Source organism: Syngnathoides biaculeatus, chromosome 13 (assembly GCF_019802595.1).
Source record: "Syngnathoides biaculeatus isolate LvHL_M chromosome 13, ASM1980259v1, whole genome shotgun sequence".
Lineage (NCBI taxonomy): Eukaryota > Metazoa > Chordata > Actinopteri > Syngnathiformes > Syngnathidae > Syngnathoides > Syngnathoides biaculeatus.
Window position 1 is genome coordinate 4572764 of NC_084652.1, and position 137899 is coordinate 4710662.

General features: G+C 44.2%; 10 protein-coding genes and 1 long non-coding RNA gene across 24 annotated transcripts in view; 2 read left to right on the forward strand and 9 right to left on the reverse strand.

Annotated features, from left to right (window-relative positions):
• pter (phosphotriesterase related) overlaps window positions 1-1929 on the forward strand; it is a 6013-nt gene extending 4084 nt beyond the window's left edge. The window contains exon 5 of the mRNA XM_061839874.1: window positions 909-1929. Coding sequence (XP_061695858.1) covers window positions 909-1119 — 211 coding nt within the window. The 3' untranslated portion in view covers window positions 1120-1929. The remainder of the gene's footprint in view (window positions 1-908) is intronic.
• A 3327-nt stretch (window positions 1930-5256) lies between these two features.
• Window positions 5257-7073, reverse strand: c1ql3b (complement component 1, q subcomponent-like 3b). Its single transcript, XM_061839398.1, has 2 exons — window positions 6456-7073; window positions 5257-5436 (listed from the first exon to the last, which is right to left on the reverse strand). Exons 1-2 carry the CDS (start codon window positions 7071-7073, stop codon window positions 5257-5259), a joined length of 798 nt encoding a protein of 265 aa, XP_061695382.1.
• Window positions 7074-23856: 16783 nt separating this feature from the next.
• On the reverse strand, window positions 23857-49138 carry LOC133511084 (alanine aminotransferase 2-like). Of its 4 annotated transcripts, none has more exons than XM_061839686.1 (12): window positions 49004-49138; window positions 44194-44380; window positions 34356-34445; window positions 34139-34247; window positions 33507-33640; window positions 32348-32591; window positions 31837-31916; window positions 31629-31765; window positions 30326-30500; window positions 30061-30216; window positions 28045-28157; window positions 23857-24852 (listed from the first exon to the last, which is right to left on the reverse strand). In XM_061839686.1, the coding sequence occupies exons 1-12, from the start codon at window positions 49069-49071 to the stop codon at window positions 24762-24764; spliced, it is 1584 nt and encodes a 527-aa protein (XP_061695670.1). In that variant the 5' UTR covers window positions 49072-49138; the 3' UTR covers window positions 23857-24761. The 4 variants fall into 4 exon arrangements, with proteins under 4 accessions (XP_061695670.1, XP_061695669.1, XP_061695671.1 ...); XM_061839685.1 differs by lacking the exon at window positions 49004-49138 and adding an exon at window positions 45412-45428; XM_061839687.1 differs by lacking the exon at window positions 49004-49138 and adding an exon at window positions 44867-44984.
• On the reverse strand, window positions 45452-49121 carry fuz (fuzzy planar cell polarity protein). Its single transcript, XM_061839688.1, has 3 exons — window positions 49004-49121; window positions 48565-48608; window positions 45452-48481 (listed from the first exon to the last, which is right to left on the reverse strand). Exons 1-3 carry the CDS (start codon window positions 49029-49031, stop codon window positions 47177-47179), a joined length of 1377 nt encoding a protein of 458 aa, XP_061695672.1. The 5' UTR covers window positions 49032-49121; the 3' UTR covers window positions 45452-47176.
• A 739-nt stretch (window positions 49139-49877) lies between the features above and the next one.
• Window positions 49878-52451, reverse strand: LOC133511433 (guanine nucleotide-binding protein G(I)/G(S)/G(O) subunit gamma-5-like). Its single transcript, XM_061840350.1, has 3 exons — window positions 52295-52451; window positions 50266-50409; window positions 49878-50189 (listed from the first exon to the last, which is right to left on the reverse strand). The coding sequence occupies exons 1-2, from the start codon at window positions 52373-52375 to the stop codon at window positions 50284-50286; spliced, it is 207 nt and encodes a 68-aa protein (XP_061696334.1). The 5' UTR covers window positions 52376-52451; the 3' UTR covers window positions 49878-50189; window positions 50266-50283.
• A 1377-nt stretch (window positions 52452-53828) lies between these two features.
• On the reverse strand, window positions 53829-61484 carry ssx2ipa (synovial sarcoma, X breakpoint 2 interacting protein a). 3 transcript variants are annotated; one of them, XM_061840357.1, is made up of 14 exons: window positions 61265-61484; window positions 59863-60004; window positions 59558-59715; window positions 58441-58647; window positions 58217-58327; window positions 58019-58154; window positions 57848-57923; window positions 57586-57766; window positions 56574-56721; window positions 55570-55697; window positions 55286-55459; window positions 55086-55203; window positions 54394-54547; window positions 53829-54294 (listed from the first exon to the last, which is right to left on the reverse strand). In XM_061840357.1, exons 2-14 carry the CDS (start codon window positions 59903-59905, stop codon window positions 54159-54161), a joined length of 1770 nt encoding a protein of 589 aa, XP_061696341.1. In that variant the 5' UTR covers window positions 59906-60004; window positions 61265-61484; the 3' UTR covers window positions 53829-54158. The 3 variants fall into 3 exon arrangements, with proteins under 3 accessions (XP_061696341.1, XP_061696340.1, XP_061696342.1); XM_061840356.1 differs by having other exon boundaries at window positions 61270-61483; XM_061840358.1 differs by having other exon boundaries at window positions 57589-57766; window positions 61270-61482.
• Window positions 61485-62307: 823 nt separating this feature from the next.
• LOC133510772 (mucolipin-3-like) lies at window positions 62308-69264 on the reverse strand. Of its 6 annotated transcripts, none has more exons than XM_061839098.1 (12): window positions 69064-69264; window positions 68429-68657; window positions 68188-68355; window positions 67958-68111; window positions 66900-66981; window positions 66730-66826; window positions 66543-66642; window positions 66352-66464; window positions 65290-65442; window positions 64156-64467; window positions 62884-63090; window positions 62308-62739 (listed from the first exon to the last, which is right to left on the reverse strand). In XM_061839098.1, exons 2-12 carry the CDS (start codon window positions 68639-68641, stop codon window positions 62584-62586), a joined length of 1755 nt encoding a protein of 584 aa, XP_061695082.1. In that variant the 5' UTR covers window positions 68642-68657; window positions 69064-69264; the 3' UTR covers window positions 62308-62583. The 6 variants fall into 6 exon arrangements, with proteins under 6 accessions (XP_061695082.1, XP_061695085.1, XP_061695086.1 ...); XM_061839101.1 differs by having other exon boundaries at window positions 64156-64278; window positions 64366-64467; window positions 65290-65439; window positions 68429-69264; XM_061839102.1 differs by having other exon boundaries at window positions 64156-64278; window positions 64408-64467; window positions 68429-69264.
• A 100-nt stretch (window positions 69265-69364) lies between these two features.
• bcl10 (BCL10 immune signaling adaptor) lies at window positions 69365-75216 on the reverse strand. 2 transcript variants are annotated; one of them, XM_061839104.1, is made up of 3 exons: window positions 74946-75216; window positions 72642-72952; window positions 69365-70275 (listed from the first exon to the last, which is right to left on the reverse strand). In XM_061839104.1, the coding sequence occupies exons 1-3, from the start codon at window positions 74990-74992 to the stop codon at window positions 69875-69877; spliced, it is 759 nt and encodes a 252-aa protein (XP_061695088.1). In that variant the 5' UTR covers window positions 74993-75216; the 3' UTR covers window positions 69365-69874. The 2 variants fall into 2 exon arrangements, with proteins under 2 accessions (XP_061695088.1, XP_061695089.1); XM_061839105.1 differs by having other exon boundaries at window positions 69368-70275; window positions 72642-72930; window positions 74946-75214.
• Window positions 75217-76499: 1283 nt separating this feature from the next.
• LOC133510771 (golgin subfamily A member 6-like protein 26) lies at window positions 76500-87918 on the reverse strand. Of its 2 annotated transcripts, XM_061839096.1 has the most exons (17): window positions 87784-87918; window positions 87326-87494; window positions 87106-87235; window positions 86904-87035; window positions 86740-86814; window positions 86192-86263; window positions 84890-85006; window positions 84630-84815; window positions 84448-84557; window positions 83199-83748; window positions 82747-82857; window positions 82380-82484; window positions 81245-81403; window positions 79959-80059; window positions 79666-79879; window positions 77750-77842; window positions 76500-77678 (listed from the first exon to the last, which is right to left on the reverse strand). In XM_061839096.1, the coding sequence occupies exons 2-17, from the start codon at window positions 87487-87489 to the stop codon at window positions 77511-77513; spliced, it is 2487 nt and encodes an 828-aa protein (XP_061695080.1). In that variant the 5' UTR covers window positions 87490-87494; window positions 87784-87918; the 3' UTR covers window positions 76500-77510. The 2 variants fall into 2 exon arrangements, with proteins under 2 accessions (XP_061695080.1, XP_061695081.1); XM_061839097.1 differs by lacking the exon at window positions 81245-81403 and having other exon boundaries at window positions 76507-77678.
• Window positions 87919-88067: 149 nt separating this feature from the next.
• ift22 (intraflagellar transport 22 homolog (Chlamydomonas)) lies at window positions 88068-113863 on the forward strand. Of its 2 annotated transcripts, XM_061839011.1 has the most exons (6): window positions 88068-88359; window positions 88545-88627; window positions 88769-88855; window positions 88943-89145; window positions 89223-89397; window positions 113474-113863. In XM_061839011.1, exons 1-5 carry the CDS (start codon window positions 88321-88323, stop codon window positions 89369-89371), a joined length of 561 nt encoding a protein of 186 aa, XP_061694995.1. In that variant the 5' UTR covers window positions 88068-88320; the 3' UTR covers window positions 89372-89397; window positions 113474-113863. The 2 variants fall into 2 exon arrangements, with proteins under 2 accessions (XP_061694995.1, XP_061694994.1); XM_061839010.1 differs by lacking the exon at window positions 113474-113863 and having other exon boundaries at window positions 89223-89425.
• LOC133510727 (uncharacterized) lies at window positions 97005-111261 on the reverse strand. Its single transcript, XR_009797696.1, has 2 exons — window positions 110990-111261; window positions 97005-99831 (listed from the first exon to the last, which is right to left on the reverse strand). It is a non-coding gene; the product is annotated as an uncharacterized LOC133510727 (long non-coding RNA).
• Window positions 113864-137899: the final 24036 nt, after the last annotated feature.

The following is a 137899-nucleotide window of genomic DNA, read 5'->3' on the forward strand; positions in this document are numbered from 1 at the left end:
TTGGCTGGCGACCAGTTCAGGGCGTACCCCGCCTCATGCCCGTTGACAGCTGGGATAGACTCCAGCACTCCCTGCCACCCTCGTGAGGATAAGCGGCGAAGAAAATGGATGGATGGATTATTAGTGGTCGTTTGAAAACTCCTTTATGATTATTGAGATATATATATGTGTGACTTTCGCCTGAAGATATACAACTCGATTCTTGAGACGTTTTTGTGGAAATATTTTAAATTCTTTTTAAATTTTTAATCTTGGAATTATGCAACATTTGAATCTGTTTTTTTTTCCCATTCTATACAGTTTATTTTATTGTAACTTTTTACTAACTTAACTTTAATAATTTACTTTTTTTCCCCACTTCTCTAATAAATGACTTAAAAACAAAACTATATCCTGGCAAGAGTGGGATTTTTTTTCCACAAAAACGTCTCACTTTATTCCCCCCAAAACTTAAATATTGGTTTTAATGTATACAGGCTGGAAGATCACAGTGTTGACAAACAAAAAAAATATACGATAACTCCTGTGATACAAATTAATGTCTGTAAGATTGTGATTTCGCAAACTTGTACATCTTTTTTTCCTGGGAAGAACATTCCGTTCTATTTTAGAGAAATGTATGATTTCTTTCCCTTTTGAAGTACAAAGCTGTATTCCCTAAGATGGCCTATTTTTTATTTTTATTTTTTGCAAATATATGACAAAGACTGTGCATTATAATCCCTTTGAGAGCTCCTTCCGTGGAAATAATGGCCAAGCGCTATCGATTTTGGATGATATCCGATCCGAGACGCTCGCGAAGGACTAAAGCGCTCCGTCGTTTTGTTTTGTTTTGTTTTTGTGTTGCCGCGTCCTTCCTCCTTCCTCCTTCCTCCTTCCTCCTCCTCCTCCTCCTCTTCTACGTTCAGGTTGGCCTTGCTGGTCCGCGAAGGCTACGAGGACAAGATCGTGATCGCCCACGACATCCACACCAAGGACCGCCTGAGCAAGTACGGCGGCCACGGCTACTCGCACATCCTTCGCAACATCGTGCCCAAGATGCTCAGGCGGGGCATCTCGCGGGCGCAGGTGGACAAAATCCTGGTGGAAAACCCCAAACGCTGGCTCACCTTCAAATGAAGTTTTATTTTTTTCCTTTAATAAAGCCGTAATGCTGTTTTTTTTTTTTTGTTTTTGCATTAAGAAAGCCGTAATTATGTTTTCTTTTCTTTTTTTTTAAACATCTCAGGATTGATGAGTCGACGGCTTAATGAATTCATTCCGGCCTTCAATCAATCACGCGGTGCAATTTTGTCTCGTAATCATGATGAAATGTGTCATCATAATATTAATACACAATTAAGTAGTCCACGGTGATTTATAAGATGGAAACATTAGGATTCAAAGGGCTATTTTTTGTATTGATTGGCTGGAAATAACAAGAGAGGGAGGTGATGCCCCCCCCCCTGGAACCCCACCCCCCCAAAAAAAACCCACTTTTGGGATATTGATACAAAAACACCAGTTAATGCAGCAGCATGGCAAAAAAAAAAAAAAATAGAAATTCAGCTTCATAGTAGTTTCATTGATTCTAAATCATATTGGCAATAAAGGATATGAAATATAATTATGTATTCAGTCTTGATTAAACCTAAAAATGGCACTGCAGTTAAGCTGTTGAACAAAGTAGTCATTTGTCATCTGTTATTCTACATATAAATTTGTACCAACACTTGGGTCATTCGCACATCTATGGCATTTTACATTTTGCTAACACGCCTTTGTTTGCTTTATCTGTGAGTTTTCCAGTCAACTTCAACTCTGATTTTTGCCTCTTATTTTTGGCCATCTGTAGTCACATTTGACGATGAAGTGTGATTGTACTTCTCCGGTACTCGCAAACCTCTTCTTTGCAGCTCAATTCCCATTAAATAAAAAAATGCATTTGATCTCCATAAATGTTCCGTTTCCGAATCATTTCATCGCACAGCTGTGGTCCACAGAGACGTGACTTTATTTCATATCGCGGTTACATACATTTAGCGGAATCGAGCCGTGCGCGAGCGCCGCGCCAACACCTTCCGACCCGTGTCGCGAAAGCACCCGGGCCGCTCATCAGTATGCCGCGCCCGCCCGCCAGCCGGCCGGCCAGCCGCCGCCGCGGTTTCGGACGAGTCGGCCCCTCGGCGGCGCGTCTGACGCGAGTGCCCGGTATGAAGGACGCGCTCTCCTCTCTCTCGTCTGGGAACGAGAGGTGGCAGGTGGCTTCGCAGGGTGACTTCACGCCGTGATCAATGGCCGCCGCGGTCGGGGCCAAACTTTTGATGAATCTTGCAGGAGGATTAAAACGGTAAATTATATATGATATCCCTATCAGGGAGGAAGGGGGTGGGGGGTGTTGACAGCGGGTGGATCGATGGTGTGTCACCGCTGGGTCAAGGACATGTTGCTGCCGTGTGCCCACCAAGCGCTTGACCAACTGTCATTTTGGACGAGGAAAATCACATTTTGATTTCAAGATGGCAGCTTCATGGGGTCGTGCGTCACTTCAGATTGCTTAAAAAATCCAATCTTGGTTCCCGACAAAACCAGATTGAGACTGACGATGCACGTTTGCTTTGATTTGCTTTGTCTTCAAGCTCTAATTGTTTTTTTTTTTTCGTTAAGTCATCCAAAAGATTTCACACATGACATCACTCTCTTCTCTTATTGGTCGCAAGAATGTAAACGCAAAGCTTTGGCATGTGCATGAAAAAGCGGGAAAATCCCTTCAAGGCGATCTTTGTTTTTCAGTTTTTGTGATTTTTTGTTTAGTTTTCAAACGATCCTTCGCTCACTAAAAACTCACCTATTAGCTGTTTTGGCGGCCATTGTTGTGGCATTTTGGTGGCAAGAACTGTGTTGAAGTTGGCGGAGGAGCTTTAATACATAGGCCTGAACGTTGTCTAACAGAAAAGTAGTGCTTTGGCACCATCTTGAGGCATCTGTCGAGATATGTCAAGCTTTTTGAGGGTGGGTGTCAGTTACTATCCATCCATCCCTTTTCTTTTGCCGCTTATCCTCACGGGGGTCGCGGGGAGTGCTGGAGCCTATCCCAGCTGTCAACGGGCAGGAGGCGGGGTACACCCTGAACTGGTTGCCAGCCAATCGCAGGGCACATCGAGACAAAAAGCCGCACTCACAATGTTTTTGGGATGTGGGAGGAAACCGGAGTGCCCGGAGAAAACGCAAGCAGGCACCGGGAGAACATGCAAACTCCACACAGGCGGGGACAGGATCAAACCTGGGTCGTCAGAACTGTGAGGCCAACGCTTTCCCAGCTGACTCACGATGCCGCCTCAAATCAAATATCTGTTGCTTAAAGGATTATACCACCAAAATCCTACCGATTTTTACCAGCTCAACTGATGCGTAAAGTGCGAGAGCGCGCACAGGACAAGGAAAGAAACGGCAAGACTTTGCGCTTCTACTCTTGGAGTTTTTTTGTGTACTTGGGGTGACGGTTCCAAAAACCCTCAACACAACCACTTGTTCATCTGTTTGTGTTGAGCAACAGCAAATACTGATTGACTTTGGTTCTGTTTCACGTCGCAGTCGCGCTCGGCCGAACTCTGTGGTGCCCGCACACGTACTAGTGTTTGGATTTCAAAATAGCGTTTGCGCTAACACAACCGAACACTGGAGACTTCTCTTTACGCTCGCAAGGGACAAAAAAAGCTTAATGTAGCTTAACGTCACAAAGCGACAATCGATCATCGCCTGAAATTTTGCGGACATCTCTACTTACGAGAGTCACTGATGGGGTCGTGGTACACACGCCACCCTTTGGTGCGGACAGCGTGGGATCGATTCCCGCTCAGTGATGGTGGTCGATATCTGCCCTGTGACTGACTGGCGACCAGTTCAGCGTGTAGTCCGCCTTTCGGCCGAAGCTAGCTGGGACGGGCTCCAGCTTTCCCGCGGCTCCTGTGAGGATAAGCGGCTTGGATAATGAAATGACACCTCTCCTTATGCCCACATCAACTACCGACGATATTAGAACGGTCGCTGCAATTTTATGGATTTTAGGGACGATAACGCGTTTTTGTCACTTTCGACGATTGTCTCATTGTCCGCGCTCGACGCTGATGAAATTTATATTCTGCGGTCACTAATAAATTTTTAGTTATGCATTTTTTTTTGTTTGTTCTTTTCGCTGCGCTACTCTCGAACGGGGAGCAGGAAGCTAACTTCACATGCCGCACGTTATTCCTTTGTCTTCACTCATAATGATTTTGTCATTGCGAGAGGCCAAAATTGAACTCGGGATTCAAATTCAGTTAGCTGCGTCGCCCGTACATGAAAGATGTAAACGACTTCATCGGAATTGCACGCTGCTATTAAGCCTGTGCCTGCGTTACTTAATTACGCGTGGAAACCGATATCTCATCTCTTTAGCCATTCAAACAAGATACCACAAGATGGCGCCTCAGCAATCTTTTCATAGTAGACATCTTGGCTTGAGAACAGAACAGCAAATAGTTGAGTTTTTTTTTCTTTTGATTCACAAATAATGGAAATGATTTGAAAATAAACTTTTCAAGTAATTTTACTGACGCGTATGCCGTTTTTAACAACTTCATAGTTTAGCGTTCAACCAAACAGGCCCAATTGAACAGATTAAGTATATCAGTGAGTAAAATGAAAGATCATATTATAATTTCTTTCAATTTTGGTTTGTTTGTTTTCGCGTGAGCTTTCCCGATCGTAAATGTAATGCTTTGTCGCGAGAAAACTTTCTCAACAGGACGGAACTGCGCCCTTTGATTTATTCGGGCCGCCTTGTTCACACAGGCCCAAATAAACTCAAGTGGGATTAAGACGGATCCACGGGTGGTGCGGGTGCGGTGCACCTGCAAATACGTTCCCGAGAGTGCGAAAATTGTGACGAATGAGGTTTAACGCACATGTACTGTGTATGGCGTGTCATATTATACGGCAGCAGCTATATTACAACGTGGCGTCGCTCGGCAGTCCATCCAGTTAGACACCATTCGGACCACACGTCAACAAATACGTTACATCCTCGTCTTCTCGCTTTACGCGCGCCTGCGAAGACGCTTTCACGACGACCTCGGCGGGCTCGTTTGGCGAACGCGAAACACCGTCTCTACTAATCCAACGGGTGATGGGAGCGTGCGAGGGAGGAAGCGAGCAAGGAGGGAACACGAGATGCCCGGTGTGGTTTTGTTTGGGAGTTGCGGGCGGGGGGGAGGGGGGGGGGGCGTTGTTTGTTTTTCAGTCGGCGTACAGCATGAAGCCCGAGAAGGTGCTGTACTTGTTGTTGTTGCCGCCGTGCGCCTTGCCGCCGTCCAGCTTGATGTAGATCTCGTCGCCGGGCTCCAGGTGCAACACCACGCTGTTGCTTGCGTAGTCGTAATTCTGGTCGGCGTCCTGCGCGATGGCGCTGGCTCGAACCTGGTTGGGGGGGGGGGGGCAAGGGCAGTTTGTTAGGTACACCTGCGCTGTCCGGTGACAGGGCAAAAGGAAAAAAAAGAGAACTAAAATAAATGGTCACATAACTAAAGTTAATCTTAAATACTTAAAATTTGATCAAATAATTAATATTGATTATTGCACTGGTGTAGAAGTGCATTGGATCAACTTTTTCAAATATTTTGGAGGAGGAGAATATTAGGTACAACTCCTATCTTGAGCTCCAAGCTTCACTTATGGTAGCTACTTATAATACACATATTTAATATTGTGGCCGTCCAACTGAATGTCTTTTTTTTTGGCATTTATAACATTTTACATGAAAAAAAAATGCTTACAGAATTCTTAAGTATAATAGTGATTATATTTCAAGATCTTTCATTTATTTTAGAGATACTGTTCATTTTTGGGACAATGTGCATGTTTATTTTGTGTATGACAGGTGTAAATTTAACCACGACCGGTCGTCCGGTGACCGGCTCCGGCTGTCGACGTGCCCTTGGGCAAGACACTGAACCCCCGTATTGCTCCTGGCAGTGCCGAGCATGGCATCAACTGCCCACAGGAAAGCACTGAATAAATATACAGTATTCACTGAAGATATTGTACGTATTTAGACATCAAGTTCTATATTGCACCCAAGTTATTGTGACTTATGACAATTACAACAATATTCTCTGATATTGGAGCTCGTGAGATTGCGCAAGTGTACTTAATAAAGCCTTTGAGTGGAGTGTCAAGTTTGCCAATAGTGTCATGGAAACGCTCTAATTGGTCGCAGTACACGTCCCAAATATTGAAACACGAGAGCGTGAACGGTTCGGTGGAGTTTGCGGGCTTGTAGTAAGCGCGTCTCTGGTGTATTTCATCTCTTTAATTATGCAAATGGTTTTAGGCGAACGCCTGCGTCAAAGTGTCCAAACGGAGCCCCCCCACCCCCACCCCCACCCCCACCCCAACCCGCAAAAGCACGGCGGTGTCATTTGAAAGATCGGGCCCACCTGGTTGTTCTTGCACAGGTCGGCCCACATGCTGGTGCCGTCGCCGCCTCGCATCAGCACGTGGTACGTGAAGTAGTAGATCCCCGGTATGGAGCAGGTGAACTTCCCGGTGGCGGGGTCGTAGTGGTTGCCCAGGTTGGTGACCACGTCGTCGAACTTGAGCACCTCGTATCCCTCGTGCTGCTTCTTGAGTCCTGCATAGAAGGCGATCTTTGGCACCGTGTTGTAGGTGGCCGCGCTGATGGCTCCCGTGGGTCCGCTGGCCCCCGGCGGACCCGGAGGACCGGGCGCCCCCCGCTCCCCGGGCGGGCCGACGGGTCCGGGCGGGCCGGGCTCGCCCGCGGGGCCCCTGGGACCCGTCCTCCCCGAGCGTCCGGGCTCCCCTTGCGGACCCTGGATGAAGGTGGGCAGCGACTGCACCAGCCGGTTGTCTTTGACCGGCTCACCGGCCGCCTTCGCCGGCGCCGTGGCGGCGGCGGTCCCGTGGGGGTCGCACACCATTTGGCAGGCACCGAGCATCTCGTAGCGGGCGGGGGTTCCGGCGGAGTTGACCATGGCCGGGATGAGCACCACCAGAACCAGGACCAGCGCCACGCCGCACACGCCGGTCGCGATCATGTGCGCCCTGCGAAGCGGCTGAGTCCGGCTGCGAGCCTGGTGGTCTTCCAGCCTGCTTGCGAGCGGTGCCTGAGTCGCTGGGGCGGGGGGAGAAGAAGCGCGGGCGAGGCGTGCTTCGGGAAACTTTTACGATTGCCCCTTGGGCGCGCGCGTGCAGGGGGAGCGTCCGCAGCTTTTTACGCGCTGCTGCTGCATCGGTCCGAATGGCGCATCTCCTCCCCCACCTCAATAATAATAATAATAATAACGGGGGTGAGGGGTTGGGGGGTAGCGGGGGGGGGGTGGGGGGGGGGCAAAAGTGGTGTATGAGAGGATTCGATCTACTCAACATAGGTTACTTCGCTTGTTTCTGCCCACTGACGTGCACACGGAGAGAATTCAAATGTTTAGTTGTTGTCTTTTCTTGGTGATGGATGGGAGCTGAGAATATACGCTTTTCTTCAATCACACCGCAGGAAGTCGACCAAAACAACAAAAACATCGGCGAGGCGTGATTAGAATGATCCACAAGAGAGTACTCGCGTGGACGGTTTCCACAATTCAGATGAATAAAAGAAGGGAAGGCGTCGCGAGATGACAGCGGAACTCCTCGGACGTGCCTCGAAATTCAAATATGTCTCAAAAGTCAAACCAAACTTTGACGTTTTGTCATTCGCCGGCCCGATGTCTACGCAGACGTGCATCCGAGCATCCTTCCTTTAATCCTCACGTCGCCGCGTTATGAAAAGCGTCACTCCTCGACTGACACCGACAGCGGTGCTACAGCTGCCGGGAAGTACGTGTGACTCTCGGTTTTTGTCGTTTACGCGTGTTCGGTGCAAACCCTCTGGAGTTTTGATCAAAACTGCTTTCCTGTCAACTTGTCTACTTCTCCGCCCCCACGAAAGGATACTTTTCAGTTTGGCAGAAAATGCCGACCAAAATTGCAACATTTCTTTCGGACCTCAGGTTTACGCACGTAAATACATGCACTTTTTGAAACAAGCAAATATATTTCATTCCATTCTTTCTGGCAATGACTTTCCTCCACCGTGTGAATCACAACACCAGTTGATCAGTCCGACTCCAGGATCGTATCGGCCAATCCCGTCTGTTCCTCAGCCTCTCTTAACCAGGAAGTAGACTGCTAACACCCCCCCCCCCCAAAAAAAAAAAAATCATGCATTGCGCTTTACTTTGCAAATTCAATTTATTAAAATGAGAATTATGCAGCAATGTGCAACAGCACATGCAGACAGACAATGTAATAGTACTCGCAAGCGTGTTTTCTTTATCCACTGTGAAGACTACTACTGCGGCTAACTGAGGAACTGAGATGTAATGTGTGTTTGTATATACTGTACAGATTAATGGCATTTATCTTTGATACTAGTGTCAGGTGCTACTGTATGTACTTGTTACATTTCTATTCAATTATTGTCTTTTTTGAATGGCCTTATTTGTAGTTGTTATATACAGAACTTGTGACAGCATTTAAACTAGTGGGTCAGGGTCCAAATCCCATTTAGAGTGGGTTTTGGGACACTAGTGGAGGAAAAAAAAAAAAAAAAAAGTATTCCGATTTTTTTCCAGTTTAGTACAGAGGTGTACCAAGTTCCATCCAGCCATGAATTTTCTTTTGCCGCTTATCCTCACGGGGGTCGCGGGGAGTGCTGGAGCCTATCCCAGCTGTCAACGGGCAGGAGGCGGGGTACACCCTGAACTGGTTGCCAGCCAATCGCAGGGCACATGGAGACAACCAACCAATCGCACTCGCGATCACACCTAGGGGCAATTTAGAGTGCCCAGAGAAAATCTACACAGCTACCGAGAGAACATGCAAACTCCACATAAGCGGGTCCGGCATTGAACCCGGGTCCTCAGAACTGTGAGGCCCATGCTTTACCATCTGAATCAACCATGCCGCCTCCAACTTACCAATCATTTTAATATTCTTCACATACCTTGTAGTGCCAGCATGGTGGATCAACTGGTAAAGCATTGGCCTCACAGTTCTGAGGACCCGGGTTCAATGCCGGACCCGCTTATGTGGAGTTTGCATGTTCTCTCGGTGCCTGTGTGGATTTTCTCTGGGCACTCTGGTTTCCTCCCACATCCCAAAAACATGCAACATTAATTGAACACTCTAAATTGCCCCTAGGTGTGATTGCGAGTGCGATTGGTTGGTTGTCTCTATGTGCCCTGCGATTGCCTGGCAACCAGTTCAAGGGTGTACCCCGCCTCTTGCCCGTTAACAGCTGGGATAGGCTCCAGCACTCCCCGTGACCCTCGTGAGGATAAGCGGCGAAGAAAATGGACGGGTGGATGGACATGAAATATTACTCACTTGCACTCTAGTCACCAAAGTGCACCGCGCAAACAAACACAGCGCAGCTCAGCTTCTGGCTCGCGGACACCGTGGCTCTGAAATGGCCTTCATCTGTTTTTAGAGTTTATTTTTAAACTTGAAAAATGCTTTTAAGTGGATCTAAACTATTGCGACAATGGGAAAATGTGGCTCAAGAGTTGAAAAAGCACTGATTCATTTATTGATTCACATCATTTACAAGATTGCTCACTCACGGTCTGCAATGGCCTAATTAGCGATATTAGAGAGCGACGACAGCAAAAAAAAAAAAAAAAAAAAAAAGTTGTACTGGTGGTCTGGAACCGGGTCACACCTCAGTGGCTCCCTGAGTCCAATTTATCATGTGAGGAAAATCTATGGGGTAAGTGAAAAGAAGGAGGGAGCGACCGGGAGGAGGCAGTGAAGGATGACTGGGCACAGACGTGCACATGAAATGAAAGTCAAATCAAAACGGCGCCGTCGCCTGATCAACTGTCTGACTCAAATTATCCTTTCGCCGCGCGTAACCGCCATGCTAATCCCCGTCCACTCGATGAAACGACGCCGGCCGCCCGCATCGATTGGCGGGATTAAAAAAGCGACGTCTCGATAAAAAAAGGCGTGTTGTTCTTTTGTTTGTTTCGCCAACGTTTGAGCGATGAAGGGACGATTTTTGTTGAGGAGGGCAAATGACGAAGCGCCGGCGGATGCGCGGCCCGTCACTCAGCTCGCCGCCACGTGAGGAGATGGATGGCCCCGAAACTTTAAGCGCGCTCGTCGCCAAATCGTCTACAAAACTCTAAAAAATACCCCGAGGGCCTTTAAAGTCACGCAAATCCTCAGCAAATGACACATTTTTTTCCCTTGCCTCAATATGAGCAGTTTATTTTTTTTTCCTTTTTTATCATAGCAAAAATTGTATTGAAAAAAAATCTACAATTAGTAAATATTTTATGATGGCCACACTTTGACACTGCAACAGATAATTAGTATTTTACATATTTTTTATACTTTTTAACATTTAAATTCCCATTTTTTAAATTACACTATTAAATATTTTTTTTAATTTAGTTGTATTTTAAAATCTTTTTTTATTTAAACATGTATCGATTACATTTTTATACCAATACTTCATTTATTGTATTTTTTGGGGTGCAATATTTTGAAGTATTTTAAATTTATTTGGCACTCTTTTGTTATATATATATTTTTTTTTAAAAAAAACAAGTAAAACATTTGAAATTTAAAATAAATTGAACTCTTGTTTATTTAAATATATTTACTATTTAACTGTGGTTTCATGTGAATTATGTTATTTTTATTTTCCATTTTTTTTTAATTAACATCTTTTTATATATTCGTTTTTCAGGCTAAAAATGAAAAACTCACTCTGGAGACAAATGCTTTACAATATTTAAATAAAACAAAAAGGTTCATCAATGGCGCATGCTCAGTACAAATCTGGGAAGGTGTACCTAAAGAAGTGACTGGCGAGTCATCACGTGATATTTTTTTTATTTCTTTTTTCAAACCTAATAAACTGTTGTCATCAGGGATGGTCAATCGAAGGCGATGTGGATGATTGATGAATAATGTAACGTCGCTTTCAAGCAGTGCTAATCAACGCCGCATATGATAATGGCAAATAATTGATTTTATATTTCTTTCAAGCTCTCAGTGGCTTCCTTCCATCTCAGATACATTTTTTGCCTAATATGAACCGGAACTGGAGCCCGGTTGGGCCTGTGTATGAAAAAATTGGATGGGCCAATACGCGGCTGTTTTGCAGTACTTCTGTAAAGCAGAGCAGCGGAAATATTTTGCGCAAAAGCCAAGTGGGGAAGTGCCCGACTAGATCCAACAGATGGCGCTGTGGTTGGAAAGTACTCTTGTTTACAGGGCAGTAAGAATGGCTAAAACCCCCCCAAAAATGTTTTTATTATTATTATAAATCGTGATGGTGGTGGTATTGTATATTTGTTTATTATATTGTTTATTATATTTATTTTTCATTATTATTATGTGGCGACCCCTAATGGAACAAGCTGAAAGGAAAGATGATTATATTATATTATATTATATTATATTATATTATATTATATTATATTATATATATTATATTATATTATTTCTTTTTTTCTGTTTTTTTTTTTCAAAGCCACTTGTTGCTAAGCAGAATTTGCGGGGCTCAGTCTAAACTGCCCCAGTAAGAAACATATATCGTTATTATTACTACTACACAACAGATGACGCTGTGGTTAGAAAGTACTCTTTTACAGGGCAGAATGGCTAAAACAAACAAAAAAAATGTTTTTATTATTATTATAAGTCGCGGTGGTAGTGGTATTGTATATTTGTTTATTACATTTATTTTTTATTATTATGTGGCAACCCCTAACGGGACAAGCTGAAAGGAAAGATGATTATATTTTATATAATAGTATTTATATATTATATTATATTATAGTATGTATTTCTTTTTCTTTTGCTGTTTTTCTTTTTTTTCAATTCATTTGATTTGTTGCTAAGCAGAATTTGCGGGGCTCAGTCTAAAGTGCCCCACGGTACACAGTAAGAAACATATATCATTACTATTACTACTAAAAATGTTAGTACTGTAATATTAGTATTACTCATTAAAAAATATCCAGTTGAAAGCCACTTGCTAATGGTTGGGGCAAACTCACAAATGCCCCGTAAAGTCCATAAAAAAAATTTGCCGTATGAGAGCCGGGAGGGGGCTTGACTGGCAAACTTGACGTATTATTAGACGAAATTATGTTTACTACTATGTAATAAACATCACATCTTCTGTTTGCGCCGCGCCTCACGCCCAACTGCTATCATAGCGACGACTTGTTGACATTTTAGTGTTTTTTTTGTCGTTGTTAGCCTATAAAAATGGCAGCATTAATCACCCCGTAGAAAAGAACATCTTTTCAGTGGGTGAGGGTGGCGAGCGCGAGGGAGAATTTAGTACATAAAGGCGCAGTGTGACATACCGCCACGGCTCTGAGTCAGTCAGCGGGCAACTTGTTAGCCTCTTTGCTATTTTTTTTTTCCTTCTTCTCCCTTCTCCTCCCCACAGCTCCAGTGAGTCAGGCGAGCCTCAGAGACCACGTCGGTGTCAAAAGCCCACCAGCCGCCACCGCCACAATCACACACACAAAACTCATTTTAAACAACGGTCGAATTGAGGGCCTGTCCATTGTTGGACTTTCATGTGCGGCAAAGTGTACTCACCTCGGGCCCAAAAGTCGTGAAAGATTCCTCCGGGCGGGCCTGACAGCCGCTTTTGGCGTTCATTTACAGCCAGTCAAGGCAGGAGTCCCTGGAGCCAGGGGGGGGGGGGGGTGAGGGGGGGGCGCATCTGATGATTCCTGACATCTGGACAAGCAGATGTTCAGAGGACATGAATAAAACATGCGGCACGGATCGTCTAATAGAATGTGTGAGAGTGCGAGAAGTCCACAAGACGGAGATGAGAGAGAGACGCTGCATGAAATATGGATGGCGTTGAGGGGGGGGGGGGGGGGTCAGAGTTCGCTGGGTCCTTGATTGCTCCTTTTTTAGCCCAGAGGAGCGGACATTTCATTAGGTGCACCTGCACCATTAAAAGCGCTGCCGTTACCAAATGCGTAGAAGGGAGTGGGGGGGGGGGGGCACAAAATTTCTTTGCCTCTTATCCTCACGAGGGTCGCGGGGGAGTGCTGGAGCCTATCCCAGCTTTCAACGGGCAGGAGGTGGGGTACACTGTGAACTGGTCGCCAGCCAATCGCAGGGCACATCAGGACAAGCAGCCGCACTCACAATGACACCTATGGTCAATTTAGTGTCCAATTAATGTTGCATGTTTTTGGGATGTGGGAGGAAACCGGAGTGCAAGGAGAAAAACCACGCACGCATGGGGAGAACATGGAAACGCCACACAGGCGGGGCCGGGATTGAACCCGGGTCCTCAGAACTGTGAGGCCACCGCTTTACTAGCTGACTCACCGTTCCACCGTGGTAAAATCATCAAAAAAAATAAAATAAAATAAAATAAACATTTTTGTAAGTCATTGGTGAAAAACTGGGGATGGCTTAAAGGGAACTTTTTAGTTGGCGGTTCTGTTCAAAATTGTGACAAAATTATCCAGCCTATCGCAGGGCGCAAATGGACAAACGAGCATTCACACAAACATTCCCACCTACGGACAATTTAGAGCAGGGGTGTCAAACTCATTTTTATTGCAGGCCACATTGTAGTTCTGGTTCCCCTTCTGTGGGCCGTTACACTGAAAATATAAAAATCCTTCTCCGCGTCATCATATTTACACACGAGATTTATGAACTAGTTTTGAAGTCAGAAATCCAGGGAAATGGTGTTTTCAACTATTACTGATGTTTGGTAAGACAAAAAAATATGATCATTTATGATATGACAGTTTGAAATTTGTGTACAGATTTGAACAAGAACCACGAAAGTTGACACACGATTTATCTTCGCAGGCCACATAGACTCATGTGGCGGGCCGGATCTGGCCCCCGGGCCTTGATTTTGAAACCTGTGATTTAGAGTCTGGAATGAGTGACATGCAAACGCCACACGTTCGTGGTAGAAACTGGGATTCAGAGCCAGAACTTCAAAAGTGTGAGCCAGCCTTGCTAACCGCCGCACACCACGCCGCCATTGAGAAAAATCAAGATGGCGACAGCGCACAGAAATAGAAATATGAACGATGGCAAAGTACTTAAAGACAACATGAGGCAATGTGGGCCACAGGCAAGATGAAAGTGGTGAGTTTTTAAAAAAAAAATATGTCTAAAAATGTTCTCAATGTAACCGATGTTGCAGGTATACTTAATGAAGTGGTGGGGGGGAGGGGGGGGGTGTCAAGGTGGGCCGTGTTTAATTATGAGGACGTGATGACAGAAGCTGTTGGGGGAGGTGGGAGACGCCAGAAGGTGACACTGCTGTTCGCTGAAAGCTCCCGAAGATACCCGCAAAAATACCGCACGGACAAGTTAAAACTGAGAAAAGCGGGTACGGTGAGTTTTTTTTTTTTACCCCCAAAAAGGTGTCGAGTGCGTCAAGTCTCTTGAAAACCTGGAAAAGCGTCGCAATGGAGGTCAAAAGGAAGGACCACTGCCCCGTTTGAGATGCGAGATGCAAGGCATGGGGGCATTTTTACGGAATCCGTCCATCCATTTTCTTAGCCGCTTATCCTCACTAGGGTCGCGGGGGAGTGCTGGAGCCTATCTCAGCTGTCAACGGGCAGGAGGTGGGGTACACCCTGAACTGGTTGCCACCCAATCGCAGGGCACATGGAGACAAACAGCTGCACTCACAATCACACCTATGAGCAATTTAGAGTGTCCAATTAAGGCTGCATGTTTTTTTTTGGAATGTGGGAGGAAACCGGAGTGCCCGGAGGAAACCCACGCAAGCACGTGGAGAACATGCAAACTCTGCACAGGCGGGGCCAGGATCGAACCCGGGTCCTCAGAACTGTGAGGCAAACGCTTAACCAGCTTCTCCACTGTTCCATGTTATGGAATATTTGTCAAATTTTTAATGATGGATAAATACAATGACAAAATAAGATGTGCACTTCTTATGCATTAGCTTTGTTTGTTGTATTCATTAAAAAAATATATATAATATAGATGAAAAATGTTAACATTTTATAGGTTAGGTTAGTCTCTTTTACTCGTTTATTCAATGATATACTCGGAAATCATAATTTTGTCATTATTGCACGAATGTAGTGATTTCATAACAGAAAGATGTTTGAAAAAGAAATATTATAATTTTAGTGCTAAAAAACTAAATAAAATGAGAGCGAGCAGACTGTTGTCAACCGACACATCCCGAGCTCGATGTTGCTCGGTGTTGTTTTGTCACACGCCATTCTTTCCTCGTGGTTCATTCCTCCACTCCCCTCCTCCCTCCATCCCTCCTTCCCTTCTTCCTTCTCTTGTTCTGCCGTGCGCCAAAAGGCCAAAGCGAAAGGCTGGACTCGACAGCGCCGCTCCGCAGGGGGGGGAGAACAGATTGCGATATTGCGCCGCCCACTCAAAGCTGCTCCGGTGTCCTCGGCGGAGGAGCAATCACGGCGCCGGAGGGGCTTTAATTATTAGCATTTAAAAAAAAAAAAAAAAAAAATCATTCAAGAGGCAAATCAAGGCTATTGATTTTCATTCCACTCATTGGTTTGCATCCAGCTGGTCATTATTATGAGGGCTTCAAATCAACACGCGCTCGGTCTTGATATCACAATGAGCGGCGTCATAAAAATAAGACGCATGTGCACCGTGTGACGAGGTCGCCCCAAAAAAGTTGGGTTCAAGAACCACTTTTGATGGCCACAAGAAAAAAGAAACGGTTCTGGGTTCTTCGCAATCATCCACGCTATCGAATATAATGTCAATCAAAACTCAGTAACATTATCTCTCTGTAAAGTTTAAAACATTTCTATCAATGTTTTCTTTTTTTTCATTTTTATTATATTTATATACTATACTATAGATTATATATACATATATTATTATATTACATTATATATTTATTTATTTGTATATTATTATATTTTTATTTTATATTTTTCAATCTCATTTTCCTATTTAAAATAATATTTCAATTAGTAAGCTTTATCTAGCCATCATTTGTAAACTCCAAAAGGCCTTTTAAAAATATATATTTCAGGTAGACTGCTATGGATTTTTTTCAAGTCAAGTTTTGCACTAATAAACACATTTATTAAATTATGCAATAAATATGTATTACAAACAATGTAAAAATCTCAAATATCCTCCTTGTTACAGACCCAGGCTGTATAATATTTTTCATTTCATATTATGTTACATTATATTTTATGTATTATTGTAACCCTTTAATAGTAAAAGTATAACATTTAAAAATAAACAATTTTCCATTATTAACACCTTGTAATGACTTTGATGAGCAGAGTTGAGGTGGAAAAAAGAAGGAAAAAAGGACGAGTGAGTGAAAAAAGTACCGTAAAAAAAAAAGTATTTCCGAAGGGAAGCACTTTGAGATAGTCATAAATTGGCAATATTCCAACTTGCTTCATTAAAACTTGTCCAACTTCCCAATTTAACCAGTGGGGCCGTCGGCAGTATGCGCGCCCGCTAACCCGGACCGCTCAGACTGCCGGCAGCTCAATTCCGGTGAGCCTCGAGTGCCTGTGAGCAAAAACTCTTTTGCACACTGCTGATCTCAGCCGGTCAGCAAATCTCAAAATAGAAAACTAGATGAAACATTGTATGTCTTCGCAGAGTCTTGAAAAGGTTCTCCCCTCGCTGCGACATACACTCACAGACATTGGCGCTGACTGTCAGCTACTAGACGTGCGTTCTTTTTTTAGCACGGCACTGCGCGGTTGCTTCAAGTTACTAACCGAATTAAAAGATCGTTTTCTTTTTTTTTTTTGGTGTTTGTTTTCTCTGAGCCGTCCTGCGGAGTCGGTGAATCGCGTTGACGGGCTCAACTCGGCCGCACGAACCTGGCGGAACCGCTGCAGTCACTGAGGTCTTCGAGTCATTCTTACATGGACGATGATTCACTTTAACTAAGGAAAATCTTTGTCAAATAAGTCTTAAAATAAGTATAGAACAGTCTGGCTTAATTGAGCCACGAATGGGGGCAAACTCAATTGTTGTCGTTTTTACGTTAAGGTAACAAATTAATAGAAATATGCTCCTTTTGACAGATGAATGTGGGTCCAAATCAAGGTTTAGTTACAGTTTTAGCTACAAGCACTTTTCCCAATTTATCATCTTAAGAGCAGGGGTCAAGAACCTTTTCGACTGCACGAGCCCATCAATGCCAAATATTTTAAAATGTCATTTCAAAAGAGCCACAAAGTATTTTAAAAACTAAGTACACTTTTAGAGTACAATAAGTCTCTGAATTCATTTAAACACGCTGTTGCTCAACAGTGATGACAAAAGTATTTCTTACCATGAATGCGATTTATGGTGCTGTACAGTTTTGCTGATGGCTTTGTAGTTAATTTCATACATCGTCAGATTCATCTTCATGCAGACGTTGAGATTTCCATCTGTTCATCGTGAGCGTAATTCAATTTGATCTGCTGTCATGCTGGTAAGAATTTAAGGTGGAGGTGGGACTGCATCAGGGATCAGCTCTGAGCCCCTTCCTGTTGGCTGTGGTGATGGATAGGCTGACAGATGAGGTCAGACTGGAATCCCGTTGGAACATGATGTTCGCAGATGATATCGTGATATGCAGTGAAAGCGAGTAGCAGGTGGAGGAACAATTAGAAAGATGGAGGCATGCACCGGAAAGGAGAGGATCGAAGATTAGCCGAAGTAAAACGAGTATATGTGTGTGAATGAGAGGGGAGGAGGGAGAAGAGATAGCGAGGGTGGACGACTTCAAATACTTGAGGTCAACAATAATACAGAGCAATGGAGAGTGTGGTAAGGAAGTGAAGCAACAGGTCCAAAAGGGGGGGAACTTTTGGCGGAGGGTGTCTGGTGTTCTATGTGACAGAAGAGTCTCTGCTAGGATGAAGGGCAAAGTTTATAAAACAGTGGTGAGGTCGGCCGTGATGTACGAATTCGAGACGGCGGCACTGAAGAAACAACAGGAAGCAGATCTGGAAGTAGCAGAAAAGAAGATGTTGAGGTTCTCGCTCGGAGTGAGCAGCTTGGATAGAATCAAAAATGAGCTCATTAGAGGGACGGCCAAAGTCGGGTGTTTTGGAGACAAGGTTAGAGAGAGCAGACTTTGATGGTTTGGACACGTCCAGAGGCGAGAGAGTATACTCATATCGGTCGAAGGGTGCCGAGGATGGAGCTGCCAGGCAAAAGAGCGAGACGAAGACCAAAGAAAACCTTCGTTTGATTATCTGGTCTTTATCCGAAGTTGGCAACATTCAAGTACGAATGCTTCGGCATACTCCCCATCTGAGAATTTAGACACACAGCAGAACTGTCTCTCTGTCCATTTTTGTTGAAAACTTCAGTACTCCTCGTTATTTTTTTTCTTGGCGCGACCTTGGTGACAAGCGTTTCCGTAATTAGCCGTTCCGACCCGATCGGTTTTCGACCCCTTCTGCTCCCGCGCGCATCGACTGCCACACCGACTACGGCAACCCCGCACGACAGGAATCACACGTACGGTATGTCGTTATGAGGGCTCTGCGAGAGCCAGGTATGGCTCGCGAGCCCTCGGTTCCCGACCCCTGTCTTAAGAGTTAGCCAACGGTCATTGTCAAGATGGCCACGCCCGTGAAACCAAGCTTCACCTTCCAGAAAAGGCAAAGTCCAGACACGAACAAAAGACTCTTAAACTGTACCAGCAGCGCAAAAACGGCAAATCAAAAGCACGTGAGCGGGTCTGATCTCATCCTTATGACAGGCAATCTAAAAGATTTGTTGCAGAGGAGAAAAACAGTGCCGCAAAAGACAGAAAATAAGAGTTGGACGTTTAAGGATCAATAAAAAGAGCTCTGTAGTCGTGTGACTTCATATTTTGCCACCCCCCCACCTCAAAAAAAAAAATCAAGTTTCATTCCTGTTCAAACGCGAAAAACCTCCTGAAATCGAAAGGGTCCGCATTAAAGCACTTTGCGGCGATGTTGACACAGCAAATGACCTCGAGATTAAGGTCGACGTGGTCTCCCGGGGGATCGCTCGGCGGCCAGAACCCAAAAACGTTCGTGTCGCAACCCGCTCCCCGCGTCATGACCGCAAAGGATTTTGATCAAAGCGAGAAGAAGAAGAAGAAGACAGAATGAGTCGATTGATTTTTCACGGAGACGTCAATCGATGCGTTGTTTGGTTTTGACGGGGTCCGAGGCCGCCGTGTCACAATCCGCCGCCGGTGAGATTGAGCAGCGTCGCGGGGCTTAGTGGCAAACACAATCGAGGAGTGTAAACATACTGAGAGGGCTCGCGGCTGATGTAGGGGGCGATCAATGGCCGCAGTCTGGGATTGATTAATTACCCCTGGAAAGAGAGTGAGGGGTGAGGGCACCAGAGAAACCTGATCAGAACAAGATTTATCACCCAATCTGCGGAGCGTCCCTCCCTCTCTCTCTCCGCGATTTGACTTGTATTTCATCCCCGGCCTTCTCGGCTTAATATGTACGCAGGACCCTACTCCGGTCCCTAACCCGCCCTTTCAAAATAAAAGTCACACACACACACACACGAGCATCTCATTGGACCGCCTCTCAATCGCCCTTAAAAAAATCCATCCCAAATCAGACGCCAAAGATTCTCTTTTGTTGAATCCCCTCGTTTTGTTTCATCCTTCTCATCGGGATGTTTTGTTTTGTTGTTTCATACTTTATGTAAACTTTAAACATTTTTTTACTGTTTAGTAATTTTTTAAAAATCATGTTTATTTTTTGATCCAGTTTTTGTTGTTTTAAATCTGTGTTCAAAGTATTTATCATTTGATCTGCTCTTTTTTTTTTAATGTTGCTGGTTTTAGATTTATTTGAATCATTTTGACCATTTTTATTGATTTACCTTTATGACTATTTTTTAAATCACATTTTATTTTATTCTAAAATATTTTCAACATTTTCCTCTTAAATATATTTTTGGAATAATTTCTGCTAATTTTATTGTTTTATCCGGTATTGTTATTGTGCATGTGTGTGGTTTGATATTTAGAAAAAACATACAAGGGATGATAAGCGAACCCGAATATAGGATCATTTTTTCCGCACTATAAGGTGCACCACATTATAAGGCGCACCTTCAATGAATGACCTATTTTAAAACTTTTTTCATATATAAGGCGCACTGCATTATAAGGCGCATAGAATAGACGCTACAGTAGAGGCTGGGGTTACGTTATGCATCCACTAGATAGAGGCTCATTAAAGGCTAAATATTGATCCATATATAATGCGCACCTGATTATATTGCTTTTGAGAAAATTAAAGACTTTTGGGTGCGCCTTATAGTGCGGAAAATACGGTAATCAAATAACTAAAGTGATAGCTAGCAAGAATCCCGTGACATTCACCAATTATTAACATCATGTAAAACACTTAAGATCACATTCCGATGGGACCATTCACGGCTAATATCTAGCAAAGTACTTCCTGTGTACAATACTTGTGATGTCGTTGCTCACTTTGTGCTTGACACAGACGAAAACAAAGCTGCCTGATTCCGGGTGTCCGACCACAAGACACGTGAACTGGAATGCTTGAATAACAAATATAGAAATTAATACAAAAGTCATAAATACTTAAGGGGGACCCCCCACCCCCACCCCCACCCCAATCAATAAATCACTCTGGGGGCTTTTCCTACAGGCTGATTGCGAATCGTCAGCATGGCGGAATGTTCAAAAGTGACCAGACAAAACCAAACCACAGAGCAATGCGAAAGGGGGACAAACAGGAAGTTGGTGGGCCAGATTTGGGCCACGGGCCGCCTTTTGAGGGTTTAGGACATCTTGAATTCACTCGCACAATCAGGCAGAAAAGGAGCGCAGAGAGAATGGAAGACTGGTCGTTGTCATGACGGAGACAGCCGCATGACAGCGCTGTCTCTCCCCAAGTGTCCCCCTTCCGTCGGCGAGCCCCGCTAACGATGACCTTTGGTGTCGGCGGGCGAGCCACCCCGCTTAATTGGGCAGCGGGGGAGGGGCAACGCTTTGAGGGCCTCCGGGTCGAGAAAGACGGAAGGCTGGCCGCGATTACGATTCCGCCGGCCCGTTGTCAACTTTAATTGAAGCTGACAGCGATGGGCGAGGAAGAAGAACAAGACAGTCCGCGGAAGCCCTTCAAACGAAGCGATTCACTCCCCCGCTCTCGGCCCGTCCAGTCCGTCAATACGCGCACGCCGCACACTTGCGGGCGGGCGGCGGCGGTGTCATCCGTCTTGGGGGAAAGCCATAATATATATGCGCGATAATACAGAGGACGGATTCATGAACAATACACTGCACTCAGTGTGCTGTCAAGATGGGGGGCAAAGTCTTTAAACACCTGACGGCCACACTATTATGATTTGTTCAATCGAGAATTTTTATAAATATTACACATTTTCAAAAAAGAACTGCGAGGTGATAAAGTTGGAAATAATATATATATATATATATATGTTTGACAATAATATGTAAAAATAATGTGATTAACTGGCATCAAAAAATTGATCACTTTTTGTGCAGGTAAGATTATAAAATTGTTAAAAAAGGTAAAACAGTCCATTTTCATTTCCTTCCGTTAAAAAAACCCATCCATGATCTGAGCCGCTTATCCTCACAAGGGTCACGGGGGAGCCGGAGCCTATCCCGGCTAGCTTCAGGCAGGAGGCGGAGTCCACCCTCAACTGGTTGCCAGCCAATCACAGGGCACAGAGAAACAAACAAACCAGTTGCACTCAAAATCACACCTAGGGGCAATTTAGAGTCTCTGATAAATCCCAAGCATGTTTTTGGGATATGGGACAAAACCCACGCAGGCATGGGGAGAACTTGGGCCGGGATTTGAATCCGGGTCATCCCAACTGTGAGGCAGACGCTCTAACCAGTTGCACACCGTGCCGCTCGAATTAAAACATCCAATTTTCTTGCCGCTTATCCTCACGAGGGTCACGGGGAGTGCTGGAGCCTATCCCAACTGTCAACCGGCAGGAGGGTCGCCAGCCAATCGGAGGGCACATGGAGACAAGCAAAAGCTGCACTCACAACCACACCTTGGGGCAATTTAGAGTGTCCAATTAATGTTGCATGTTTTTTGGGATGTGGGAGGAAACCGGAATTCTTGGAGAAAACCCGCACAGGCACGGGGAGAACACGCAAACTCCACGCAGGCGGGGCCGGGATCGAACCCGGGGCCTCAGAACTTTGAGGCCAACGCTTCACATGCGGAACCACTGTGCCACCCCAATTAAAACGCCTAAATACATTTAAAAAAAATATGGAAAAATGATGAACATTTTTTCCACAATCATAAGACTAAAAAGGTCATTTTTACTCTGACAAATAATGTGTACTTTTTATAATGAATAATGAAAGATATTCACTTAAAACAAAATTTTTGGAGTAGTATATTTTTTACTACGTGTCATCAAAAATTACGCACACTCAAACTTTAGTTTCTGCTTTGACATAGGTGTGTAAAATTTTATATATATATAAAGTTTTCATTGAATCACATTTGAATTGGGACTAGGAAAAGTCTGGACGATGATGTGGCCGTGTTGTTTTCTCGCCTTCCGCCGCTTTGACCGGCACTCCGGCGAACGTCGGCTCTTCAACAAAGTGACTTTCGAGTTGACCAAAAAAAAAAAAAAAAAAAAAAGAATTTGAGGCACCGGCCGGCAGCTTCTTGAAGCGTTGGGCCGCTAAAGCGCTCGACAATTCCTTCCCGCGGTGCCGACGGGCGTCCGCGTTAATGACGACTTGTTTGGCTCAATTCGTTTCCGGGAGTTCCGTTTCACTTCGCAATCAACCGGAACAATGGATGAAATGAAGCCAGAGGGGGGGGGGTGGGGAGGACGGGGGGGGGGGCGGGGGGAAGTCAACTAACTACCGTTCGAACCCCCCCCCCCCCCGCGACAGCCACCCGCTATTGGCACTTTGGTTTTGTTCAGCAGTAAGTTCTGCAGTACTGGACCACAAACACTTAACAACTCAAAAGTCATATTACATTGATTATGCTTTTTAAAAAAAAGTTGTTTTGATAACAATTACCATAAATCATTTGTTGTATAATTGTAAGTAGATGGAAAAGTTTATTTTCCTTCCTATGGGGATTCTCAAAGTGTGGTACGCATGTCACAAGTACTTTTTTTTTTTTTACTTTTATATACCTATTACTTGAATGCAGTGTTAATGTTCAAACTTTCCATAATGTTACAGTTGATTGCAATAATATTTAAGGTAATTTTTTAGAAATAAAATCTCTGATTTAATACACTAACTATTGTGCTAGTGTCATCAAAAATTACGCACAGTACCTAGAACTTGTTTTAAAACACTTTATAATACCATATATTACCATACATATTAGAATTATTCTTTAATTGAACTTGAAAATTAATACAGGTACATTAATTTTTTTTTATTTTTAGAATTGAGGTTGTCTTATTTTTTTATTAAATGCAATTTAATTATATTGACTTTTTTTACCAGTTGTTTAATAAAAAAAGAAACGCATATTACTTTCATTTACAATAAATTAACCAATTATTGATATAAAAAGCAAAATGTGAATTTAAAGAAATGCCATTTAACAAGAGTAAAACTGAAAAGACAAAAATGAAGTTAGAATTGTTCAAGGAAAAAAATTTTATAGGAATAAATTCATGTTAAATAAAACAGTTGAAATGCAGAAAATAAAGTAATATTGAAAGAATTTAGGAGACACTTTGTAATATAAGACATCTATTTTTGTTAATCATTTTGCAATATTATAAGATTTTTTTATGGCAGTTGTAAGACTGAAAATGTTCATGTCAGGAGAAAAAATATTTTACAGGACAAAAGGATCCAAAAATGAATTTTATGAGAATAAACTTAATGTTAAGATTTTTTTTTTGTGGGAAGAGTTATAATTTTGTGACAAGTCTTATTCCAAGATTAAAGACATTATACAGGAAAACACAACTTCACATGCAAAATAATGTAGTTTTTTTCCCCTAATTTTATGAGAATAAAGTTGAAATATTACAGTGCTCTTTCTTCTTAGTTTCCTCTTTCAAAGCAACTTTATTACCGTTGCATTTGCTTCTTAGAGTCTCCCTTGTTAGCATATTGGAATAAAATTATGAAAGTACCACTGAAACTAACTCCCCTCACCTTTATACGTATTATGGAAAAAGGAAAACTTTGACCATAATTGACTTTTGCGTATAATACAGGCCTGATTAATGTTTGAATCGCTCATTCCATTTTTTTTTTGTCAGTGCTCAGCGTGTTCTCTTTATTGTTCACAGCGAGAAGAAAATGGCTCCTTAGTCATATTACAATTTCTCCTTTAGTATATTATTACAAAAGGAAGCAAGCACGACATTTATTTTGGGCATGCAAATCAGTCACGTACGGCCTGCGGCAATGAATACTTTGTGGTTTGTTTCATTAAGCAGCATTAATTGTTTTTTTTTTTCTTTAATTAAAAAAAAAAACCAAAAAACTTTGGCACGTATTCTTCTGTACTCGCCATCCACGCTGTGCAACAATTTTGAGGCAAGTTTAGTTTTGATAACGTCCGTGTGGAGGAAGGAAGTGCGATAGAAAGAAGAGTCCACGTTGAAGGCACTTAAAAAAAAAAAAAAAAAAAAAAAAAGGAGGAGGAGGAGCATCGGAATTTTGCCAAAAGTTCTTGATTGAATGTGTGTGTTTGAGAAATGGAGGGGACTTAGGAGTACTGCTTGGTGAACCTCTGGTGGAACTCCTTGACTTTGCTCAGGAGGATCTTCAGCTTGTCGGTGGGAGGCAGAATGGTCATCCTATAAAACAACAATAATAACAGGTTTCAAAACATTTGTGATATTTTTCATATTTTAGAAGGATACCAGCACGACAATAATACCGATACTTTTGTTGGCGCTGTCTGATCTTTTTTTCTTATGTTTTCGGCAACAAATTCAAAATGAAAATGTTTGGGAAATAATTCATAATAATAACGGTCGTCAATTTTGAACATGCACTTGTTTGTAGCGTAGTCAGTTGAATATAGATTGAAAAGTATTTGCAAATCCGTGCATTGTTTTTATTTACGTTTTACCCGAAGTCCCAACGTCATCGAAATGGAGTTTGTAAGTGCGGCCGCCGGCCGGTGTGACAAACTGCTGCTTACAAATGAGCCGATGAGTCTACTAATTGCAAAAAAAATAATCGGTGACTCATCAATTATCAGAGTAATCATTTATAGAAGCCCTGACTTTGATTGAGGGGGAAAAAAGTCTCAGAATAAAATTCATAATTAATTCCCTCCCAGCCTTCCCAGTTAACAAATAAAAGACTTCTAAAGCTGTTAATGGCAGTCAATGTCTTAAAACATGACAACCAATCGAAGCTAAAGAGAAACTTTTTTTTTTTTTTTTTTTTAAATTCTGTAAAATACATTTTTCATAATGTTCATTCATTTTGTCATTCATGTTGAGTATGTTAGGCGCCCCGCTGCTGGAAAGCGTTGGCCTCACAGTTCTGAGGTCCCGGGTTCGATCCCGGACCCACCTGTGTGGAGTTTGCATGTTCTCCCCGTGCTTGCGTGGGGGTCTCCTCCGGGCACTCCGGTTTCCTCCCAAATCCCAAAAACAAGCGACATTAATTGGACACTCGAAATTGCTCATAGGTGTGATTGTGAGTCCAGCTGTTTGTCGAGATGTGCCTTGCGATTGGCCGGCGACCAGTTCAGGGTGTACCCCGCCTCCTGCCCGTTGACAGCTGGGAAAGGCTCCGGGACTCCCCGCGGCCCTCGTGAGGATAAGCGACTCAGAAAATGGATGGATGGATGGATGGATGTTGAATATATTGCATTTCTCTACAAACTACAGTACAGTGAATTGCATTTATTTTTTTAACCTTTTTAAAATTCTGTTGAAGTACACCTTTTAAACTGATGTGCAACACATTTAGAATTGGATCATTTGAGTATTTTTTTTATTTTACTATATTTAGTCATATTTGTGCTTAATATTAGTGACTCACATTTGAAAAATGTACAGGTGTGGTCAGTCATGCCTGCAGATATAAAGTTGCGGACGTGTGTTCTATTTGTAATTATGAGTGTACCCCTTTAAGAGTGGAGGGGGGCGGTGTCAGGTAAAAAAGGAAGCAGATGTAGGCTGAGCAGCAACTCGTTGTTAGAGACTGCGTGTTTCTGTATTGAAAAAAATGTTTTATTTATATATATATATATACATATATATATAACACATATATATATATAAAACAAAATAATTTCAATATCTATGTATTTCTACTCGTAACAAATTTTACGCGCGTGATTTTTCGTGCTCGACTGTGCAGATTTGCGAGTGCGACGGCGAGCGGGCGCGTACGCACCCGTCAAATCACAGCGACAGGTTAGTGTCTTAAAATTACAACTTAGCTTTTAAGAGCCAAAACTCGTTTTCTGTGAACACTTAGGCCTACTAAGCTAATGTATTCGAATGTTGGTCATAATGAAAGTACTTTGAGATCCAAGTATTTTTAGGAGGTGTAAAAAAATGCTACAAAGACGGTTGCACAAGTTTTCATTTCTCCATGAGCCTATTAAAATAAATACAATTTGAACTTTGAAAAGTATGTATTCAACTCATATTCGAAGTGCTTTACGAGTAAAATTGCAGTGCCGTATTAAGAGTCTTTTTCCCAACACCGGCGCGAACGCTGTCAGAGAGCAAGAGGACCGCGTTGTGGAACCGAGCCATGCGTCTTCGGCGGCGGGAGCGTTTAAAGATTTCCGCCTACTTTGAAGGATCACCGGGAAGAGAAACGGTTCAATAGCGGCGATAAAGCAGAAAGCTTCGCTTCCTAATTTTGCAGGAGCGGATACAAAAACAATCGATCCATCTGCCGCAGAGTCAATAAGCAACTCTGGCCTCAAATACATACGGAGAGGAATTCATTAAGATGCCTTTCGAAAAAGTTCTTTTAAGAGGACAACATCGGAAAGAACAGACTTTTTTTTTTTTTTTTTTTTTTTAATGTGAGACAAAGTCCAGTTTCAAGTCACAAGCCCAACTTGGTGTTGACCAAAACAAATAAGGATTTACAGTAAAGCCTCGGTTCTCGAACGTCCCCATTTTCGAACAAATCGGTTTTCGAATGAATTTTTTTTGCTTCTGTTTTAGAATGAAAATCAGTACTCGAACACCCCCGACAAAACCCGGAAATAACATATTGCGCGCGGCCAGACCAGCTGACCCACGACGCGCTTTGCTGTGAATTCCCACGGCGCCGAAAAAACCCGGAAATAACATAATGCGCGCGGCGCAACCAGCGGACTTTTGTGATTCTGTATAACGCGGCCTCTGTACACAGACATGTCCCCCGGTAGTGACTGTTGTTTTTCTTTTTATTGATTATTAACCCCAAATGGTGGCTCCAAAGAAAGCAAGGAGCTTGTTTAAAGTTATTCTGCACTTTTGTCAATAAAAAAAAAAGTTTACAAGGCTGGGGGCCGAGTCGTTACAGATGCGGCAAAGCACTCCCAGCTTAGCGTACTCTATTACTAAAACATACATTTTAAGCAAAAAAATACTCTTAAATTATTTTCTTATATAAAGTATTTAAAATATACATGTATTTTATCAGTTTATGATCAGGGAAAGCTAAAAAAATACTTTAAAAAGCATATTTTTTCAGGATTGGAACGCATTATTGCTTTTTCCATTCATTGTAGTGGGAAACATTGCTTTGGTTTTCGAACAAATCCCTTGTTGAACCGTTTTCTGGAACAAATTGCGGTTGAGAACCGAGGAATCACTGGACAATCATAAATATTGAAACGCTTTACCATTTACGACAGCTCACCGTGACTGTTTACCACCCACACCACAGAATAATTGCTTGTGTTGATCTTTCAGAGATATTAAAAAATGAGGCAATTTCATACTTTAATCGGAAGCGAAGGAAAACGTTCCAACTTGCCCCTATTATTGGTACGTGTGTACTCTGCCGCGTTTGTGTACCTGAAGTGGTAGGTTCCGTCCTTCTGTCCGAAGCCGCTCCCGGGAACGAGGCAGATCCCCGTCTCCTCCAGCAACCTCATGCAGTAGAACATGTCGGGCTGTTGTCCTTTTCCCTGAAATAAAAATAAAAATAAAAATACATAAAAACAATGCAGGACCTTTGTCACAACACCCCTCCATTGTGGGCTGCTCGTACAACATTTAAAGGTAAACATTTTGTGTTACGATAACCTCATTTCAGCAACAATTAAAAGTCAGAGAAAGCACTACATGAAGCTCCTCAACTCATTTCAACATGGTTCCTTGGCACGAACATACCACAACATTTAGAGTCTGCAATGAACGTAACAAGCGCGTATTTGAAATGTGGAAACGCGCTGAAGTAAATGGAGAACACGCTAACCGGTACGTCTCAATAGGAAAGCCGAGACTGCGACTCAGAACTTTGCCGATCCAAACGCTGCTGCTGCATAAAGCCGAACAAAATTCGGTTATTTTTAATGACCATTCAGCATTGAGTTGGTTTGGCCTTCGAGTTTTTCGCTCCACCGAGGGCCGTCAGAGTTGCGATTGTGTCTGTGAGAACGCGGCGACACTGAATTACCTTTTAAAATCCTAAAGGTACTGAATTCACCTTTATTTTCAAACAAAAAAAAATAAAAATACAAGCGTTTAGGGTTTACCATTCGATAGTGAAGTGGGCTCGGATAAAAGAACATGGATTTGTTTTTGAAGGGGTTATGTATTGCGAACGTATTATTTAGAGTGCAAAGCTCTTGAGCCTTATTCACGATTGCCGTTCCGCCTCCGCGTTGGGCCGCGGCGCACGTTCCTCTTCCAGAAGCGGCCTTCGAAAGACTTCAGACGGCCGCATCACGTGCTCGATTTACACGGAACCAATAGATTCCGCTGCGAGGCGACGGGCAACGCACGAGGACGGCTGACTGATTACGGGGCCCGCTCGCCTTAACCGTGTCCCCGCGGCGTCGCGGCTAAACGAGCCGTCGCCGGTTCGGAGCGCCGGCGGATCCCCGATGTCGCTAGCGGGGATCAATGGCCGGGTCGGCTGACCTTTTCGTCGGTGGAACTAATCAAATTCTCGCTCTTGGCGGACAACCGTGTTGCCTTAAAGGGCTTTTTTTTTTTTTTTTTTTACACAGCTTTGTGTTGTAAAACAGTTCAAATGTATTCACTGAAGGCGTGTGAAAATTCTCAAAGGACAGCACACAAATGGGGGCCAAGTTATGGAAAGTTTACTTTTTATAATTGTTGCATTTCCACCAACTCTTATGCAACAAGTGGAGATAATTTAAGTAATAAATCCCCTCCACCACCGCACTTTTACAACCTATGAAGTGACTGCCAAACTACGCTATAATTCAGAAACCATCCATCCATCCATTCATTTTCTTTGCCGCTTATCCTCATGAGGGTTGCGGGGAGTGTTTTGGGGTGTGGGAGGAAACCGGAGCGCTCGGAGAAAACCCACGCAGGCGCGGGGAGAACATCCAAACTCCACGCAGGCGGGGCCGGGATCGAACCCGGGTCCTCAAAGTGTGAGGCCAACGCTTTCCCAGCTAATGCAGAAAACCCACGTCCAATGCGACAGCCCTGCACTTATCTTGAAGGTAAGCAGAGCTGCACTAAGTTTCGACACAAGACCGCTTGGTGAAGTTGGGGGTGCGATAGTGGGACAGTTTTGCTTTTGGTGATGTGTCCAAAATAACGCAAATAAGCGGTGGATCGGCGGATCAGCTGGAAAGTGTTAGCCTCACAGTTCTGAGGTCCCGGGTTCGATCCCGGACCCGCCTGTGTGGAGTTTGCATGCCGGGACCCTTGTGAGGATAACCGGCTAAGAAAATGAATGGATGGATAGATGGATGGATGGATGGACCAGGGTAAAAAAAAACAACAAAAAAAAAAACAACAACAAACAGATGATTGATCCATCCATGATTTATTTTTCGTGTGGCGCACAAAAAAAAAAAAAAAAAGTTTTTACGGGGAAAGACGTACCGCAGCTTCTTTGACAGCCTTCTCTGGAATGCTAATACGAGGGAAGGAGTACATGGCGCCCTGCACAGGATTGCAGCTGATGCCAGGCACGGTATTCAGAACCTCCTCCGTCAGTTTGGCCTTGTCTGCTAAGGCACTTAGGGTGGCTGTACGCTCCTGAACGGAAAGGCAAAGGCAAAAGGTCAAAAAAGGGTAAAAAAAAAAAAAAAAAAAAACTCACGTTATAGTCTCTTTCATTACATTATTATTATTATTCATTTTTTACCTTCATGAATTTGTCGTACGACGGCTCTCCGGGCTGCGGCGGGTTGACCACGAGGTCCATCAGCGCCTGTCCGGGAACGGGCGGGCATAGGCGCACCGAAACCAGCTTGGTCAGCTGAGCTTTCACCTCGTCGTCCATGTTGATGATCTCCATGTAGCCGCCGCGGAAGCCGCACCTAGAAGGAGAAAAAACAACAACAAAAAAAGTACGTGAAATGATGCGTTAAGACTGGAATATTGATAAAAGGTCATTTGTAAATGTTTTTCATTTGACATTTAAAAAAATAATTGAGTATCTACAGGTGCAAAGAGGATGTTAAGACACCTGGAAAATTTTTGAAATTGTCAGAAAAAAATATAATTCCCCAAATCTAAGACTTAAAAAATAATCTTAAATAATATGATTTATTTAAAAAAAACGATCTAACAAGTAACAATAATTAAATAAAAGATTTCTGGTCTCGAAATGGAAGCGTGAGTCTGTTTTTAATTGTACTGGCTAGATGAATAAAAAACTTAAGGCCACTTCCGTCAAATTTACAAACTCTCATTAGTAGTGTGCAGTATATATATTTTTTTTAATTTATTGCGGTAATATTTTTTTTGACATACTGACACTTCTCCGCTGATGAATCAACGACGCGATGCGTTTACCTCGGCGCTACAAAAGCAACGTGGACTTGATTACGTTACCGAAAAGAGCCGAAAGAGCGCCAACAGCGGTCAAACGTTTTGGGATCCGAACGGGAAAAATACCGTCATTTTTCCTGCCTATAAGCTGCGACTTTTTTTCCCCCTCACACGCTTTCAACCCTGTGGTTTATGCGGCTAATTTGTGAATTCTTTTCAACGGCCACAAGGGGGCACTCGAGCGGAAAAGGTAAGAATGAGACCGGAGGGAATATATGTGCCGAGGAAGTGACTTTTACTGATTTGGCCCTGTTAGCACTGCGCTAGCGTGTTACTGCCGTGTCTAAGTGTTTTTTTACCGGTATGTTTTTTTTTTTTTTTTTTTTTTTAACCGGCCCTGTTAGCGCAGCACTAGCTTTAGCGTGACGCTCTCATTAGCGCGGCAGTGCTAGCGTTAAACTCTCTGTGTGCCGTCATTCTTTGTAAATATCTCGTGTTTTCAGCGTGGGCACTTACGGCCTTTACACAGGTGCAGCCAAATGGTATTTCCTTTCCAAATGTACTGGGTGAGGCTTATAACCAGGTGCGCACAGTAGGACGGGGAATTACGGTAATAACAACACATGCAGAAATGAACAGAAAGAGAAGTGCTTGGGGGAAGAGTTCTCACTTACTCTCCCATGTAACATTTGGAGGTGGAGTGGAAGGAGGCCAGTTCCACCGTGTTGGAGTACTCGGGCCCCATTTCGAACAGCACTTTCTTGAAAGAGTGGAATTGGCACCCATCGGCATAGACGTTATCCTGGTAAACCTGGCGAGAAAAAGGGCGTCACGACCAGGGGCGTTTTGTCTGCGAGCGAAGCGGGTTGTCGATAGAGTTACCTCGTCGGCCATGAGGAACAGACGCTCCTTGGCGGCGAATCGGATGACGTCTTCGATGCACTTCCTGTTCTGAACCTGGCCTGGGGGGGGGGCAGAGACGAGCAATCGTGTGTTGCTTTGCAGCCATCTAGTGGCTATACTCAAAGGCAGAGTTATCCATTCATTTTCTTATTCCGCTTATCCTCACGAGGGTCGCGGGAGTGCTGGAGCCTCGCCCAGCTGTCAGTGGGGTAGACCCTGAAATGGTCGCCAGCCAATCGCGGGGGACATGGAGACAAACAATCACACTCAATCACACCTGTGGGCAATTTAGAGTGTCCAATTAATGTTGCATGTTTTGGGGATGTGGGAGGAAAACGGAGCGCCCGTACAAAAACCCACGCGGGCACGGGGAGAACATGCAAACTCTACACAGGCGGGGTCGGGATCGAACCCGGGACCTCAGAACTGCGAGCCCAACGCTTTCCAGCTGCCCCACCGTTCCACAGTAAAGCCCGCCTCGTGCCTGTACCTGTGGGGTTCCCGGGATTGATGACGCACAAGGCTCGAGGGTTGCAGCGGCCCCGGGCCTCGTCCAGGGCCCGCTGCAGCTCGCTGATGTCCATGCTCCAGCAGGCCTCCTCGTTGAGGTAGTAGTTGATCTGCACGGCGCCCAGCTCGGCCAAGGCCGCCGAGTACAAAGGGTACTGCGGGATGGAGATCATGACCCCGGTTCGGGCCGCGCCCTCGCCGCACACCAGCAGCTTGAGCATGGTCTGAACAGGACGGAAAGAAAAAAAACAAGTCGTAGTAATTTAACATTCTCACATTTCTGTCAACTACCATGAAAGCAGACTAATTATTTTGTGTTTCATTTTTAAAAATAGACATTTTACAAAACAACTGCTTTTGGTTTGAAAATCAATAATAGAATTTTTTTGCCCATTTTTTTTTTTTAATACTACAAACCAAACCAGTGACAATCATAATCGATTTATGTTTGTGTATTTTCTTCATTGTCGATTTCAAAATAGCAGTTTTTGAATAAAGGATTGTAAAACTTCCTTTTATCGGATTTATCAAAAAAAAAAAAAATTGGACAGATTACTAAATTACTAAAATGGTTGTTAGTTCCAGCCCTAGTCTAATACTTATACAACATATTGAGTAATACATCTATGTATTTTTACATCATTGGTGCTCTCTGGTGGTCATCATGTGCTACTACAACTCAGCACCCACTACAACTGAGTGCTTGTGCACAAATTGTAGTTTTACATCCATCCCTCCATTTTCTTAGCCGCTTATCCTCACAAGGGTCGCGGGAGTGCTGGAGCCTATCCCAGCTGTCATCAGGCAAGAGCCAGGGTACACCCCGAACTGGTCGCCAGCCAATCGCAGTGCACATCGAGACAAACACCCACACACAATCACACCGAGGGTCAATTTAGAGCGTCAGATTTAATGTTGCGTGTTTTTGGAATGTGGGATGAAACCAGAGTGCCCGGAGAAAATCCACACAGGCACGGAGAGAACATGCAAACTCCACACAGGCGGGGATCAGAACTGTGAGGCCAACGCTTTACCAGCTGAGCCACCGTAGTTTAAGTTACTGTATGAAGTTTTAGTCAGCAAACGCACCCTTTAACTGTTTTTCTACATGTGATGAAATAATATTAAGAATTCTTTACCACGATGCCATCGCTGGCCCCCGTGGTGAGGTAAATGTTGTCTGGGTCGCAGTGCACGCCGCCGTCCCGTTGCTGGACGTAGCGGGCCACGTCTTGCCGCACAGAGTCGATGCCTTGACTGGCACTGTACGAACCTAAATAATAATAATAATAATACATTAAAAAATGTCAGCAAAAGTACTTCGAGTTAAGCTTTAAATAGCCCCCAAAATGACAAAAATATAACTGTATGATGTAAAATGATGTCAAAGTATGATGCAGTTTTTTGCCAAATTCTTAAGCGCTGATCGGAATTTTCCTTAGATATTTGTTGACTTAATCTGCATTTTATAATATTATCCTTTTCTGCTCAATGCATATGCATAATTCTGTGATCCATGACGAAATCACCCCCCCCCCCACCGCCCTCATTTACTAGTTAGTGGGCTGGATCAAAAGCACTTCCTGGTCATACATCTAAATCCCAGCGCTGGAGGTTGCCCATTCCAGAAGTACCCCTTTAAGTCGCCATGACAACAGAGACACAGAGCGACCCCCCACCCCGAGAAGGAGGCGTACAAGGGGCGTCAACGTCAGTCATGTGATATAAAAGCTTTTTGTTTGGACGGGGAAGACATATTATTGCAACACACCCATGCTGTTGCCACCGCAGGACTCCAGGATGCGGCGTGCGCGACTTTTGGCGTCCTCTGGAAACGTGCGGTCGTTGAGCAGCTCGGGGTAGGAGCAAAGCGCCAACACCTGGAAAACGACGCACGGAGAGAGGAGGAGGCGCGGAAGTCAAAGGACGTAGCCACGTTCACCACGTCGCCTTGTTAAGTGGTCACGGTTGAGAGGGGAGGGGCTTACCTGGCGGAAGAAGGTGATTGGCTGCTGGCCCATGGCATGCGCGTCCCCGATGTTGGCTTTGATGACCTCCTGGAAGGGCTTCTTCCTCCCCTGGGGGACACAACCACCGACAAACGACTTTCAAGTTGTGCAATGAGAGCTTCTTTTTTTTGTGGGGTGGGGGACATTTTTGGGGGTTTGGCTCACAATTTGTCCAATTGCAGCATTTGGACAGAAGTCAAACTTAAACGCTAGCAGATTGTGCCCTACAAAATGATGACAGATGAAGGCCTACGACTGAAAAACACGCTTTGATTCATTAGCGGCCGTTTGTTAAGTTTGTCACTTTGGCTCACATATTAACCGTTTAAATGCTCTCCAACCTAGCGCACGTCCTCAAAAACGATGGGACTTGAAACCGCAGGAAATTTTACGCCGGAATTAGGAAACTCCCAGGGGACCATCGTGTTTGCGAAAACGTGGCCGGGTTTTTCGAGTGCAACAAATCTCTTTGTTCGCACAAGTGGTACGATTACAAGTGTAGGAGCAGAATACTCGCAATGCCCGAGACTTGTTGCGCTGTTGGTTGTTACATCAGACGATGCAGATATTCAAAGACATCGTTCTATAGAATACCAGAAAATATCGATTGATTTCAGCAATTAAACACGATGGATGGTGCCCAACCAAAATACGCACACGCGTGTGTAACGATCACTTCATTTCAGGTAGGAATTATTCTTCTCAATCTCAAATTACCAAGAAGTATTTAAAAAAAAAAAAAAAGATAGGGAGTCATCTCCAATGTACCCGGAAGCGTGTTGTGGCCACATGTTAAACTTTGCTAAACCCCGAGAGACATTTTTTTTTTTTTTTTTAAGATATGCATTGTTCTCAAATGAGTTCAATGCGTATTTAAAAAAAAAGAAAATAAACCGTCGGTCACTGTGATGTTTACGTAGGTTAACGTGTGACCTCAACACGCTTCCGTGTATGGACACTGTACCCTATCCCAGCGGTTTATTTTCATTTTTTAAATACGCATTGGACTGATTTATGCACAATGCATATTTAAAAAAAAAAAAAAAAACATCTGTCACGGATAGGTTTATGAGAAAGAATCAGCTAGCCTACAGATCAGAATCGGGCCTTTTCCAAATATGGAAAATCTGATGCAGTACATATTGAATATTTGTCAACCTAGCAAAATTGGTTTACATACAAATTTTTCAGACACATACTGTTTGCATTCATAATTGGTGCCTGACCACAACACGGAATGTGCACGTGTTCGTCATATATTTCAGGAAAATTTGTGTAAATTAGGCTTCAATAAGGCTCCCAAGAAAGTGATGATTGTGCAAATAAGAAGCTGAAGTTTTGCCAACATAACTTCCCATTAAAAAAAAAAAAAAAAAAAATAGTCCAGGAACTTTTGGAGTGGAGTCACTATGTTGGATTTCGACCTGTAGTTGAGGAAATAAAATATGATGAAATGGAGTATGTTTTATTTTATTTTATATATTAGGGTGCTTACACATTGGCACAGCACTGGATGACTACAAAGTTTTTTTTTTTTTTTTTTTTTAAAGCTAAATGCCTCGTGGTCTCTGAAGTGTAACTAAAAACCCGTGGATTTGTTTTGTATGGTTGGTCGACGATTGTAGCACAGCGCAATATGAATGCAAACTTCATTTAAAAAAAAAAAAAAAACATGGGAACATAACACGGATGTCTGTATCTTCGCACAATGACACACATTACACAGTTGCCTTCAAACCTCCTAAGTGACGGCTTGGGAGGCTGGATTTATGGCATCCATAAACGTAAAGAGGTTATCTTTTGAGGGGCCCTAATGTAAAGTTCGAGTCGGCTCGCGTGCCTGTGAGCGAGTTAAAAGCAACACGAACTCGCACGTCTGCAAACAAACACGGCCGCACGCACGCTGCGCACACCAGCGGGAGAACTTTCGCGTTCAACATGAACCAGAAATCAAAACAGGCTGTTTGTCCCGTTAAACATAAGAAATGGGAGTATCGTGTCGCCTCATTGGTCAGAAAGAGGAGGGAAAAAAAAAAATTAGCCAATCAAGTCAGCCGGAGTGCCTCACACCCCAAAGTCACCCCACAGTGGGTTGCTTGCTGTCTGTTATCAGTCACTTGTAAAAAGTACATCATTTACTAGACAGTGGGAAAGTGGTACACCATATTAATTTGAGTTATCAATCTCAACGAGGAAATTAATTGTTTTAAAATGTGCGTGGCAGAGAGAATGAGTGGAGTTGCATGACAGCAACGCACATTGTGCTGGCATCAACGCGGCCGCTAAAATCCAGCCGGGTCCTTGGATTATTATTTTTTAACGCAATGATAATAAGTGGACAGCACGGTGGAGCAACTTGTTAGAGCGCGGGGCCTCATAGTTCTGAGGAGCGGGGTTCAATTCCCACCCCTGCTTGTGTGGAGTTTGCATGTTCTCCCCCCGGGCCTGCGTGGGTTTTCTCCAGGCACTCCGGTTTCCTCCCACATCCCAAAAACATGGAACATTAATTGGCCACTCCAAATTGCCCATAGGTGTGATTGTGAGTGCGGATAGCTGTTTGTTTCTATGTGCCCTGCGATAGGCTCCGGCACTCCAGTGACCCCCGTGAGGATAAGCAGCTAAGAAAATACATGGATAGATGGATATAACAAATGGCGGTACAGTGGAACAAATGGTTAGAGCAGGGGTGTCAAACTCATTTTTATCACGGGCCACATTGCAGTTACGGTTTATGTCATTATGACTTCTTCTTCTTCTTTTCCTTTCGGGTTGTCCCGTTAGAGGTCGCCACAGCGTGTCACCTCAGATGAACGTACATTTGTTTGGCAGAGTTTTACACCGGATGTCCTTCCTGACACAACCCCTCAGGGGGCCATTATAAATGAAACCACCAAAATCTTTAATTGAGCCGTCCTACTTACACATTAAATTTATCAACAACAAAAAAAAAAAAAAAAAATAAAAAAATGAAAAAAATCAAGGGTGATGGATTTTTCAACTATTGTCGATGTTTGGTAACACAAAAATGCTTGCAATATCTCAACGTCATCCTGTATGATATGACAGTTTGAAATTTTGGTTCAAATTTTAACAAAAATCATGAAAGGTGATACACATGATTCACCTTCGCGGACCACATAAAGTCAAGTGGTGGGCCGTATCTGGCCGCCGGGCCTTGAGTTTGACACCTGTGGGTTAGAGCGTTGACCTCAGAGTTCTGAGGAGCGGGGTTCGAATTCCGGCCTCACCTGTGTGGAATTGGCATGTTTTCCCCATGCTTGCGTAGGTTTTCTCGGGGCACTCCGGTTTCCTCCCACATCCCCAAAACATGCAACATTAAATCGGACACTCTAAATTGCCCGTAGGTGTGATCGTGAGTGCGACTATTGTCTGTCTGTATGTGCCCTGCGATTGGCCGGCAACCAGTTCGAGGTGTACCCCGCTTCCTACCCAATGATAGCTGCCATTGGCACTCCCGCGACCCTTGTGAGGATAAGCAGCTCAGAAAATGGATGAATATAATTTGCCTTTCACAATCAAACTGTCATTTGCTAATGTAGCGGCTCTTGAGGCTATTTTAGACGCACAGCGCAACTCTGACAAAGTACTTTCGAGCGCCAGTTTGCTGTTGGTAAATATGAACAATTCAATAAAACATCCACGGGGTAATAAAATTGCAGTGGTTACAACGCATTCAATTTCGTTCCCTGCGGATCATTTCCGCCACTGATCTAAGTAGCATAACGGACTGAAAACGAGCAATGAGTGAAAACGTCGACATATGAACCTACATTGTGTTTACTTCCTGTTTGTAAGGCAACCCTTTAGCCAGCAAAACCGTCAGCCTGACACTACGCGCGTGGCCCCGGCTACTTCCTGCCACTCAACAAAAATCAGCCCAGAGGCAAGCGACTCGCCTAAAAACACAAATTACAAAAGCCGCAGAGGTGCTGACGTGCTTATTTTGTGAGGAAACCCGTTTAGGCGACCGTCTAGCTCGGCGGATTCTACACTGAAGATGCAGATAAAAGTTTTTTTTTTCTTGTTTTTTTTTTTTTTTTTAAGGGTCTGCGTGCCGTGATTGTGGCAGCTCGTGGGAAGGCCGACAAGAAAAGCCTTGTGTGTTTCTTCTGCGTGTGCCAGTTTAATTATCAGCTTGCATGCCCATGAGGACAACAAAACAAAGGCAGCAATGTACAAAGTGCATCTGCGCCGAGCATTTATTGTTAATGTTTTTTTTGCTAGTTGAAAAAGAAAAAGGACTTGCAAAGATACAAAGAATGTAAAGTGCACAAAACTCAATTGTTTTGGTTTTGATGGAGCTTTTGGACGGTTGTCCTTTTAACAAAGTAAACAATCGACAATTAATTATCAAATTAATTACCAATAATTGTATTTTGAGGATCAATTAGAACACAGGTGTCAAACTCAAGGCCCGGGGGCCAGATCTGGCCTGCCACATGATTTTATGTGGCCCGCAAAGCCAAATCTAGAGTGTCAATTTCCATGATTCTTGGAAAAATCTGTACCAAAACTTCACATTGTCATATATCATCAATCATAAAGTTGAGATACTACAAGCATTTTTGTGTTACCAAATGTGAATACCGTAATTTTCGGCCTACAAGCCGCGACTTCCCCCCCCCCCCACATGCTTTTAACCCTGTGGTTTATGTGGAGAATTTGTGCATTTTCTTTCTAACGGCCGCAACGGGGCACTCGAGCGAAAAAGGTAAGAGTGAGACCGGTGGAATATATGTGCTGAGGGAGTGCCTTTTACCGGCCATGTTAGTGTTGCACTAGCGTGAGCACTGTGCTAGTGTATTCCTGCTGTGTTACTGGCGTGTCTCAGTGAGTTTTACGGTAAGTTTTTTTTTTTTTTTAAACCGGCCCTGTCAGCGCTGCACTAGCCTTAGCGCTACGCTACAGTTAGCACCACGCTTGTGTTAGCGCTGTACTGGCATTAAACACTTTATGCGTACCATCTTTTTTTGTAAATATCTCGTGTTTCAATGTGGGCACTTGCGGCTTTTACACAGCGGCGGCCTTTGTATGTACCAAATGGTATTTCCTTTACAAATGTACTGGGTGCGCTCTGTAGGCCGGGAATTACGGTAGCTGAAAAACACATTACCCTTGATTTCTGATTCCAAAACTAGTTCATAAATTGATGATGTAAATTTGATAAGGTGACTAAATATTTTTGTTTCACAGTCATAATGGCCCTCTGAGGGACTCCGGAACCACAATGTGGCCGGCGACAAAAATGAGTTTGACACCCCTGGATTAAAGGCTTTAAAATTGTCTTAATACTCGGAATGTCCGCCTCAGTGAATATTTTCATTTTCTGTTGTACAGATGTCATGCAAACATCTGCTTTTACTTTGGAAAACATTTTTTCGACTATTACCCAATGTGTAACTGACCAAATTACAAACTGAATCTTACTCCATTTATTTTGTAAGCATTTTTTGCAATACTTATTTAAAATAATGTCCCGTTTTTGAATAAAGTGATGAAAAAGATTGTTTTTTTTGTAATGATTCATCGATTTATGGGGAAAAAAATAACGGGTGAATCAATAATCAAAATAATTTGCTGCAGCCTTAATGGCTCGACTTGGACCAGCGACTCGATCCATTTTTCACGTGTGCTCTGTAAAGAAATACGGCGCAGCTTAGTTCCCGGTCACGGTTAGCGACACGCTTTGGCAGCGCGTCATATTTGCCAACTCCTGCCGACGTGAATATCAGCGCGGCGCTAAATATAAACAGGTGAGGTGCGAATGAAATTTCCAGCTGCGTTTTGGGGCCCAATGTAACCGCTAAAAGCCATGAGGCCATTTTATAGTACTAAATATTACAATTCATTCACTGCCATCTGAAAAAGAAGAAAAACTATTGATTTTGCACTTCCAAAGAATACAAACTTGATAATTATCCAACCATCAATTTTTTTTAGCCGCTTATCCTCACGAGGGTCGCGGGGGTGCTGGAGCCTATCCCAGCGGTCAACGGACAGGAGGTGGGGTACACCCTTGAACTGGTTGCCAGCCAATCACAGGGCACATCGAGACAAACAGCCGCACTCACAATCACACCTATGCGCAATTTAGAGTGCCCAATTAATGTTGCATGTTTTTTGGGGATGTGGGAGGAAACCGGCGTGCCCGGAGAAAACCCACGCAGGCACGGCGAGGAGATGCAAACTCCACACAGGTGGGGCCGGTCTCGAACCCGAGATTTCCAGCTTTCCAGCTGATCTGCCGTGCCTCCACTTGATAATTAATTTTCTATAAAATACAAAAGATTGACATTCGACTTTCCTTAAAAAAAAAAAAAAAAAGATGTTTGATTTTCCTGGATATACAAACTACCGGAGCGGCACGGTGGGCTCACAGTTCCGAGGTCCATGGTTCGATCCTGGACCCGCATGTGTGAAGTTTGCATGTTCTCCCCGTGCCTGCGTGGGTTTCCTCCGGGCTCTCTGGTTTCCTCCCACATCGCAAAAAAACATGCAGCATTAATTGGACCCTCTAAATTGCCCCTAGGTGTGATTGTGAGTGCGGCTGTTTGTCTCCATGTGCCCTGCTGGTGTCTGACAACCAGTTCAGGGTGTCCCACGCCTCCTGCCTTGTTGACAGCTTTGTGAGGATAAGCGGCTAAGAAAATGGATGGATGGATGGATGGATACAAACTACCGACGTTGCACCTCAGTAAAATAACACCAAACTAGAAATATTGTCAAAATATTGTCGTTTGACTTTCCAAAAAGTAAACAACTCGAAAATTATTTGTCAAGGCTCCAACGCATACTCGTTCCAAGTTCGCACCTGTATTTGTTCCTAAACTTGTTCTAAACTGTTTAACGACAGAGCTCGAAAATCAAACAAAAGGCGACGCTTCTTTTGGTGCTCTCTAGTTTCTAAGTGCAACACAACGCTGTGATAAATCCTCTTCCGTCCTATTTTTTTAAAGACTAAAAATCCAAATAAAATACCTCTTGGTAAACCAGAGAAGGTTTCCTAGTGGTCCAAGGTCACGGCTGTCCACCCTACTAGGGGGGCCGGACACTGGTTTGTGCAATCAGAGGCTCGCCACATGCAGCCCAAGATGACATCCATCCATCCATCCATCATTTTTTTTTTTTTTTTAATAGCGGTTGTCCTCGTCGTGGGTGAGCTGGAGCCTATCGCATTTGACTTTTGGCGAGATCCTGTGTACACCCTGAACTAGCCACCGTTCACCAGTGCCCCGCGGGGGCTGTTTCACTCAAGAAGTTGACAGTTTGACAGTTTTTCTACTTAACAAAGGATAAAAGAGGCAACGTGTGCATCGCGAGTCAAGCCTTTCACTCCAACAGACTGAAAACTGATAGATATTAAACGTCCAAAACAGTACTGTAATTTCCGGCCTATAAACTGCGACTTTTTTCACACGCTTTCAACACTGCGTTTTATGCAGTGATGCTGCTAATTCGTGCATTTTTCTAACGAACTCGAGTGGAAAAGGAAGGAAGTGACTTTCACCGGTATGTCTTTTTTATACCGGCCCTGTTAGCACTGCGCTAGCATTAGCGGTGCGCTAGTGTTAGCGCTGTGCTAGCATGTTGCTGCGCTGTTTCTGACACATCTCAGTGATTTTTACCGGTATGTTTTTTTGTTTTTAACCGTCCCTGTTAGCGCCGTGTTAGTGTTAGCGCCGCGCTAGCGTGTTTCTGCTCCGTTACTGCCGCATCCTAGTGATTTAGGTATGTTTTTTTTTTTTTTTTTTTTTTACCGGCTCTGTTAGTGCTGTGCTACCATGTTGATACTGTGTAGCTGCCACAGATTTTTTTTTTTTTTTTTTTTAAACCAGCCCTGTTGATGCTACCGTGTTGTTGCTATGTTAAGCTAAGCTATTAAAACTTTGAAAACTCTTTCTGTGTACCATTTTCTTTGTAAATATCTCGTGTTTCAATGTGGTTTTCAATGTGGGCACTTTTTTTCCTCTGCACAGGCGCGGCTTATGTATGTACCAAATGGTATTTCCTTTACAAATGTACTGGGTGAGGTTTAAAATCCGGTGCACTCTGCAGGCCGGAAATTACGGTAGTCGACCAGGTAAAGAAATGTCGCTGGAGGCCTCGGCTGGGATAAAACCTCAATGATTAACCAACAGATGGACTTTGCCAAGAGGATACGGGCGCAAGCGGCGAAGCGATAACCCGCAGAGTCGTCATCGGAGGTATTTTTGAAGTGGCGATGACATACGCGAGCAGCTTTTAGCAGGAGAAAGTAAATATACCTCATCCATTTTCACCCCAGTGGTAACACAAAGCTGTCGTTTGGATAAAAGTTCACGTGGCGCGTGAGCCAATGTGTGCCATTCTTCACGAGGTTGTTACATTTTTGTAAAAGTTATATAACCATCGTTATCCCCTGGAAACACTTCATTAGGAACGGCAGAATTTTTTTTAAGAAGATCCAATGCAAAACGATACATAATATGCACCGGAGATATTTTATTTTGGACTAATTATCTTTTGTGGGTGCTGGATGTGCCCCAAAAATTCATGGAAAATATTTCAGAAATGCTCAGATTAGTAGCGTAAACCATAGCATCGCACATCATAAATATTCATTGATTATATCTTTACTTTTCAAATTTCTTCGACTACATTTTGCACAATTTTATTGCCTGACTCTCTTTTATCACACAGAGAAAATGCAAGCATATATTCAAATATCAAGAAGAAAGTGGCTTTGGCAGGGGTCGCCACAGTGAGTGACTCGCGTGATTTGTGGGGCGCTGTTTTTACAATCAATGCCCAATTAATATCACGACAAATGCTGATTGGCAACCTCCCCGGGTAGTGGGGAGAATTTATTAATGTGACCCCAGAGAAGTTTGTGAACTCGCCAAAACAACCTAAACTGTTTGGAGCATTTTGCCAAACATTTTTGCCATTAGTTGTAGCGCTGCTGTCGGTGTCATCCGAGAAAGATGGCACGCGTGATACTTTTCATCATCTATGAGTCGGAAATGATAAACTACTGAAATGTTGATTATTGCTCTTATCAATTAGAGCACAGATGTCAAACTCAAGGGCCGGGGGCCAGATCTGGCCCGCCGCATGATTGTATGTGAAGGCAAATCATGTGTACCAACTTGATTTGAACATGATTTTTTTTTTTTTTTTTTTGCTCAAATCTGGACCAAAATTTCAAATTCTCATATCATAGTAAGCATTTTTGTGCTACCAAACAACAATGGTTGGAAAAATATATTACCCTTGATTTCTGATTCCAAAACTAGTTCATCAATTTCATGTGGAACTATGATGAGGCGGTTTAAGGATTTTTATGGTTTCACAGCCAAGTACAATGTGGCCCGTGACAAAGATGAGTTTGACACGCCTAAATTAGAGTAACGAAAAGTGGAGGGCATTCACTTAGACAAAACATTCTTAGGAAGAATTTAATGACTTTAGGTCAGGAAATTAGAGAATTTTCTCAAAGTCACAATTTCTAGTTGATGATATTCATGAGCGGGTTTGCCTTGGGACCCTAAAATGTCTAAATGCATCCCTGCAAAGTTCAGTAATGTCACTTAAGGTTCCATTTTTACATATACTCCCGTGACAAGGTTAAAGAAAACTAAGTTTGAGTATTTTTTTTTTTTTTTACCTTGGAGCCGATGTACCTAATAATGCGACTAATAAGTGTTAATTCGTAAACCAGTGAAAGTTGCAATAAATCACGCTTAAAGAGTTTTGGAGGGGGACACACCAAAACACGGTAAAAGTCAAAGTGAAGGATTAAAAAAAAGGGACCCACCTCAGAGAGTTCTTTCTCCAGCTCCACCGCCCGCTGCACGATGGGCCCCCGCACGGCGTACTCCACCATCTTCACCGTGGGGTTCATGGTGTCGATGGTCAGCACTTTGCCCCGCGGCGAGCCTCCGTTCTCGGCCACGCTCTCCTTGGGCAGCCCGCAGCGAGTGGCGCTCAAGCCGGCCATGGCTCTAGCGGGCAGAAGGGGAGAGGTCAGTGAACGCACCCCGGCCACGCCACCGCCACCGGAGCCGCCGCGAACGGCGAACGCTTCGCCCCGGCCTCTCGTCAGACCGAGCCGGGCGACTCTGCCGTGCGACAGCCTCCCGATCCTGGCCGCTGCCATGTTCTCCGGAAAAGTTTTTCGCCGAGTTCACTCGAGAGAAGTTTCGCGACGAGCCGAACAAGTGCAAGCCGCCACCTTGACCGAGAGTCCCTTTTGGACTTTAATCGGGGTAAAAGTCCAAATATTAAATGATGGCAAACGCCCAGGGGGAATAAAATCTAGGAGATTTTCCAAAGCTTCCACTATATGTGTATTTTTTTTTTCTTTTGGGGAGGGGGGGGGGAATTTGGAACAGACTGTGCACACATGGCAACGCTTTCAAGTTGAGGGTATCCCTCCCACTTTCTTTATCCTATCATCCCTCCCCTTCTAACGTCGCTACCCAACCCACCGGGTTCGGTTCTGCACAAGGTTTGGACCCTTGACGGTGACGGCGAGGCTGGATGCAACAGTAAACGCACCACGGAGGAGACCATAAAAGAGGGTTTTGTTTTTTTTTTTTTTTTTTTTTTGGTCCTCTCTAATGCCAAATAAACAGGCAGGGATGAACGCTCCTCCTATTTTGGACTCATCCCCTTTTATTCAGATCTGCTCGGGGGGCCCCAAAAAGTGTCCGGAGTTATGTTTATAAATGGGTCACTGTCTAAAAATCGCACATTTGTGGCAATAAATTCACATTTTCTACAGTGTTATGACAATAAATTATGGCGTTTGCTCGATTTGGGTTACCAAAATTCTAATTTGGGTCTTGTGGTGAACATGTTTGGGGAAAATGATAGCTTACAGACAGTTTAAAAAAATAAAAATAAATTAGAACATAACACATAGTGTCCACTAAATACAGGGTGCCCCCTACCCCAAAAATATATACACACTTTAAATAATATTTGTAAATTCTTTTACACGTTTAAAAAATAGGCAGCACGGTGGCCTCACAGTTCTGAGGTCCCAGGTTCAATCCCAAACCCGCCTGTGTGGAGTTTTCGCCTTCTCCCAGTGCCTACGTGGGTTTCCTCCCACATTCCAAAAATATGTAACATTAATTGGACACTCTAAATTGCCACTAGGTGTGATTGCGAGTGCGATTGGTTGGTTCTCTCTATGTGCCCTGCGATTGGCTGGCAACCAGTTCAGGGTGTACCCCGCCTCCTGCCTATTGACAGCTGGGATAGGCTCCAGCACTGCCCTCGACCATTGTGAGGATAAGCAGCGAAGAAAATGGGTGGGTGTTAAAAATTATTCAAATTACAATTAACATCAGGTTTATAATTATTTAAAGTGTATACATTTTTTGGGACACACTGCACATTTTATAAAGTTCCTTTCAACAACACGGATATTAATAATGTTTTAGATTATAGTTTATCATAAATATTCATACATATTTAAATGAGAAATACAATAATCAATTTATTGGGGAAATATAGAAATAAATTGCAGTAAGATGGTTGAACAATTAATACTGCACTATTTTAATAAAAAATAACATATGAAATTCAGTCTTAACGAGGGCATCGCTTGTCCGCAGCCATCTTCCAGTCACCTGCATGGTGAATTTCAATCAGGATTCGGTCTGGACTCTGGTTTTGTGCTGGAGCAACAAGAACAATGAAGAACTAGCACACGTGACATGATTACATTTTGTTCGTGGGATATTCAGAACGCAGCAAATCGCAAAATGGGCATGTGAGGGGGGAGGGGGACACAGACAAACCAAAGGACATACTGTCATCATATAGCTGCATTTTTATCATAATACATTTCACATAGACAGCATTCAATGATCATATCAATCTAGCCACCATGCTAAACGGTTCAATGAATACCTCCTTGACAGTCTCAATCAAAGTCAAAACTGATCATTATCATCTGTGGATTGGATCTCAACGGTACGGTGTGTTGGCCTCACAGTTCTGAGGACCCGGGTTCGATCCCAGCCCCGGCTCTGTGGAGTTTGGATGTTTTCCCCGTGCCTGCGTGGGTTTTCTCCGGGCACTCCGGTTTCCTCCCACATCCCAAAAACATGCAATATTAATTGTCATGTCATTATCCAAGCCAGTTATCCTCACAAGGGTTGCGGGGTAAGCTGGAGCCTATCCCAGCTAGTTTCAGGTGAAAGGCAGACTACACCCTGAACTGGTCGCCAGTCAGTTCCAGGGCAGATATCGACACCATCACAGAGCAAGAATCGATCCCACGCTGCCCCCACCAAAGGCAGGCGTGTGTACCATTACACCATCAGTGACTCCCAACATTAATTGGAGATGCTAAATTGCCCCAAGGTGTGATTGTGAATGCGGCTGTTCGTCTCTCTGTGCCCTGCGATTTGCTGGCAACCGGTTGAGGGTGTACCCCGCCTCCTGCCCGTTGACAGCTGGGATAGGCTTTAGCACTCCCTGCGACCATCGTGAGGATAAGCGGTGAAGAAAATGGTTGGATGCATTGGAAACTAGTAATCAACGTGTGACTTCAAATAGGAAGTGCTTCGTATGGTCAACACACGGCTGAGCATGATGAAGATGATGTCTAAAAAGTATTGTTGAGACTAGCGGGAAATTTGGGAGTTGACTTTATGCCCCCATAACGTGTTTGTGTCGTCTATTCAGAACAGCGAGATAAGAAAAAAGCAAAAAGTTGGCTAAAATAGATGCAGAATCAGCTTCGGACTTTTAAGTCTTGGTGGAGGTTAGAAATGGGGTCATTAGAAACCAGTAGGGGTAGTAATACTTGAGAGAGTTTGTGCAGCGATGTTGCTCAGGGCGAACGTCGGCGCCGTCGGCAGTGCCAGCAGGAACAGTTGATGCTGTGGCGTCTGGAGTGCAAAACTTTTACACTCGTCTGTGACCAAATAGCACTGCTGCGGCTGGTGGGAGAATCCACAAACAAAGTCCTCTGTGTTCCCCGGGCGGGCGCCGCCCTCCTTCGTCGCGGCGGCCTCCGCCTCCTCCTGCTTGAAGTAGCGGGTCATGCAGAAAATATAGAAGAGCTTGAGGAGCTCCCAGCAACGGGCCACAGAGGGCAAGGGCGGGTCGCTTCGGGGCCGGGCGCACGAGGGGGCGGGCACGCAGGAGACGGCGCGGTGGCTCTCGCGGTTGATGAGGAGGAGGGCCAGTACGTCGGGGCGTACGGTGACGGACGGGGGGAGGCAGCGTTCTCCCAAAGCGAGGCAGTCTCTCAGGGCGTCTGTCAGGGGCGACCAGAAGCGGCCCACCAGGGCGCTCTCCGCCCCGCACAGGGAGGGCGTGGGGCCGCATAGCACGCACACGTCGGCCCCCGGGAGCAGCTGGAAGCGGAGAAGGCGGTGGGCCACGGTGGGGCTGCCCTGAGGGAGGAACACCGGGTAATCGCAGGAGGCGGCGCCGGAGTCCGAGAGGATGCGCATTAAAGCCGAGAGCAGGACGATTTCCCGCGGGGCCAGACGCCACCACATCTCCGTGGCGGCGGCGACCCGCCCGTGGACCACGAGGCAGCCAAACTCGCTGTCAGCGGCTTTGGCGAAGCTCTGCACGGCCTCCTGGAGGAGGTCGGGCAGCGGGGGCAGAAAGCAGTCGGCGCAGAGCGTCAGGTGGCCCAGGACGCCCGGTCGCCGGTCCTCCAACAGCTCATCGATGAGGCCGAAGCATGAGCGCAGGTCTCTCTTCAGTCGCTCCACGTTCCTCGCGTTGACCAGCTCGTCCTGGCCCAGGACCATCACCATGCAGCTCCACACGTTCTCCAGGAGGCGCTGGAGATGCAGGCGCTCCCCTTTGCTGCTGTCCGCAGCCTGGCCCGCCTGCTGGGCCGCGCTCACAGCGATGAGCATCAAGCTGTCCTCGAAGACTCGCCACAGCACCCTCCCGCCGCCCTCCGTCTCACAGCTGGACAACAGCACCCCTTGGCCTCTCCCGAACATGTGAACGCCATTCAGGGAGCCGATGATTGAGAAGGGGAGCTGTCTGGAGGCGCCCCTCGTAAATAAGGGAACCCCGCTGTTAGCTGTCAGGCACACAAGCTGTATGGACCCCTCCTGGAACATAATTCTCGGGCTTGGCGGTTGTTTGATTCGATCGATTATTTTTGGTTCACTTTTCGACTTGCTGACAAACTCACGTTTTCTGTGCTCTTTTTGGAATGTCGTAAAATGACCCAAAAATCTGTCGAAGAGTGTGGTACATTCGTATCATGGAACTGTGTTGAAGTGACACATCCCAAATGACAGACAACCTTTGTATATCAGAATCTAAATGTATTAAAAATATGATTTGCACATGGGGGTAAAAAAATATATATATATATTTTAAGGCCATGTCGCCCAGCCCTACATCATGCTTATGAAAGTGATGATGGGTCAAATGTGAACAGTCATGTAGCTAGCTAGCATGCTAGCTCGCTACTCACTGGCGGATGAGCCGCTAGCGCCAGATGCTATTACCACTACACTAGTTGGACATCAAACTACAACTATCATGCAGCAAAGGTGGACTTTTCTCTTTTTATTCCACTAGCAGGTTTTCAGTCACGAACATGCCGGGTGAGGGAAACGGGTTACCGTCGTTTCCACAGCAACGCGGTCCCATGATTCATTTCTTCGACCGGCGTCGGCGGGGAGCGTTTCATTTTGGGCCGGTCCGAAAGCAGCCTTAAACGGTGCACTCGTCACGCGGCCGCCTTTAGACGAACGTCGAGTCTTCGCGTAAAGGCTCCAGTCTCTCGAAGTCAGTCAGATTTTTTTTTTTTCAAAGTGTTCCTCTTTTCATGTTCTTTTTTTAATGATGTGACATCCGTCTTCTTCTACTACTAATACTGCTTCTCTTAGCTTTGGTTGGTGTGTGTCTGCCATCATCTGGCGAGAGTGTGAATATCCATTATCGAAATGAAGTCAGTAAGCATAATAGAAAATAAATTCTAGACTATTTTGTATTGGTTTTTATTTCACAAACATTTAGCACACGTTTTTTTTTATCGATAAAGTAATGTTTTTCGTAAAAAATGTGTGACGTTTTTAAGCGCTATTCTCGCGAGATCTGCTTAACCTGTCAGAGGTATTCCCTGCAATACATTTTATTCAATAAATTTGGGCTAAAAGTATACATATATATAGAGAGAGATGAGAGAGAGTTTTATCTTGATGGAAATGTGTATCAACATAATTACACAAATTAAACATGCTACGTATGGATTAGCATAACTGACCACATTATAACATTTTCTTAATTTTTTTATGTACTTCACTTTCCTGTCCTTTACATAAAGAAAAACACTTTCGACAAGTTCTCTATCAACATTGACAGCTATTTTGATTGACAGTATCAAGCAGAAATGTAATTACCGTGTATTATTGTTACATTTAGCTTCATTAGATATTGAAAATATAAAAACTTATTGCTCCAAAAAAAAAAAAGAAGCTGAAAAGTAAACACACATTTGGATTAACAAAGAATGTTTTTATTTATTAAATACAAAAGAGTCCAGAAGAGTGATGACTAAAATAGATTAGAAAAGGCACAATAATAAAAAAAACAAAACAAAAAAAAAAACACGCTGTGCCATGAAAAATAAAACCGCTTCCTTTCTTCTTCTTCTGTGGTTGAAAATAGATGGTTATCTTCTCTGACATGGTTCCGATGTGTAATACTCAAGAGGCCCTCTCGTTCCCCCGTGGCAGTTTTAATGGCTTGGCATGAGGAGCAGTGTTGAGGTCGATGTTTCCCTGTAGCATCAAAATGAAGGCTTGCCTGGGAATTACAAAAAGATTAGATCCGGGATCCGAAAGGAGGGGGGGGGGGGGTGGGGGGGGGGTCGGACCATTACCGAAAGAGTGCGGCTGGTTCACAAGAAGGAGCAGACCTTCTGCGGCCTGAACGGGTTGGTGCTGGACGACACGCCCGTGAGCAGGGGGTCTTGCAAGGCGTTCTGCATGCAGAACTGCTGAAGGTCCGCAGCCGCTTGGGACACCTCGGGAAGTAAAATTGATAAAATTGAAAAAAATAAATAAAAAAAGTCCTTCTTTTGAGCGTCAAAATTGGTTGTTTCGACTAGATTTAAAAAAATAAATAAATAAAAATTATATAATACACCCAAAATCAAAATAATATTGGTACCTTGACTAAAGTTTTCAGATATGAGCCATCACCTCATTTTTGGGCAGATATTCTACATGCAAGCACTGTATAATGGCAGCAAACAAGACAAATTTATTTCAAATCCTAGTTGATATTTCTCAGACTAAAAAAACTAAGAGAATTGCAAGTTGCGTGCTCGAAAATCACTCAACTTTGCGTTTGGAAATTCCAATACCCTAATGAAAAAATGCATTGTAAATCTATTGCAATATCCATCCATCTCCTTTGCCGCTTATCCTCACGACGGTCGCGGGGAGTGCTGGAGCCTATCCCAGCTGTCAACGGGCAGGAGGCGGGGTTACACCTTCAACTGGTTGCCAGCCAATCGCAGGGCACATTGAGACAAATGACCAATCACACCTAGGGGCAATTTAGAGTGTCCAATTCATGTTGTACGTTTTGGGATGTGGGAGGAAACCGGAGTGACCGGAGGAAACCCACCCAGGCATGGGGAGAACATGCAAACTCCACACAGGCAGGGCCAGGATTGAACCCGGGACCTCAGAACTGTGAGGCCATCGCTTTACCAGCTGATCCACCGTGCCGCCCTATTGCAATATAAAGAACTATATCTTCACAAGTTACTTTTCAAAGGGTTAAAAAATAATAATAATTTAAAAAAAAAAAAGCTTCACCAGCAATCCTATAAAGCGAGTAACAAACTAAACAATGAGAGGAAACAAAGATCACTTCTTTACAACTTTTACAAAAAATCTTTTATAAGATGCAGTTCTTTAAAGCAGGGGTGTCAAACTCATTTTTTGCAGTCCAGGTTTCCCTCAGAGGGCCGTTTTGACTGTGAAACAATAAAACATTTAATCGTGTTTACATAATTTATGAACCAGAATCAAGGGTAATGTGTTTGCAACTATTCATGTTTGGTAATACATCAACTTGATCGTTGATGATATATGACAATTTGAAATTTTGGTGCAGATTTTTAAAGACAAACGTGGAAATGGAAAGTCTCTAGATTTGGCTTCGCGGGCCACATAATATCATGTGGCTGGTGAGATCTGGCCCCCGGGCCTTGAGTTTGAAACCTGTGCTTTAAAGTTTTGTTTTTTTTTTGTTCTTTTTTTTTTTTTAAACAGAAGCCCCGAATGGATCTGTTTCTCATGACATCACCACAGTCCTTAGACCAATCAGATAAATTAACGATAGGAGGAAAAAAAAACTTCACCTATCACCTGTGTTCACTGACCTCGATGACACACAAGATGGCGTAGTTGGAAACCTATCCATACATAACTCACAAATGCTCATAACAGGTTGTTGAAATCCTTTTTTTTTTCTCCCCCCCTGCAGTACGACTCTTGGAGAACTTCCAAATGTGTGAAAAACGGTCCCCCGATAGGGGCATTTTTTTTTAGGGGGATCAATTTAATAAAATTGAGTCGTAGTTGAAAAAAGTGGTACTTTTACGAATTAGCCGGAGAGTCCTTTCTTTTCCAGCTAGTTCGCCCAAGTTGCATTAAAACATCATAGTATAAAACTACAAAACCTCAAGTTGTAATAGTTCTACATTTGACTATATCCACATACATATTTTTTTTCCAAGTGAGCATTATAAGCGTGAATGCCTTTATAGTTCCCCTTTTGTTCAAAACAACGCCCCGGTTGACTAACGGCTAACTTCTGCGTGGCTAACGCTAATGCTAGCGCAAGGAAAGTAACGGTCGAGACACTCGAGGCCGGCGAACTCATCGGCTCGTTACCTTCACTCTGTGTATGCTCGCCTCGAAGCGCAGCTGCTGCACGACCTTTTTCATGGCTACGAGGTTGTTGGAACTCGACATTGTCGCACCGCTTTTGGGGGTTAGACGGGAGGGGGGGTGGGGCGGGGAACAGCGAGCTTTGCTTTCCGTCTGGGTTTCGGGTGGAGGAGAACCAAGCTAACAACGGCGATGACGACTTCCCGTTTGGTCGGCGGGATGCAGTGCAGGTTAGGGACACTCGGGGGTGCCATAAACAAACAAAAGAGCCTACAGTACGTTTGAAACACTGATCTTTATTAAATACTACTACTAATAATAATAATAATTACTAAATAAATAAAGAGACTGGATAGCGCATGCACATCGAGCGGTATGTCGATTGGTTGAAGCCATTGGCCTCCATCTTGGTCCTCCCAAAACGTGTCAACGACATGGTTTACACAGGTTGGATTATTTACGGTGGGGGTTTTCCTCAAAGTTTGGCGTGTAGAATTAAAACTGGTCGTGTGAGCTTGACATTTTTTTAACGTCCTGGTAACATGAAGGATTTTTAATTCAAAAAAAAAAAAGGCTAAGTGCAAATGAAAAACATATAACACCGTGACTAGCAAGAAAGCTTGCATATTACTTCGGGCCTGAGTTCCATGACATGTTAACTTTTCCCAAAATACGCTGTCAAGCACTATCATCAAAACATAGCCAAAAGCCAAGCCATTTTGAGTCATAAAAACATTAAATTTTAAGTCAATTGGTTAGCTATATTTTTGGAAATAAGGACTCGCAATGGGAAAATACATGCTAAACACATTGTTCATTTGTTGTCTCTGCGACATCCTATTTCAGACAGAAAATTACAACTTGTTTCCTCGCATTTGAAAATCATATTCAATTTGCAGAGTTCTGTGTGATGAAATTAATCAAAAACTTCACAGAAAATGTGTTTTCTTGCTTATCCACTGATGAAGTTTGGGAAAATATTGACATCGCTTTTTGGCGAAAAAAAAACCATCTGCCTATAAAATGTGAAGCAAAGTGAACAACCATAAAACAAAAAAAAAAAACTTTATCAAGCTCATCATAAAACTTTGCAAATAAACTTTAACAGTGTCAAAGTAAATCTTTCTAACTTCCCTGTGGAATGTTTTCTCACAGCCACGAAGCTGGCGATTAATCGCCATCACTGCACAGGTCGGCATGGCTGTTTTAGGATTATCAAGATGGCGGATGCCGACTTCAGTTTTGGTGGTCAATGACTCATCCAGTCTTTTTCTTTAGATCAGTGAGTGTACCTGCCAGACGAGAAAGCCAAAGGGTAAGCAGAGCTGCAATGTTGCTGCAGATTACCGTCGACTAACATTGTTACAAACATTGGCTTTTCGTGATAGGCGCGTTTGGCGACGTTGTGGAGGTCCACTTTTTTGTTGTTCTATTTAAAAAGGAGACTTACTTGATTGTTCGGGTAAGATTTGACACAAGGTGGTGCAGGATACTTGTGGAGGGTTAAAAAAAAAAAAAAGCACATCTCCTTTATCTGAAATGTCCATTTCTTTATTTACACACAAACCAGCAGATATGATACAAATACACGTGTATTCAGAATTAAACGAACTCTGATTGTATCTTAACTTTGTAAACACACAAGCAAAACAGGCTTTTAATTCAATTTTTTAAAAAAGGAAGAAAAAAAAAAAGCTATGTGCAAATCAGTACTTGGTCAAATTCTCCGACTTGACTTTTCAGACCTGATTTTTTTAAAGTGCTTTCTTGTTCATTTGGAGGGTGGTCAGTATATTATTTAAAAAAAAAAAAAAAAAAAACTTCAGTCACATTGAAAGGAAGGAGGCATGTGGACGGAGTGGATGTTTTAAATGAAGCTGTTCTGATTCTTCCCGGGAGAAAAGATACTCAAGTCTCCGCCGTGGACTCGATTATCTCTTTCTTCGTCGGCGGTGCTGCTGCTGGCCTCTTTCCGGCGCCCTCGATTTGAACACCCAGAGGAACTGAAACGGTGTTAAAAGAATCGTTAGATCGCACGGAAATAGTTTTGCATCCCGGCGGGCATCTTCTGGATCCCCTTCTGCTGATCTTTGTCGGCGTACCCGGAGTCTGGAATGAGCCGGAGTGTCCGGTACAGTTCAGTAGTGGACGGCTCCGTGCCGCGTTGTGCGGGCTCGGGAGTGGAGAACGACATGTAGTTCGAGGATTTGGACGGCTGGCTTTTTGCAGAAGATGCCCTCGTCTCTGGCTCACTTCCTACAATGAAATTATGAGCAGTAATCAATTTTGATGAATTCATTTTTAATGAACGTTACAGAGGGCAGACTTCAGCAAAAGATCAAACCAAAACAAAAAAAAAAACTGTAAATAATATAGAATTGAAACATATCAAACAAAAGACATTTGGAATCCCCACCAGGAACTCAACATCTTCATAACATCCATCCATTTTCTTTGCCGCTTATCCTCAGAAGGGTCATGAGAGTGCTGGAGCCTATCCCAGGTGTCAACAGGCAGGAGGCAGGGCGCACCCTGAACTGGTTGCCAGCCAATCGCAGGGCACATGGAGACAAACAGCTGCACCCAAAATCACACCTATGGTCAATTTAGAGTGTCCAATTAATGTTGCATGTTTTTGGGATGTGGGAGGAAACCGGAGTGCCCGGAGAAAACCCACGGCGTCGAACCCGGGACCTCAGAACTGTGAGGCCAACGCTTGCCATCTGATCCACCGTGCTGCCCATTCTTCATAAACTAATAAAAAGAAAAATATGAACAGAAAGGAAACACTTACTGATGGACAAGGCACTGCAACCGTCAGTGGAGGAGCGTCTGCTACGGTTGGCGAAGGGCGTCATGTTCAAAAACTGACTTTTCAGCCAGGAGGCTCGGTCCTCCTCAAAAGCCTTTTTCTGCAACGTGGATTCAGGCAAAATTTTTTAAATATTGCTCATATATTAGAAACGAGCCTTACTTGAAAAGAGCGAAACACACCTCTCGGCCGAGGCGGATGGCGGCCTCGGTGAAGTACTTCCTCTCCCTCTCAAAGTTCCTCTTCTGCTCCTCAAAGAGCGTCCACTCCTCCTTGAGGCGCTCCTTCTCCTCCAGGGTGTAGCAGCCGTTGAGCAGCTCGGCCGTCTCGTCGTCGAACGACGAGTTCAGCCGTTGCTGCAGAACGCAAAATAGGACATTAGACGTTTATTTGATTACAATTGACACACACGTGGTTTTAGCACTGCTCATGATTTTTTTTTTTTTTTTTTTTAAACGAGAGTGACCTGGAGAAGTTGCTGCTGCGTGTGAATGAACTCTTTGCATTGCTGCACTTCGCGCCGCATGCTCTCCATCTCATTCTCGTGGGTTTCCCTCGGGATCACCTCCTTGTTGGACTCAGTGTGATTTTGCACTTGGAGGGCGTGAAAACATCCAAAACTGATATCAATTACAGTGCGCCCACCAAAGTTGAACATTGCAAAAGTGGGAGGGATTAACAATTGTTTAAAAGTGACTTCACAACTCGTTTTTACCTTATATCTCAGGGTGTCAAACTCAAGGCCCGGGGGCCAGATCCGGCCCGCGAAGCCAAATCGACAGCGTCAATTTCCATGAGTCACGAAAAAATTTGTACCAAAATTTCAAATTGGCATCCATCATAAAGCGGGACATTGGATCAGCTGGTAAAGCGTTGGCCTGACGGTTCTGAGGTCCCGGGTTCGATCCCGGCCCAGCCTGTGTGGAGTTTGCATGTTCTCCCCGTGCCTCTGTGGGTTTTCTCCGCGCACTCCGGTTTCCTCCCGCATCCCAAAAACACGCAACATTAATTGGACACTCTAAATTGCCCCTAGGTGTGATTGTGAGTGCGGCTGTTTGTCTTGATGTGCCCTGTGATCGGCTAGCAACCAGTTCAGGGTGTACACCGCCTCCTCCAGCACGCCCCACAACCCTCGTGAGGATAAGCGACAAAGAAAACGGACAGATGATAAAGTTGAGATATTACAAGCATTTTGGTGTTTCTGAGCATGAATAGATGGAAAAGCCAATTATCATTGATTTCTGATTGCAAAACTCAATCATAAAAATGATTAAATATTTTTGTTTCACAGTCATAACACCCCCTCTGAGTGAAACCAGAACCACAATGTGGCCCGCGAGAAAAACGAGTTTGACACCCCAGTCCTAGGGAAAAATCATATTTAGAATTTCGACCTTCTCGGAGGTCAACTAGCATCGCGAAACGTAGTTTTTTTTTTTTTTTTTTTTTTTTTTTTTAAAATCAACATACCTTGGTGGTCCAACTTCTCCATGTGGTTCCTGAGTTTCCTCCACTGCTGCCGGATGCTGTTGGTCAGCTGCTCCCTCGCTTGGTCGCATGACTGGTCCAATAGTTCCCTGCCGGAGTCGCCAGTTTTCTCTTCCCCATCCGAATCCAACTGGGTAGGGGGGGGAAAAAAAAAAAAAAAAAAGAAAACTTTTATGGCTTGGGCAGGGTAACGTACATACTGATATTTCATTGAATTGAATACAGACAAACAGATTATGTTGCGTCTCAAATAAAAACAGAAAGACTAATAAAAATAGATAAGGGAAAGCGTTTGGCGTTACCAGATAAGCTAACAGTTAGCCGAGCTTCTTAAACTGTATTTCCATCCATCCATTTCCTTTCCAACCGCTTGTCCTCACAATCCCACCTTGGGGCAATTTAGAGTGTCTAATTAACACCTTCATGGCAGCGTCCCATTTTTGGGACATCATGATTTTCACGCATTATATCCTTCAGTATATCAAAATATTTACGTGTTTTAATCTGAAGCCGTAATTTGGTATCAGGAAAGGATAACTCATTGGTCAAAGTTAGCACGGAGTTATTTTTCTTTCCTTCCTGACCCAACATGGCTGCCTCAAGTTATCATATCACTTAACCAGAAACGAAAAAGAAGTGTTATTTCCTTGATTGTGGCCTCTTTTTATCTCGATAAAGCAAAAAATTGCCACCCTGCCCATGAATGGGTTAATGTTGCATGTTTTTGGGATGTGGGACGAAACCGGAGTGCCCGGAGAAAACCCACGCAGGCAAGGGGGAGAACTTCCAAACTCCACACAGCCGGCCGGGGCCGGTATCGAACCCAGGACATCAGAACTGTGAGGCCAACAGTTTCCAGCAGAACCACCGTGCCGCCCTCTATTTTTTTTTTTTGTTTTTTTTTGGAAGCCTTGTGAGACTCCCCCACCCCCCTTTCTGTGTGTGGGGTCTCCCACGCGACCCGTTTGAGTTGGTGTTTTCGGGCCTCGCCTACCACCTCCTGGCTGTCGTCGGCGCCGGCTCCCCTGCACGGCGGCTGTCTCGGACTCAGCATGTGGATCATCTCCTTCTTCATCTGCTGCAGGACCTTCTTCAGCTCCGCGTTCTCCAGCATCAGCGACCGCCGGCTGGCTTCGTAATCCCGCAACACGGACTTGTACATCTGCCCTTCGTGGCTGCGCAAAAGTATAAGAAATACACGTTGAACGTGACTGACAACAAAACCCAAAATGTCACCGGATGGTTCCGTGTCCTACCTGGCCGTGACTTTGGCCGTCTTCCATTGGCTCCTTTTCCCGTCTGCTCTTCCGAGGCAATTTAGCAAGTCAATCGCTAATTGGGACCCAGACAAAATTCCACTTGAGACTCCGCTTCTGTCTTTACCCGACCACAAATAATCTGGATGTGGTTCAAGCCTTCGGACTCACCCAGTTTTTTATCTTTTCTGTCCACAAGCAGCTGGCTGAGGCGTTCCTTGAGCTTCGCCGCCTCTCTCTCCTTCCTCTTGGCGTCGTGGCTGTACTGCGACGCGCGGCTGGCGATGACGCTCTGGAGTTTCTGAACCTGCGGTTGCAGAATCTTTCAGTACGACTGCGTGGGCAATGAGAGCGCAGCGGGTGGTCTACCTCTTCTTTCTCGGTCTTCAGGCAGCTTTGCAGAGTCTTGATTTTGAGTTGGAGCTGCCTCTCGGTCTCATGCAGACCCGATTTCTCCCGGATGGATAGCTCAAGCTGATCCTGGAGGGAAGCGCGACAGATAAAATTAGAGCTCGATTGGTTCGTGGAAAAGAGGTGGAATGTGCTTCAAATTGACACCGAGGACCGGAGGGACCCGTTGCTGACACGCTTACCCTGAGTCTGGAATTGCTCATCTGGACGTGATCCAAGGTACTGGACTTCTTGAGCTGCTCTCTTTCGAGCTCCTCTAAAGCGGCCGCGATGCGCCTGCGGATCTGCAGCAGCTCGAAGAAGGCGTTTAGAGCGGGCGCCGCCCTCAGGTCGGCGCCCGCCGCTGAGCTCGCCTCCACGCATGAGGAGAGGCCCAGAGAAGTGAGTTCCTGAATTGGTCAAATCAAAACAAAAACGCACTCACTTGGCATATTAGGTTTTTAACGACAAAAAAAATAAATAAATAAATAATAATAATAGACACTTCCAGAAGGGATTTGTTCGAAAACCAAATCGATATTTCCCATTAAAATGAATGGGAAAAATAAATAATGCGTTCCAAGCCTAAAAAAAAAAAAAGTTTGGCTTTTTAAAGCATTTTTTTTTAGCTTTTTCTGATAATAAACTGCATAGTAGAAATACATGTATAGTTTAAATACTTTATATAATAAAATAACTTAAGAAATATCTATTTTTTACTTAAAATGTATGCTATAGTAGCAGTATCTGTTGCCACTTGGCCCGCAGCCTAGAAAACTCTTTTATTAACAAAAGTGCAGAATAACTTTAATCAAGCAATAATGAGGGCGAAAAAAAAGGCATTTTTTTATTTTTTCAAAAAGTAACAAAACACTCGTAACTCGAGTTAATGAAATCTTTGAAACAAAACAAAAATGCATATATGCTAATGGTGCAGGGCATTATTAAAGTTCATAAGAAAAAAAGCATTGCAAAACTACTGTAACAAATGTCTTCGGTGGGGGGGGGGTGACGACTCGCCCCGTTTTCACAAAGAACGAATCTAGTGTCACTTGTTTCTACCGTCTTTTAAGCACTTTTCTGATGTGTATTATTGGATTTGTTTTGGGGTTCTGTACAACTGGATTGGAAAAGAGTGAATGAAGCGTCATCTAAAAAGAAAACAATATGGAAAATGTACGTTTTAAATACTTCCAATTGGGTGTCTGAAGCGCCTGCACAGCCACCACGCAAATTAACAACCAGGTAAATCTATATGGAGCAGTTCAGTTCCACAGCGCACCAAAACCGCAACAATTAATCGAGCTCTTGTCGTCGTACCTGGTTGATGTACGAGACGCACTGCGGGACGTTGTCATCTGTGCAAAATACCGTGGCCAGATTGAAGGAGTTTCTGGACGAAGGTTGAAGCGACACAAGATTGTTGGGCCTCGACGGGGAAATTGTTCCGTGCGATATACTGGAGATCTCGTAGTTTCCTGATGGAAGAAATCCAAGTAATGCATTAAATCTAAAGCGCTCTGAACTGTAGTAGTGCTGCTGCTCTAAATCCAGAGCAGAAATCTGGGTCACCCGGCAAAAAAAAAAAAAAAAAAAAAAGGCAGCATTCAGAAGAGGAAAATTACCAAAAGACGCATCTCCTGGCGTAGTCGCCCACCACTCTCCCATATCACCGGCGCACGGGGACGCAAGGATGCCAGGTCATGAGTTGTCAGCCACAGAGGATTAGCGATCAGCCGGCGGATCACAAGATCCCGCCCGGACGCTCTGCAACGGAGGATGAAACTGTGAGATGCCGCAGCAACGGATAATCTGGACGGAAAGCAAAGCCCGCGCCGGCTTAAAACGGCAGATGCGCGCTAGAGAGGCTGGGATTGGGGTTTAAAGTGACAACTAAAAATAATAATTCTTTTAAAAAAGGTCACAATAACACACAGATAAATGGAAAATAGAGGGGCGGGCAGTAAGAGAATCAATATATCCATTTTTTATCATTCTTATCCTCATTTGGGTCATGGGTGACCTGGGATCAGCCTCAGATGATTTTTGGTGAGAAGGACAAGGAGAGCACATATTCACACTTTTGTCTTCAACGACCATAACATGCCTCTTTTGGAAAGTTTTAGAAAATGGGAGGAAAGCAGAGTACCTAGAGTAAATCCACACAAACACGGACACTCCACAGGGGAGTGATTGAGCAGAGATTCGAACCCAGAAACTCGAAACTGCGTGGCAGATATGCTTATTACCACTAAAGTGTACTTCCAGAGGGAGAAAATATCCATCCTCCCCTAGTAAAAATAAAATATGTTAAGTACAGTACGTACAACAAGCTACATATCTCCTAATTTTATGCCATAACGTGTGCTCACATGCTAACCAGCACGACGCCTCGAGGTACATTGGGTGAAAAAAAAAAAACAACTTTTAAGTGGTTTCTTTCCAAGACCTTGTAAAAATTAAAATGAATTAAAATGGAAAAAAAAACAAACAAAAAAAAAAAAAAACCAAGCAGAGGTGTTTTCGACGAGTTGTATTTATTGTGCCATTGAATTGTAAAACATAAAAGATGAAGGTTTTTTTAAAGAGCGAAGGCGAAAATATGCTCCACGTTTATCTCCAACTCGCAGCCGGCCAAGGGTACACCCAAACGCAACGCAAGACAGCCTCACCTGGCGATAAAGCAGACCTCGGCCATTTCTTCCACTTTGGTTTGCCAAGTCACACGACACAAAATTGCGTGCGCGCAGTAAAAATAATAATAATAAAAAAAATACTAATAATAACAACAACAACAAGTATTTGAATTATGTAACACAAATTCCCGGGATAATTCACAACGTCGTGTGTTCGGCGTGACAAGCCCAAGGTTAAGGCGGAATCACTCGCAGGAAACTAGTGAGAAAAGCGGTCGTCAATCTAAAATTAACCAGAGAAATACATATTTACAAACGGACACAAACTAATGAATCGTTTGCGCGGACATATTTTACGAAAATACAGTAACAACATCACAAATATATTTACCTTACCTCTGGTGGGGCGTAAAATGGGTCAACAAGTTGCAGAAAAGTAAGTCAGTTTTAATTTTAAACTAAATTAACAACGGATTAAGCCGTATTTGATCCTTAAATAACAAACACAGGAGCAAATATTAGTCCGCAAGGGGGGGGGGGGGAACTGATCGAATAAACCGCAGTAAATGTTTTTCAAGTCTCGAGACAGATCGCTCCGAGCCAAACGCGAACGCTATTGGACGAGGTGTTGCCAGGCGACCAGTGCGCCAGTCACTCATTGGATAGAATGATTACGGAAGTGAGAAACGTCGTCAGGTGCAACGCAATTAAAGATACCTCACACCCAAAAAAGAAAAAAACATAAAAACCATAATTTTAAAGTAAAATATAGTACAAATAATTGTGTTAAGTATTAATAAGACTATTTGAACAAAAAAAGTTGCATTGTAAATGCGCATTCACGATATGACTCTTATCACGATCGCGGAAGTAACCTGGACCGTGAACACGCCACGCTGCGGTGTATTTGCCCAGTTTTTGCCATATTTTACATTTTATTCAGTACCAAGAATGGGCTTAGGACTCCGGGCAGGTAATACGTGGGAAAAAAAATGTACAGGACAGCCTCGGTTCTCAACCACAATCCGTTCCAGAAGACATTTCAATTTGTTCAAAAACTGAATCGATATTTCCCGTTACAATGAATGGAAAAAGAAATAATGCATTCCAAGCCTAAAAGCAAATTATCTTATTAAAACATTTTGGGGGCATGTAAACGTCCAGTGACAAGTTCCTTTCGATGAGGAAAAACAGCACCCCACCCCACTTTATCAAGAGTTTTTTTTTTTAATACCTGGATATTCTTACTTTCTGTGCCATTTTTCTGTGGTTTCGATGCCCGCTTGCTAACGATCTGGGTGTGTACCCCACCCTCACTTGGAGCCCGCGACAGTATTGGAATCATGGCAAGGGGAAGTTTTAGTTCCAAAAAAGAAACAAAAGACACACATTGATGACAACCTCAAGGGCAAAGCACCACAAGTAGCTTGGTGGCCTGTTGTTGTTTTCATTTTATTTTTTTATTTAAAAAAAAAAGAAGCTCCACAGTGATGTGATAGTGTGATTTTCAAGGAGCGTTGCAGAACTGATGACTTGAGAAATTTTATCCCATGCAGACATTAAGACAACTAAACATGGAAGCCAAGAAGCGCTTATAGTATAGCGTGACAACAACAACAACAAAAAGACATTCTTCCTATAAGTAGTGCATTTCTCTTAGGACAGCATTTAATTCCAAAATATATTGACCATGACAACGAGGAATAACAGTCAGATCTTCTTCCTGCATCCGCAGCAACAGCAGGCCAAGAGGCAGCAGGAAAGGGGCTCCTGGTCAATTTGGTAGCGTCCGGACTCGGGTTCGTCCCTGCACTCCGCTATGAAAGCCTGCAGTTGGGACGCTGGCACTTTTTCTTGCTGGTGATGCTGCAGTGGAACCAGTTTGAAACCGGGTTAAAGGAAAACCTCACCTGTGCAGTTACTGAAGGCGTTACGATGAGCGCAGTTTGCGTCTGGAACGGATTCGTTCACTTTGGTGGTATTTTGAAAACAGAACCAACGCAGTCTGACCTTGATGGTCTCGTAGGTGTCCGTGATGAGCGCGATGAAGAGGCTGAGCACCATGTAGATGAAGAGAGAGATGAAGGAGTAGAGGTAGAGGCGGCTGAAGAGCCACACCATGTAGCCGTTGTCGCGCATCTTCATGAAAGTGGCGAACATGTCGTCGCCGTTGACCAGCGAGAAGAGGCACTCGGTCACCTTGTCCAGCGTTCGGAACTGGGAGAAGAAGGCGTTAGATGGATTGGCGATTTCTCTCCCTTATGTTGTTTTGTGTTATTGTTACTTTTTTTGTGTGGTAGAAATGTCTTTCTATCCATCCATCCATTTTCTTAGCCGCTTATCCTCACGAGGGTCGCGGGGAGCACTGGAGCCTATCCCAGCTGTCAACGAGCAGGAGGAGGGGTACACCCTGAACTGGTTGCCAGCCAATCGCAGGGCACATAGAGACAAATGACCAATCACACTATCACTTTGTCAATCACACCTAGTGGCAATTTCGTCTCCAATTAATGTTGCGTGTTTTTGGGATGTGGGAGGAAAACGGAGCGCCCGGAGGAAACCCACGCAGGCACGGGGACAACATGCAAACTCCACACAGGCGGGTCCGGGATTGAACACATGAGCTCAGTACTGCGAGGCCAACGCTTTCCCAGCTTCTCCACCTTTGCATTGTAGTGATTGACTCATTTAGTGTTGTTTTCAATGATTTTATGCTTGATGTATTATCTATGATACTGGATTAGAAAAAAATGGTCATTGTGATAAAATTCTCTTTTAATTTTTTTCATATATGTTTTTAGTCATTTTGTTACACTATTACATTAGCTTTTCCATAAGTTTTATCTTGTTAGCATTTCTTATTACACATTTTGTAAGCATTTCATTTTTTAAACATTTTTTATTATCACTTGGAGAATTTTTAAAATAATTGTAATATTTTTTATGATTATTCTACTGCCATTTTCTCTTTTTTTTCGATTTTTAATGGTTTCTGTTTTTTGTTCCCACTTTGTATTTTGCCATCGTGTGGATGGCATGTGGTACAATGCTGCCTCCTACAGGTCAATGTTGGTACTACGACAGACATCTTGTTTAGGGAAGTACAGTAGACTTCACGTGTTGTCATACATATTTCTATTTGTGGGGTGCGCTGTGTTAGTCATCTTGAGCACGCCAACAACTATAAACACAACAATAATTTTCATGTGTGGGGTTGCGTGTTGGTTAAAAATCAGCGCGGGCGTACCCTTCCTGCATAAGTGAAGCGATGCGACGACATACTTTGTCGTGGTACGGCCCGAGTACGATCCAGCCGCAGAAACAGTAGCCGAGGTAAATCATGGCCGCACAACAGCAGAATCGGATCACGTTTGGGAAGGCTGCTCTCAAAGTCAAGATCAGGATCTGTTCCCACCCCAAAAAAACAACAACAACAACAATTTTCACTCTTGACGCGTGCTTGCATTGTTTGCCGAACCGGAACACTCTTACGTTGTATTTTTTGAAGAAACCGAGGTACCGAATCACACCCACCCACACCAGCATGGTCGCCGTGCCCAGCAAGATGCTGCACTCGTCGTAGCTGGTCATGAACTGCAAAAAAAAAAAAAAAAAAAAAGGACACCCGCATCAACAGAGCATTTCGGCATCTACGCCCTTATTTTTTTTTTCTTAGTCCATGCACTATACATCCACAAAGGGATTATAAAATATTTCACATTTGTCTTTTTTTTTTTTTTTTTTAGCAGTCCAGCAAACTAACAAAGAGCGGTGATATACGGAGCTCCTAAAGGGACATTGAAAAAAAACAAAACAAAACTGTTTTTTCATTGTAATGAGTAACTTTCTCATTATAATGAGTAACTTACTCATAGTAATCAATAACTTACTCATTGTAATGAGTAATGAGAAAGTTTCTCATTGTAATGTGTAAGTTTCCCATTGTAATGAGTAACTTACTCATTGTAATGTGTAAGTTTCCCATTGTAATGAGTAACTTACTCATTGTAATGAGTAAGTTTCTCATAGTAATCAATAACTTACTCATTACAATGAGAAACTTACTCATTACAATGAGAAACTCTCATTACTCATTACAATGAGTAAGTTACTTATTACAATCAGAAACCTTCTCATTACTCATTAGAATGAGTAAATTACTCATTACTGATTACAATGAGTAATGACTAAGTTACTCATTCCTGATTACAATGAGTAATGACTAAGTTACTCATTCCTGATTACAATGAGTAATGACTAAGTTACTCATTCCTGATTACAATGAGTAATGAGTAAGTTACTCATTACAATGAGAAAGTTACTCGTTACAAAGAGAAACTTTCTCATTACAATGAGAAACCAGTTAGTTTATTTTTTTTCCAATGTCCCTTTAGGGGCTCCGTAGCGATAACACACCTTGGTCTGTATTCCGATCTTGAAAGCCGAACCGGCCATGGTCAGAGTGTCGCTGATGATGATGAGGATGTACCAGCCGTTCACAAACTCCATGCGGTCAGACATGCTCACGATTTTGTTGTAGTAGGCATGAAAGAACGTGTTGAACTCCTGCTGGTAATACAACAATAAACAACAGGTGTTGTATCGAGCATAATTTCCGGCCTCTAAGCCGCGACTTTTTTCCACACGCTTTCAACCCTGCAGCTTACGCGGTGATGCGGCTAATTTGTGCATTTCTTTCTAACGGCCGCAAGCTGTCATCCAAGCGGTCAAGGTAAGAGTGAGACCAGAGGAATATATGTGTCGAGGAAGTGACTTTTACCGGTATGTTTTTTTTTTTTTTTTTTAAACCGGCCCTGTTACCTGCTAGCGTGTTGATACTGCGTTACTGCTGTGTCTCAGTGATTTTCACCGGTATATTTTTTTTAACCGACTCGATTAGCGCCACGCTAGCGTGTTGCTACTGTGTTTTTTTTTTCTTTTACCGTTATGTTGGTTTTTTTTCCACAGCCCTGTTCGTGCTCCCGTGTTGTTGCTATGTTACTAAGCTAAGGTATTAAAACTTTCAAAACTCTTTTTGTGTCCAGTTTTTCTTTGTAAATATCTCATGTTTCAATGTGGGTTTCATTGTGGGCACTAGTGGCGCTAGTGTTAGCGTCAGCGCACATGGCGGCGCTAGCGTTAAACTCTCTGTGTACCGTCTTTGCAAATATCTCGTGGTTCAATGTGGGCACTTGCAGCTTTTACACGGCTGCAGCGTACGTATGTACCAAATGGTATTTCCTTTACAAATGTACTGGGTGAGGCTTATAACCTGGTGCGCTCTGTAGGCCGGAAATGACGGTATATACAGTATCTCGTCAGGATGAGCACAAATACATTAACGTAAACAACAACAGAATTGCGCACCATTGAAACGTATGTAAATCAAGTCCAGTTTGGTGTTTTATGTACTCAGCTGCAGATAGGAATTACGTTTCCTCCATATTTTTCTTATCGTGCGGCGTCACCGTTACTCACAAACTGCAGCTGGATGCCGTTGATGACAGAACGCAAGCAGAGGACCAGGGAAGTGAAGCAGGCGAGGAGGACCACGGAATCGAAGAAGAGCAGGAGGTAGTCGTTTTTCCCGGCTAGAAACGCAAAACTCGGGGTCACCGGGAGCTGTCGGCTTCGTCGAAATCCACGGCGAAATTCATTTTTGATCTCACAAGCGCCCTCCACATTCCAGTCCCTGCACTCGTTGATGGTGACGTCGTTTTCCACCGCCACCTTGATATTTCCGCTGTGGGCGTGGTTATCGAACGTGATCTGTTGTAAAAAAATAACAAATAAGCAAAGCGGACGAGTCAGCGGCATTTTAGTCGATATTCGGCAACGGCGCCGGTGGGAACTGACCGCCACGTGGAAGACGTAGCAGTCGGGAAGCTCGTGGTGCCTGACCGTCTGCAGATTGATGGTTTTCAGTGTAAAGTTCACCTTGACCGACAGCAGCCTGGACCCAAAGAACACGTCAGGAGGCCAACTAATTCTTACGCCTAAAGACACAACAGAATCAACTCAGTCACCTCCGAAAGTCCAAAGAAAAGTTCTGGAGCGTCCCCGGACTGCCGTTGTCCAGTGGCACCAGGGGGTAGACGGAAAAGCAATCTGAGGATGACATCGTGACATTAGCGGCATTTCTTCCTCTGATGAACGACAACATCTTCCTCTTTTTGCGGACGCCGCGCTTTGATCCACTTGGTGATTATTTTCCGCTGGTGCAATGTGTCAGATTCTATAAATAATAAAAAAAAAAAAACATGACTGGTTCCTGGGCGCGGTGGAGCAGCATCCATTTTCTTTGCCGCTTATCCTCACGAGGGTCGACAGGGAGGAGGCGGGGTACACCCTGAGCCGATTGCCAGCCAATCGCAGGGCACATGGAGACAAAACAGCCACACTCACAATCACACCTACGGGCAATTTAGAGTGTCCCGATTAATGCTGCATGTTTTTGTGATGTGGGAGGAAACCGGAGTCCCCGTACAAAAACCCACGCGGGCACGGGGAGAACACGAAAACTCCACACAGGCGGGGCCGGGATCGAAAGCGGGTCCTCAGAACTGTGAGGCCAACGCTTTACCAGCTGATCCACCGTACCGGCCAAAAACCAATCAGGAAAACTGAAAAACAGTTTAACACTATAGTCCTCTATCGAGTACTACATCATTTTTAGCCTTTGCTTGCTTTCAGCTAATATCATTTATGATGTATTTCGAAGCAATTCCCAGAGTTCACTTTACAAAAGACACAGGTGTCAAAGTGGTGGCCCGTGGGCCAGATCCGGCCCGCCGCATAATTTTATACGGTCCTCGAGAGCGGATCAAAATTCGGGTGTGTTACCATTGAGATAGCGATTGCCCCTTTTAAAAGAAACGTAATAGTTGAAAAACTTATTTTTATAGGCTTGTGCTTCCAAAACTGGTTGTACATCAATTTGTATGTGTTGTGTGTACGCTACGGAGTTATGGTATAGGAGGCAGGTAATCGTTGATTTAAATCGTTACAAAGTCGCAGCGGCCCCCTCCCCCGAGGACAAAAAATGAGTTTGACACCCCCGGTGTAAGAGGACTAACTCGGTTACCTGTGTCGACGCGCGGATCGATGTAAAAGGTCTCGTTTCCAGGGTCGACGTTGCTGTTTCTGTAAAACTCGTGGCAGACCATCAGGGGCGTGTACTCACCGCCGGTCTTCTCGTAAGCCAGATTTCCTACTGTCAGGTTTTGGAGGTCGATGTACTGCGAGGAGAGCGGAAAGACAAAAACTGGAAATGTCGCCGGCGCGCATGTTGGAGTTGGGTTTCGTCCGGTTTACCCTTTCAACGACGTAGCGGATGTGGTGGTACACGTCGGCTTTTGTGTGCAAAAGGTGCCCCCCTGGATGGTGGTCCTTGTATCCTTTGAGGAAGAGGTATCGGAAGGTCATCAGGTTTTCCTCCTTGAAGGTGACCATCATCTCATTGCTCAGTCCAAATGAGACCAGCTGGAGGAAAAAAATAAGTCCACGATTATTGTGATGAAATGTGTGCTGCACGTGAGCGTCACGGATGCTGTACCTGCGCGGTGATAAGGACGATTTTTAATATCTGAAGCATCAACTTCCACGGCTTGCGGCCGCGGGCTTTGTACTTCTGGCAAGGGTTCATGAAGAAGTACTTGAGCCTGCGCCGCAGGTCCTCCACCACCGCGGGGTCCATGTTGGGCGCGCGGAGGTTCCACCCGGGGCGCTCGTCGGGCCTTCGGGCCAAAAGGGGCTCCGACTCGTCCATGGCGCCGGGCGGTCAACTGAGGAAGCGTCAACGCTCGTCAAGTCGGCGAAGACTTCCACCATTCCACTCATTCTGATCTTTATCAAACTGGTTTTCCCGCGTGAACTTTTACCGGCTTTAAAATGAAATCACATTTTAGTTAAACGTCATAGTTTTGTGGCGCACAGAATGACAGTGAATTTTTAAAAGTGGATCCAAAAATATTAAATCTGACTATACTGTCATGTCATCTGGATTATTTAAACATGTTAATATACTACGAGAAGTGAGATTAAATAAATGTAACGTACAACACAATAACATTGTAACAGGCATAATACTTCAAATATTCAAAATCACTCCTTGGCCGATATTTAATAATTCACCTAACAGAAGTGGGGTGAATTCCCAAAATATACAATTAATAATAAAATAAGACTTACCAATCAAAGGTGGCTGTGCATTGGTGGGCCTGCTTTCAGTACACAACTAGTGGAAAATGGTAGAACCACTCGGGCGAGTCTCCTACTTCTGCGTCATGTTCATATTTTCCAGTTATGGAATTTCCAAACAACATTTAAAAAAAAAAAAATAATGTTTGGGCAACTCTTGTGGTCAAGTGCCGCATTTGATGTTCAAAACGGACTGATAGCATCAGGTCATTTGTGGTTTAAAAAAAAAAAAAATCCCCAAAATTAAATGTTATATAATAATACACATCTCATTCAGAATGCAAGTATTTTATTACAAATAACCCCGTTAATCAAATTAAAAAAAGTCAAAAATATATGCCACGTTCTTTATAAAACGATTTGTGTTTGATTTGATAAATGAATATTAAAAATGTTTTCATGACCCAATTTTCAGCAAGAAAAAATGAACGAAAACAAGTGCTACAGGAAGTGGATGAATGCCAAAAAACATTAATCAATCCATAAATTTTGGATACAGCTCTTGTGTTATACATTTCACTCCAATCTGTCTTTTGTGTACAAAAATAAATCCGAGAGCGAGTGCAGAGGACATATTTGACATTTTAAAATCAGATAATGCTAACTTAAATGTGATGATAGTTTGTACCATAATTTGGGTATTTTGGGGGGAATTTCACAGGTGTCAATTATATACACAAGAGATGTGTATGTTTGGGCGTACAGTGTAGTGACTGTATTATACTGTAATAACAAGCAGCAAAACGTGGTTAGTGGGTGTGTCATGTATACCTGGTTATCCCTTTAATGCAAACATTCTATTCTAGTAAAAGTTGCTCCGATGCGACGAGGGTGTGAGGCATCGAGAGCGCAGGGGTTGGAATTTGGGATCCGTTCCGCCGCCGGCGGAGCCCGTCGACACCGCTTCGATGCCGGAGAGCGGCGCCGTCGACTGCTCCTGCTCATCCTCGGGCAGAGCGGGCGCTCCCGGGTCTCCTGGCTTGGGGAGGGTCGAGGAAGAGGAAGAGGCCACCGATAACAGAGCGCCGGCGTGCGGCAGCGACGGCCCACTGGGGCGGGCGCCGACTTCCCAAGCGGAGGAGGGACTTTGTTGTCCGTCCGGGCAGAAAACCACGGTGGACTCGTCTGAAAATGTACCGGAGAGCTCGTGGACCGGACACGGAGGGCTGAGGTCGTTCTTGGGTGAGGAACTGGAAGCTGCGGCTGCAGGAGAACAAGAGAAAAAATACACACATATATATATTTTACACAGTAGTTTGATGATTACAAATAACAGAATTTAAAATAGTAAATGTAAGATTAGAATATTACGTCAAACAATCAAAATGACTTTTTAAATAGAGAAACTAAGCAGGGGGAACTTTGGATCAGCTGGTAAAAGCCTTGGCTTCACAGTTCTGAGGACCCGGTGTTCGATCCCGTTCGTCCTCGTGCCTGCGTGGGTTTTCTCCGGGCACTCCAACAATAACTGGACACTCTAAAATTGCCCCTCGGTGTGATTGTGAGTGCGATTGGTTGGTTGTCTCTATGTGCCCCGGGATTGGCTGGCGACCAGTTCAGGGTGTACCCCGGCACTCCCTGCAAACATCGTGAGGATAAGCGGCCAAGAAAATGGATGGATGGATGATTTTCTCTCGGGATCATAACATGTAAAATATTGGCATTTGTATGCAGCATTTGCGCCCCCTTGTGGAGAAATCTAACATACAAATGCACAAGGAGATGGTTCGTGGGAGGTCATTCTTGGGCACTGATGGGAAATTGTAAATAAAGAGACCGGAGGTGGGGGGGTCACCAACAGAGGGCACGATTCAAGATAGGAACGCCACTGATTAGCCTTCTGAAACATATCCATCCATTTTCCTATGCCGCTTATCCTCACAAGGGTCGCGGGGAGCGCTGGAGCCTATCCCAGCTGTGAACGGGCAGGAGGCGGGGTACACCCTGAACTGGTCGCCAGCTAATCGCAGGGCACACAGAGACAAACAGTCACCCTCACAATCATACCTAGAGGAAATTTAGCATGTCCAATTAATGTTGCCTGCTTTTTGGGATGTGGGAGGAAACGGGAGCGCCCGTAGAAAACCCACGCAGGCACGGGGACGAACACGGAAACCTCGACACAGGCAGGGCCGGGATCGAACCCGGGTCCTCAGAACTGTGAGGCTCAACGCTTTTACCAGCTGATCCACCGTGCCGCCTTCCGAAACATAATTTGTGCTTAATTAACCTCAATAATTCAACAAATTAGTTAATACTTTTCCAAGCCCAAACATTGATTCAATCAAATTATTTGACTTTTTCAGCAAAAAAAGAACTGTTATTTCCAACAGTAATTACATTTTCTAGTTATTATCATGCCGTTTTACTCATTAGATGGATTGGAACTCAATTGACAATAAAATGTGTATCCACTTATAATTATTGTTTGTCTGTGAAGATTAACAGTCACAGCTTCATCGCAAAATAAAATTCGAACTCAATCAGGAACAAATTGGGCATCTTGTTATGGTTCAATTGACTGCAACTGGACTGTTCCGTTTGTCTCAGACGAAGACTTTCTGTAGTGTGTGTCGCTCCGGTTCCGAGCCCAGAAATTGAACGGATCCAAGCTGTCAAATTGTACCTCATCTGTGCGTTTGCGTACCACTCACATGATCAGGTATTTGGTACGTAACAGATGTTAGAAGAGACGTGATTCTGATAAGGAGCGATTCCATTCTGTGCACACTACCACGACGCACAACTTAATTTTACACGTTCAGAGTTCACCAAAAAAGATAATCTCGTAATTTCCGGCCTATAAACTGCAACCTTTATCACACGCTTTCAACCCTGCGGTTTTGGCGGCAATGGTGCTAATTTGTGCATTTTTTCTAACGGCCACAAGGGGGCGCTCGGCCGGAAAAGGTAAGAGTGAGACCGGTGGAATATATGTGCAGAGGAAGTGGCTTTTACCGGCCCTGTCAGCGCTAGGTTAGCGTTAGCTAGCGTGTTACTGCTGTCAAACTGTCGTGTCTCTGATATTTACCGGTAAGATTTATTTCAACCGACCCTGTTAGCATGAGGAAGTGGCTTTTACCGGCCCTGTTAGCGCTACGTCAGCATTAGCTAGCATGTTACTGCTGTCAAACTGGCGTGTTTCTGATATTTACCGGTAAGTTTTATTTTAACCGACCCTGTTAGCATGAGGAAGTGGCTTTTACCAACCCTGTTAGCGCTAGGTTAGCATTAGCTATCGTGTTACTGCTGGCAAACTGGCATGTCTTTGATATTTACCCGTAAGTTTTATTTTAACCGACCCTGTTAGCGCGAGCGTGGCGCTGGCATTAGCACAAGCGTTAGCGCAGCACTAGCATCTCGTGTTTCAATGTGGGCACTTGCGGCTTTTACACAGCTGCGGCGTAGGTATGTACCAAATGGTATTTACTTTACAAATGTACGAGGTGAGGCTTGTATCCAGGTGCGCTCTGTAGGCCAGGAATTACGGCACATGAAAATCGTGTCACTTAAGCCACATTATGTCAATTCAGTTTTCAGTTTTGGGACTTTAAATGTGGCCTCCAAACCTCTGAGAGACTCCAGCTTCTCATTCTTGGCCTTCTGCACTTCGTCCGTGATCTTGTGGATGACAAAGTTTTGCGAGCGCAGCTCCCGGATGGAGTCGATCAGGACGTCGAGGCCGCGGGGGTTCTCGGTGAGGATGTCCAGCAGCCAGCCCGTCCTGCCGGTCTGTGTGCTTTTGCTGTTGATCTCCTCGGCGTCGTCCCGGGTCAGCACCCGGCGGGAGCGCAGGTAGTCCAGGTGGCACCGTGCCCGGATCTTCTCACAGAGGTAGTGCCGCATGCGTGTCAGGACCTGCCCGACCATGTTGGGAGAGCTCATTTAAAAAAAAAAAAAAAAAAAAAAAAAAAAACATCTGATTGCACATTAAAAAAAAAAAAAAAAAACATCTGATTGCACATTAAAAAAAAAAAAATGTCCAGTTTTGGATCACTGTATTCCACAGGTGTCAAACTCAAGGCTCGGGGGCCAGATTTGGCACGCAACATGATTTTATGTGGCCCGCAAAGCCAAATCTAGAGTGTCTATTTCCACGATTCTTGTAAAAATCTGCATCAAAATTTCAAATAGTCATTTATCATAAATGATAAAGTTGATATATTACAAGTATTTTTGTGTTACCAAACATGAAAAGTTGAAAAACACACTGTGGGATTTTTCAATTGTAAAACAAAAATTGGAATATCTACGCGTCGTCTTATCACCGGCCCCTTGTCTCTCTCATGGCGCTGACATTATTTTTTAAGTAACTTTATTGACCGTTATATATTTACAGTCAACAGACATGACATTTAAAAAAATAACTAAATACGAGTATATACAAAAATATAAACTACCTTTCGGATTTAGATGAACTCCACTGCGACGACCCAAAGTCAATGTGTTTTGCGGAGCTGATCAATAACGCCAGTATTAAGTTTATAAATTATATTTTCACAAATGGCAAGGTAGTTTTGAATACCCCCTCCCTCCGCTCAGTTGATTAAAGTGCCACTGTCATGAAATGAATGATTTTTAGTATCTTTTTAATGAAAAAAAAAAAAAAGGCAGCCGTAATGGACCCATCTGTTTTTTTTCCCCCACCACACAACATGATTTTGACGTATATGGCTTTTTGTCACTCCCGCCATGAAAATCCTCTCGAGGGATTTGTTTTCCAGAAGAAGCAGGAAGTGACGTTAGTGGCAGACGCCCACTCAGGCGGTCTTGTATGTTTCTAGTAGTTTTACCTGCCGGACGGTAGCTCCTTGTTCCTCCGTGTTAGCCAAAATGGCAGCTCGTTGCATTGCTGGATATTGTTCAAACACTCTGACTCCTCAACTGTTTCCAAAAGACCCGGCCGGGCTGGCTCATGCATACTGTCTGGGATTCTGTTGTTAGTTCGAAGTGATCCGCATATCATCTAAATATGGTTTGAAATGATAGGGTAATATTTCCCCGGTCACTTCACTCGATTGTGATATGTTCTCTTCTTCGAGAAGAGCTTCCCTGTCCCATAGTAGGTGGCACAGCGTGTTTTCAGTGGCGAATGTCCCGGTGTGACATCATGAACAGACGATGCAGGCAATATGGCGCATGGATGACGCGCTCTCCGTTCATATTTATCTTTTTGTATGGACATTGAAGTGAATAATGTTATATGTATTTTTCATTGCAATATCTATTTTAGAACGTTTGTAGGCATGACACTTGACCTTTTAATCAGCATTTAAAAAGTACATTGTATGTCAACTTGGGTTATTTCTGTCTGCTATTCCATTTGTGTGATGATTGTACACATTAAAGTGGAGAATTCATGCAACCTAAAAAAAAATGATAAACAGAATTTGGTAAGGGGGGGGGGGAATGCGGTTTTTCAGGGCACTGCAAAATATTTTTACTCCCTGAACCCTGTTTAAGAACCTCTTACTACGGCATTTGACAATACAATACTGTATTTTTATTTTTTTATTATTGTGGTGGGATATTGGAACACACTGAAAGCTGTTTCCATTGTTTGGTGAGATTAATTAGCTTTGACGAATAAACACTAAACGGCCATAAACACACAATACCTCTATCACAACGTTAGCCACAAGCTACTAACTTTTACTAAACTTTAATGCAGATATTAGTATGTATAGCCCTCGTATTAATTCTACAGGTGTACCTAATGTTGTGGCGTTTACATAATGTGGCCTTGGAAAGATTGTGGCGGTTTTGTGCGTTTTAAATTCACTTTTCCCTCACATAAATACACACACGGCGGCTATTTTTCAATGTATTTTTCGGTCAATGGCCAGGTTGACGTTGTCGTTTGGCGTACTCACATCTTTTTTAATGTCCGCCATCTCATCTTCGGTGAGTTGAGGAACATCCATCCTCGGGAAAAAAAAAAAAAAAAATTCCAGGTGTCCCGGTAAAAGCGAATGGTCGCGAAACTTAGTTCGACGTGAATTTACAACCCCAAAAGATTACTTTGGCGTTGTTGGCCCGTATATCGTTGCAAATCTTGAGTGTTCATTGTTACTTTTGTGTTTCAGTAAACGACGAGGGGGGGAAAACGGCCCGTATTTCCTGATTAGTAACGCTGACGTCAGTACGAGGCCGAAGTTTACCGTGACGTCACTCGAAAGTTAGACGTCGTTGTATAGCATCGGTCGGCCACAGGATGTCGCTATGAAACACTTACTTGTCGTTATTGCCCTTTATTGTCTCACTTTAATTCAAAAGTCTACAGGAATCCAGCCATCCATTTTCTTATCCGCCTATCCTCACGAGGGTCGCGGGAGTGCTGGAGCCTATCCCAGCTGTCAACGGGCAGGAGGCGGCGTACACCCTGAACTGGTTGCCAGCCAATCGCAGCGCACATAAAGACAAACAGTCGCACCCACAATCACACCTCGGGGCAATTTATCCATCCATTACCTTTGCCGCTTATCCTCATGACGGTCGTGGGGATTGCTGGAGCCTATCCCAGCTGTCAACGGGCAGGAGGCGGGGTACACCCTGAACTGGTCGCCAGCCAATCGGAGAACACATGGAGACGAATGGCCACACTCACAATCACACCGAGGGGCAATTTAGAGTGTCCAATTAATGTTGCATGTTTTTGTGCCCGGAGGAACCACACGCAGGCACGGGGAGAAGATGCAAACTCCACACAAGCAGGTCCGGGATCGAACGCAGGTCCTCAGAACTGTGAAGCCGACACTTTACCAGCTGACCCACCATGCCGCCTATGGGCAATTTAGAGTGTCCAATTAATGTTACATGTTTTTGGGATGTGGGAGGAAACCGGACTGCCCACCCGGAGGCCGGAGATGGATCGGGCGAGGAGCTGGTTTGGCACCGCCCCCCGGTGTCTGGGCACCCCTGAAGTAGTCACTTCGCCCGGCATGGGTGCTCCTGAGTACGCTAGATACTGTCATACATACTGTCGGGGAGTCTGTTGTTATTTATGATCCGCATATCATCTCAACATGGCTCGAAACGATAAGGTGATATTGCCCGGGTCACTTCACTCGATTGTGAGGCGTTATTTTCTTCAAAAAGAGAAAAGAGGCGTCGGATAAATACGAAAAATTTGTTGTTCGTCTCCCGTAGCAGGTGACGGCGTCTTCTCAATGACGACTGTCCCAGTGTGACATCTGTACATGACATCACAGGCAGTATGGCTGCCACTGGGATGCCGAGTGAGACTTCTGCAACTTTGCCCCAGAACGACACGCTCTCCGCTCATTTTTATCTTTCCGTACAGACATTGAAGTTATTATTATATGTAGTATTTCTTAATATCTATTTTAAAATGTATTTAGGGGTAGACCTTAAAAGTTTTTCTGTGTTTGAGGTTTATTGGTCTGGATCTGAGACGTCTTCTTTTGTTTGTGGTGGGCAGCTGCTCGACTCCACCAGCAAAAGCGAAACCCGAAATGTTGAAAACAAGAGCAACAAGGAGTGAGCGTTGTGCTTGTAACTTTTATTTACACAGACGGAAACGTGGAATTTTAATTTGTTGCTATGATTCAAGAGACTCAAACATGAATAAAGATGGAAATAAATGTACAAAGGAGACGTAATCAAGTACACAACTAATGAGCAAATGCGCAACATTGTACATAATAGGTAGGGCAGACGGATAAGGGTCTAACACTTTTATTAAATAAAAGTGGGAAATACATAAACACACGTTTTAATATACAGTTGAATGTAGGCCTAACATTGAAACGAGTATGGAGCGCCATTATTTATGCGTACGCGGTGCCCCATTAAACTGCATTTTATAAGTGCACCGAAAGGTTTTCCTCTCTTAAAGGCAAACTTTCACTTCCATCTTTTCGCGGTAAACCGCAACCCCTTTTTCGCACGAGTCCTCCCAACTGCGTTGTTACTTGTGTGTTTTTCCATCCGCCAGTAACACGAGAACTAAAATCACAACCATTTCACAATACGCGTTCAGTACAAATGCACACCAACGAATAGATTTTGTGGTAACACGGCAAAAAAAAAAACCCACCAATAAACTTACAGTAAACATCAATTGTGCCGATGGAGAAAATTAATTATCAGTCCATCACCCGGTCAAGTTTTTTTTTTAATTTATGAACGGTCTGAACTCCATTTTTTGTTAATTCCAGGGATGTACTGAGGTGAATAATATTCCTCCACATTCCGTACTTAACATGGATGTTTTCTTCAGTGAGTTGAGAATGAACCAATAGCGCCTCCTGCTGGCTGATGTGGTTCACACCATTTTGCCTCAATTCATGCATTTATCCTTAACGATCACTTTATCAACTATAACTCCTGCCCTTCAAAAGCGTAGCTTTGATGCATATCTTTCCCAGGAAGATATGAATTATTGACACTTTCCTCCTGATGCGATGACAAGAAAGTCATTTCATAAAAGTGGAAGACCAAAACGTGGATATTTGATCTTCGAATATCATGAGGTAGGAGTTTTTGAGGAAGTCCACGTAGTTCTGGATGCTCTTCTTATGGCTCTCGCACTTGTCCAGGCTCAACTGGAGCTCTTTCACGCGCGCCTCGAGATGCTTCTCCGCCTGAACGGGGGCACAGAAAACGTGAAAAGCATATTTGCGGGGCGGAGGCGAGCGGGAAGCTCGGTACTCACCGACAACTTGCCCTGACGGAGAAGCCGCAGCTCGTTCACGGTGGTCTGAAGGGCTTCTTCTTTGGACAAAACTTGCTCCTTGACGTTTTTAACCTGAAAACGTAATAATAATAATGATAATCAGCAACGGAAGTGGAATGGCACTCTACTCGTACAGTATTGTTTGGTGTCCCCCCCCCCCTGCAGCCATGTTAGTTAGCATTTATCAGTCTTTTCCAAGAATAAGCAGATGATTTAACATGACAGGACTGTACCATTTTTAGTTCTGGGGCAGGGGTGGAAAAGTCTAACAAAAGGTTTTTTTTTTTGCCCTCGAGTTGTTTGTTGGTTAGCAGGCTACGGTCACATTGGAATTATTGGGATATCAATGTACATCTCATCTTTTTAGCGTTATACGACCGCCACAATGGATGTGAAATGAAATAAACGAGATGTCCTATCAATTGTGGAGTTTTCTGCTTTAATTTGAGGGCATTTACACCCAGATCGTTTGAACGGTGTTGACTTTACAACAGTTTGTATATACTTTATGCCGTCTACTTTTTAAAGCGGCCAGAAGCAATGACGCACGTTAGCCACCACACACGAGCTATCATTTCATATTTGGTTGGTTTGGTGGAGACGCCCGTAATTTCCAGCCTATAAACGCTTTCAACCCAGCGGCTTATGCGGTGACGCGGCTAATTTGCGCCTTTTTTTTCTAACGGCCGCAAGGGGGCACTCGAGCGGAAATATGTGTTGAGGAAGGGATTTTTACCGGTATGTTTTTTTTTTTTTTTTTTAAACTGGCCCTGTTAGCACTAGCGTTAAGGCCGCGCTAGCATATTTCTGCTGCGTTACTGCCGCGTCTCAGTGATTTAGGTATGTTTTTCTTTTTTAACCAGCCCTGTTTGTGCTGTGCTACCGTGTGGATACGGTGTAGCTGCCGCGGCTGTTTTTTTTTTTTATTTTTTACCAGGCCTGTTCGTGCTACCGTGTTGTTGCTATGTTAAGCTAAGATAAGTTAGTAAAACTATGAAAACTCATTCTGTTACCGTCTTTGTAAATATTTCATGTTTCAATGTGGGCACTTGTGGCTTTTACACAGCTGTTAGTGTTAGCACGGCGCTAGCGCTAGCACTAGAATTAAACTCTTTCTGTGTACCGTCTTTCTTTGTAAAGATCTCGTGTTTCAATGTGGGTTTCAATGTGGGCACTCATTCAATGTGCGAATTATGTCTGTACCAAATAGTATTTCCTTTACAAACGTACTGGGTGAGGCATGTAATCAGGTGCGCTCTGTAGGCCAGAAATTACGGTACTTTATTGCAGCTACTAGGACCCAAAAGTAATGACACACATTAGCGACCACATACGAGCTATCACTTCATATTTGGTTGGTTCCCTAGTTAGGAGACTACCGGTGATGCGGCGAATTTGTGCATTTTTTCCCAACAGAAAAGACTGACTGGTGGAATATATGTGCCGAGGAAGTGACTTTTACCCGTATGTTGTTTTTTTTAAATCAACCGTTAGGGCTGTGCTAGCGTGTTGCTGCTGTGCTACTGCTGCGTTTCAGTGATGTTGGTATGGGTTAGGTTTGGGTTATTTATTTATTTTTTTTTAGGTGCGGATTATGTATGTACCAAGTGGTATTTCCTTTCCAAATGTACTGGGTGAGTCTTATAATCAGGTGCGCTCTGTAGGCCGGAAATTACGGTATTTCCTCATTCACAGAGAACGATAAGATGACTGGACTGTACCATTATGAATCATGGGGTCAGATGGAACAGTTCAATTGTGACTCAAATGGCAAAAAGACAACAACAACAAAAAGGGAGTGTCATATAAGCGTTTGCTGTTTAGTCGACTACTTCCTGGTTCTGAGGATTCTGGGGTTGTGGTGGTGTACACGTAATCCTGAAAAATCCAAGTACCTGTTGTTTGAAATCCAATAACTCGACCGAGCATTGAGCCAGCTGCTTGTTGAGCGTTTGGGATTCGCACGTGCTTTGGTCCAGCTGGCGTTCGAGCGCCGCGCAGCGCGTGGACCGTTGTTCGAGTTGCTGGCTGCTGTGACGCAAAGCCGTCTCCTGGACCTCCAGCTTCCTTTCCAGCTCCAGCTTCTCTTGCCGCAGCTTCTCCAGCATCCTAAACAGAACAATGCGGGCGTCAGGGTCCGAACACGTCCCTTCGCCGAGGTCCAGTTTGGTCTTTGGCGTTTTCTTACTTTTGCTGGGCGTCCACTTGCTCTTGGAATTTTGAACCGGACTCTTCAGCGGCCTCTCTCAGCTCCACGGCCGATCTCACCAATTTCACTTGAGTCTGCAGCTGTTATTTCAAAATGCAGGCACAACGTTAAAAATGAATTAGAAATGATGATTTCGATGTTTTGGGGGGGTTTAAAAGTGCAGTTCCTCTGAGGTTTGATTTATTTTCTTGAATTAAAGTACCGGGTCGGGCCGGGTCTGATGCGCTCACATTTGGTCAGATTTAGAATGACTTTTTCAGTTTTTAAAGCTTTAATGTAAAGATGCGACCGTAACAACATTATCATGCATAACAAGTCTATCAATATTTTCTAATCGTATTTATACTGTGATTTGAATTGTAAAAAGGTTAGGTTTTCTTTTATATTAAAATAGCACAGAATTATTTTTTAAAATTGTGATGTTTTAATCATAATAATAATAATACTGACAAATATTATTGTGGCTTATTCTCTCTTTAGCGGGAAAAATAATAAACAAAAAAAATGGCAGATTTGGGGGGATTCTCTTTTATATTACAAAAATATTAGACAACTCTTCTAATAATCTAACAATATGATCTAATTGTTCTAAGTCGTTGTAAATAAGTTGTATTTGTTATTTGTATAATAAGTTAAGCTGTACAATAATTTATAATAAGATGTATTTATTATTTGTATGTACGTAAGGAAATAAAAACACTCAAATAATATATTCTAGCAATATTATTTTTCTAATGCTTAAAATAAAAACCAGCATTTATAAGCATAAGAACTTAAAAATAGTTTACATTTACAATAGTCTTAATGTATTGCAGATGTTGAGTTAGTTTCACCAAAAATATAAATTTATATTATACAGTACAAAATATCATACATTTTATTATATTTTTTATTTTCATTTAAAAAAGTTAAAAGATAAAATGAAAGTTATATTTTAGATTATATTTATTATTTCACAGAAACCTATAAACATTTGTCAAAATGTTTCATTTCATTTTATTGTAATTGTAAACTTAAAATATTATTGTATTATTGTAATTGTGAACTTGAAAAAAATAAAAATAAAAGTGAAACCTATTTTTCTACTAGAATGATGATGTATTACCTCTTTAATACAAGTAAATACTTTTTCAAAATCCTAAACCTGGTTGACAATTTTTTTTTCCATTGAGAAATCCCCTCAAGCGCTAACTGCCTCACGGTGACGTTTCCAGGGCGCCGATCTCGCCCGTCACGGCGCCGGCTGACCCTCCCTGCTCGCACACCTCATACTGCAGCTTCTTAATGGCCTCTGACTGTTCTGAGCACTTCCACTCGGAGGTTCGCAGGTTCTCCTGGCACGCGAGCAGCTTCAGCTCGGTCTCTCTCAGCGTTTTGGGCAAATGCTTCAGCTCATCGACACGGCCCTGCAGCTCCTTCCTCACCTGACGGAAGGTCGAGACTCGAGTGTGATCAAACCTGACTGACGGGCGGCGCTTGGCACGCCGCTACGCTAAGTCCAGCTGTGCGGTGTGCCGGAATGAGGAAGAATAGTTATCTGAAGCACCCTGTACAAACATCGCCAAAGCAGAACAAACTTTTGCTTTGGATTTAGTGCAGATTGGGAATAATATTAAACTATCCTGTCTGTATTATAACTGATAGCGAAGTTCAAAATTCCAATTTTCACACATATAATTCATCAGAGACGCTGTTTGCTACTGTTTTGGTTAGCAACAAAGTTCAAAGGGCCTCAGCAGTAAACTTGATGTCCGGATGTAAATGACAATGAGATACCTAATTCATTGATCCATTTTCCTTGCCGGTTATCCTCACAAGGATCGCAGGAATGCTGGAGCCTATCCCAGCTCTCAACGGGCAGGAGGCGGGGTAGAGCTTGAACTGGTTGCCGGCCAATCGCAGGGCACATAGAAACAAACGACCATTTGCACTCACAATCACACCTAGGGGCAATTTAGAGTGTCCAATTAATGTTGCATATTTTTGTGCCTGGAGGAAACAGACACAGGCACGGAAAGAACATGCAAACTCCACGGGGGGGAATCAAACCCGGGTCCTCAGAACTGTGAGGCCAACGCTTTACCAGCTGAGCCACCGTGCCCCCAAATGTGCCACCTAATTCAAATGTTCCTAAATACAAAAAAAAGTGTTTATTTGAGGGAGGCGTCCATTTTTGTTTCTTTAAGTGGATGACACATCCAGTGATCAATTGTGGGACACCGTCCGTCCATTAGAAGGACGACTATTTGAGGAAATATGGAAAATATCTCTCCATTCATCCACAGTAGTGATTTTTGGGCGTGAGCTTCCCCCGCCCCCCCACCGTCCCGATGGCCCCCCTACGGCCAGGCTAAACTACGGAATGGTCGGCAGCCAATCACAGGGCACATCAGAAATTACCTCATTAGCTTTCGACTCTTCTCCGTCTTGCATTTTGACGAGCTCCTGCGATACATTTTGGCATTGCAGCCTCACTTTCCTCAATTCGGCTTCAAGCGCTGCGACCTGATAGGACCACAAAGAGATCCGTATCATCCTTTTTATTAATTTGTTATAACACTTGTCCTCCGAGGTTGCGGAGGACAACCAATCAACTGGCAAATCGTGTACTGACACACCACCTCCGTCCACTTTCAAACGTTTTGACAATTTAGACGTCAATAAATTCCCGACATATGTTTTTGGATCGTGCGGGGGTACCGAAGACCAGGGAGCGATCCAAAGCCGCATTTCAGAGACGCGCTACCCGCTCGGTCCCGTCCCTCACCTGGTTTTCAAACTGCACAACTTTGCCGTCCTTCGCGCTGGACGCGCTCTTCTCTTGGACCAGCGCCGCCTCGCATTCGGCGAGCTTCTTCTCCAACTGGGCGAAGGACAACTACGACACGCACACAAAAAAACGTAGATTGCGTGCACGCCATAAAAAAATACCGCTTGTGCCAGTTTTAAAACTTATTGTGCAAAACTCGGACTGATTCCTACTCATTGTGTCAAGACGGACACAAGATTGTCCGGGTTAGAACCCGCAGGCCGACGTGCAAACAACTAGTGTGCCAACCGAAGGACGAACCATTATTTAAAAGCATTTCATATTTTATACTTGCATTTCTTTCTTATATCACATCCCTGGAGCATCTGTCCATTTCCAAAAAAAAAAAAACAAAAAACAAAAAACACAAAAGCAAAACTTTTCCCCAATTGCGAAGGCGCGCGCCGTACCTTGAGCGCGGCGTGACTGGCGCCGTCGTGCTCCTTTTCCGCTCGGAGTCTTTCGAGTTCCTGCGTCAAGCTGTCAAGCGCGGCCGAGGTCTCGTCCGCCTCCTCCGCGCTCCTCTCTTGCCTCTCCTCCCTTTCCGAGCTGTCCTCCCTCGCTTTCTCCGGTCCTCTGCCTTCCCTCTCCCTGGCCCCCCGCTCCCTCGCCCGCTTCTTCTCCCTCTCCTCAAATTCCCTCTCCCAATCCCTCCTCTCCTTCTCCCTCTCTGCCTTTCCCTTCAATCGCTCCTTCTCCATGTCTTCCCACTCCCTCCTCTCCTTCTCCCTCTCCTCCCTTCCCCTCACCTGCTCCTTGTCCTCCTGCACCTTTCTTTCCTTCCCCCTCGCCTCCAATTCCTTCTCCCTTTCCTTCACCTTCTCCTCCCAATCCTTCTTCCTCGCCTCCCAGTCCATCCGTTCTCTCTCCCTCACCCTGTCCTCCTTTTCCTTCATCCTCTCCCTCTCCTTTTCTCTCTCCATGTCCTTCTGCAGCTTCATTGGGATGCCGATGACTTGCCTTCAAACACAGAAATCAAAGGAAACATATTATTCCCGGCACGGTGGCTCAGCCGGAAAGTGTTCTGAGGTGCCGGGTTCAATTCCAGGGTCCCGGCTGTGTGGAGTTTGCATCTTCTCCCCGTGCCTGCGTGGGTTTCCGCCCACCTCCACAAAACATGCAACAATCCCGTAATTTCCTGCCTATAGGCCATGACTTTTTTCACACACTTAAAACCCTGCGGTTTATGCGGTGATGTGGCTTATTTTTGCATTTTTTTTTTTTTTTAGCATTTGAGGGGAAAAGGTAAGAGTGAGACCGCTGTAGTATATGTGCCGAGGAGGTGACTTTTACCGGCTCGACCCTGTTAGCACCGCGCTAGCGTGTTACTGCTTTGTCTCAGTGATTTTTACCAGTATGTTTTTTTTAACTGGCCCTGTTAGCACAGCGCTAGCATTAGCACGTGCGGTGGCGCTAGCATTAAACTTCTTTGTAAATATCTCGTGTTTCAATGTGGGCACCTGCGGCTTTTACACGGCTGTGGCCTATGCATGCACCAAATGGTATTTCCTTTACAAATGTAATGGGTGAGGCTTATAACCAGGTGCGCCTCTGTAGGCCGGGAATTACGGTAATCGGACACTCTAAATTGCCCCACAACACAAACTGCGCCTCCTGAACATTATTGCGCAAAGGGTGCACGTTTTGCAAACAACCTACTTTTGCAGCAGCTCCACATGGGCGGTAAGTTTGTGGTTCTCCTCGGTCAGCTGCTCCCTCTCCCGCTTCCATGAGTCTTTCTTTTCTTGGAGATTTGACAGCTGGGCATCCTGAGCAGGGACAAAAAAGTATTTTGCGAAAAATAGAGCCAAGTGAGACGCCCGCACGGACGCCGGTCGCACCTTATCCCTCAGCTGACTGAAGCATTTGTCGAGGGCGGCCTCCAGTCGCTCGGCTTTCTGCTTGTGCACCCGCGAGGCCTTCTTGAAGGCCTCCTTCTCCTGGGACGTCTGCTCCGTCAACGCCGCCAGGGACGCTTTCAGGTCCTCCAGCTCCGCCTTGTGCTGAGCCAGGGAGCGCTCGAGAGTCTCGAATGTGACGCAAAATCACGTCTTTAGCGGTGACTCATCTTGAGAGGGGGAACACATTTGAGGTTTCTTACTCGCAGTTGCACCGTCAGGCGATTGTTTTCTGCCTCCTTGTTGCGTAGCTGCCCTTGAATCCGGGCGCGAGTGCTCTCTGCGGACTTGGCTATGTTAAGAGCGCTCTTGATGTTCTCCTGCGGTCATCGGGAACGAGAAGGAATTCAACGAGAGGAAATAACATGGAAACGGTTGCCCCTTTTACCCTCTTAGTGATGCTATAATACACAATTACAGCCCTTTTATACTGCCTGTAAAAGTTAATCCTCTTTTTTTTCCAGGGTTGTTGTTCTCAATGAACGGCACCTAATAAACTCAATCCAGTAATTTTCACAGGTAGTATCAAGAGCCGTAACAGAGGGGTGGGGGGATAACATCTGTGTGTGAGGGGTTTCCGCAGTGCCAGGACAGGGCTGTAATGTTCCACACACGCTTACTTCTTCTTCTGTATCTGTGATAACTCATTGAATTATTAACATTTAGCGGTCACTCACATTTGAAAAATATATGGGTGTGGTCAGTCATGCCCGCAGATACAAAGTTACCGGTGTGGTCCACCAGTCATGCCCGCAGATGTATAGTTGCGGGTGTGTGTTCGGTTTTGTAATTATGAGTTGTACCCCTTTAAGAGCGGAGGGGGGCGGTGTCAGGTAAACTCGGATGTAGAAGTAGGCTGAGCAGCAGCTCGTTGTTAGAGACCGTGTGCTTGCATACATCCATCAATTTTCTTTGCCGCTTATCCTCACGAGGGTCGTGACCCAGAGAGGCGGGGTACACCCTGAAGTGGTTGCCAGACAATCGGAGGGCACATCGAGACAAACAGCCGCACTCACAATCACACCTAGGGGCAATTTAGAGTGTCCAATTAATTTTGCGTGTTTTTGGGATGTGGGAGGAAACCGGAGTCCTCGGAGAAAATCCGCACAGACACCGGGAGAAGATGCAAACTCCACACAGGCGGGGCCGGGATTGAACCCGGGACCGCAGAACTGTGAGGCCAAGGCTTTACCAGCTGAACCACCGTGCCGTACCACCGTGTTTTTAAAAATAAAAAAAAAAGACGTCAGGCTGTGATTCACTGCGCTGGATCGGTTTTCATGTGCGCTGAGTGTGCGACAAGTGCGCAGTTGCAAAGCTTAGCGGGAACATTGATCAAGACTACACAAAATAAGCGGCATCTTTGAATATCTATGTATTTCTGCTCGTAACAAATTTTACCGGCATGATTTTTCGTGCTCAACTTTGCACATTTGCGAGTGCCATGGCACGCAGTCGCACACCTGCCCGACAAATCACCGTGACTGACGTAGTTCTGTACTCGCCTGCTCCTTTTTCTGAAGATACATCAGCTCCTCGGCTCTTTTTTCTGTCACACCAAGGTCGCCTTTTAGAAGCTGGAGAAAACATATGTGAGAAAAAAAAAAAAGGTTATGCACGATGCAATTGCGGTAACTCCTTCACCCTCCCACCAGCCAGGCTACAAAATCCTGCATGTTACTTTCATTTAAGGACCTAAATTGTCCATAGGTATGAAAAGGAGTACGCCTGTCTGTGTGTGCCTTGTTATTAGGTTCTGACTTATTGGTCAAATTTAGCTGTGATGGGCCCCATCTTAGATACAAAGAGTTGTGACTTGAAACTTTAGCTCACGCGATCGCCATTTTGGTTTGGTGAATTTGCGGTGCAAGAAAACAAAGCAGTTAGCAACCAAACGGCGACAACTGTGGCTATCTCATATTAGCAGAGTCATTCCCTCAGTAGAGTAAACCCATCCAGCGTGGCCAGGTGCCCTGGATGTAGTCGCGTGGTCGAAAACAGTCTACAGTGCCATGTGCTCTATGTAGTTGTGGGTAAAATTGAACTAACGCACCTGATTTTCACGCTCAATCTGTAGAATCTTATTCAGCAAAGCGTCAATCTTGGTGCTTGCATCAATCCGATCAGCCTGATTAAAAGAAAAAACAATGAATTGTTTAATGAAGTCCATTAAAGATTGACACCATGACGTATGAGACTGAATGCGAGCCAATCGACCTCCTCGTCCAGAAGCTGGTTCAGTTTTTGCCGCACGACCTGGTTGAGCTGGCGAAAGTCCTCCATCTTCTGTAGCAAGAGTCCCCTCTGCTTGGCCACGCGCTGCCTGTTGACTGCATTCGATTTTGTATCCTTGGAAAATCCAGAAGAGGAACCATGAGGAGTTGGCGGTATTCTGCTCACGACGCCGGTCGAGACGTACCTTCAGGATGTCTTTGAAGGACACGAGCTGTGCGGCTGCGGAGACGATCGCGGCTTCGGCGTCCATTAGTCTCTTCACGAACGACCCAAACCCTTTATCGCTGTCCCCACTATGTGACGGATTACACGGACTACACGAAGACAGAACAGAAATAAAAGTGGGTCATGTTTGTGCATGCATCTCTTCATCTCTTCTGAGCACATATATACGTGTTCCTCACCAGTGGATTTCAACCTGCGGGGTTTTGTTCAGACCGGTGCTGGTCCAGATGGTCTTGGACGCTTCATGAGAGTTGTCGAGGTCTCCACAAGTCAGAGTCACGCCCAGCCTGGCTGAGGAGCCGCAGCCGGTAGGCTGACTCTGCCGCTCATCCTCGGGACACATAGTGCCTGTCATGGATGCAACAACAAAAGAGAGGTTCCTTACATACGCAACATTTTCAATAACACAGTGAGTTATTGCTTTGCATTAGTTAATTCAATGAAAGACGTTGTATAAATCTATGATATTATTATGATTAATCACACTGAAAAGCACGGCTTGTTTTTTTTTTTTAGCTTGAGTATTAGCATGTCGTCAAGTATGTTGTCAGGGAAGCGTGGCAGCGTAGTGTAAATCCCTGTCTTTATGACGCTTAACCATTTAGTTTCGATAAAATAATAAAATAGTACACCTTACCGTCCGAAGGATAAAGCGACAGATTTGGGTAAATTAAATGATCACAGGCCGTATGGTGTTAATAATACAGACATTACTCGCGGATTTGGTGGTGTTGTGGATGCGAACGCTCCAAAACACCCGCCCACTTTCTTAATCTCGGTGACGTGAAGATGATTGGCTCGTCTAGTGATAGATACGTGACGTCATGGAATTATTCCATCGTCGATTCGCTGGTTTGAAGGGGAGAACAAAAACAGGCGGTGCTTCCTGCGATCAAAATCGCAGATAGCCAATGAGCGGCGAGTCAGATGACCATTGGCTAGGACCATGGAAACTAAACGGAAGTTTACCCTGGTGAGCGAGGCTAAAAAGACTTGCTACAACTATTTACAAATATTATTTTAAAACAATAACTACGATACATGGCCGCTTCAAATTTAACCTCATATTAACATGTAGTCTAATATCTCAAAACATTCGACTGACAAGCGAACGTGCGGACGTAGCTTTTATTACATTTAGCTTGAAGTCTAATTGTGCTTCCGGATTGTCACCATGTTCAAAGCGAAAATACTCCTAATTGGTCCCAATGAGGTGAGTAATCATATACACATTTAATCGTAGCGTGTTTAACATCGCTGTTCTGTTTAAATATGTGTTCAGTTATAATACGTAAAGGACAACACTGCTACATCGCTTGTGTGTGTATGTGTGTAAAGAAACACGTTTTCCATTTATTTGATTGCAAAGTGTAATAATAAGTAAAATGTCTGTTTCAGAGTGGAAAAACTGTCCTTGCAAATTTTCTCGCGGACGCAACCGAAAACGTGGGGGGTGAATACAGACCCACTCAAGCAGTCAGGTACGACATGATAATCCTCAAATGTCACTAACAAGATTTTTAGTTGAAGAGACTCATAATCGCATGATATATTTAATCCAGTGTTGGATAGATGGTACTTCATAATTGCTGTTTGTTTTTTTTTGTTCTTTTTTATTGCAGGATACTCGAATTTGAATCACAACTTGACGCCAGCGTTGATGTGAAATCATGCGAGGTTGAGCTCTGGGACTGTTCCGGCGACTTCAAGTGCGTTTGATTTGAAAAATTCTTTATATTTCGCTTTTATACCCACAACGGAGACGCACGACACGCTTTTCATCTTCTTCTACGCAGGTTCGAGTCATGCTGGCCCGCACTCACCAAGGACTGCAGCGGGGTGGTGATCGTTTTTAATCCCGACGTACCCACTCACTTGAAAGAAATCGAGACGTGGCACTCGATGTTCATCTCTTCGCAGGGCTTGCTGGACAGCCAGTGTCTGCTCATCGCGCATCACAAGCCCGGCAGCGCACTTGAAGAAGGTCGCCTGCCTTTAGGTAGTCCCCTTTTCGAGTCTTTACGTGCTTTATTGTAAATGAACTGCACGTGACATTTTTATTTTCTTTTAACGTAGCATCACAGCTGAGCAGACTTACGCTTATTCACTCCGAAATGGAGGAAGAGCCCGAGGACCTGAGGCGAGCTTTTTGCAGGTACCTGGGAAAAGTTGTGAATGCGCTTTCGGAAAGCCGTGAACAGGAGGAGATGTCCATCATAACATAGCGGCAAACCCTCTTAAATAAGAGCAGGTATCTTACAATTTTTTTTTTTCCCCCCTCTCAACATTTCACATGTAAATAATTCATCAGACCTCTCAGATGGTTTAATGCAACTTCAAAAACTGTAGCTGACATTGACTTCCGTATACGTGTTTTTTTTTAATGTTCATTGTTGTGAACAAGAGTGGTTTTCAATAAATTGTGTTGCACGCACTTTTGGAAATGAAAAACAAAAGGGACTTTATGATATGAATCCAAAAGTCTTGCAACTGCACGTTATCGCATGTGTCCAACCAAACAAATATTTATATAGTCCTTAAAATGCTCACAAACTCCATATATGAGAAAGAGTTTAACGCTAGATCTTAAGATCTTAAGATTTACCGTAATTTCTGGCGACTTTTTTTCCACATGCTTTCAACCCTGCGGTTTATGCAGTGATGCGGCGTTCGTGCGGGGCTAGCGTTAGCGGGGCGCTAGCGTCAAACTCTTTTTGTGGACCGAGGCTTTTAACCAGGTGCGCTAACGCTAGCGCCGCATCACCGCATAAACCGCAGCGTCGAAAGCGTGTGGGGGAAAAAATTTGCGGCTTGTTGGCCGGAAATTACGGTAAATTTTGAGATTTCTCCTCACGAGAAGAGAAACAAACAAGTGCAAAGCCTCATAAATTGGCATCATGACAAATATACATGTACAGTACTGGAAGTATCCAATCCAAGTATATGATGTCCTTTTAATCTTAGCAAGTTTTGCCCTCACAAGAAAACAAACTCGTATACAGTTCATACCCTTATAAGCAAATATCAAAGTACAAGTACTCATAAGTACCCATCCTCTCAAGTAAACATCTTTATAAGCTTCCCAGGATTCTAACAAGTACCAAAATGATACATAGTACTTGTGAAATACCTAGCAAGGAACTGCAGAAAGTAACATTTTCAGAAGTATTCCCTTTAAAAGTACAGTAATGTCCTCATAAGTAAAAGTATTCTTCAGGATATAACCTAGTAAACAAGTGACTACACAGGGGGACGTCTTCACAAGTAAACAACCCGCACATCATCTTGCAATTGTACACAAAAATTTAAAAAGTAAGTACTCTTCTATTCCTGGATATTTATTTTGATCAGCTGGAAAGCGTTGGCCTCACAGTTCTGAGGTCCCGGGTTCGATCCCGGAACCGCCTGTGTGTGGAGTTTGCATGTTCTCCCTGCCTGCATGAATTTTTTTCGGGTGGGCACTCCGGTTACCTCCCACATCCCAAAAACATGCAACATTAACTGGATGCTCTAAATTGCCCCAAGGTGTGATCGTGACTGCGGCTGTTTGTCTCGATGTGCCCTGCAATTGGATGGCGACCAGTCCAGGGTGTACCCTGCCTCCTGCCCGTTGACAGCTGGGATAGGCTCCAGCACTCCCCGCGACCCTCGTGAGGATAAATTTTTCAAAACGCTTGTTCACAAAAGTGCACAAGTGGATATAAAAAGTGTACACACCCCTGTTTAAATGCTCATCTTTACTAGCACCTTCACTGAAGTACAAGTTCGTCCATACGTAGTACGCAAATACACAGCCCGACAAATACATTTTCACATATATGTACACGGTCACACTATGTATTCCATCTATCCATTTTCGTTGCTGCTTATCCTCACGAGGGTCATGAGGCGTGCTGGAGCCTATCCCAGCTGTCATTGGGCAGGAGGCGGGATACACCCTGAACTGGTCGCCAGCCAATCGCAGGGCACATCGAGACAAACAGCTGCACTCACAATCACACCTACAGGCAATTTAGAGTGTCCAATGAATGTTGCATGTTTTTGGGATGTGGGAGGAAACCGGAGTGCCCGGAGGAAACCCGCGCAGGCACGGGGAGAACACGCGAACCCCACACAGGCGGGGCCGGGATCGAACCCAGGTCCTTAGAACTGTGAGGCCAAAGTTTTTACCAGCTGTTCCACCGCGCCGCCCACTATGTATTCATTTATGTAAATTTGTGTAAGTAAATGTTCTCTCAGATACAGAACTCCACTGTAGATAGCGTGTTTATCAAAATAAAAAATGTTACGTGACGTTTTGGCAAAAACTGAGCATATATTTCGAGTGCCTTTGCACATAAAGTTGCTGCATCCGATGTTGTTTGAGACAAACGGGGGGAATGAGTCATAGTTTCAAACGGCCAGAGAAGAGTACGACTAAGACGTTTTGGTGACTGATGGCAAACGTTGCCATTTACGGACTAAATCTGTCCAATTCAAACTAACGTCATTAAATTTGCCCGGTAGAGCGTGCGCGCGCACACACAAGATGGATCAATGATTGCCCTTCAAGGCTTCATTTAGTTCCGTGCAGGAAACCTGAGTTCACCTCACCTTGCAAGTTTCTGAAATTCAGACACTGACGCATTTGCTCTAATAGTCGTCGTCTTCCCCCCCAGTCGGATCTTTCTCTTAACGCTGTCCCGCTGGCTCCACGTCAATTTATTATTATTTTTTTATTCATTTTTAATCATTGTCTGAAGCGGGTGCTGCGAAAATGTCTCAAATGTGCTCTTGCGCGTTTTTATCTGTATGCGCGCTCGAAGAGATAATACTAAAAAAACAAAAAAGGATTGTCATTTGCATTTCCTTAGCTGCATATTTCAGAAAAATTGTGATTAGCCAGCATCTTTTAGTTTAATTGTCATTGCGTGATTTGAGTTCAGATATTCAAAGTCTAACCTTTAATGCACTCGACCAATAATTTTTCAACATTTTATTTTTATTTTTTTTTTGCCTTTTGTAAAAGCAAGAAAGCTTTATTTTTTAAAGACTCTTGTTAAAATAACTTTAGAAGGAAATCCAACCCTTTTTAAACCCTCATGTATGTTTCTTTGCGGCACCTAAAAGCTTCATTAATCACTGTGCTAACATTATAAAATATTTTAAAAACAAGACAGTTGACATCTTTTTAGCCGCTTATGTCACCGCCACATCAATATGTGTGTATAAATGTATTTATTTGTACATGTTATAAAAGTAGCAACACAAGCAAAGATGTTTAAGCTATTCATCCATTTGCCGTACCGCTTATCCTCACCAGGGGGTGGGGCTGCTGTCCCAGATATCCCAGAAATATGCATAGGCTTAGTTTACTTTGAGTCTTTCTTACCTTTTTCATGATCTTCCTCACTTCTTGAGGCAAGATCTCCATACCGAGAGAAATCAGTGGTCATTTTCTTTTTTTTTTGTATCTTCCATTTTGGAATAATGGTCCCAATGTTTGCAGCACCCTCACCAACCCTTTCGCTGATGTTTTTTGTAAACCGTTACGATCTTGTCCCTGTCATCTGTTGGCCATCTCTCTTTTGTTGCCCGTGTTGGGATCAAGATTAGAAAGTAAAACATTGTACAGTAAAAAAGGATTGCTTAATATACAAATTGAGATTACAAGAATTCTTGCCGGCCATTTGTGGGGTCCCGAATTTTGGCTGAGTTGTTATTCCACCCAATAAAATGCACATTTAATTTAGTGTTTTGTATTGGTTTTTGACACATTTTTTTAATTCATATTTTTGTCTATCCCCACAGTATAAAAACAACAATAAAAAACGCAAATATTAATTTCTTTGTCTGTGAGCAAAGATACAATGTCATCACGGGGTGAAAGCATTACCGTAATTTTCGGCCTGCAGAGTGCACCGGATTATAAACCTCACCCAGTACATTTGTAAAGCAAATACCATTTGGTACATACATAAGCCACAACTGTGTAAAAGCAGTAATACAGCAGAAACATGCTAACGTGGCGCTAATGCTAGCGTGGTGCTAACAGGGCCGGTTGAAAAAAAAAAAAAACAACATACCGGTAAAAATCACTTGAGATGTAGCAGAAACCCGCTAACGCAGCGCTAGCAGGGCCGGTTAAAAAAAAAAAAAAACATACCGGTAAAAATCAATGAGACACAGCAGCAACACGCTAGCACAGCGCTAACACTAGCGGTTTAAAAAAAACAACATACCGGTAAAAATCACTGAGATGTAGCAGAAACCCGCTAACGCAGCGCTAGCAGGGCCGGTTAAAAAAAAAAAAACATACCGGTAAAAATCAATGAGACACAACAGCAACACGCTAGCACAGCGCTAACACTAGCGGTTTAAAAAAAACAACATACCGGTAAAAGTCATTTCCTCTGCAAATACATTCCACCGGTTTCACACTTATCTTTTCCGCTCAAGCGCCCCCTAGCGGCCGTTAGAAAAAATGCAGAAATTAGCTGGATTGCTGCATAAACCGCAGGCTTGAAAGCGTGTGAAAATAGCCGCCGCTTATAGCCCGGAAATTACGGTATTTTTCCCAACTGCTTATGGTAAGAAACGCATCCGTATTCCTCCTAATTAGACAATCCAGAGATTCTGTTTGCTTTGAAAGGATTTTATTGGTATGTAAAAAATCATGTATGAGTGTGTGACATTAACCGAACACGAGAAGACAGTAATCATGTATCACATAATATAGCACAGTGACTCATGGTACTCTAATGAGTACGAAATAATGTGTCGGGAATTGGACGGCACAAAACTCCAGGCCTGGGATCTTTTGATAAAACAAAACCAAGAGAGGTTCGAGTGATGGCGAGCGTTTCGAGCCGTTTGGAGCGAGCCTAACTCCGGTTCCTGCTGAACTGAGCCAGTGCTTGGTCAACATCCAACTGTTATCAGCTCAGTAGGCACCGGAGGTTGAGCCCAGGCGGCCTCGCGCCGCCCTGCTTCGCCGGCGGGGTTGGCGGGGAGAAACGGCGTACGTGCGAACCAAACTCTTGGGCCACTCACATAAGGGACGGGCAGAACAATGAATTGCTCTTTTATAGATGGCAAAAGGCTATTTATAATGTTACATTTATGGGTATATCGATCACGTTTATTTTCACTATACACTGAACCCCCTCAAAAGGTTATAATTGCCTATGAGTTCCACAAAATGGTGGAAAGGCACTACTTTAAACTTAATCAACTCACTTTGACGTAGTTCTTTGACACCAAGATGTCACTAGGTGGTGCCAAAGCAACACTTTTGTTACTTTGTCCAGAGGAAAAGCCCCCACAAAAAAAAATCCACCAATAGACCGACATGCAAATTGCAAAGTGCGATCATTCAGGGGTTCACGTTATACTTTGGTGACGTTTCCGTTTTGTGGAGTGCAGTGAGGTTTTTTTTTTTTTTAAAAAGAAATCATAATAATAATCATAAATAAAATAGACTTTACATTTTATCATTTTAATACCTCAGCAAAAAAGTGATTACTTTTTAAAATGTTTTTAATTACCATTATTTTTACATGTATATTTTATATGTTTTTTATATGATGATATTTTAGATTTTCCCATTTATTATTATTATTATTATTATATTAAATTATCATTATTTCTTTGTACTTTTTCTACTGTTTTCTTTTTTCTGGTTAATATTTTCCGTTTGTCTCAAAATTCACAATATTTTTGTCACAAAACTCAACATATATTAACATCTATATTATATTTTTGTCATTAATTTTGTTCAACCAAGATTTGTGAAATTATTACTTGTGTAATTTTATATTTTTCTAATGTTCCCTATATTTCTTATATTTGTACATTTTGTGTAAAATAATTTTGTATCTTCAGATTATTATTATTAGTATTATTTACAATATTTTGAGCATTATTGCTTTGGTTCTTGTTAATGTTTGCTTTGTGCCAAATCCATTTGCAACTAACTTCCTGATGTAGTTTCTTTAGCAATGTTGTGATAATAATTGTAAAACGTGTTTATTTTGCTCACTATAGTTGTGTGATGAAAACGCCGTCGGATGTCATTTGATTGCTTGCCTTTGGGTTCGACTGCCTTCAGTTGCTGGCAGTGGGCTTTTCCTCCCTGCTACATTCATGACGTATTGCCCCCCCCTTCGCAAATTCTTTCATTTTTGCACAATTTCCCCATTTTAATGTTTTAGATCATCAAACAACTGAACCAATCTGATAAAGATAGCCAAAAGTCAGGTGAGATACGAGCCACCACACCTACAACTCAAGTGAGGATAAGCAGTTGGAAAATGGATAGATGGATGGAAAAACATGTAAAAGATTCCAAAGACTTTTGGGAGAATATTCTCTAGACTGACAAGACGAAACTTGGTTCTGCTGTGTCTCGTTACATCTGTCGTAAATGCAACACTGTAGTTCAAGAAAAAGAACATACCAAGAGTCAAACGTTGCCTGGGGCTGCTTTTCTCCTTCAGGACCTGGACGACCTTTATGCGAGAGTGAACCATAAATTTGGCACTTTACCAGAAAATCCTGGTCGAGAATGTTTGGCCATCAGTTCACGTTCTTAAGATGATGCGCTCTTGGATTCTGTCGCAAGACGTTGTCCAAAGTCCCAAATAATCAAGGTTTTGGAGCGGTTTAGTCAAAATCTGGACTTTAATCTGATTGAAATGCTTCAAAAGGCACTTCGTGCTTGAAACCCCTCCGCTGTTGCTGAATTTAAACAATTCTGCAAGGAACAGTGGGCCAAAATATCTCCACGGCGAAATTGTCAATGAGAGAATAATATTTGATTTCAGTTGGTGCCGCTGAGGGTGGGCCAAGCTGTTATTGGCTTTCGAGGGTCTTTACCTTTCCACACGGGGCTAGTTAGCTTTTTGTAAGAATAAAATCATCTTTTACACACAACATTTTATGTTTACTTGGGTTACCGTTGACGGATGTTGACATTAACGTGGGGAAACTTTTGTCGGTGAGTTGTCGGGGGGTGGGGGTGATGTTACATAAGAGTCTATTCGTATCATTGTGGTCACAGCCGGATTCTTCAAGCCTTACGTTCAAACAAACGCACGCACAAGCGAATGCAGCTTCCGTTGTTAACCACCCAGACAGTAATTGCGCTCAAAGTTCACAATTCCGTTGCTACTTGTTTTCCCCTCCGATGAGACATTTCCTGAATTTCCTTCCTGTGTGTGACTAAAGCCTTCCCTTGCTGCCCTCCTCCTATGCGCTGCTATACCTGGACTTTTTTTTTTTAGTCAGCGACGTCCTGAAGAAGGATCGGAAATAACAAGAAAGGGGTGTAGAGGGCGTCGAAATAACTGTATCCAACTAATAGAGGATGGGAGTTTGCATGTTCTCCCCGTGTCTGTCCCAAAAACATGCAACATTAATCGGACACCCTAAATTGCCCCTAGGTGTGATTGTGAGTACGATTCCTGTCTGTCTCCATGCGCCCTGCGATTGGCTGGCAACCAGTTGAGGGTGTACCCTCCCTCCTGCTCGTTGACAGCTGGGATAGGCTCCAGCACCCACTGCGACCGTTGTGAGGATAAGCGGCTAAGAAAATGGATGGATGGATGAATGTTGAGTCATCAATCATATCATATAATAAAAAATAATTTGTGAAGTCTACAAAACTTAGGGAGTTGATGCAACCCCTCTCTCCAGCACACTTGAACAAAAAAAAACAACTAAATATATTTTATTTTTTATGAAACATTTTAAGCCTCACACTTTCTTTAATATCGTCCCACATTTTCGTGCACACCTTCTCCAGTGTACACAGGTACACCCTAAAAAAAATATTGAAATAATGTCCATTATACAAAGTTGTTAAAAACACTTTCGACATTGAACATTTTGGATTGAGATTTGAAAAATCTGTTTTTCCCCGCACATATTCTAAAAAAAAAAATCCAAACAAATCCCTTTGTGAAAACTTCGTCACACCTTTCAACATGAAAAAAAAGCCCGTTTTTAGCCGATAAATGATTCATACATAATCAAAATATGACAAAATAGCCAATGTACCCATCAGGAAACTAATATATATTTTTTTAGCCCTCATGTTGAAGTGGCATGTTAGTCTTAACACATTCTCACTGCAAAAAAAAAAAAAGAAATCTCTTGATTTTACTGTGCGGCGTTTGACAACAAGCTAGCAGCTAGTGCACAACTTCATTATCGCCGATCCCACGTTGACGCTTGCAAACGCCGGAAGGCCTCGCAAGGAGCGGAACTTAGCCACTGTGAACACGGACTTTTCCACTGAACTGTTCACGGAGCGAGCTAAGTCCTGCGCCTCGTCCCAACTCTTGCGTTATCCAGATGTCTTGTGCCGTATTGCGGATGGAAGTCTAGATCCAAATCCGTGGATTAAGTTCTATCATGTCGTCATCAGTGAGCTTGGTTGGGGAGATTTGGACTGGATAAAGCAGGGATGGGCAAATATGGCCTGCGTTTACTGTACATCATCACCAGTCCTGTAATGTTTATTAGCTTCATTTAGCCGGTCTTGTTTTTTTTTCCACTAAAATCGCCTTTTAAAATGACTATTTTTGTAAAAAAAATTATTATTGATTTGCATAAATTGATAGTATACAAAAAAGTGTACATAAAAGTACATACACACCATGATTCAAGGGTTTGGGGTCACTTAAAGGAAAGTACTAGTGTTTATATAAATACAATGTAAATATTACAAAATTCATTATACCTGAACTATACTTTAAAAAAAAAAAAGAGTTTCAGGTATCATGCGGACAGATATGAGGCCTTCAGCAAATTATAGTTTATGAATTGCACTTTTTAAAAATGTATTAAATGAATTTGGTGAGGGGGGGGTGAAATCAAGTGTATATCACATTTGGTACCCCTTGTATGTACTACTGTTTAAAGGGTTCAAGTTTTTTTTTTGATTAATGACTATATTTTTATAAAAACAAGTGTTGCCTTTTCTAAATTAAAAAAACTGTATTTAATTAAATAATTGGCTAATTGATTGTAATAAAGTCTTTAAATCTGAATAAACTGTTTTTAATATTAAAACTTTTTTTCACAAATACTTTTGCAAAAGTTTGCCCACCCCTGAATGGGACACGTCCAACATTTTATATATGAACACAAAATCCCCAAGCATAACATTCCATAGAAAGTTCCTGGAAATATTAAATGCAGTATTTGCTAAGGGTGTCGTAGCTCGTGCGGCCGTACACTTAGAGCCAGACGTTTGCATACACTGTGCAAAAATATATATATTTTTTTATTTTGTCTGAAGTCAAATCAGACTAAACCTCTTCTCTATCAGGTCAGTAAGGATCACCAAATTTATTTAATTTTGTTAAATCCACAATAATGAGAGAGATGTTTTTTTTTTTCTCTTTTCTTTGAGGTCAGAAGTTTACATACATTTCCTTTGAACCGGATGACTTGGATCAAATGTTTTGAGTAACTTTCCGCAGGCTTCTGATGGTACTTTCCTGGAATGCTGGCCCATTCCTCTAAACAGAACTGCTGTAACTGAGTCAGGTTTTTCGGTAGCCACGCTCGCACACGCCTTTTCAGATCTGCCCACAAATTGTCCATAGGATTCAGATATCAGGCCTTTGTGATGGCCGCTCCAAGATGTCTTGAAATGTTGCCTCAATATCTCCATGTAATGTTCTTTCTTCATGGTAGCGTCAATTTTATGAGGTCAACAAGCTTCCCCCTTTTGCCTCCAGATGTAACTTGGGTCAATACGGCCAAACAAGTCCACTTTAGTTTCGTCAGTCCTCAGGACATGTCTCCAGAACTTAGGGTTAGGTTATGGCTTTCAGCCCATGTCGGTGCAGGACTCATTTCACTCTGGATACTGACACTTTCTTACTAGCTTCATCCAGCATCTTCGTAAGGTCTTTAGCTTTTTGTTCTGGGGTTGATTCCCACATTTCCTGGGACAGAGAGCCCGTCTCCTTCCTGAGGAGTGTGATGGCTGGACATTCCCATAATGTTTATACTTACGTATAATTGTTTGAACGGATGAACGTGGCACCTTCAAGGATCTGGAAATTGTGCCCAAGGATGAACCAGACTTGTCGAGCGTGACGATTTTCTGATTTCCTGGTCGATTTCTTTTGATTTTCCCATCATTTCAGACAAGGAAGTAGAGTATTTGAGGCGTGCTGTCAAATTAACTCACATGTTGTTAGTTAACCTATCAAGAGCTTCCCTAGCCATGACCTCATCATCTGAGCTTCCCCATGTTCTTCAGAGTCAGTGCTTTTTATGTATGCAAACATTTGACCTGAAAGAAAATCATACAAAATTCTCCCTCTCATCATTGTGGCATTTAATAAAATCAAATAATTTTGGTGATCTTGACCAACTGGAAACAGGAGAGATTTAGTCTGATTTGTCTTCAGACAGTGTGACAAAAAAAATGAAATGTGTGATTTTGCACAGGGTATGTAAACGTCTGGCTTCAACCAGACCTAATGTTGCGTCAGCTGAGTGTATTCCGTCTCCGTCAGCGTGCATGCGTGCGTGCATTTCAGTTGTAACCGGTTGGAAATCCCTGGCAATGTGATTTAAATCACATGAAAAAACCAAATCACTCTGCCAGGAATCCCTCCGACTAAACCGGCCTCCTTCCGCGAGCTCGCCCGGGGAGACGGTGACGTCCGGCCGATGTCCACACCTGAGATTGGGGGGGGGGGAGATGCATACGTTTAGAGAAGGTTAAAAGTGAGGGCAGAATGAGCGCAAGTGTGGCAGTTGACATCTCATCACTTCCTCATTACGGCGCTCACACACACACACACACACACCACACACACACACACAAACACAAACACACCCTTTGAAATGTTGACACTCGGTTGGCCACGCATACTCGGCACACCTCAGCACACCTGGACAAGCACAACTCTATGCAAACTGTGAAAGAGGACTGTACAGTATGTGGATGGCGGATCCGGTTTGCATACGCTTGGTTGATTTAAATGATAGGATATGTTTGTCCAGAGTGCATGCAAAAGTGATTTTTTTTTTTTTTTTTTTAAAGTTGGTGCAACCGATTTCCCATTGATGGGCCCTTTAAGTCAAAACCATTTGCAAAATTTTAAAGCAGATTTTTTACCAGACTTGCAAAAGCTTTCTACATCTGCCCCCTTTGCCCCACCCACACCCTAAAAAAGTAAAAACAAACCCGTTTAAATACGGGTACAGGAGTCTTTAGCAAATGTATTAAAGCAAAGGTGTCAAACTCGTTTTGGTCGCGGGCCACATTGGAGTTCCTTTCCCGTTATAACTGTGAAACCATTAAAATCTTTGCCTCATCATAATTTGAAAGTTTGGTACGGATTTGGGGAGCACGGTGGCCCAGCTGGTAAAGCATTGGCCTCACAGTTCTGAGGTCCCGGGTTCAATCCCGCCTGTGTGGAGTTTGCATGTTCTCCCCGTGCCTGTGTGCGTTTCCTCCCACATCCCAAAAACATGCATCATTAATTGAACACTCTAAATTGCCCCTCGGTGTGACTGTGAGTGCGGCTGTTTGTCTCGATGTGCCTTGCGATTGGCTGGCAACCAGTCCAGGGTGTACCCCTGCCTCTTGCCCGTTGACAGCTGGGATAGGCTCCAGCACTCCCCGTGACCCTTCTGAGGATAAGCGGCTAAGAAAATGGATGGATGGTACAGATTTGGACAAAAATCACAGAAGTTCATACACACGATTTAGCTTTGCGGGCCACGTAAAATCACGCGGTGGGCCGGATTTGGCCCCTGGGCCTTGAGTTTGACACCTGCGTATTAAAGCAACCACAAACGTCAAAATCGCAGACGAGTTAGCCTTCATCTCAAGCATTGTCCAGCATTCCTTTTTCTATTCAAGCTAGGGAATTTGCCTGGAAAGAAGAGTTCAGAACATTCGGAAAGGTTTTTCCAACATTTTAGCGTGAAAATTGGTGCGAGAGCATGTTGTAAACGCTCCAAATTGTCTGTCCTTTTCTACTAAATTCTTACGAGAGAACATCCGTTTTGTCTTGTGTTTTCCTTACTACGGTCCAAAAGGTCAAAAGCAGCAACTCAAGATCAGCAGTAGGATATAAAAACGAAGTAAAAGTAACATTTTGGAGCAGCTAACGATGAGCTAACGATGATGAAATGAAGATATGAGTATCCAAGTGGCCTCTCCGTTTCCAGTTGTCTTCCATTTCCTAATAGTTCCATGGACTCATTGCTTTATATGTATTAACATTGCCCCCCCGCCCCAGCTGCCTCCCCCCCCACCCCCAATCCTCTCCTCTTTTACAGCTCTCGTATGAGCAATCCTCCAATGCAGCAGGCAGCTGTTTTCTATGAAAACGTTGTGCCGCTGCTGCTGGCGGCAGATAAAGCGACGTAAAGGTAGCGGAGAGCCGAGTTAGAGGGAGAGCAAACAGCTTTGAAAAAAAAAAAAAAAAGAGTAATAATTTGCAGTCAAAACATGACCTCAAATGAACGCGAATTGGGCTTTATATCCTCTCAATGTTCAAACAAGATAGGGCTTGTAATATTGCGCGGTAAATCGGGTTCTCTCAGAGTTGTTTTGCCAGCTTGGACAGGTCATATAAGTAAATAAAGCCATAAACAAAAAACGACTGAAATAAAATAGGCATAAAGACACGTGCACATTATTTCCTGGCATTGTGCAGAGGCCAAAATATCATAAGACAATTTTTTTGAGGCATTGTGGTAGGAAGATGTACAAAAGGGTGAAAGATGACAACAAAGATGTCACTGGTAGTATAAATACAAATTTTATGAGTCAAAATTCAACTTTATTCGGTAATAATCTTTTTGTGTGTATCAAATGATAATTTTGCTCTTCCAATATTTCTGCATTAAATTGTGCACCTGTTAACTTGGGAATTGTCCTCTGTTTACATTTATATCTTTTTCAAAGTAAAATTATCACCAATTTCCAGTAAATCGAATAAATAAATGTATAAAAATATACAAACTAAATTAGAAAAACTTTAAGAAATAAAATGTTTTCTTGCAATACTGTGGCTTTTGTTTTCATAAAATCACCACCTAATGCTGATGTTAAATATTACATAATAATAGAGTATAATAATTAATATTATTATTAATGACATTATTTTTTCTCTTAAATCATGAATTTAGTGCAATTTTTGCTTTTTATTTATTTTTCTAATGAAAAAAAACGTAATCTCATTATTTTATATGATTTTTCTGAAACATAATTGGGATAAACAATAAAAGACTTTTCGCCACACCACGAGGACCACATTTCATTAAAAAAAATTTAACTTTTCTTGTAACTTGTTCATTCTAGAATATTTCACCTTTTTTTCCAGATGAGCTGGAAAATTTATTGACTTATTATAACATTTCTTCATAAAACAATGTCCTCAAAGTTCTCAAAATTTATTTTTTTTATTTCCCTATGCAATTACAAATGTATTCTTGATTAAATTTCATTATAATTCATAATATGTATGAATATAATAGAAGAAAACCACTACATTATTATTACAATATAACTTTTCCCCACAGAACTCTGTGTAAGCATCACGAGAGTTACTACTTTTCTCATAAATATTAAAATGCGCACGAATAGTACGAAAAAGATTGCAAATTGATTCCCAAGAGTTACATCTCTTTGTTTCATTTTTTTATTTTTGCACTATACTGGTAGAACCGAGGCTGTATGAATGGAAACAATTAGGAAAGAACCTGCAAAAATATCCCCATAACGTTGGGGGGGGGGGGGGGGGGCGACGTATTGGTGTCTATGGAAGGAATTAGGCAGTATTTTGAGAACACTTTGTTCTTTCAAACGCCTCAGTCCTCTGTCGGGTTTATCTGGATCCGCAAGTGGCTGGAAAAAAAGAAAGAAAGAAAAAAAAAAAAAAAAAAAGGAGCCTCGGGCGGGCTCGTTGTTTCTGGGCTCGGCTCTGTCAGCCAGCCAGACGCGGGAACGCGTTGGCCGTCTGATGTCTGCTTTTGCATCTCCCTCACGCTCTTTCTCAGGCAATTTTGGGGGAAAAAAAGCGATGTGCACGAGCGCAGTCGCACCGCATCCATCCAGATTGGTCACACGTAAAGCGAAAGGCAGTCTAACAGATTGCGACGGCCATAGATTCGAATCCCCCTGGGAGGTGCGATTAAATGTCTTTGTAAACATGATCACATGACGACGGCGGCGGCGGCGTAAAAGTTCAAGCGGCGTACAGTTTTGCTAACGGCGGGCCAGGCTGCGAGTCTTGGACGGGTTCCCCCGGCCGCCGTTGGCCCGGAGGGGCTCCGGCTGGTCCGAACGCGTCTGATTTTCCAAAACGAAGGCCTCGATTATGCTCCGGCTGCCACTTCATCGTTAAATGTGCCGTTTGTAGATCTTGAACATGCACAGACATATTTGGCATTTTCACAGTGCTGAGCCGTTTCCGTTGAACTAAAATAATATAAACGAGGCTTATTATGTCGGTTTTACTTTACCAGCTCATTGTATTCCTCAAAAAGCCGTAAATTTGACTTCATTTATGATACCCTCAATTATATTTCTTTCTACCACTGTTCATCTTCACATTTGATGACCGACATCAACATTAAAAAACTAAGTACCCTTGAACTTGGCCAAAATGGCTGGTTGGAACCAAAATGGCTGACTTCCTATTCAATTTCTGGGATAGGCCATCCATCCATCCATCCATCCATCCATATATACATACATCTTCCGAGCCGCTTATTCTCACAAGCATCGCGGAAGCCCTGGAACCCAACCCAGCTCTCTTCGGGAAGGAGGCGGGCGGGGTGCACCGTGAACTGGTTGCCAGCCAATTACAGGGCACATAGAAACAAGCAACCATTCACGCGGTCGCACATTCACACCCAAGAAGAATTTTGAGTCCTCAATTAACCTATCAAGCATGTTGAGCAATGAAACTGGTTTACAAGGGGTCATTTAGTTTCAACTTTTAAAGGGAGGGGCACTACTATTTTTGTCCGGGATCATGTTCGGGACCACTACAATTTTCACCGGGATACACCAACCTGCATTTTTTTTTTTTTTTTAAATACAAGCTTTTTTTTAATCATTCCAGCGCCTCCCCATCCCTTCCAAAGCGTCGCACACACGTGCCGGCCGCTCCCAGGTCTGATTAACTGTCACAAGCGCCGGCCTGCTCTTTAAAACGGCAATAAAACGTGGAAAAACATCGCTCTTCGGTCACGCCCGTCGCGCTACACCGCCGAGCACCGAAACGCCGCCGCGAAGTCGTGAATGAGCAGGGCCCCCGTGACTCCCAGGCGATCCGCACCGCTCGTCAGTTCCTCTCCTCCCCCGTTTGAAGGGCGACCAGCCAGGACCTTTCTCTTGTGATTACCCCGTGATATAAACAGCCGACTCAACACTTTTTGGGCAGCGGGCCAGGAGCGCACATGATCGGTCTGGGCCTTGCACAGTTTTTTTTTTTTTTTTGTCCTGGTGTGACCTTTTGGCTATTTGTAACCGGTGCTAAAAAAAAAAAAAAAATCCCTTTTGATCAGTCGTGTCTTTTTCGGGGCTGATGTTCAAAGATTTGGCCGTGATCCCACGTCAACGTCTTTTTTTGCTTCACGTAATGACAAAGGTGACAGCCTCCTTTTTACTCCTGCCAATGATGTCATCGTCATGTTTTCGCTCTCTACTCCATCTTTGCTTTGCCAGACTGGATTTTTTTTTTTTTAATTCCGTCCCTTTTCACGCTTGGGATCTGGTACGATAATTCTGCGTTGAAGATAATAATGTGGGAAATGGGGTGAAAGTCGACAAGAAAATGTGCTGATGTCCGACATCATGTCGGAGTTGGAATTTTGTGTAGCGGTCTTGTGAGAAGCCTCGACTTGTCTAAAATTTAAACCCTTTTTGTTATGAAAACAATTGAAATGGTATCAAAACCAACTATCCATCCATTTTCTCAGCTGCTTATCCTCACAAGGGTCCCAGGAATCCATCCATTCAAAACCAACTAACCACCCATCTTCTTATCTGCTTATCCCCACAGGGGTCACAGGGAGTGCTAGAGCTTATACCAGCTGTCAACGGGCAGGAGGCGGGGTGGACCCTGAACAGGTCGCCATCCAATTGCAGGGCACATAGAGACAAACAGCCACCCTCACAATCATACCTAGAGGCAATTTAGAGTGTCCAATTAAGGTTGCATGTTTTTTGGAGTGTGGGAGGAAACCGGAGTGCTTGGAGAAAATCCCCGCGGGCACGGAGAGAACATGCAAACTACACACAGGCGAGGCCGGGATCGAACCCGGGTCCTCAGAACTGTGAGCCCAACGCTTTACCAGCTGATCGATCATCATTTTAAAAACAATCAATCATTTTAATATTCTTCACATGCCTTGTAGTGGCGGCACGGTGGATCAGGGAAGGTGTTGGGCTCACAGTTCTGAGGTCCCGGGTTTGATCCTGGACCCACCTGTGTGGAGTTTGCATGTTCTTCCCGTGCCTGGGTGGGTTTTCTACGGGCGCTCCCGTTTCCTCCCACATCCCAAAAAGCAGGCAACATTAATTGGACATGCTAAATTGACCATAGGTATGATTGCTAATGTGGCTGTTTGTCTTTATGTGCCCTGCGATTGGCTGGCGACCAGTTCAGGGTGTACCCCGCCTCCTGCCTGATGACAGCTGGGATGTGCTCCAGCACTCACCGCGAGCCTTGCGAGGATAAGCGTCAAAGAAAGTGGACGGATGCCTTGTAGTATGAGTAATAAGTCCTCTGTTTATCACTTTCCTGAGAGATGTTATTGACTTATCCCTGGTTTTTCTTTTTCCAACTTTATCGTTTTATAATTTTTCTACTGTGTATTGATAGCTATCTTGGTTCATATTTTGATTAGCGACAGACTACAACCTGTTCCAAACAGCTGATGCGTGAACCCTTGCGCGTATCTGGAAAATCTTCTTTTTCTCAAAATGGACAGACGGTTGAAAAAAAGAGGACAAGAAAGGCCTTCAGACAATCCACATGCGCTCATTTGAATCAGTGACATGTCGTGTGCGTTGAAATGACCTATCACCAAAATCTGGTCCGAGGGATTTGAACAAAGACTGCAGTCTTAGAAAAAAAGCTGCCGGCGGCTCAATGCAGGGATTTGGGCCAAAGGAAGGGTGGACATCTGCTACATGATAGCTATCATGATTAATAAGCACTGCATCTATTAACAACAACGAAAAAAAGATCACGTGTCAATAGTGATTTCAAGGACATTTGAGTGAGCGAAAATGCCCGGAAACGGAAAAGAACCTTGGCTCATTTTCCTCGTTTTGGGATGTTGTTTTTTTCCCCCGAGGTTATCACAAATGATTTAACTCCAATGTTAACAGGCTGTTTTTTTTTTTTTTTTTTTTTGTCAACAGTTATTCGTGGCTGCGATTGCAACATACTGAGATCATAATAATTTAATTCAGCTTCCACGGTTTCGGGCACCCTTGTGTCCAAACAAGGCCAATCAGCGCCTCCGGTTTTCACGCAGAGTCGGCGAGGTAGCTTCGAAACGAGCGTCGTTTTGCATTTGGCCGATGGACAAAAATAATTTGCTCGAGGTTTTGCTCCCGCAATCAAACGACTTCCACGGCAACCCGTCGCTCTGGAAAGTTCTTAAAGCCGCTTCAAGGCGGACGCGGAATCCAAAAGAGTCCTCGCGGGCCGTTAACTTTATTTAGCGCTTAACACGTCACCGGGGGGACTGCGAGGGGGTTAAATTGCCCTCTGAGGACCCCGGAGTCTTGGATGACGAACTGGATTAGAGACGCAAATTATAGCCCAATGCGTGTGGAAAGCAAGGAAATGTGTAAATCAGTCAAACACGCGTATGCCAGATGCGGCTAACGTGTGCGCTCCTCGTATTCATGTGCATTGAAGAATTTTGTTTAAGGGCGACGTATTCCAACCCATCAACTATAAAAATACACACCCAAGTACATTTTTTGTGACCTGCCTATAGTTCTGAAAAGATATCGGTGCGTGAGCAGTTCTGATTTTAGTGCCCTGTGATGTCATAAGGCTATTTTTATTTGTCCGCTGCATGCGCCACATGCACTGATCTGTTCATAAATGGACAATTTCGTCCGGCAGCTTGATGGTGAAATGCTGGCTCCTTGAGTGGAAATACAGTAAAAATGTTTTTTGTCGTTATGATGGGCATGTTATTTTCTCACTAAAGTAAAATGCAAAGGGGCTTATGAAACTCAGACCTCTAAGACACAAGTGTCAAACCCAAGGCCCGGGGGCCAGATCCGGCCCACCACATGATTTTATGTGGCCCGTGGTGGCAAAGCAACTTAAATGACTTTTGTGACAATCTGTTCAAAAATTTCTTAGCCATATAATCATAAATGATTAGATCTAGATGTTATTAGCATTTTTGTGTAACCAACTTGAACAATGGCAGAAAAACACATTGTGTTCTGACTCTAAAACTATTTCGTAATTGTTTTGTGTCGGTTCGAGCCGATTAAAGATTTTTACGGTTTCACATGCATAACTGGAACTGCAATCTGGGCCTCACCAAAAATGAGTTTGACACCTCTGCTCTAAGAAGTTGATGACGATGGTCGACCCGCTTTAGCCGGAAAAGGCCCAAAACCCTCCAGCCCAGCCAAACTTCCCCCCGCATAAATGAAACCGAAGGAGCTTTACTAGGTTCGGAAAAAATGCAATTAAGAACCAGAGCAGAACACATTTCACTCAAGCCACCTTTTTAAATTCATTTAATTGCATTCAGATTGAACAACATCTGCATCCTTGTTTTTTCCCGGGATACTTTTTTTTTTTTTTTAATGGACGTATGTATAGACAAAGTGCAACGACGCGTTTGAGCGCGGCTGCTTGCTTTTTAACGACGTCGCCTTCCGCATTCCGCCGTGACCTCTTTTGTGTTCGGTTCGAACGTTCCGCCGCTAAAAGCAACCGACGGGGCTTGGCCTCTGCCTTGCTGGTCTTCCATTTTATTAGCTCCAAAGCATTTTTTTTTTTTTTACACAGCAGGAGTGAATATTGCTTTTTTTTTTTTTTTTTTTTTTTTAGACACGCACACACATGACACGTTAGGCATAAGCATGTGTTTCTGATTAAATAAAACGGTAGTGAAGTGATCATTCTGTTTATGATGCAAGCGCATTAGGGATTTATCGTTTTGTTCCCAGGCTCCCAACTAGTGCTGTGAGATGTAATTATCATTTAAAATATGAATATAAATGTAGAGCTGCAGTTTCCTCACCTCATATGTTTGTCGGTTAAGCATTTTTTTTCTACAGAAAACAGCAAAAATGCCTTTTCTACTGCGGTTAATCGGACAGTTTTACCGCATCACGTCATTACCTGAATAATCATGTCATTAGAAGATGTTTACGTTTTATTGCACATGGGCTGTTCAGTTTTACTCTCACGAGTACCTTAAATGTAATTACACCCGACACCAGCCCAACAAGACCACAAATCCTGTTGACATTAGATAATGATTGGAATAATCACGCAAGGATGTGGAGGTACTCGCTTTTCAAGTTGACAAAACGACTGTCAGTTTGAATGCTTGATGGGACTTTAAAAAAACAAAATACATAAATACAACCCAGATCAAGGAGCAAATGAATCCTGATTGCCCATCATAAACCGAAAGCTGCAGTGCAGAACCGATATTTGTTCAAGGCTTAGCGAGGGTTTTGTCGTTTACAAACGCCGACCTGGGGGCAATTTAGGGTCCAGGGTCTTGGACAAAATCTGGAAAATCTGGGGGTGGTTTGGCAGGCGCTTTTCATTGGAGAGTCCCTGCTCGAAAATGGCTTAAAAGGTAATGAAATTATGGAGCTGGGGGAGGAGCTGCGGGGCGAAGCGGCTCCGTCAGTCCTTGCTGTTATTGCATCATGCCGTGAAACTGAATATGGTTGTATTCAATTCATTTTCATTGTATTGTTTTTGGTCTATGTGCCCTGCGATTGGCTGGCAAGCAGTCCAGGGTGCCTCCTGACCAATAACAGCTGAGATAGGCTCGAGCACTCCTTGCAACCCTCATGAGGATAAGCAGCTACAAAAAAATGAGTGGATGGATGGATGTTTTTACTCTTATCATTTATTATGCCCTCTGTTTAACAACGCCGGCTTTGAAAATTCTTACACCCCGTAAAGGCTCCGCCCAACCTTAGCGCAGATGCTAATGCTGAGACGGCGTCGGACACAATAATTCAGCGTGATGTCAGCATGATCAAATTAGATCATAACGTGTCCTTTAATACCCAAAACTGCAACGGTTCTCGCACTCCACCCACATTAAAATAAAAGCTGCTCTGCTTTGCCTCCACGCTTGCATCGATCGAGACAGGTGACGTCTGTTCGTCGGCCGCTCGCCGTCTGGACTTTATCAGTTGCATTTTTATTGATTTATTTATCGTCCGGTGCCTCTCGCCGCCAAGAACCCAGACGGTCCGTTGCGTACGCGTGGCCACATGACGCGTCCAGTGCCGAGCCCGTTCGGTGGGTGGCTTAAAAACACTGGAGGAACTAAAGCAGTGCAAAAACTCTTTGGTTGACCTGCTAACTTTTTGTGTGGCAGTAGAAGATGAATCTGCAGTTGTATTTGAGCAGAAAAAGACAGAAATTATATTGTATAATATTCAGCCTTGCATCCAAAAGTATCCACATGAACCCTAATGGGTTACTTATTTACTGTATATGCCAACCCTCTAATGTTTCTTCTACATCTTCCGTCCATTACCACCTCACAAAATACTTCCAATCGTGGCCGACGTTACAATACGCGAGCAACGAGGATCAAAACGTTCATCAAAATAAGATTAATTATGCACAGTTTGAACGTCAACAAGGTGCCTAGATAAAGGAAAATAACATTTTTTAAAAACTTTGATAATACCTAATCAAAACATGAAAAAGCTATTGACAAATTAGCCTTCAGCTAAGATGATATACAAGTAAAGGAAAGAAAACTGTCAAAGGTATAAGACGCGCATGCAAAGTCCACAAACAAAGGCCAGAGCCCGGATTACGATCCGGAACCTCTCGTCTGCCAGGCAGATGTGTCGACCAGTAGCGCGCCGTGCTGCCCCGGGTGGAAAATTCTCCAGCCAAAATGTAAAAATATATATCCAAAGCATAAAGTGTTATGTTTTTATCCTCTATGCAAAGAGCAGTATTCTCCTGATGAAATGAACATCATTTCATCCATTTATTCATTTCTTAGCTGGGGAAAAGGAAAAGTACTCTTTGAACTGGTCGCCAGTTAGTCGCAGGTCTCATACAATTTTTAACACGCTAGATTCGGGTCACGTTGAAGGATTTGGACCCAGAATCTCCCAACTGCGAGGCCACTTAGGCTACGGCCTACGCGCTCATCGCAGGAGAACATCAAACGAAGAAGCCATCCATTCATTTTGTAAAACCAGAGATGATCTCAAGGCGACTTTGGGATTTGCGGCGCGCGCACGGACAAACGACAAACGCACACTTTCGGTCACAAGTTGGAAACGTGGAAGGAAGGAATGCGGCCGGCGCCGGTCGAAAAACTTAACACAAGCACAAGGAAACCTTTGTAAACAAATTTACAACAATAACATGACCAGCACACTAAGATCATTTTACCACGGGGACAATCAATGAGGTCTCTAAGATCATCGGGTTATCGCGGCAAATGGATTCATTTGTGGGAAAAAAAAAAAAAAATCATATTAAAATGGATTTTTCCGAGCTAGGAACGTACTTTCCCGGTGTCAAAAGTCAAGTTGAAATGCCAGCTCGTCCCGTTTTTGCACCTTTCCCGGCGAAAAGCGCGCGTAAAACCCGACTCACCTTTCAAACTCTGGGCTAGGTTCTCAAAACGAGCCGGATGCGTGGAGACGGCGGCACGAGGGGAGATCCCAAAAAGGCAACACACACAAACACACACGCAAGCGACAGGAGCCTTTCCGCAAGATTCCCAGCACGCAGGCGGCTGCGGGCTTCTTCTTCTTTTTTCTTTTTTCTTTTTCTTTTTTGGGTGTGTTTTCGCTCCACCTTCCACCCCTCCGGGGGTGCTCTTTAAGTCGAAGGGTGTGGACTCCTGGGTCAGCTCCACATCACTCGCACAAGTTTGTCTGGTGGGTGGAGGGGGGGTGGGGGTGGCGGGAGAAGAAGAAAAAAAAAAAAAAAAAAACAACTAAAAACCACACCCATCAAGAGTGCCGAGAGGAGCGCACACAAAAATGTGGCAGGAAGCTGAAATTCTCTTTTAAATAAGAGCAGAAAAGCGAACGAGGAAACTTTTCAAGGCCTCGCTCGTGTTTACTTTTCAAGATGGCGGGCTAAACATGAGATTGCCACGATAAAAGAGATTACTGTGATGGTGTTTGTGTGCGTTAGTGCTTGCACACACACACACGCACATATAAACACTCCTCCGCAAGCGCACATCCGGCCCCATGCGTGTGTGTGTGTTTGCCTTTAAGTTGATGGCTCGCAGCTGCCGCCACCGCCGCCGCCGCTTTTCCTGTCTGGGTGCGTACGCGCGCTTCATGCTACCACGCGCTAATCATACAGTACGGCGACATCTGTTTGCCGTTAAGCGCACACGAGCAGTACCCGGGCGAATGTGCCGTATATTTGATCTCGCTCGAGTCGGAACATAACTTCGGGGCTCCGTCGGTGGTCGCTTTCATCTTCGGGGTTTTTAACAATGCTAAAGAGCGCTCCTATTTGGGGCTCCGCTGCTAGCAGGTTAGGCCTTTATATTACGCAGGTCCTTTTAAAATACCGAGGCAATATATCGCGGTACCTGGATTTGATGAGTTTTATTCAATACGCGACCTAGCTCGTACTTTAAAGGGGAAATCCTGTGCTTTGCATGAACGGTGTATCCAATAGGTCATATAATATGTACCCTATTTTGACAATGTGATGTTAAATCCTCTCTCATTTAATAGTGTGTTGAGAAGATTTTTATCGACAATTACGAATTTTCAGGCGCGCTGCCATTTTCGCGAGTTACGTGACCTACGTGCGCGGATGTGACGTGTACCGTGCAGTTCCAAACGCTGGATTACATGGGACCACATTATGCCCAGCGCCGATTTCTTGTATTTGTCCTCATCTGATGAAGAAATAGCAGTATCGGTGGATCGGGAAGACGGAGGAATACTTCCATACAGATTTGAACCTGTGGCTGTAGTTAATGATGAATATTCGGATGGTTCTTTGGGCAGAAAGACGCCGAGTCTGACTACTCTGAGGCCTACACACGTGACATAAGTGCGTACGTAAACAAAGGCCCCCGGGAGCTCTGGGCCGGCAGCCTCGGATGGTTCTTCGGACGGGAATGACGCAGAATCAGATGAGCACACTCCTTCGGTGGCGGCGGAGGCCTTTAGCCTAGCTTCGGCATCCGGGGCTAACGGCCTCTGCCGCCTGGAAGCTCAGCTCAGCCACAGGTTCAAATCTGTATGGAAGTATTCCTCCGTTTTCCCGATCAAGCGATACTTCTATTTCTTCATCAGATGATGATAAATACGAGAAATCAGCATTTAGGACAAGTACATTTTACATGACCTATTGGATACACTGTTCATGCAAAGCACTGCATTTCCCCCTTTAAGTTACAATTTTCCCCATTGAAATAACACAATCTTATCTCAGTAGTCTGGGGCTTCATGCCCCTGGTAGGGTCACCCATGGCAAACAGGTCCTAGGTGAGGGACCAGACAAAGTACGACTCCAAAACTCCAATGATGAGTACAGAAATTGGATCTTGGTTTCTCTTGCCCGGACGCGGGTCACCGGGGCCCCCCCTCTGGATCCAGGGCTGGAGGTGGGGCTCGGAGGCGAGCGCCTGGTGGCCGGACACAGCCCAAAAGGGTGACATTGGTCCCCCTTCCCATTGGCTCACCACCTGTGAGAGGGGCCATAGGGGTCGGGTGCGAAGTGAGTTGGGCGGTGGCCAAAGGTGGAGACCTTGGCGATCCGATCCCCGGCTACAGAAACTAGCTCTTGGGATATGCAATGTTCCAGTATCCACCCCCCCTCCACCCCACCAAAAAGCATTTTTTTTAAAGAGAGATGAAATATACGCTACAAAAACATAATATTGGAGAATGTAAATAAATGAACATGTTATAAAATGTACCAACTATGAATTGAGACAAGCCAAAATCCACCACAAGAAGAACCCACAAAAGCTCTGCAGCTGTCGAGTGTAGTCTCGAGGAAACAAATGCACGAGTTCTTCAACGCGGGTAAAATTTTACACGGTGGTTTAACAGCATAATTCCTTTGAAAATGAAGAATTTGCAAAATCTTTTCCAGAGTTCCATACCCCGACGTGAGCAAGCACGCGATCGGCGTCCCGCTGAAACCGAAGGAATCGTTTGGAAAATGACCAAGCGGGCCCATGTTTGCCTGTTTGTGAACAAATATTACGTTGCTGGGTAACAAGTCTGAGCAACTAAAATCTTAAGTTATCAACACGAGCACATGAACTTCTTGGCAGGAACGTATGTCCGAAGAATCTCATTGAGGCTTGTTTGCCGGGAAGCGTCCGAGTGCGGTCCAAGACTCTGGAAAAGGATCTCGTACTTTCAGCCCTCGCAGCCAAACGGATGCTGATGTATTGACAAAGCCTTCGGCGGGAGTCGTATACCGTCTACTGTTATCTCGCAAAAAAGAAACAAGCAGTAAAATAAAAGTCTTATGGGATTTGGCAGGTTTCCCGTTGTACTTTATGGTCGCATAATGGCTTGCGGCTTCAAAGACGCTGCTTTCGGACCACTGAGATGTGGCGTAAGCTCGGGAACGTACGCTAACCTCGGACCAAGTAAAGCTACAAACTGCTACTTTAGTTCCGTTGTCGTATAATGCGCGGAGCTGGCTATGTGCTGAAAACTGCAATGTAACAAAATTATGGTAACGACTGTATATCTGGACAGTATGGCATGACATTTGCTTGTAATACATATATAACATGTACATAACACATTGTCCATGTTTTTAATCAATTACTGTGAAAGCCACAAGCTTCTGTTTGTTTGTTTGGTGGCCTGCGGGCGACATGGAAAAACTCATTCGATAATGTAATACAGTGAATACTCAGTTCTCGAACAAATCGGATTTCGAACGAAAATTTGAGATTTGTTTTTTTCTTCTGATTTCGAACGAAAATCCAGTACTCAAACGCCCCGGAAAAACCCAGGAAAAACTATAACGCGTGCGGCCCGACCAGCTGACCCGTGAAGCACTTTATTGTGTAACGCAGCCTCTGTACCCAGATGTGTCCCGCTAGCTACATTTACCCCCAATAATGGCTCCAAGGAAGTGACTTTAGATAAGTTCTTTGGGAAAAGAAAAGAACTTTGGTAAAGAGATTTGGTAATTTTGCATTGCTTTTTTCTTGTGAACTTTAATAATGCTCTATTCCATTAGCATTTCTGCATTTTCATTTTGTTTCAAATATTTCGTTCACTCGAGTTATGGGTTAATGTTTTTGTATATATATATTTTTTTTAAATTGCGTGTAATAAAACATACATTTTAAGCAAAAAATAAATATATATTTCTTAAATTATTTTATCATATAAAATATTCACACCATACATGTATTTATTATCGTGAAAAGCTAAAAAAAAAAAAAAGATTTTTTAAGTTTCGGAACACATTATTTCTTTTTCTATTCATTGTAATGTGAAATATCGATTTGGATTTTGAACAAATCACTCCTCGAACTGCCTGCTGGAATGGATTGTGGTCGAGAACTGGGGCTGTACTTTAGACTTGTAAAACAACACTTTAAAACATTGTTTAAACATTCTACTGACGTAAAGCATTGTTACATCTTTATCATTTGGCGCATCGCAACACCATAAATCTGGACTCTCGTCGCATCAGATTTTGAAATGTATGCACCTGAAATATGTAGTTTACTCTTTATAATGATATAAAACACAATTATATATTGAAAAAATGAAGTATTAAGGCAACAAGCAAGAAAAAAAAAACAACTATCATTAATCTAGAATTTCAATGCATAACATTGTATGATTTGTGTATCTAAAATTACATAAATTCTATAGGTTGCACTTTATATTGACATGAAACAGTTTTTAAGGAAAATATTATATCCAGATCTAGTACTAGGGGACCTCGGGGTTACATGTTTTTATTATTTTTATTACGCTTTTGGGGCACTTTTTCAAAAAGAATGGAAGAGGAAGCATTCATTTGTCTGTCCAATCATTTCCCTTTTTTTCCTTTTAATACGGTAAATGTTTTTAATCACGTAAAGCACATTGAGTTACTCTGTGTAGGAGGAAATGTGCTGTATCCATAAATCTGTTCAGCATATTCTTCTACTTCTGGTATTCAGGGTGGTATTAATGGAGCTGGAGCCTACCCCATCTGATCATGGACAAAATGATGACGATTGGTCGCCAGTTATGGATTGCGCACACTTCGACAGTCCGAAAATGACACTTTTGTCCGTGTAAATAATGAAGATTTTATGGCGACAACAGACTCCGTGTCTATTTCCGCTATTTCCTCTGGGAAAACTCGGAGGTTGACCAGGAACGGACTGTTGGACCCGAGCACTTCCCGTCGTACTGCCCCGTGCTGCGTGCGTGTGTGCGTTTGCCGTTCCAGGGTTCTCGCGTGCGTTTGAATGAGTCACCACGCGGTGACCCCACCCTACGTGGGCGGTGGATTTGGCCCGGCCGGGGGCCAGTATTCGGCCTGTCCCAGAGAGAAGGCCTCAAATAAACTGGCCCCTTTGTTCCAAAATGTCACTCCTCTTCAAAAGGAAGAGGAGGCATCTCACCGCTCGCTCTCGCCGGTGCTCCCGTTCTTTCTCTGGCCCGAAATGGATGAGCTTTCATTTTATGGCGTCAGCGTATTAGGTCGGCTAACCGCCGTCCCGCGAAACCGCTGCTTTTCATCCCCTCCTATCTGTTACCTCTGCAAATGTACGAGAAGGATTGTTTCTCGGACAGCGTCGCATAAAAGCCAACTCTTAGCTAACGTCCGTGTCGCTTTAGAAGGAGCAATTTTCTAGTTTGGGGAAACTTTACTGCTTTCCACATCGACGTCTAATAGCTTAGCCTTAAGCTAGCTACGATTTGGGTAAGCTTAGGTGAGCCACGTAATAAAACAGTGAGACGTTACATGAGAGATGTCATGAAACAAAGTAAAACACATAGCGACATTAACACGTTAAAGCACAGGTGTCAAACTCAAGGCCCGGGGGCCAGATCTAGCCCACCACTGATTTTATGCGGCCCGCAAGTCACATCTAGAGTGTCGATTACCATGATTCTTGTAAAAATTTGTACCAAAATTTCAAATTATCATATATCATAAATGATAAAGTTGAGAAATTACCGTATTTTCCGCACTATAAGCCGCACCTAAAAGCCTTTAATTTTCTCAAAAGCCGACGGTGCGCCTTATAATCCCGTGCGCTTTATATATGGATCAATATTTAGCATTTAGCGCAGCTCCATCTAATGAGATGCATAGCATAACCCCAGCCTCTACTGTAGCGTCTTATTCTGTGCGCCTTATAATGCGGTGCGCCTTATATATGAGAAAAGTTTTAAATAGCCCTTTCATTGGAGGTGCGCCTTATAATACAGCACAAGCATTTTTGTGTTACCAAACGGGAATAGTTGAAAAACAAACTTTGACCAAAACTAACCTTAACCTTGAGTTGTGATTTCAAAACTAGTCCATAAATTGATGATGTAAATACGATGAGGTGATTAAGTATTTATGTTCCACGCTCATAACGGCCCTCTCAGGAACAACAACGTGGCCCGCGAGAAAAATGTGTCTGCGTTAAAGTGAGACGCTTTGTCGGAAGACGCGACATAGAGCGAGTCATAGCAAGACAAAAGTGGACTAACTGGACATGGTGAGACATGTAGAGATATGTATATATTGAGACACATGGTGGGAAACTTTATATCACAAGACACATACTGGGAAAAAAAGATAGCGAGACCGATAGCAAAGGCTGCATCCCAAATCAATCACCAACATCATACACGGTATAGCGGTTACGCCATTTTTAGTGGTGTCCAAATGCTTAGTTATTATATTCAGTCCCCTATAAAGTGCAATCAAAATTTCGCAGAAAGCACAGCAAAAAGTAGTTGCACGACGCAATTTTTCATATAAATCGAAGTAACTTCTCAACAAAGAAATCCCGTCCTTTTAATAATGTGCAGGAGCAATCTTTTTTTTTTTCGCAACCGCAACAGCCGTCTTTATTGTGTGACGGCTGTGATGTCACGAACGGAGCGCTGCGTAGTGTCCGAAATCTGTTATGAATGCGCTCACTTATGTCGGCCGCTATTTAGCGGAGGCCTGCGTGTGTAGTCGGGAGGAGTAAGCGAGTGAATAATCGTGACTCGCTGTACAAAATGCACACACTGTATCCCCAAATGTTTTTCACTTCAGTTAATCCAAAACCTACCTGAAAAGTGTGATAACATTATTAATATTATCAACTTCTAAAAGGCCACTTCAGTTCTTGTACAGTACTATCAATGTGGATTCTTAATGTGAAAGTTTATTACCGTAATTCCTGCCCTACAGAGCGCGCCTGGTTATAAGCCTCACCCACAACATTTGTCAAGGAAATACCATTTGGTACATACACAAGCCACAGCTGTGTAAAAGCCGCAAGTGGCCACTTTGAAACCAACATTGAAACAATGGATATTTACAAAGAAAAACGGTACACAGAGAGTTTAACGCTAACGCTAGCACTGCTGCGCTAACGCTAACACTAACACCGCTGCGCTAACAGGGCTGGTTAAAAAAAAACATACTGGTAAAAATCACTGAGACACGGCAGTAACACAGCAGCACAACGCCAGGGAGGTGGTAGCAAAGCCGGTAAAAATCACTTCCTCGGCACATATATTCCACCAGTCTCATTCTTACCTTTTCCGCTCGAGTGCCCCCTTGCGGCCGTTAGAAAAAAATGCACAAATTAGCCGCATCGCCGAATGAACTGCAGGGTTTAAAGCGTGTGAAAAAAGTCGCGGCTTGTAGGCCGGAAATTACGGTAGCTTTGCAGCATCCAAAACACACATAAATAATAGTTTTCTTGGCGTGTTAAGTGCGCAGTGCATTGTGACTCATCCCGATGTTTGGCTGTCATACATCGGTCACCTGTTAATAGAACCTCAAGCTGCTAACAGTGTAGGCCCAAGCTAATCTGTGCTAACATCGACGTTCTGCTTAAGTTTTAATTGATCTTAACTTACACAGCAACAACAAAGTAGCACAAACTGGGCTGTTAAAAAAAAAAAATAACAAAAAAAAAAAACCAGCCACGGCAGCTACACAGTAGGAGAACACTAACAAGGCCGTTTAAAAAAAAAAAAAGAAAAACATCCCTAAATCACTGAGATGCGGCAGTAACGCAGCAGAAACACGCGAGTGCGGTGCTAACAGGGCCAGTTAAAAAAAACAAAACGTACTTTTAAAAATCACTGAGACACGGGAGTAACAGGCTAGCGCAGCGCTAACAGGGCCGGACCGGTAAAAGTCACTTCCTCGGCACATATATTCGGTCTTACTCTTACCTTTTCCGCTCGAGTGCCCCCCTTGCGGCTGTTAGAAAAAATGCGCAAATTAGCCGCATCACCGCATAAATTGCAGGGTTGATAGCGTGCAAAAAGTTGCCGTTTATACGCCGGAAAATACGGTAAGTTAGATCTAAATCTGATGTTGTTTACAGTTTATAGTGATGTAAAACATTGGTCGATCGGTTTTAAGGTATCCACCTGTGTGCTACAAGCTAGCCAGGTAGCTACCTCGTGTTTTTGCTCAATGTCATTTCACCGTCACGACGTATGGTCAGTGCACAAATGACTTTCTAAACACTGCCAGAAGTACGGCAATAAGTCAATAAATCACCCACAAGTCATCTGCGCACCCACGTCTCGCGAAGAATGGAACCATTTTGTAGCGCCCGTGTCCCGGGTGCCAAGGGACATTAAGCCTTCAAAGTAGTTAATGGCGCACGAGTTGTCCGACGTTTCGGTCAATGTGGTAACACTTAAAGCGCCGAGATGTGGGTGTGCGCCCGTTAGCGAAGCGGGCAGCCAAGTTGATTGCGTTTTTTTTTTTTTTTTTGGGGGGGGGTGGCAAATTAGCGTCGTTGCCTCAGAATGTTGAGTGTCAAGCGTCCCCAGGAAATGGTTGGCAGTAAAGCAGCCGAGCCCGAGTCAAATGCTTCGTTTACGTTTTGCACGGTATACCCACGGACGGACGGGGCGGGGGGGGGGGGTCATTATTGGGCTGAAATTTGGTTGGACAAAAAATAAGTCAATAAATAACATCCACGTACAGGAACTGGAAGCGGTGCAGCTAAGATAAACAAGAAAAAAGTCACGGGATTTAGATGAATGCACGTTAATACTTCTCATTACAAGACCAGTACACAAAACCAAACGGGGGGGTTCGGGGGCTGTTTTTAATGAGTTCAGGGTCGCGGCATCTTTTATCTCAGCGTTACCGTTTTATCCTCAGTGTCATGCGAGTGTAAAAATAACCCAACCGCTAGTAAAACTACTTCCAGAGGAGGCCGCGTGGACAGGAAGGTGTTTACAGCTGTTTCTATTTCCGATGAGCGTTCGTTCCGCCTACTCTTTACCGTCAGAATAAAACGACAACAAAGCGCATTTGAGGATTTCATCTGAAATGCTTTTTAGCTGCAGTCTCACAAGAGTCTGAATTTCAATTTTTATATGACTTCTGAGCTGTGTTGTCCTCTTCTGTAAAAAAAAAAAAAAAAAATGGCTAAACTACAATCCTTTTTTTTTTTGTTTTGTTTTTTGCTCCAACCGCTGTATACTAAAACCAAAATAAAGCAAAACTTCACTTTTCAAAGTTTTCAGGAATCGGAGATATTTGCCGCCTGTGACACCCGCAAAAACAAAAACAAAAAAAAAAGCCCACGAAAAAAGGCGACGATGTGTCGTGTGATGTTACGGCGTGAATGTCGACTTTGGTTTTCGCAAAGATTTTGGCTGAACTCTTATTTGGACCACTTTCGAGGCTGACTGCTGGATACTAAAGCTTTCCCTTTAATTTCGTATATAGCTGCTCATTCTTTGAAGCGCTTTCGCCGTAATTGGGAGCCTTCCCTGGTGATACCACAAAAAGAAAGCCAAAGAAAAAGCAAAAAAAAAAAAAATACTAGTGTAGTTAGAATTTTCACAATAAGTTTCCATTTGTTTTTGTTGTCTGGTTACAAAACTGCAAAAAATTTTGGGAAGTCTTGTCTGAACTTCAAATTGGACCATTTCAGGCCGTTTAGTGCTGCATAATAAAGTAAGAAAGAGTACAGAAAACGTAAGCTTTTTTTTAATATATATATATATATATATATATATATAATATATATATATATATATATATATATATATATATATACCTAGCTCATCAATGGACCATTCCGATGGTGATCTTAAGCTCCGCCCCCTTAGCCATGTCCCACAAGCTTCCAAAATGGCGATTGAACAGAACATGTTTGAAGTCGATTCTGTTTCGCATATTCCAGATAATATTGGGGTAAGTTTTTTTTGCCAAATGCGTCAGACTTCTACAGAGAGCTCTCAACGATTTCACGCAAGGATATGTACACGGAATTAAGATTTAGACACTTCGTCAACTGTGTTTTAGGCTTTGGAAAATGAATCAAGCGGGCACCTTGTAACCTAGCAGGATATCTTTCATCAGAATTGCACGTTCAGGACCATTTTCTTCGGAACATTAACTTTTCCAAGCGCACGCTACTGACAACCGGCATTGCTTGTGTGACAATATGGCGAGATGGGCGTGTCAAGCCAGGGGTTGAGACAATGCGGCTATGTGATTGGCTATTACTGTACGAGCGATTGACAGGTCGGAACGGTCTATTGTGTGTGAATAATGGCGTCAGAGTTTGATGATATTTTCAAGTATTTGGCACGAAACAGGAGGTGCAAGGCCCCACGTCGCTCCTGGCTGCATTATTTCACATCATATTTCAAAGCATACGTATTTTGCATTTTGACAAAAGTGGTGATCCGTTCATATTAAACCGTCCGCAAAGATGCTAAATTAGGCCGAGGCAAAGTCAGGACAAGTTCAAACAGCGCGCCGACGACTCTCCTATGGTGTAAAATCGCACCGGCTGTCTCGAGGCACGCCCGACGCCTCCGCCCGATTGATCCCGTCGAGCATCGCGGAGAAAAACAGTGAGTCACGTCGCCAGGCTCAAAAACATATCCGACGGTGGCGGAGGAGGCGATGTTGCGGGTCATCAACTCACAAATTGCAGCCGTTTACATCGCGCGCTGTGTTTATAATAGCCCCATTGTAACCCTTGTTAAGGCGCTGAGGGACGAGGATCGGGTTACTGATGTCCAGCTGGCTAATTTTCTAAAACGCTACAAGTTTTCGAGCGCGAGCGGGCAGCAGGTTTGAATTACGGGCCCGTTTATTGGCGCAGTCGCTTTGCGTTAGGGGAAACGCTGTCAGCCGCGGCTATCTGGATAGCATCACATTTATGAAGATGGACTGACGGCGTTTGGCTTCCCGACTGCCACCCGTCGGACTCCGACAAAGCCCACCGCAGCCTTTAATCACGATGCTGCACGCACTGTAATTGCTTCCTCGACCAGCGCGCATGCCGGGGCAAGATGGATGTGCGTGCCTGCGTGTTGTGTTGGACGACTTCCCCGCTCTGATCGACGCGGCCAAAAACAGAGGCTCTTCAACGCTTCAAAGACATGAGATACAGAAAGTTTTTGGTAAATACTACTGTACTCATTACTTATGTCACTTAGGGTGACGTTTAGGAATGTGCAGCATGTTAGGCATTAAGGGTGGGGTTTTAAAAATGTTTGATTTAGTGTTAGGCCGAGGTACACATTTAATGTTGGAAAAATCCAGAAATGTCACAAGAACTTTAGGTACTGAGTTGACTCAATGTGATGTCTGGGGCCGGTGTTAAATTAAATTAAGTTAAATTAAGGGTGAGAGTTGGGGTAAGGGTTAGTCTGAATTCCAGTTAGGTTACAGTTAGTGTTTTAGTTAAAGTTAGGGTTAGGGTTAGGTGTTGTTGGGGTAGCGGGTCTGCCATGAGGTCTTCAGAATCCATTCTGGTTGTGGGAGAGCCGGAGCCTATCGCAGCTATCTTCGTGCAGGAGGCGGGGTACACCCTGAACTGGTTGCCAGACAATCGCAGGCCACATGGAGACAGACAACAGTCACACTCACAATCAGACCTCAGGGCAAATTAGAGTCTCCAATGAATGAAATTGGAGTTCCCGGAGAAAAACCCATACAGGCACGAGGAGAACATGTGAACTCCACACAGGCGGGGCCAGGATTTGAACCCGGGTCCTCAGAACTGTGAAGCGAATGTGCTAACCAGTCAACCACCCAATTCCACCCAACGATTATCACATCTCAACTCCATCATAAGTTGCGTCAATGTGATATCTAATATCTGATTTCCAGTGGTACATTGGTTTCAAAATCACTGGGAGAGGGTATGAGGGTTTGAATCCGGGGCAGGTGTTACTGTTAGGGTCGGGTTAGGGGTTTAGTTAACATTAAAATAATGGATTATTGTTGAGGGTTGTGATGAATTACGGTTAGGTTACAGTTAGGGTTAGGTGTTGTTGGGGTAGGGGGTCTGCCGTGAGGTCTTCAAGATCCATCCTGGTTGTGGGAGGGCCGGAGCCTATCCCAGCTGTCAACGGGCAGGAGGCGGGGTACACCCTGAACTGGTTGCCAGCCAATCGCAGGGCACGTGGAGACAGACAACAGTCTCATTCACACTCCCACCTATGGGCAATTTAGAGTCTCCAATGAATGCATGTTTTTGGGATGCGAGAGGAAATCGGAGTTCCCGGGGGAAAACCCATGCAGGCACGAGGAGAACATGCGAACTCCACACAGGCGGTGCCAATATTTGAACCCTCGTCCTCACAACTGTGAGGCCAACGCTCTAACAAGATCCAAACATTATTTTTATGTTTTTGCATCTCTGTGCTTATACTTTGTGTCTACCAATCAAAGGTAGTCCGTATTCCACATTGTAGAACATGTTTGAAGCATTGCGGCCTAAACGGGTAAAAAGAGAAAACAAAACACCCACACGCGGTGTCCATTTTTCCACTCATTCCAGTGATTGTTTTTTCTTTTGAATGCGTATGATTTCATCCAGGTCTTGCATCGAATCTCTTTAGAGTCTGCAGGTGTGCATGATATTGCCGCGTCGTGAACGTCGTGTATAAAGTAGGAGGAAAAAACAAGAAAAGCCAGGAGGGCTCAGTGTGAGACGGAGCCAGTTTTGTCATCCTGTTTTGATGCATCTGTGAGAATCATTAACACCTTGACGGGACTTTGACGCAAAGTCGGCGCTGGGAAATCACTCAGTTCCCACCTGAATCCCGAATGGAACTGTACGCAAACAGACACACAGAGCGGGGTTCTGTTGCGTGAGCCGTGCGCTTGTGGATATTTCTTGGCATCTGGCTCTTATTTCCTTTCTCTGTGTCACAGGCGCAAAGGTTTGCAGCATGAATCACAGGCCTCGGGGGCATCCCAGACACAATACACAGCATCGCTGGAAATGTCACAAAGCATTTTGCCCAACACGGACTGCCTTCACAAAACAAAAAAGAGCTTTAAAGGCAGCGTTCTCACACCACTACCACATGTCTCAAATAATCAAAGATGGCAAAACCGGATAAGTTGAGGGCAATCCAACAATTTGTCCTGTAACAAACCACGTCATTTGAACAATCTGTTCCACAGTTCACAAAACCTCACCATGCATTTTTTTTTTTTTAAAGGATCATTTTCATCGTGTCATGCCAGCGTTCTTCTTTTCTTATTGATGCCGAGGTGATTAGCCAGCATACGGAAACGACAACCGTGCACCTTTCCCTCGCTGCCTAAATCATTAGTTCTGAATCGTGAGGACATTTTCGGGAAAAGCGGTGCCTTTACTAACGGGTCTCACTTGTTCCGTGACCACGCTCGTAACCCAAAACAATAGATACGCCATTAATCCGTTCCGACGCATGGGAAAATCAGCGTTGTACACCAACGGTTCTCAAATGTTGTCACCCTTGGACTTGCAATTTCTTATTCTTGCAAAGTCGCAACCACTTTTGTAAGCGTTACAAAGAATATAGAGTTGTCGGGTGGGGGGTTGTGTGTAAAAATAGCCTCTGATGAAGAACCAAAGTGTCATATTTTGTGTCAGTCGAACTCCCAGGGGCTGAGTCTTGAATGATATGCAATATCTATATCAAAAAGGTTCAAGTAATCCCCTATTCCAATGCTGGCCCTTGAGGCTGCGTGGAAGCAGAGCTCTTCTCTAATTCCTCTGGAAGCAGGTTTTGATGAGCAACCTCCTGCAGGACCGGCAGCTCCCCTAAACCCTCCCCGGCCTTACGGCGACTCCCGACCTCACCTCTAATTCATTTCTATCCCATCCAGCGCCTCAAATCTCGATTCATGACACAAGTTTGGATGCGAGCTGGAAGCCGCCCAGGACCGCTGGTGAAGCAATTCCCCCCGGGTGAGTTAGCGGGGCTCAACGGATCGCTCCGGCTGAGGCAAACAACGAAGGGCCTCTGACAGTGATGTCCCCGAAGGGATGCCATTTTTATCAGCGTAAACAAAAATCTGGGAGGAATGGAGCGAAATCAATGCGGCATGTTGGGAACGGGTCACCTCGATCTCTCTGGTCTCCAAAAATTGGGTGGCACCGATTCCCACATGGTGTTGTGTTCCCTCTTGGATGTTTTTCCTCACCGTGCGCCAGCAGATCAAAAACAGCACGTTCGCGGTGGCCGAGGCGGAACGAAATCGAGCCGTATTTGGGCGGGCCAGTTTTTATAAGTGAAACCCTTGAAGTTAAAATGGTACAATTCAACCAATAATTTGTGAAAAAATGTCATTATTAGCAATAATGTGCAAGACTTCAGCTCAGACTGTACCTAAATTGTTGACCTTCATTGAGCCAAGCCACGTACTGTACTTTACTAAATATCCCAGTACTGTACACCACCCAACAAAAAAAATGTCGCAAAAGTATATAGCGTAATTCCCGGCCTACAGCACGCACCCGAGTACATTTGTAAGTAGGAAATACCATTTGGTACATACATACGCTGCAGCTGCCTAAAAGCCGCAAGTTCCCACATTGAAACACGAGATATTTACAGAGAAAGGCAGAACACTGAAAGAGTTTAACGCTAGTGCTAATGCTAGTGCTAACGCTAGCAATGCGCTAAAGCTAGTGCTAACGCTAACAGGGCCGGCCAGTTAAAATAAAACTTACCGCTAAATATCACTGAGATACGCCAGTAACACAGCAGCAACACGCTAGCGCTGTGTTAGCGCAGCACTGACAGTCGGTAAACATCACTTCCTCGGGACATATATTCCCACCGGTCTCATTCTTACCTTTTCCGCTCGAGTGCCCCCTTGCGCCCGTTAGAAAAAAAATGCACAAGTTAGCCGCATCACCACATAAACCGCAGGGTTGAAAGCGTGTAGAAAAAAGTCACGGCTTGTGGGCCTGAAATTACAGTACAATTGTGTTTTGAGATATTAGTGACCCGATTTATGTTTTGAGTTTTTGAGACGCAAGCTGTCCTTTTTGTGTTGTTTTTTTTTTACTTTGACTCGCAAGCAAAACTTTTTGATACAAGCTACGTATGGTGGCAGGGAAATCAACTCAACTCCCTTCACAAGCAGAAAAGCAAAAAAAAAAAATCTGGCTTCACGCTTCCCAGTTGACCAGTTGCTGTCGAGCTAAATTCGCCGAGATTTACACAACGTCTATTTAAAACCACCGCACAACCGCGAGCATACTGCTAACACAGAATTAGAAACACCATAAACGGCGCAACGGACCGAACCCATTAAACCACAGATATTTGAACACAAAAGGTGGAGCAACATGTAGACCGATAATATAAGAATACCCACAGACATATATTCTTTATCCTCTGTGTAGAACGACTGTGAGCAGATGAGAGCTCTCTGTGGCTTTTTGTGTTTTTGAAATTATTTCCTTTTTGAGATTTATCTTGCTTTGGGTAAATTGCCTCCCTACAGTGGAAGCTTCCACTTTTTCTGTTGTTAGCACAAAACCCTTTTAGTGTGTTAGCATGAAGCTAGGGGCAGAAAATGCCACTTCTTGCGATGGCTGTCCTGTCCTGAGGATATCGAACATTTCTGAGTGAAATACAACAAAGAAACTTCAGTCAACAACAAAAATATCAATTTCAGCATGGAAAGCACGCAGGGGACGTGTTTTCCATGCCACAGCCACCTCCCCCCATGTGGCTCTCGTGTAAAACTGCAGGCCGCCAGCCGGACCTGACTTTGCTCGGGAGGCTCATGGTGGCCAGATGGCGACGCTCGGGCACACAAACCTTCACCCCCGCCCCCACCACGCACACACAAGTCGCACATCCTCCAGCTATGATCTGTCTCGGTCGATGCCGCGACGCGAGGCTTGCATTTCAAAGGCGGAGGAAGCGCTTCGAGCGAGAAACAGGAACTCGGCCGCGATGTCACCAGATACGTGTCGCGGCGGGGAAATGCTGGAAAGTGCACGTGAGCCCCAAGAAGTCAACACCAATTGCAGTTTCCTAAACAAACACACTTGCGAGAAAAGAGCGCGTGAAACCTGCGGAATTACAGCAAGCACGGGGATACGTTCCAGACCTCCTCGTAATAGCGTCCAAAAAAACCCACAAAGTTAGAATTAGACCGGAATCCGTTTTACAAAAATACAATTTTGGAACACATTGTGACCATATTTTAATGCAAAACAACTAAGCATAAAACGGACGGGGGAAAAAAAACACTGCCTGTATTTTGGTGTCCGTGTTTTATGTATGCATGCGACTTGAAGAGGCGGGGCGTGGCGCTCGTTGCGTTTGTTATTCGGCGTTCTAAGAGTGTAATGATGAATGTTGTTCTTCTTTCTCACAAGCAAGGGCATTCCAGTTCAAATATTTGCAGTTCAGCTTTGACAAATTGATCTATTCGCAGATTTTTTGGGGGGGAAGCTGCACCGATTTTTGTGTGAACGTCGGACAACGGGCGTAGAGAGCAGGTCCGCGTGCAGGCAGGGGTCGGTACGCCTTAGATCGATCAGAGAAGGCAGGAGTATCAAAGACGTCAAGCTTACGGGGTCGGTCGGAGGACAGGCTTAGGCCGGTACAACAGGGTTCACGATCAAGAATACGGGAGTGCAGGAACGGGGCATGAGTTGCGACGATCTGGCAAAGACCAGTCGTCCCCTGGGACCTATTAATACAGGGGTTAATCAACGAGGATAAGGCGCAGGTGTGCGCCTCCTAATCAGGACCCGCCCAGCCAGGGCTGGACCGGCAGGATCCCGACAGTCACATTGTATTGGTCCGTTGTGGTAAAGAGGGAGCAAAGTGGAAAGGCCAAGCTCTCAATTTACCAGTCGATCTACGTTCCTACCCTCACTTATGGGCACGAGCTGTGGGTCGTGACCGAAAGAACAAGATCCCGGATACAGGCGGCCGAAACGAGTTTCCTCCGCAGGGTGTCCGGGCTCTCCCTTAGAGATAGGGCGAGAAGCTCGGTCATCAGGGAGGGGCTCGGCGTCGATCCGCTGCTCCTCCGCATTGAGAGGAGCCAGATGAGGTGGCTGGGGCATCTGATTCAGATGCCTCCCGGACGCCTCCCTGGTGAGGTGTTCTGGGCACGTCCCACCGGAAAGAGACCCCGGGTACGACCCAGGACACGCCGGAGAGACTTGGGAACGCCTCGGGATCCCTCCGGAAGACCTGGAAGAAGTGGCTGGGGAAAGGGAAGTCTGGGTATCCCTGCTGAAGCTACTTCCCCTGCGACCTGACCCGGAAAGCGGTAGATAATGGATGGGTGGATGGGTCGAAGGACATGCAAGTAGTTTTCATACTCCCCGTTTGCCTCGGATTGTCCCTTTGATGAAATTCAGATTAGACTTGATGAGTAACCTAAGCATAAATCCAGGTAACCCGAACTGTATATTTGTTTCCGTCTGCCTTCAACGGACAATGCGTCGTCTTGTCTCCCGCCGTTTCGAAACGCTCATAAGACGAGCCCGATGATATTGTATAATCCAGCCTAATGAGATCAAATGAAAGACAAATCCGCGTCGCCGCGAGCCGCGTCCGCCTCGTATTCCCTCCGTCATTACTCACGTTAATGAAAGCTTATGAAAGGGGCGCTTTCAACCGCGCCGTTTGGTCAGCTGCATTTTACGGCAACGCGAGGGACGACATCTTTTGCGATTGCCGCCCAAGAAGAAGCCGCGGGGCGGCGGCAGCTGGGAGGGGCCGGCTGATGAGAAACGCGAGAAACCGCCGCGCTGCGAGCTGGCAGCCGCGTTGCCGTTCAACTGCGAGAGCTTTCAAAACACCTCGACTACTGTTTTCTTTATTTCCTACCCCGTTGCAGTCGTGTCTTGCTTACCTCCCCTCAAGTGTATAAAAATGACGGCAAATCTTTGGAATGACATCCGGCTCGGACTTCAAGCTCTGCCCTCGCTTGTTGTTGATATCTGCTTTTCATTTGGGCTCTTTGAACAAACTCCCAAGTAGCAATTTGCAAAAAAATCGATGATTCCAATCAAAATCGCTGCCTTCCTCTTCAGTTCCAGGCGTGTCTTACAGCGTTTTAATAGACATGCCCGCCCGATTTCGAGGGGATCGATGAACCCGGTGGGATGTTTTAATTTGTACGTTGGATCTTGAGCAGAAAATCTTGAACGCACGTCTCCTCAACACGGCTTTTCCGCAGCAAATTCTCAAAATAATTACCAAAATGTTGAGGCAATGCTCCGCCCACATCAGGTTGCATCCGGAAAAAGTTCTTAGCAGTACATCGCGACCCATCTGTACGGGATTCGACTCCAGACTGAAAAAGCTCATTTGGGCGACTTGTCTTAGTATGAAGAAAGTCGGATTGTGATGGTGGACAAAGTTTGCGTAATATTCCCAGGATTGCGACGAAATGAGATTTTGGGAGGGTGGGGCTGGCGGAATCATGTTCAGAACTTACAAAGTGTATACAATACCAAGGTAGTAGTACAGTATACACGCAATGCATGCATGCGACTCTCGTGAGGATAAGCGGCGAAGAAAATGGATGGATGGATGGATAATTGCAAATACTGGACACATCAAATTGATGGAATACTAGATGTGAAATTAGAAACTTCATCAAACATGTTTTACAACTATTAGTACATTTCTGGTGGCACGGTGGATCAGCTGGTTAAGCGTTGGCCTCGCAGTTCTGGGGTCCTGGGTTCAATTCTGAGCCCCGCCTGCGTGGAGTTTGCATGTTCTCCCCGGGCCTGCGTGGGTTTTCTCCAGGCACTCCGGTTTCCTCCCACATTCCAAAAACATGCAACATTAATTGGACGCTCAAAATTGCGAGTGCGGCTGTTTGTCTCGTTGTGCCCTGCGATTGTCTGGCGACCAGTTCAGGGTGTACCCCGCTTGCCTCCTGCCCGTTGACAGCCGGGACAGCCTCCAGCACTCCCCGCGACCCCTGTGAGGATAAGCGGCAAAGAAAATTGATGGAAGGATGGATGGACACGCATTTGTCAGAAGAAGACCAATAAACTGCAATCCCGGCGGGCCCCTGACACGGCCTGGCGGGTTTACCCCGAGTCCCGAATATGATCTCTTAACTGTACTTGATGACTTCACCAGCGCCGCCTCAGTGGTCGCACCCCCCCCCACTTTAAAAGCCTTCACGGTAGGACCACCCTTCACTCCGTGCTCGTCAGCCTCATTGTATTTTCCCAGGCAAACTGCTCCAGCCGCAAGCAGCCTCGTTCAAACATTCTCCTCCCCACCGCAACCCCCCCCCCCCCCCCTTTTCAGCTCATTTACCTGTGAGTCATTGCTGAGGTTTGGCTCACGGATCAAGCCCGGCCGGGCTCACGGTTAAGGAAGGGGGGGAGCCCGGATGAAGAAGTCGACAATCTTGACTTAATTATGTGCCGTCCAGACTGTTTAAAAGCATTTTTAGAACGCAGTGAAGGAGAGATTGGAGGGGGGGGGGGGGGCAACACCCCATCGGGAGCTGAATCCATCAGCCGCATTGTTTTGCATCCACCCAAATTGCGGTCGGGATGCAGTGGGACCAATTTCACTTTGCCTTTTCCAACCAGCCTACAGGAGAGAATTTTTGAAGTTTCTGACAGTTGCTCCTCAACACACAACAAACACACAAAAAAAAGACGTTTGCTTACCTACAAATTCATCTTGAACGCCACATCAAGACTTCACTTTATTGTGAAACCTATTTTAAGGCACATTTTCACATCTCAAAGGCAGAATGAAAGAGAGAAAAGTTGAATACGCGTCACTTCGCTTCACATGCGGCCCCTTAAAATTCATATTTCTTATTATAATAACCTGGAAAGCCTCGATCACATTTTTAAAATTGTGCCCCATTAGACGCATGATGATGCCCCCACTCAAATTTAGAAGAAGTCCTAACACAGTATTTCCCAAACTTTAACCCCTTTTTTTATCTTTTTACCCAAATACATTTTTGTCTTCACTTTTTTACTTATGCTGAAATAACGACGAAAATAAGGACTCATACTTTTACTTTTAGTTTACCGACTAATATATCTGAACTTTTTCTTAAGTGGCGAGTATAACACTGAATGCCCGCTCTCATTTATTTAAAAAAAAAAAAAAAAAACATCCATTTTCTTAGCTGCTCATCCTCACAAGGATCGCGGGGAGTGCTGGAGGCTTTCCCACCTGTCAATCACACCTTGGGGCAATTTGGAGTGTCCAATTAATGTTGCGTGTTTTTGGGACGTGGGAGGAAACCGGAGTGCCCGGAGAAAAGCCACACAGGCACAGGGAGAACATGCAAACTGCACAGAGGCGGGTCTGGGATTGAACCCGGGACCTCAGAACCGTGAGGCCAATATAGCAGTGTTATATTTTTTTTCTTTTTTTTTGTTTTATTTTGAAAGTGTTGGCCTCGTTGTCTATCTGTCTGTCTGGTTACTTACCTACCTACCTACAGTAATATTCTACAATATGGGTCTCAACGCATTTTTGTCACAGCCCACCAATATATAACCGATATAAATGAATTATCATCTCATTTAATTGCAAATACATTAATCGGACACTCTAAATTGCCCCGAGGTGTGATTGTGAGTGCGACTGTCTCGATGTGCCCTGCGATTGGCTGGCAACCAGTTCAGGGTGTACCCCGCTTGCCTCCTGCCCGTTGACAGCTGGGATAGGCTGCGGCATTCCCCGCGAACCTCGTGAGGATAAGCGGTGAAGAAAATGGATGTATGGATAATTGCAAATACTGGACACAAAAAATTGATGGAATACTAGATGTGAAATTAGAAACTTAATCAAACATGTTTTACAACTATTAGTACATTTAGTACACTGGTGGCACGGTGGATCAGCTGGAAAACGTTGGCATCACAGTTCCGAGGACCCGGGTTCGATCCCGGCCCCGCCTGTGTGGAGTTTGCATGTTCTCCCCGGTGCCTGCGTGGGTTTCTTCCGGGGACTCCGGTTTCCTCCCACATCCCAAAAACATGCACCATTATTTGGACACTCTAAATTGCCCGTAGGTGTGATTGTGAGTGCGGCTGTTTGTCTCGATGTGTCCTGCGATTGGCTGGCAACCAGTTCAGCGTGTACTTCGCCTCCTGCACGTTGACAGCTGGGATAGGCTCCAGCACTACCTGTGGGCCTTGTGAGGATGAGCAGCAAAGGGAATGGATGGATATAGCACTGACAAACCAAAAGGTGATTTTCCAGAGTTTTCCCTGAACAACTAACATTACATCACAGCCTTGCCCAATTGCTGATTTCAATGAAGTAAACAACTAATTACGTTTATTATTTTTTTTTTTTTTCATTTCATTTTTTTTGCATTCCACACTGCAGGAAGTATTCCGTCGGTTTACGGGCGCCAACAGCCAACCCAGTGGAAATTCTGCATCAGGCTGGCATTTCCTTCACGTCGTGTGTGTGCACATGCAAGTATTTATCTGGGTGGGCCGGGGGACTCGACTGCAGCGTCCTTGGTGTTCTATTTGGTGTGTGTGTGTGCGCCTTCGAATAGGCAGTGGGCAGGTTTTGAACTCGGCGGCTTATGCAAACGAGGTCACAATCTAGTTTATCGTCAGAGATATGAATTAATGCCGCGCGGCTTCTGAGCGACGCGACGGCGAGGTGTGCGTCGGGGTGCGACCGGCGTGACTCAGCAGCCGGCGATGTTCTTCTTCCTCCAGGTGAATGAGTCACAAGTTCCCCGCTCACTGCTTCCATTTTTGGGGGGGGGGGGCAGGGGGGGGGTCCATTACTTTTACCGTTTATTTCCCAAAATAGTGCAAATGATGCATTCAGGGAATCGTTTTTGTGACTCAGAAGTTTTTTTTTTTGCTGCATTTCCATCGAGTCTCACTCTTTCCGCTCTTGAAATCTTCCTCTGCAAATATCAGATCATATACGTGACATTTAAATAAGAGCAGTGAGATTTGCATCATCATGTCGTCATGGCGACCAACGGGAATCAAACGTACGGAAACATGATGTGCGCGGCAGGCTACGTTTATTGCGTCGCCGAACTTGAGGGCACGCTCGCAATAAGCCTCAAATATGTCTGGCGAGCGCGAGTACTCGATCGACACAATTTTACTCCTTTGGCACGCTTTGCTCCTCGCGAAGAGCAAAATTAAGTCGAGAAATTATGCGGCACGGTGGATCAGCTGGAAAACATTGGCATCACAGTTCTGAGGACCCGGGTTCAATCCCGGACCCGCCTGTGTGGAGTTTGCATGTTCGCGTGGGTTTTCTCCGGGTACTCTGGTTTCCTCCCAGATTCCAAAAAAACATGCAACATTAATTGGACACTCTAAATTGCCCATAGGTGTGATTGTGAGTGCGGCTGTTTTGTCTCCATGCGCCCTGCGATTGGCTGGTGACCAGTACAGGGTGTACCCCGCCTCCTGCCCGTTGACAGCTGGGATAGACTCCAGCGCTCCCTGTGACCCTCGTGAGGATAAGCGGCAAAAAGAAAATGGATGGATGGTTGGATTAGAAATGAGGACGCTTGGCCAGGAACGGCCATCTTAATGTTGCTCATGATCAAAGCCCACCTTGACCAATAGAAATAAAGAGGACAGCGAGAAATAATCTACAGTTAAAAACATGGTCACAACAACTTGGTCACAAAATAGCACGCAAAGTCATCCAAAGAATCCGAAAATACTACAGTAGACTCTTGACACATTTTATTTCGGGGACACTTTTTTGTTATTTTTTATCATGCAATTGCTCCTCTTACCTGTTATTAACCTGCACATTAGAAATGAACTCAACCATCAGAAATAATCCACAAAGTCAGGAGAGATCGGCTTGGTCACCTCGAACAAAGAAAAAAAGAGAAATGGCTCAAAATAATTCATCCGTCCGTCCATTTTCTTAGCCGCATATCCTCACAAGGGTCGCGGGGAGTGGCGGAGCCTATCGCAGCTGTCAACGGGCAGGAGGCGGGGTACACCCTGAACTGGTCGCCAGCCAATCGCAGGGCACATCGAGACAAAGAGCCGCATTCACAATCACACCTACGGGCAATTTAGAGTGTCGAATTCATGTTGCATTTTTTGGGGATGTGGGTGGAAACTGGAGTGCTTGGAGAAAAGCCACGCAGGCACGAGAAGAACATGCAAACTCCACAGGTCCGGGATCGAACCCGGGACCTCAGAACTGTGAGGCCAAGACTTTCCAGCTGATCCACCGTGGCGCAAGAAATAATGTAGTCAAAAAGTTGCAACATACTTGTTAATAATTAATGAAGTCACTCCTCTCGTTCGTTACTGATGATCACTAGGCTCCTGCTCTCCCGTGACACTTGTGAGGATACGCGGCTTGGATAACGACACGACATGGCATTCGATGCCGAATTTGTGGCGCACGTGTTCGCGGCGGGATGCGCGTTTCAACACGTCCGCCAGACGCTTGTTGAGAGGAGCACAAAGCGGCAGGAAGAGGGCAAACAAAAAAGGCAGCCGCCGGCTCGGGAGGGGGAGCACCATCTGTGGGGCGATGATGGCTGGCGGCACCTCTCGGACTGCCATCAGGCGCCGCGCGTCGGTCGGCGAGCGCGGACGGCGACACAAAATGACGATGGAGCGTTTGGACAGCTGCGAGGCACAAGAATAAGTTCATGTGTCGGGTTCAAATAAGTGGTGGTCAACTGGTGGGTTGCGGCTCAAAAGTGGGTCCTGGACAGGTCGTTTAAAAAAAAAAAAAAAAAAGAAATCTGAAATTAATCAATTTAGGGCCGGCACGGTGGGGCAGCTGGTAAAGCGTTCAATCCCGGACCCGCCTGTATGGAGTTTGCATGTTCTCCCCGTGCCCGTGTGGGTTTCCTCCGGGCACCGCGGTTTCCTCCCACATCCCGAAAAAATCATGCAACATTAATTCGACACTCTAAATTGCCCGTAGGTGTGATTGTGAGTGCGACTGTTTGTCTCCCTGTGCCCTGCGATTGGCTGGCGACCAGTTCAAGGTGTAGCCCGCCTCCTGCCCGTTGACAGGTGGGATGGGCTCCGGCACTCCCCGCGACCCTTGTGAGGATAAGCGGTGAAGAAAATGGATGGATGGATGAAATAAATCCCCCCAAAATAGGTTAATAATTGCCAAAACACAACAGTTGTCCCAATTAAGCTCCTCAACTTCACATTATTATTTACTTACATTATTTTTACCCATTCATCCATTTTCTGTGCTGCTTATCCTCACAAGGGTCATAGGGAGTGCTGGAGCCCAAACCAGCCTTCAACTGGCTGGAGCCGGGGTACGCCCTGAACTGGTTGCCAGACAATCGCAGGGCACATGGAGACATACAAGAGCCACACCTATGGGCAATTTAGAGTGTCCAATTAATGTCGCATGTTTTTGGGATGTGCGAGGAAACCGGATTGCCTGGCAGGCACGGCGAGAACATGCAAACTCCACACAGGCGGGTCCGGGATCGAACCCGGGACCTCAGAACTGTGAGCCAAACGCTTTCCAGCTGCTTCACCATCCCTCCTCATTATTTTTATGATTTACTTAATTCGTTTACGTATTTATACATTATTGTATCGTGACTCAATAAATATTGATGAAAGCAAGCGGAATAAACGGCAGTAATATGTACGGTCAGTGAAGAGCAAAATTAAAAAGAACGGCCTTGAGCCTTTAGTGGAAAAACGAGAACATCATCTGCGCCCTGAGGTTCTCCGGACGGGGGGGGCCGTGGAAGTCATAAACACCGCCTCGCGGCGATTTGGCGTCCTTGCTCCAGGACGACATAGAAAGGCCAGAACCGGAGGACGCCGCCCACACTTTGCACGCAGGGGCTCGTTTGGTGCTCTGACGTGAGCACTGGAATTGCCGCGTGGAGGGGAAACGACGGAACTGGTTGCTTTGATTGCGTTACACAAAGCTCCCACCTTTGACACAACTTTGCGTGACGTTCACGAATGGCTCCGCCCTCCGCGTTTACAATGCGAAGCCTGTCAAAGACGTTTTCATGCTCTGCGTGTGTGTCCGATTTGTGCCCCAACTTGTTCCAGACACTGCGTCGACGACGGTGTCAGCGAGGTGTGACGCGCGTCTTATGATATTACAAAATGCGAGATCGCGCCTCTGATGTGCGATTTCAGGCCTCAGCTGCGTGCGCGTGCGTGCGTGTCAATTTATCAGAAAACGCAGACACAAAAAGACAAATCACCTCGCTATTAGTCTTGCTCGCCACGCTCGAAATGAAGCCGCCGGGGTGATTAGCGGAGAGAATGTTCAATCCCCCTTTTGCGGAAATGGAATGGAAAAAGTAACATATTTGCAGTTCGGGTTGATGGAAAACAATTGAGTCGTTCAAAATAACAAATTTGCATAACTTTTCGTTGTGTTTTAATGCCAGGCAAACAAAAAAATGTCACAAAACGAAAGACGCTGTCATAGCGTCATTGCACAGAAGCTAAAGCGGTCCAAAATAAGTCAATAAAATAAAAAATTGGACAAAAGTAAAAGATAATGCCAAGTAAAAAAAAAAAGTCCACAATTACGGTGTAATAGAACGATGAGACAAAAAAATAAAAGCTGGCCCGAAAAAAACAAAATGTCACAACAAGAGAACATTAATGTGACATTATCATGTAATTACTTCGGAGTGAAACCATATTACATATATCCATCGATTTTCTTTTTGCTGCTTATCCTCATGAGGGTCGCGGGGAGTGCTGGAGCCTATCGCAGCTGTCAACGAGCAGGTAGTGGGGTACACCCTGAACTGGTCGCCAGCCAATAGTAGGGTACAGAGAGACAAAGAGCCGCGCTCACAATCGCACCTAGGGACAATTTAGAGTGTCCAATTAATGTTGCATGCTTTTGGGATGTGGGAGGAAACCCCGGAGAAAACCCACTTAACCATGGGGAGAACTCCACACAGGCAGGTCCGGGATTGAACCTGGGACCTCAGAACTGTGAGGCCAATAATTAACCAGCTGATCCACCGTGCCGCCCAAAATAATTCAACAAAATGAAAAAAAATTGGACAAAAGTACAAGATAATGCCACACAAAAAAGTCCACAATTATAATAAATATAAGTAAAAAAAAAATAAAATACTGATGTGGTAATACCATGTGACTTCGGAGTGAAACCATAATACAAATAGCAAAAAATAATTGAAATAACCCCCCCAAAATTTTACAAAAGTGCAAATTAATGCCTCGAACAGGGTTCTTGTTTAATAATTGCGCTGCAGAAGATCCGTAAGACTCGTGTTGCAGTCTGCCCCCCCCCCCAAAAAATGAATAAAATAAAAAAATTCCAACACCCCACATGTGATCATCTCTTAAATTTATAAAAGATTTGAATATAACTTACTCTGAAATAATGCCACAAGCTATTGGCATACGTATGTTCTTTGTGAATGTAGGCAACTATTTCAAATGTCCAAGTTATAAATGTGTAATATGCCTATGGAGAGACATCATTGGTTGGGGGGGGGGGGGGATCCCCTTATTTCACACGCGCACTTTCTAATAAAAATACCGAGAATTTGCACACGTGCGCGTGTTTGTGTTCACAACTTTAATTGCCTGCGCCCAGTCTAGCATTAAATGAAGTGTCGGCGGCGCCCCGCGCAGGTTCGTCGTTAGCGCCGTCAATGAGGCGAACGTCTGAAACGTCGACGTCTTTATTTTTAGGCCAGCAGCTTCGAAATGCCTTTCTTTCATCATGCAATTTTTAAAAGTCCCGTGAGTCGGGGGTGGCGTTCGTGATGTGGTTTCCTGCATGTGTCGTGACGTCAGGGCGGGGGAGAAAGACTTCTTTGTATCCCCTTCGCAGTCCGCCCGCCTCTCCGTCGCCGCCTCTGACAATGATTTTCCCCTCCGACCCCGAAGCTGGCAAACAGAACCCGGGCCGCATCCAATGAAACGTGACGTTAAGCGGTAGCGTGCGCGTGCTCGGATGGTGTGCGACGCGGCCCGTTTCGGATTCGGTTGCTAACCAAAACAGCTGAATTCAAGTGTGGAGTCTTGTGTATTCTTTCCCTGCGTGAAGATGATTATGGTATGGCGAGATGAGATCGCATTAGACTTTGATGTGGTTGTTCCAT

Bases quoted from the DNA above. Each gene is read 5' to 3' on its own strand.
- c1ql3b (XM_061839398.1), bottom strand. From the start codon at position 7,073: ATGATCGCGACCGGCGTGTGCGGCGTGGCGCTGGTCCTGGTTCTGGTG. The intron at 5,437-6,455 runs GTGGGCCCGATC...CCCCCCAACCAG, and splicing joins ACCTGTGCAAGAACAACCAG to GTTCGAGCCAGCGCCATCGC.
- LOC133511084 (XM_061839684.1), bottom strand. From the start codon at position 44,535: ATGGCAGCGGCCAGGATCGGGAGGCTGTCGCACGGCAGAGTCGCCCGG. The intron at 34,446-44,193 runs GTGGGTCCCTTT...TGTGTCCCCCAG, and splicing joins TGGAGAAAGAACTCTCTGAG to GGGAGGAAGAAGCCCTTCCA. The intron at 34,248-34,355 runs GTAAGCCCCTCC...GTCGTTTTCCAG, and splicing joins CAATCACCTTCTTCCGCCAG to GTGTTGGCGCTTTGCTCCTA.
- fuz (XM_061839688.1), bottom strand. From the start codon at position 49,031: ATGGGACCGCGTTGCTGTGGAAACGACG. The intron at 48,609-49,003 runs GTAACCCGTTTC...ACTCTTCGACAG, and splicing joins GCGTTGCTGTGGAAACGACG to ATTTTTGGGTCATTTTACGA. The intron at 48,482-48,564 runs GTGAGTTTGTCA...ATTATGTTCCAG, and splicing joins CCAAAAAGAGCACAGAAAAC to GAGGGGTCCATACAGCTTGT.
- LOC133511433 (XM_061840350.1), bottom strand. From the start codon at position 52,375: ATGTCGAGTTCCAACAACCTCGTAGCCATGAAAAAGGTCGTGCAGCAG. The intron at 50,410-52,294 runs GTAACGAGCCGA...TTACTTCCCGAG, and splicing joins CGAGCATACACAGAGTGAAG to GTGTCCCAAGCGGCTGCGGA.
- ssx2ipa (XM_061840357.1), bottom strand. From the start codon at position 59,905: ATGGGAGAGTGGTGGGCGACTACGCCAGGAGATGCGTCTTTTG. The intron at 59,716-59,862 runs GTAATTTTCCTC...TTCTTCCATCAG, and splicing joins GCCAGGAGATGCGTCTTTTG to GAAACTACGAGATCTCCAGT. The intron at 58,155-58,216 runs GTAGACCACCCG...CTGCAACCGCAG, and splicing joins TGAAGACCGAGAAAGAAGAG to GTTCAGAAACTCCAGAGCGT.
- LOC133510772 (XM_061839098.1), bottom strand. From the start codon at position 68,641: ATGGACGAGTCGGAGCCCCTTTTGGCCCGAAGGCCCGACGAGCGCCCC. The intron at 66,643-66,729 runs GTCAGTTCCCAC...TTTTTACAACAG, and splicing joins GCTACGTCTTCCACGTGGCG to ATCACGTTCGATAACCACGC. The intron at 66,465-66,542 runs GTGAGATCAAAA...TTGCGTTTCTAG, and splicing joins CTGGAATGTGGAGGGCGCTT to CCGGGAAAAACGACTACCTC.
- bcl10 (XM_061839104.1), bottom strand. From the start codon at position 74,992: ATGTTCCTCAACTCACCGAAGATGAGATGGCGGACATTAAAAAAGAT. The intron at 72,953-74,945 runs GTGAGTACGCCA...TTTTTAAATGAG, and splicing joins TGGCGGACATTAAAAAAGAT to CTCTCCCAACATGGTCGGGC. The intron at 70,276-72,641 runs GTTTGGAGGCCA...GTTCTCCTGCAG, and splicing joins GAAGCTGGAGTCTCTCAGAG to CCGCAGCTTCCAGTTCCTCA.
- LOC133510771 (XM_061839096.1), bottom strand. From the start codon at position 87,489: ATGTGTCCCGAGGATGAGCGGCAGAGTCAGCCTACCGGCTGCGGCTCC. The intron at 86,264-86,739 runs GTGCGTTAGTTC...TGTTTTCTCCAG, and splicing joins AGATTGAGCGTGAAAATCAG to CTTCTAAAAGGCGACCTTGG. The intron at 80,060-81,244 runs GTGTGCGAGCAG...TTGAAATAACAG, and splicing joins TTAAGAAGCTGCAGTATGAG to CTGCAGACTCAAGTGAAATT.
- ift22 (XM_061839011.1), top strand. From the start codon at position 88,321: ATGTTCAAAGCGAAAATACTCCTAATTGGTCCCAATGAG. The intron at 88,360-88,544 runs GTGAGTAATCAT...TGTCTGTTTCAG, and splicing joins TCCTAATTGGTCCCAATGAG to AGTGGAAAAACTGTCCTTGC. The intron at 88,628-88,768 runs GTACGACATGAT...TTTTTATTGCAG, and splicing joins AGACCCACTCAAGCAGTCAG to GATACTCGAATTTGAATCAC.